Genomic DNA, 144,179 nt, shown 5'->3' with positions numbered 1-144,179 from the left:
TACAATAAGAAACTCACTCCTGGTGGTCTGGGGAGGGGTGTCATAGGGCACTGGAGAATTGTGTTGGCAGGATTTGGGACAGTTTGACTGAAAGCAGAGAACACAATCTCAAAATCCTTTTAATCTTCCCCCCGCCCCCCCCCCCAGTTCTTTGGGGATTTGTTTGTCATTAAGTAACAGTCAAAAGATTAAGGAAGTATAAAACGACATTGAAGCTCACAAGTACTTCTATAAAATTATCAGTGCTAGTGTAGTCTTCAGCAGGGATGGCTTCTGCCAAGACTTTCTAGAGCCAGGCAAAACTAAAAGAAAAGAAGCAAGCGGGCACAAAAGCAAAGCCCGCGAACGTGGGCTGGAATACCGCTCTTCTGCTAGCGCTTCGAATGCACGGTCTTCCAAAGCGCGGCGGCTGTTGCTATGTGTCTGGGCTCAACGAGCTTAAACTTTGCATGGCCCATGCTAAACTAATTTGAGTCAATTTGTCTACATCATTTCAACAATCGTTCTGTGCATTTTGAATCGTACATACAACACTGCATGATAAAGGCCCACCGAGCAGATGCCGACTGCTCATTCTGCCGTGGTCTAGCTGTTGCTAGTTCTTCACCATGGTTTCTCCATATCCTAGTGACAATGTTAGTTTTTCGATGGTGAGGTTAAGTCTGTGCCTGGCTAGTTAAGACTTTTCTTTACAGAGGACAGCTCCTGTAACAACTGCCAGCTCTAAGCATGACCTTTAAAAATGAAATGAGGGAGTGTTAACTGGAGTATTTTTTTTTTTTTTAATCTCCCAAGGGAGTTCAAAGGAATACAAGGAGATTTTGCAAGTTTTAAGCCTGCGCAAGAAAGAGACACCTATATCAAAAGCTCTTATCACAAGAAAGCTGATCTAACCTGCTTACAGTCAAATAGTTTCAATGTAATGGGTTTTGACTCATTTGTAAACATGCACTTTGTGAGACAGTTTTATTTTGGAAACTGATATCAAACAAGAATAAAGAAGTAAAGCAGCTCCACTCTGCGCCTAGGTAATATAACGGGGCTGATCTGCAGCTGGTGCAAACCAGTAGAGCTGCAGAGGGAATTAGCTGCATTATCCCATTTTCTACCAGCTAAGGATTTAGTCTTTGAGGGTGGAGCATCATGTTCAGAAAACTACAGTAATTCATGAGTAAAAGGGCAAGACGGAGCAGTAAAAAATACACCACATTCTCACGTACGCTAAATCCCTGCAACAAGCATTAAAATCCATGTGTTCTGTTTCTTCTGAGAGAAAGCCTATAATTAATGTTTTTATTATTCTCGGATTGGTTTGATAGCTTCTCTGCAAGCCTCTGCTGAAAAAGGATTACCTGGTGAGTCTTGCCAATTTGGAGCCCTGGATAACTCCAGGGACAGGCTGGCAGTTTTCACATCTCTCTGACAAACTATTGAGAATTTTTTTGCTAGACTCACTAAATGTGGCAGTTGTTTTCCTATAGCAAACTTTGAGATAACTTTCAGTTTAAACTGTGTTTCCAAAACAACAAAACTCTGACCGAATTGCCAAAAACTGACATGGGGTTAAACCTTAGTGTTTTAGTTATTTTTTTCCCCGTATTTCCTTTTTTGGTTTCTTTTTCTTTTTTTAACCTAAGTCAGTTGGGGTAGCCCCTCTACGTAACCAAAATTTTATTTCGATGAATACCAAACAAAGCGATATTGCCTAAGGAGTCCTTTTTTTTCCTCTCACAGAAAAACGTCAGTGAAAATCTTTCAGTGGAGTCCAGGTTTTGGGAGATGTTTCAATGCAGGGTTTGAGGGTTTTTTCCAATGTTTGCTCTCCAGATGATAAAACCAGAGAGATGGGAAACATGGGCAGCTCTGCTTACTCTTGCTTAGTGGCTCTTTTTTAAATTCACATCCACGAGGCATGTGCTCATCGCACTCTGATTTGAATTTTAGGGCTCAAAATAAAGTCCAGTACTTTATTCAAATTCAAATGAACTGTGCTACACCCTGGCAGCCTCTAAGGATTTGGCAGGCCTGCAACCCCTCAGAAAGTGGAGGGTGCAGCAGGAGCTCGCAGACTAAATCCTGGCCCCACAGTGCAAAGATATTCTAAAGTCTCAAGTTGAGCAGAGCGAAGGCGCGCACGAAGGCCTGAGCTGGTCCTTCCTGCGGTGCTACAGCTAATAAAGATGCACCCCGAGTTCATGTGGCAGAGGGCTGTGTGTTAGAAAAGGTGGGGCCGAGTTTGGGCTTCCTGCTGGTGGTGGTGCTGTGGGAGTGCTACAGCATTATGGTAGTTTCTGAATTTTGGGGGTGGACGGGGTGGACATACTGGATGCGGACGCTGGGCCAGAGAGCTGAGCTCTCCTATGAGGTTCAGGGGAATAAAGTATCTGCCACTGTTATTATAGTCAGTTACTCAAATAAGAGCAAGCTGATTGCAGCAAGGTTTATCGAGGCCTTGAAAAGCAATGTTAGGAATAAATCTGAATTTAAACAACATGGGTTTATAAGATAAATGTGGGAGATGGTGAGTGCCCAAAGCTAGACTAAGAGCTGGATGCTGCAACAACTGTCTGACACCTCAGCCCAAAGTGCCACCTGCAGCTCTAGCCTGAGCCTCGACTCCCTTTGTAAAGCCTCCAAGGATGTTAGTTGAAGAACAGGAGTCACAAAAAACGGGGATCTGCCTAACTGGAGAGAGAAAGCTGTGTTAAATCTCACCCTCTCCCGGGGACAGTTGCCATGGTAAGTACAACTGGTCTTATGGTACAATAGCATTACCTGGGGCTGCTTTTGGCCCCTGGTGTATGATGCAGTTCAGAACTGCCAGAACAAGTCTCCTTCCAGCCAGGTATTCTCCTAAAACAGGTGCTTTTCTTTCAAAATATTACTTAATAAACAGAACACTTTTCAGTAAACACTCCGTTTCAAACAACTGATACCCCTGACATCAGTAAAGATGTTCATGTCGATAATCAGAAAAGTCATCTGGGCAACCTTCCCCTCCAAGAACTACCTGAGCATAATTTTTACCTTATTTATAACTCTCTTTCTCCCAGCTCGATTTCCCAGACAGTAGATGCACAGAGAGGAGGGCAAAAATAGATTAACATAGCAGGAGTCAGTCATGAATTATCAACCCACAAATGATGCAACATCTGTAAAACTTCTCGATGGAAATGTATCTCGTCCTCAGCACTCTGCTGGGAGCCTGCAGGACCTGCCTCGTTCAGTCCCCGACTTACCCCTTTCTCATGTGGCAACAGTCACAAACGTCAGGATGGAAAAAGCAAAAGTTTGCCAGATTTTCCTCGGAAATGGAAGGGATCCCTGTAGGGAGCCATGGGCCGCCAAAGCCGGTCTCAAACGGTGCTTTGTTCAGGCGGCTTCGGAGAAAGCAGCCCTGCGAGAGCACCAGGGCAGTGCTGGCCTTGCTCTCTGCTCTGGGGATTGGCCCCTTCGACAGGCTGGGAATACAAAATATGACAGGGCAAATCTACCCCTAGTAAAGAAGACAGAAGTAAGCAGCTAAGACTTGACAAGGTTAAAGGGACAAGTCTTCAGCTCTTATATTCCAAACACAGATGCAGCTGGTGGAGGCACCTAGAAGAGACTTTTCAAGCATTTTATGCAGATGCGGCAAGGGCAGCCAGGGCTGGGTCGTGTATGAACACAGGGCTCCTCAGCTTGGTAAGTGATCTGAGGGGAGATGCAAGATCCCCAGGCCAAAATGCTTTGGATTGCCCACCATAGCCACTGGAGCAGGGACATCAGACCTCATCCAAGGTTCTGAGATGTTTGCTGTGAGCACAGATTTTGTCAGCAAGGCGTCCCTGTAGCCCAGCAAGGCTTAGCTTTATGCTGTAAGCAAGTTCTTGAAGTATTTTTCCTCCAGTGCTGGAGCCAGCTTGCTGCAGGCCAGGCTGCCATTCAGAGGGCACAGAGAGATTGGGAGCCAGGATGAGTAAGAGGGATGAGGGCAGCCCTAAGTCTCCAAACCACAGCCACCTTACCTCAGGGCTGATGTGTGAGCGGTTGTTGCTGAGGTCCCCGCTGAGGAAGCTCTCCTGGCCAGGAGAAGGTCATCCATCTGTTGGGCATCTTGGCTGCCTGCCACGTGGAGCAGGGGCAGGGCCCTCCTAGGAGCTCCTGGCACAGTTCCTCATGGAAGGGGTGGTCCAGCACCAAAAGAAAATGGGACATCCACCCTCGGACTGCTGTTCTTTGGAGGCATTGTGGTCACAGGAGCAAGCAAAGATGATTCTCCTTTCTGCCAAAAAATGAAAATGTGACGAGCACCTATGAAAAGGGAATTTGTTTTCACACAATATTGCTCTTCTAAATGAAATTGCCCACTCTGAAACTCTCACAGAAAATTGTGGTTTCATCAATTAAATTTGTTCCCCTTACCCAACCTAGTACCCTCACTGGGACCCCCACAATGGGTAGCAACTTGTTAGATGAGCAGTACCTCTGTCTCCACAGGCATAACCCTGAAGAACAAACAGATGGTGCTGTTCGTAAACCAGGTTCCCAGAATCTGGTTTTATAGAACTTTGGAAGAACAATGTAACTGGTTGGTGCCTTGCCCTTTTTGTCATGCATTGAGCATAAAACGATGCAGTTCTTGCGTTAACAAGGCTGCAGTGCTAAGATCTTTAATAGCTTTAAGACACTTGGGCCTGAGCTAAATGTAACACTGCACCTGGTCTGGGGAGCAAAGCAGTCCTAACTCTTCCCAAGACTTGCAGAGCAAGTATCTTGCACTGAAAGTCCTGGACTAACCGAAGAATTGCAGGTGTAGGTTTAGTGACAACCAAAGCCAAGAAACCAGACAAGGTGGGAGGCTCCAGCAAACGCTCCATGTTAACTGCTGAGGGGATAAGGGAAGCTGGGGGAAGGATGCTGGTGCTTCGAGGCTGCTGGAAGGGAAAGGAACACTATTTCACCCTAAACAATCAAAGACTGAGGCTTTTACTGGCCACTGCCACTGCCTTGTCCTGGTCAACAGTCTAAGGCAGTTTTTAGAAAAAACGTATTTGTGGAATTGGAAATTCCCCTTGGCATCCCTTGCTGTCAATGCTAAGTTTTGGCAGGGTGCAATGCTGTGTTCCCAAGTGTGGCCAGAGCATGTCCAGCATGCTACAGCAAACGTGTTTGCTGTGCAACATGCTGAGCACCAACGCTGGTCTTATTAACATACACAACCCCTCATGTCTGAACTGTGTAAACTGCTTCTAACAGCTCCTTTCCCCTCTTTGTTCAAACAAACAATGGCCTTTGGAAATTTATTTTAATGCTCCCGAGACTAAATTGTTGTTTAATTTAACAAATGAATAATTCTCCCTTCCAAATCCCCTTTAGCTCTGCATGTATATTACTTAATAGCTTATCTATACGCCTATCAAATTCTTGCTCCTCTGAAAGAATACAATGAGCAACCCTTTGCTTGTACAGTAGATTAGGAGAGGGAAAGAGGGATATGGCTCCTCTCTTCGTTTCCATCTCACCACATAAGAAAAGAACATACTTTGGTTTTCTATGGACATGTTTGCCAGATTTTTTGGCTGTGAGATACCAAATTTAGAGCTGCCTCTGGGAAGACATTTGTGATGAGGAATGCGACTCGGGAAACATATTTGCATCAATAAACCCCGCTGATAGAATAAATTATGAAGATTTTTTTTTTTTTTCATTTGACTTAGAAGTTACTCCATTCCTTTCTTTGCTTGTTTTATGCGTTCAAGATTCATGTTGATGGGGATCAGTTAACACTCTAAAGGCCCCCACGCTGCAGCCTTTGTATACCTGAGGAGCTATGTAGGTGAGCTGGAGAAGACAGCTTGCTCAGGACCACCTATTTTAGGAGCTGGGAGCTGACCTTACCTCCTTCCACTGCATTGCACCCAGCTTCTCTCAGCCAGAGCTTCAGGTTTGCCTGGGGACCTCCCTCTCTCCTGCGGGTAAAGAGCAGCCTTGGCAGCACAAGCTGAATGTGAAAGCTGAGTGCTGAGCTCCAACAGAGAAAAGAAAAGCCACATGTGCCATCCCTGCAGCCCTCCCGGGTGCTGTGAGGGACCCCTCCTCAGGGAGCCACCACCAAGGGCGTGCATAGGCAGGCACCAAAGGAGCAGAGGAGTGCAGGGGCGCAGAGCACCCTCACGGGCATTAGAGCCCCTTGGCATAGACACGTACACATCGTCTCAGTCTCTTTGCAAACTTGGGTATCACAGCATGTGCTACCGTGTGTCACATTTCCAGGGCTCTGTCAAAGCCACCGATGGCACCTTTCCCTCACGTCACTACACTTTTTGGAGGGCCTTTACTTTCATGATTTCTGCAAGAAATTTCTCGACAGCTTTCTTCAGGAGCAAGCAGGGATAGCTTGTGTGTGTGTATATATATGTGTGTATATTGTATATGTTATTATAGATACTAGGATTGTCAAAATTATCATTTTCACCACAAACCAGGAAGGTGCACGCTCTCCACAGCAATGAGCAGCGTGAGCTGGTGGACCTCACCCTGGTCTCTCTTTTGCCACGGCACTATGACTGCACATCACCAGTCAGCAGCACTTTTTTTCCGAGGGGACCGATGCATTTCTTCACCCTCTGCCACCATGGCTGAGGTGAGTGCCCAGGCTGCAGTGAGATTAACCTCCCCTCACCTAATGGGGCCTGATCAGATGCACACACTGGCTAGTGGGACTGCGTGGCCTTTGAGATGGGCCCCTGTGCATGAAAGTAGGCAGGATGGGATGTCAGTGCTGGCCCAGCTGAATAACCTCCCTGCCTGCTTGGAGGCGGGGGCAGGGAAAGGTTAATTTCCTAATAACAGGGTGAATGGAGAGGAGGGCAGCCCAGTTCAGCTTGGTGAGACCTGGTTGCCTTGAATATGGAGCCTGCATGGCTGCAGGGGCTTCTCTTAGAGACGGGTCAGGAATCCTGCATCTCCCCTGGCTTTACAAAAATTACCTGTGGGGCTGAGGGCAATCGAAAGCAGCAGCTGGGCTGCTCTGCAGGTATTTTGGGTACTATTACCCTTGAGAGAGTGAAAATGTGTCCACGTGGGACCACAGAGTGGGCAGCATCAGGAAAGCGTGCTGGGTAAGGACAGCACTTTAGCTGCTGTAGTGCAGAGTTATCCTTTCTTTTTTGCCTCTCCAGCTTCTCTCCAGTCTCAGGCTGACTTCTGGATTCATTCAGCCTCATTCCCCAAATCCTGAGGTCTACAGAAAACATTTCCCAAGGCTTCTGCTCTTTTAATTTGTAATTTTGAAAAGGCACTTTTGAATAAATAAAACCATGAAATAATACTAGAGGGTATACAGTAGGACCTACCATGTCAAATTATAAATAAGCTGAAAACATTTAACTTTGAGAACAAACACCCCCATCACCCCCCCTCCCTTCACCCTGCAAAAGGCAGCATTAGAAACATTCTTGTATTTAGGTTAAAATGTGAGGCCTAAGCAGTTAAAAGGCAATGTGCTCTAAAGCTTCCCTAATCTATTTTCCTCCAATTCTTTCCACCTCTAAGAAGCTTGTGGAGTTAGTTGCCGATTAACATTCAGGAAGATTGTACCCTGTCTCCAGTTCATTGCTCTCTTGTTGGCTTATTGTTATTCAGAGCCCATTTATTGTAGATGAGCCATTCATTTTCCTCTAATTGGATGGGATTGGATTTCACTTTCATTGTTGGATGCATTGAAAACCCGGGAGGGGCTGCGGGGATCAGCCCAGGGCTGGGGAGATTTAACTCAGCACAAAGTTTAGGTTGCAGCTGAAAGAAGCTGCAATTTTTTATTTTTTTTTTAACGTGCAAATGCCTCACGGCTAGATTTGCAAGGTCTCCCTTGTGATCCCAAACACCTTATTGTCTAACTTATACTTTCAGTATTTTTATATGGTTCCTCACCAGACCACTCATCAGATGGGGATCGCTAGGAAGATTTCTGGGCATCAGAAACCCAGCAAGGGCTTTGCACCAGCGTCCCTCCTGTCAGGATCTAACTGGCTTTCTGACACTCTCAAATGTTTGGATTAAATCCTTTCACAGTGCCTGGATTGTGCACTGTAACATCCTCCCCTGCAAAACTGCTCAGATTCACCTGGGGTAATACGAGGGTCTGCAAGCAGAAGGTAAGCTGGAGACTGCACTCCGCAGTTATTCGTACCACAAATTGCTCCTGCAGCGGCTGTGACCCCACCTAAGGGCAAGCAGAAGGCTGAAGAGCCTGCCCTGCGCTGAACCACAGCCCAGTTTTGTGGTAGACACACAAGCCTGGAACAAACTCATCTCTCCCAGCCATCTCATAACTCACTCTGAAGTGCTGGCAGCAGAGCTTAAAAATACACGTGGGCACCCACACGCGGGTATGCGTGTCGCTCAGCTGGTGAGTCACCATGCCACGTGGGAGCCCCCTTCCCAGTCAGAAATACGGAATGGTCGTGGTCACAGCACGGGCAAAGACGGCACAGCCACTCCGGGCTCCTGGGCTGTAGCATCTCGCACCTCACCGGGCAGCTCAGGGACAGCAGGGAGGGAAAACAGCCCTCCTTGTCCCCTTGGCCAAACATGTCTGCCGAGAGCAGGTCTTGGGATTTAACTGTCTGAATTAAAGTGGTATTAAAATTAAACTCGAGGATTTAACAGACAGAAAAACAGGTGTCTGATCTGCTGCAGGTTGCTCTGGAGTCAGTGGAGAGATGGGCACATCTGAGGAGCGAGTGATGTCTCCTGAAACGGGTTTCATGGGTGGGATGAGCTGCTCTCTGGAGTGGAGCAGCAAGGAGATGCCTACCTTAGATGCAGTCCTGAGCTCTAGCATATCCCCTAAATGTCCCCTAAACTCACCTCTAAACATCAGCTGGCAAGGTAAACCCAGGGGGGCTCTTCCTGGGAGAGAAGGTGGAAGGAGAGGAAAAGGAGCAGGAAGGCAGTATGGCAAAACTACCATGGTGTGTTGGAATGGTTAACAACATCTGGCCTCCTGCAGATGTGCACCTGATGGGGACCTGGGGGCTGACTGAGGTAGGGTATTTACATGGGAAGTGCTCCAGCAAACTGCAAGCATGTACTGCAGCCTTTCCCTCCGTGAGGGCCCATTCTGCACCTCTCTTTTCTTCTCGGGCACAGATTTTCATTAAGCATGTAGGAGTGTCATCTCTCTGACACCTTTACTGTGCTGACAGATATGTCTGACACAGGTCAGCAGGTTTAAGAGCTGCCAGAGGGGGCACCGGGAAAGAAGTGAAACACATGTGTACCTACACACTGACGGTGTGCTTGGAAAGCGGGTTACCAGAAGGATGAAACAATTATCAAAGCAATTGCCAAGAAAGACCCTCTGCTCACGCACACGCAAACCAGCAAAACCCATTTCCTGCAGATCTGTGCCCAGTTGCTGATAGCACCTACAAAGGTGCCAACTTGGCCCAAAGCTCCACCTGCAGTAAGGTATTTATTAATTTCTTTTTCGTGTGGATTGTTGGGTGTTTTAGAAAGGCTAAGCGCACACCTGAATCCTTCCCTCTCCCTGCCTCCTTTAGTTAAATTTTAGGTGACTTGATACCTCTGAGAAATCCACCCATTGCCCACACTCGGTGGGAGGAGACCAGCAGAGACCACAAGAGCCTGGCATTGAGGCAGAGACACCCGTGCTTCAGGCGGGTTGGAAATAACACAATTAACATCAGTTCCAAAGACAAGGCTCTGACCGAGACACAAGACATTTAAGACGTTAACCATTAAAATTTATAGACCAAGCAATGAGGACAATGTGCAAAAGGGCCTGAAATGTAAACAAATATTAAAAACAAGGTAAAATTTGACCTATTTCTTGCTAGGAATTTTTTGTCTGAAAGGACTATGGGACACACTATACCTAAAAGGCTTTGACGTGAAGACCTGCATTACAAGTAAAGAGTAACAAGCACGGATGTTTTGAGGGCCTGCAGCCCCACATCAGCGCATGAAACACCAGTGGCAGCAGCAAGCCTGGCTGTCCAGATTGAAAGGCGAGCTGACCCACTAAAGAGCTTCAGGTGACAGCAAGCCCACCAGACCTCACATTCTGTTGCTTCAATGTCCAACTATGCACAGAAAATATTATTTTGGGCTTTTTTTTCAGCTTCATTAGATAAATAAAAGTTTTACATACCTTCTTCCTACGGAGATATTTGATGGTTGTCAGCCTCTGGCTCATGGTGGTTCCTGGGGTCTCTGGGCCCTTATTAAACAGTCTGTGAGCGGTAATTAAACAAAGCAAGTCTATGAGCTCAACAGCCGCTATCCCACGTTTGCACCTCCCCTGGAAAATTGTGGTGGTCTAATTACAAAAAACATCTGCTCTGGCTCCCACACAGCCTCCAGTTAGCCTTCCCCTGAGTGCGCTAACTGGCAAGATCATAAATCATCTCACTGGGTTTTTCAGGTGTCTACAGATAGGTGGGTTATGGGCACTGAAGTTGGCCACGGTTGTGGTCTCAGTAGCACCGTACGGAGAAGTCAACTTCTACGGCTAACAGCGCTTTTCCTCATTCCCCATGCAGGGATTATGGCTCCTCTGCATAACTCATCAGCTTTAACCACTACACACACCATCTCTGTGCCAAATCCAACATTTTCAGGTTGTTTTCCAAATCATGGATGCAGACACTGATTCCCCCAGGGCCACAGGTCTTCCAGGAACCTGTTGGACATTTTCCTTTGGAGGATGTTCTCCAACAGCAGTTACAGCTCAGATACTGGTGAGCTACTCACAGTCATGCTCTATGCACTACATCAACTTTAGCATTACTTGTTCTCATAATGTTTTTCTTACTTAAGCAGGGACCACATATTTCTACCTTTAACGCAGCTTCAGGAGAGCCTTTGTAAGATCATCAACCCACATCAGTGAACATCTAGGTTGTATCATATACTCACAGTTTAGGTATTATTCTTCTGTTTTTCTCCATTTTTTTTTACAGCTATCAACTACAAAGAGGCAATGAGTCACCATCACAGTCAAGGAAGTTTGCTTCCTGAAGTCTAAACAGGATAGCATTGGAGAAATCAAAATGCGGGTGGGGGATCTCTTACCTCTTTTGTCCATGGGCACAGCTACCTTTCACTTTTTCCTCTGGGACATCAGCCACACCAAACTCTTCTCTAAAGAAAGGCAAAGCCAAACCACTCATCCCACAGCCACAGAAACTCTGGGAGGTATTCATCTCTACTGGTGCAAAGGCTTTACTAAGCAAAATCTAGCAGGTATAGTAAAAATTATGGCCTTTTTAAACTCTTCCAAACAATTACAGAAGGAAACGAGAACTTTCTGTGCCATTCTAATGTCCTACTGTTTTAGTAAAAATTTGACATGACTGTTTTATTTCATTTCAGGATTTCTTCTGATTTCCTGATTTCACCTTGACTTTGTTTACTTATTTTTCTTTCCTCCCGTTCTTAGAGAATTTGCAGAGGTTAAAAAGAACACAGGCACACAAAGATTTGGAAACTGAGAGAACGGATAACCCTTTTTTCCATCTGACTAATTTTTCCAGATGTTTTTGAATGGGAACAACCAACCAGGAAAAAAAGGCCTTGAATACTAAATTAAAAAAAAAAAGTTGGGGTTGGGGAATGACGGAAGTGGGAAGGTGAAAAGAAGAGCAGACAGTTCCTAAGAGCAGGACATCCCACCCCAGACTGCACCTCCTCACCCTCCAACTGCAGAAGCCAGGGTTATTTGCAGGCTGACTGGCTCTCCTAGGCCCACCTCCTGCCAAATCTGTATTCACCAGAAAGCCTTTTTCCAGGCCCAAAACAGGTAGCAGGAATGTCTGGAGCTTAGTTCTCACCAGGTGGATACAGGAGCTATGCTGGCATTGGTGCAACCCTACCCATACTCTTGGTATGCCTCCGAGAAACACAAGACATACTTACAAAGGCATTTTGCCTTAGGCTGGAAAAAACCATCCTCATTTTCTGTAGTGGTCCAAGAAATGACAATGAACAAATGGCTCCCTGTCACTCCTTATTTTATAATGGGTTTGACTCTGTGTGAACAAGCTGCATCATGACCTAGGGAATAAAAAGTGCCTAATTCTTGCAGGTTTGCGCCCAATATGGCCATTTCCTCACTGCAGTGATTCAAGCTCCTCATCCCTACGCTTCTTACAACCCCACCGCTCCTCTTGCCATGCCTTGGAAAGGGCCCCAAACATTCCCACGGTGCGCCCAGGTCCCCATGGCTGGCTTAGGCCCCCTCATGGGGTCAGCCTGGGGGGTTTCCACCTCCCAGCTGGTCATTTGAGGGGTCATTTCTATCTGAAGCACAGGTTGAGGTCCTAACGTACATTCCTATGAACAAAAAAAAAAAGACAGGCCGCCAGCTGACAAATAACAAACCCACCACAATCAAGACATCTGCTTACGTCCTTGGGGTGTATCATCTCTAGAGAAGATGAGCTTCACTGTCAAAGCAGCTGCAGCGCCGCCAGGGTGGCCAGGCCAGGCCAGGCCAGCCATTACCCACAAGGCTTCCCGATGGCAATGGCCCTTCTCCCTCTGCCATCCCCAGCCTGCTGGGGCATGGCTAACACCGGCTTTCCCCACCCCAGGGCTTGGGTAGAGCAGTCAGTCTCTGCTGGCCTCATTTCTTGCTCGTACAGGTGGGCATGAAGGACCATGTCTGCCATGTCGTGCTGGCCACCAGGGCCTGGCTCACCACAGCTAACATGGGAAGCCTTGCAGGGCTGCCAGGACACTACATGGTGTTTCCTCAGGCTGCTGTCCCCAGGAAGCAGAAAAGCGTCAATTTTTTTCCCACGGTGTGTCCCAAAGGCCAGAGAGGCTCATACCAGAGCAATCCCAGGGAGAAACCCCCTCAAAGTGTGGCACGCGGGGAGCGAGGCTGCAGGGCACCATCGTGCCGGGCAGGAGCCGCAGGGGCAGCCCGGCCCAGCTCCCTGAGGAGCCACCTTCACCAGTGCCCCGCCGGCCGTTTTGTCCCTGTCTTATTTATTTGTTATGAATAATTACAGCTCCCCTTTCCCCTCTCCTCCGGCCTGGGCACAAAGCAGCCTGCTCCCCAAAAGGCAGCGGCATGTAAAAGTTTGTTGTCGCATCTCCATTAAACTGTACGCTCTCCGCCCGCCGGCGATAATGCACTTCAGATAATTCGTTGATGCAATATATTTTCCAGGATAGGCTTTTGTTTTCTTTCTTGGCCGCTCACCCTCTTTCTGTGGTCAGTTTTGCTCATTTCTCTTGTAAGCTGTCTAGAGGCAGAGAAAAGGCTTTCAGTTTTAAGCAGTTTCCTTTTCAGTTCCCCTTTATTGAATTCCAACCTCCATTTTTTTTTTTTTTTTTTTTAAGCATAGGGACATCATTTATCTTGGACTTTAAGTTGCAGGGGCCTTCAAGGGGCTTCTTTTTTTCTTTCCCAGCTGCATTTGTTGACACACAGTCAATCTGTTTTTTGCCTTCGTTCCCCCTCTTCCCCCCAGCAGGCCATAAAGTATCGACAGCTGTGCCCTTTATTAGCATAGCCATTTTAAGCACAACAAGGGGGAAGAGACTAAATATATTACAGCCATTACCTCTGTCAAAAAGTGACAATTTTAAAACATTTTAGCTTTTCACTGGGAAAGGCGGCAGCACAAAAGAAAGTGCTATAATTTTATTGTAAATGCTTTTTAAATATGGGTCACTTGGCCATAATCAATAGAAAGGATGGAAAAGTTCAAAGCCTGAGAACAGTTCAGGCAGATAGCAGAATTTATTTTTTTTTTTAAAGGCTTGTCTTTAAAATATGCTAATTGGGGCAAAAATACAACAGTGAGAAGCATGCAAAATAAGATCTTGTTCCTGGCGGTTTTGTTTTCCGTGCAGCTCTGTTCATGCTTTTCCCATCTACTTACAAGTGTGTTTTACAACTTGGATGGGAATTATTCTTCCCCAACAGGGTGTTATGAACATTTGGAGACTGAGAAAACAGGAGGGAATCCAGGCAGTCAGTACTCTGTTCTGAAAAAGGGAAAAAAAAAACCCAACCCAAACCCACAAACTACTGTTTTTTCAAATACCTTTGGAAGTGTGGTGTGCCACAGCACTGTGATTTACCAGGCAAGATCACTTCTTGAGCATAAAATAATCCTGAAGCCTTAGAATCCTGGTAGTTTAGGTTCAGGTTTTGATTCTTACACTTGGGGGCTTTTATCTGTCAAAAACTTTTATTTTAAGCTTCCAGAATGAAGATTTGGCCTTTTAGATTAGACAGGGACTAAAGCCCACAGTCAGCATCTGTTATGAGCTCTAAAAGGTAAAAGAGGGCTTACAGATGCCCTGAAGCCTGTGGACCTTGGCTGCTTTTGTTTTAATTTGTGATGGGTTTATCAGTCAAAGAGGAAGGGGCAATCTCAGCAGGGTTTATTTTGAGTGGCTTCACCTTCCTCTCCATTGGTAACATCTGGAGAGAATTTGTAAGTCTCTTCTCTCTTATCTGTACCTCCCTAATTACAATTTTTCCCTGAGGTTTCACTTTGCTTTTTAAATTTCAGAATATATGTAAAACCTGGCTTATACCAAGGCAAGTTGTTAAACAGGCTCCCAAAAGCAAAGCTGCTTTAAAGGATCTATTTAAGAAAAAGTCCATGAAATCCCATATTATACAGAGGCTATCAACTGCTGCAATGCAGTGTTCACCGTGTGGTGGTTCCTGGGGGCCTGTATCCTGCTGCATTGAGCACTCTCTGAATTTGCAGGAGAGAGCAAGCAAGCATCCTGCTCTGGGAAGAGTGTGGTCCACGGCAAAGGGGAAATGGGAAGGAATTCTCACCACCCATCTTTTGGCAACCAATTTAGCAGTTAAATGTAACCAGCTGGTCTCCCCAGGCTCCCTCTGTAGTCGAGGGAGGGAAAGCAAAGCTCCTGCAGAGGGTCATTCAGTGCACCCAAATTAGCCTTACTCTGAATTGTCCTCTCTCTCATCCGTGACTGGAGAAGGAGTTTGAAGAGACTATCCGGGTAATTTAGCCAGCTAAGATGGGTGGTCTGAATAATTCCTTCCCCACCAACCTCTAAAAGCTTGCCTAGGTACCCCACAGAGATTGGCATGCTGTCAGAGGGATCGATTCCCGAGCATGTCAGCAGTTCAGTAATCTGTGCTCGTGCCTGCTCTAGAGAAAGCCGGGATGCTCAAGGAGCTTATTTGATCCTGTTGGACCCCATAGCTCCCAGCCAGGACAGGGAGCTGACCTGAGCCACGTGCTGTCAGATGATGATGCCATTGGACCAGTTGTGGTGTGGGTCAGGTTTTGGGGATTTATTTTTTTCCCACCTGTCAGATTGCATCTGCTGCTCTTAAGCCTGGCCAGAGGCCACTAAGATGGGCGTAGCTGTGGGACAGCCTGGCCCTCAGAGGTGTCTCATTGTGGAATTGAAAGTGCCTCCCGTGCTGCACAGACAGGAGACACGGCTCCTCCTACCTCCTTCCCAACAAACGAGTTTGATCCTTTCTTGTGGGACTCCCTCTTCCTCATCCTCGCTTGTACAGAGCGAGCAACAGGGGCTCGCTTTCAAGAAGCGAAGCAAATCACAGAGGGATGGTGCACCTTCCAAAATGAGGGACAGAAACGCAACAGCCAAAGCATTACTGATCCTCACAACCAAAGGCAATTCCCTGACAAAGGCACAGCCTTCCATGGGGCCAAGTAACAGATTAAAAGCAGAGGATTAGCCAGACTCACCTGCAGACACTGTTGCTGGTGGTGAGAGGAGGAGCCCTGGAAAACACTCAGCTTTACTGCAAGTAGGCAATTACCACCATTTTCCATGCCACATAGCCACCCACATCTCTCCCATCTGCCTGGCCGCCCTGCAGCCTTGTGCCTGCCCTGGTTACCCGCAGGCAGCAGGAGGCAGGCAGGGTGGCCTCCCAGGCCCCACCTCGGCTGCCCTCAGGTCGGCCCAGGCAGCTGCCTGGCAGCAGAGCTCAGGAGGAGTTCCAGCATCCCTTTCCAGGCTCTTCTGCCAGCACTGAGAGCACCGCTTCTGCATTCCCAGGCACACCCAGCTGGATGATACATGGCAAAGCTAACAGGACATCACTTCCCCCCAAAATTCCTGGCCTAAATATTGCATCACCGGAGTGAGAACATGTATTTTGAGAGTTGGTTCTCTCCAACTTCAGGATAAGCAAAACCTTTTGCATGAAGAAACCAGGAAATGTTCCTTATCGCTTTTCAGAGCCAGAGCCATCCAAGTAACTAAGGTTTTAACATAACAAATATTTTCATTTGCAGGATTAAATTGTGCTCTTTTTTTTTTTTTTGTCTGAAAAAAGTGAGCTGCATCTTTGCACTACCACTAAATCATCGTTTTTCCATGCTTGACCAGAAAAGAATCTGACCTGGGCAGCTGTTTAACTTGCTGCTCATCAAAGACCAGCAAAGTCTGGCTCTCAACTGTTTGGACAGTGGAACAGTCTTTTTACGGGCAGCCTTATTAAAGCACAGGATTTTATTAGCTGTTTTGTGGTAATAAGGTGCAGGACAATGTTGTGGAATGCTCCTTCAGGAGATTTGAGATCTTGTATACTTTGGGGTTTACTTTCCTCTTTCAGACTAGGATGCTTGGCAACCAACTAATACAACAGCTTCATTGTAATCTTCTCTTCCTTAAAGCAGCTTTAACAACCAATTTTTTACCCAGGTAGAGGAAAATTATTGCTTGAAGAACTATAAGAGAAATACACTATTGCCCAGTTATCTTTTTTTGTTGTAATTTTTTCTTTTAAAGCCATTGCAGACTTTCAGGTACTTGGAAAAACTCCAAATACAGGGTGAAAAATATGCTTTGTCCCCACGCATATATAGCAACGTCATATTCAAAATATCAAAGCTAATACGATTTTCCTCTCTGGCAAATTTCTTTAAAGTTCTGGTAATTTTCTCACACCAACATTTTTAACAGATTGTAAATGTCCCTTTTTCCTGAAAACCGCTTTTAGGGCACATAAAGTTTCAATCAGCATTTAAGAATACCTGCCAGGAAGTTTTCATGAACATTTAAACAAATACATCTGCATTGTTTTGCAAAAGAACAAAGTATTCTGACAAATTTCAGCAATTTCCCATCATCTTTTGTTTCATAACTCTAATGGGAAACAAAGAAAAGCAAAGCTTCCAAATCATTGATGAACTTTAATGAGAACTGTGTTACTTCGGGCTGCTGATGCCAAAATAAAAATTGAAACACAAGTTTTTGTATTTGGGATGGACTGCGAAAGGCTTTTTGGGAATGAAAGGTACACGTCTCGGAAGCCCGCTGGCTAACTGTAAATGTACAGTCACCACCAGAAAAATCTATTGACACTGCACTCAGAAGAGTTCTTTTTTCTGATTACTGTATTTTCTCAGTCAACTATACTCAAGTGTTTTGGAGGAAAAATGAAAGCATGTTATTTCTATAATCAAATATCATTAGTTCACATAATACAGAATAGCTCATACCATGTGGAATGAAATGCATTAGTCAAATAAGTACATGATGACTCTATCAGAACTACTGCTAGCAGAGCAGGTCTCCAGGCTTCAGACTACCAGGCATTAAAATGTTGCAGGTTGCAGCAGATTCCCATGGCCACATCAGACAGGAGCTTCAGACACTCATTCAAATGCAGATGTGGCACCTCTGTGCTCTGCTGGGCAGGAAGGGGAGAGCATTCCCCAAACTGGTCAGGCTCACTGCCCAGTTTAAACAAGTTTCAGTTGCCCAAACCTCCAATTCTGGAGGTTCAGCTTTGAAAAACTCAGGAGCAAATCCTAATTTCACAGTAAACGAAGAATTCCAGGGAGCTTTTTGGGTTTTTTTTGGTTGTTTTGTTTTGTTTTAAACCACCAAATACTCACTTTACTTTTCTCCAGACTCCCACCCAAGAGAAATCTTAACAGGCACATGGTTACTCTGAAAACATCACACAGCACACAAGCAAGCAGATGCACTGTTGTGTCTAAGGAACTCTGTCCCAAGATTTTCCCATATCTCCAGCCAGTGCAGCTAAGGATGAATCTACGTTACATTTCAAAGGTAAACCAAAAGTCTTCCAGCACCCTTTCCACAAACCATCACCTTGGAACAAGAGATGCTTTGGGATACTGCGCTAGTGGAAGTTATTAATTTAACTAGATCAACCTGCACTACAGGCAATCCAATAATGAAAATCACCCTTGCGCTAGAGGATTCAGGCAGAACCTTCTATGCTTGGTCTTAATTTTTTTCTTTTTAATTGAAGCAGCATCTCATGTCTGTAAAACCTACTATGAGCATGTATTTTCCAAGATAAACTAAACAGAAGAACTGTTCATTGCGACTATTGTTGCCCTGTTGCAATTGACAGGAGCCAGACCACAAAAGCCTCGTGCTATACCATTTGTAACACGGTCCCTGGAGCCATTATTGTTTTATTAATCTCTTTAGCCAGCTAATTGTAGCAGCATATTCTACAACTTGTAAAGCAATGAATTGAGATTTTGCTCTTCTTCATGCTCTGTACTCATCCCTCTACAGCACACCCCCCCCCCCCCCCCCAAGCCTATTACTGAAATAACAGTTTCTCCAGCCCCAAGAAACAGCCCCAGCCGATACCAAGACAGGGCGCCATTCCTCCTTAGCAGAGCTAGTTAAGTTTTGCGCCTCAGGGAGGCTTCGTGGATTCTTTGCACCTGCAGTGCACTTAATACTCCCCTGTGCTGGGCTCAGAGTAGTCAGTGGGTGATGTCAGACACAGAATTACATTTTTGAGACCCAGCCTAGATGCAGCTAAGTATATTTCTTGCTCTTGGACAAATCCCCCCCCCCCCCCCCCCCCTTTTGGAGTCATACATAATAGGTACGATTACAGTGTTATCAATACATTGATGGGGTTTGCTTTACCTATGGCTGTGTGGGAACAGTAGCTGGCTTCCTTTTCCCCCTATGCAAATTGTGTTGCTCCACGTGGATCCAGCAGACAATATAGCCCAAGTCCCCAAGTCATAACCCAAAACATCAACAATTTTAACATTCAGAAAGGTCCCAGCATACAGAATTAAAAAAAAAAAAACAAAACAAAACCACAACAAAAAAAAAAAAACAAAACAAAAAAAAACCCCACCAAAAAGGGCATTGCTACAGCTGGGCAGTGTCCTTTGGGAAAACAAACAAAACCACTGAGAAGACAGACAGACTAAGGAGATCTGTGGAAGCTCCTCACATGGGAAACCACAGCATGATTTCATACCAAGTCCTCCCTTCACAAGGTCTTTGAACACCAACTTCTTTAGTTTACAGAACCAGTGTCAAGTTGTAGGAAACAAAGACAAACTGGACAACCTGCACCAGCCTCTGAAAAGTTCACAAGGTTGGCATGTGTACGCTTTGAGCAAAAACCCCAGGAATTACAAACTAAGACATGGATTATTCTTCATGTAATTCATACTGCGAGAAACACACAGAGAAAGAAACTAAGCAGGCAAAGAGGCAACAACAGCAGTGCAGCACGCCTAAAACTTTAATCTTTGTTTTTCAGGAGTACAGAGTTGAAAGTGACACTTTCTTCTCCTTTCCATTCTCTATCCCATCGCTTCCCAAATTCTCCCTAAAAGGAAATCTTTCTTTATGGATTAGTCTGACTTCCCCTCAAGCGAGGTACACCCGTTAATCTCCAAAAGTAGGCCCCAGTTCAGTAAAACACTTGCACATGCACTTCACTTCAGTCCACTCCCGTTCACGGCAACATTTAAGTGTACATATTTGAATAGGGATGCTATTTTGAATAGGGATGTTTTCACTTAATTAAAGATGGGTATATTTATGTAGCCTTAATGGGGGAGGGGAGGGAGGGAGGACATACAACATACATCATCTTGTTCCCAATTTAAAGGTAATTTTAGCAGCAGTCAGTGACATTGGTAAAAATTTAAGCACAGAATTGCGTAGCAGCAGGAAATCCAATGACATTTTAAAAAGGGTAGCTCTGAAATCACTGCTGAATGCCGGTTAAAGCAGCTTCACAAGGTCAGTCAATCTTCTGAGTTTAAACACCTTCTGCTCCTAACGCCACTAAGCAAATACGCTTCTTTAATTAGAATTATATAAAGGGAGAGACCAGCAGGACAATACAAAAAAAAAAAAAAAAAGATATCAAGAATGGGAAAACCTACAGAGCTCAGAAAACAGGATTCTGGAAAATTAAAGCGTCTGTACTTTATTTTACAGTGTAGGCTTTCACTTTTTATCCCTTTGAAATACTTTTAGTTTTAAATTAATAAAGATCATAAACTAATAAATTCATATGTTCTTTAAATAGACATAATAAAAATTCAGACATTACGCCACAGGACCCATCATTCAAATATCCCAATAATAGAACAGTTGAAGTGACGCTGGCTAATGTGAGGATAAAATGGCTATATAAAAGACGTTGCGGCTCTAAGGAAAAGTGTGGATTAGAGGAGAATTGAGAGTGAAGCAGGTGATGCTTTAGTCTGAGTCTGAACTGTCTTGCTTGTTGGTATGGTACTGGCTGACTGCTTCTTCCAAAGGAGCCATTGTACCATCCGGCCGCACTCCCATTGGTTTTATAAGCTCATCTCTGTAAGAGATTTAAAAAAAGAATATATATTAGCATATGCACACATATCAATTCACATGTGTATAATACAGTCACGTACAGTATATGCTTTAATACATAATGAGCCTTTAAAAGGAAGTTATTTCTGCTAAAGCCCTCTGTTTTGACGAAAGAGGAACAAAAAACCTTCCAAAATAGGTGGGAGGGGAAGAGCAGGACAGATAAAGACTTCATTCATGTAGGCCAAACCTACTTAGCCAATTAAAGTCACCATGAAAAGTCAGTGCCTAATAGGCTCAAGACAAGGAGCAGGTTTACTCTTTTAGATACACAAACTAGCTTTTCTTCTGTGAGTTCTCTGACAGCCATTTCTTCCTAAAATTTCACCTGCCATTCTGGCCAATATACGCCCACACAATTAAAACAGTGATTTGATACATACTAATCTTGTTGAAGGAAACAACTCGGTTGCGAGAACAGACTCTGCCTACACCACTACTAGGGGTGTGTAAGTACTTGTTGATTCATTTAAAAAAAGCTGACTGATTCTAATACTATTGCTTTTGTTTGTGGCAGTTTAATTACAGGATTGACAGCCATTTTAATCTCTTCAAAGCTCCAAAGGCCTCTCAGCAGCTAATCCAATTATATCTACTCCACAAGCTACAGCCTCATCTAAGAGATGATTAATTATTGATTAAGCCAATCAAAAAGTATTAGCAAAGATTTATTTAATCCTTACTTTTTATCACCTCATTTATATGTGGATTATGGCAAAAGCTGTAAGGGCAAAGATAACATTTTGATTTTCTGCTGAAAAAAAAATAAGGGAGAATACCTCTAAATATTCAGGAGTCACCTTAAATAAAGCAGCGGAGACTTGATGTCAATTTACCCCTTGCTTGAAAGGCAGCCCAGTAAAACTGCCGATTTAACACACATATACCACCCTCCCGAGCCACAGACAATAAAACTCCACCACTCAATGGGGAAGTAGAGGCACGTCACCAGCTCTGCCTGGTCTGCACTGCTACCTTGGCTGAAAAAAGGGACAGAAATTGCCTGTACGCAGCCGGTGATCTAACCTTAACACAACTGTAGGAACGACGAGAAAGGCAACATCTGAATTACACGGCACGCACAGGCTAGGTATCGTAGAGTCGAGCAGCAGATAAATTCAGTCTCCAAGAGTCTTTTTTTGCTCAGGAACAGCAGAGACCAGCGAGAGAAACACGGCTATTTGTGCAGACGTGGCAATCGGCTACTAAGGTGATAAGCTCCCAGATCCTACTGCCTGCAGCACTTCAAAACGTGAGAAACTGGACCTGGAGAAACTGCTGTGGTTCGGCTGACCAGGTCTGGGTGGGGAGCTGGGGGCCAGGGCAGGAGGTTTGTAATGACCATAGTCGAAGAGCACAGGCCGGACTCAGCCTGCGTGTGTGTGTCTAAATAGACTGGAGGTAGCTCGCCACACTTGAGGACTGACAGCAAGTCCTCTTCCTTCAGGCAATGTGACCTATAGTATGCAGACTCCGCCCAAATGAGAGCACTCTGAAGTTTTCAAGTATCTGCTGGAGACGTGTGCGAGAAGAGCTCAAAAGAATATTTGAAATCAGATTTGAAAAGGCTTAAAATATGAAGACTGCAGATCTAGTGTCCAAACAGGACCAGAACCCTGCCTGCCTGCTGTAGGGGTCCCTCAAAGGCAAAGCTGGGGTGCTCTGGAGTTGCATCTAACAAACAGTACAGATGTTTTTCCACAGGAAAAAAACCCTATACATCTCAGGCCTTTTTGGCTTTTAAACTTTAAACACCGTAATACAAAACAAGTGTCCTTTGAAACCTGTAATCAATCTTGCAACAATTCTTCAGTGCCACTTACCCAAGTTCAAGCCTTAGCAGTGATCTATTACACTTATTTTCGGAGAAGAATAACCAGAAGAGTAAGTCCTTGCTCATATTTTTTAAATCCTAAAAGTAGAAACACAGCCACAAAGAACGAAACGCCCTTGCTTGCCCGCTAAGCTAGGAGGATCCTAAATTTTTGTTTTGAAAACTGTAACGCAGACTCCTAGGTTGCAACATTTAACACTGCAGCCAGAAGTCACAGAGTCACATAATTTACTAGTCCCTTACAATTTATTATTGGTAATAAACAAATTATAATGGCTAGTAAAGGATAAAGAACCAGTTCAAGAAAAAGGAAAGAGAAACACGGGGAAACAAGGTCCCAAGGTCTCCTTATGTGGGGACCTCCCTCTCCACACATAAGGATACTTCCAAGATACCTGTACATATTGTCAACAAGTCCTATCTCACCGTTTGTCAGCTATAAAGACATAGCTCTTTCTCTGCAACTCTCCTTCCATGCTTCACTTTTACATCCTGCCTTGCACACTCCAGAACTTGATATGAAGTCTTCCTCTCCCGGTGACTCATCTGCAGAGACGCTGAACACCAGATGCAATAGACAAGACACATCCATACGGACAAGTCTGGTTTTCCTGGGGCTGTTCTAGGGATAAATGCACCAAGTTTTGCATGACAATGAAATGCAGAAGTCTGAGGCACTGACATGCATTTGTATCTTCCTTTCGTGATGCTCAAAATCCAGCTCCTCAGCTCGCTGTCCTCGTTTCAAAGCGCACCATTATGAACTGTGCCGTACTGCATTTGAAGTTCATTCCCTCCTCTCTAGGCTTTAGCTATGAGCGAGGCTGAGCTCACAGTTCATAGAATTAAAAGGATGTTTACCAATTACCTTTCCGTTACTCCATGAGCCTCCTGCTTCGCAAGGCCTTAAAAGCAGGATGAACGATGGTTGGCTCAAGTCTGCTGTTCTCTCTGTATTAGGAGGCTGAACTCCACCTACCCCTTCCTCAGACAAACGCTACCCGGTAAAACTAAACTGTAGGAGGACAGAAATATTCTAGGCCACCAGAAGAAGAAACAGGAGAAAAAGCAGGGATCAGCCTATTTTTTTCCTAGCCATAATCTAGTCCTAAAATGGCGTAAAACACGGCATCCTTTCACCGGTGAAGACTCGACTGCAAGGTCTGAACACCACACAAGCTTACTCCTGTTTTTCAAAGAGGAAAAATACAGAGGGAGACAAACAGATTAAAGCTCTGGGCTGCCTAACAAAGCTAGCGTCAGAAGTTTGGAACAACTATCTGCTAAACAACAGAATTTTGGGTAGGACTGCAAGAGGCATCACTCAGCTGACTTCTGTACCACACAGGAGCCCACAGAGCTGATCCTTACCGGGTAGGAACGGTCTCAGCTCTGCCAGCCTCAGCAGTTTGCCCACTTAGCACTGGCTGCTTAGACACCTCAGCTGAGCTTTGACAACTTGGGCTAGCTGAGGATGTGCTTACTGTTTAAGGTGAGATACAAGGTGGCAAGCGAGGCACCAGGAACTGGCACGTATAGCCTCGGAAGGCAGTTCACTATCCATAAACCAGGTGTTTATGGTACATCTATGGGGCAGAAGACAGATCGCTTCAGCACAGCAGTTGGCAGCAGGAATACTTCTGTATCCATGAATATATATACAAGTACACAACGTGCGTATTTATACATATTTGAACACCCTTATGTGACCTCCCATATACTCAAATACACCTTCTTGCAACACCCATTTTCCTAATGCAAACAAAGCATTCTATTCAAGTGTACTTAGAAACACGCCATAATTAAACAGTTGGTAAAATGCATTCTCTTCTTCCACTTCCAGATCTCCCAAGAGTCCCTTCAAATATACCTATACAAGTTCTAGCTTCCTGCTTGCCATTTAGCTTGATAACGACTCAAAAATCATTCCCTTGTTTTGAAGGGTAACTCTTTCTTGTCTGCTCTACGTGCTATAGGGCAGTATTGACACATGGAATTAATGACAGTGTCTGTAATGAAACAGCCATCATGTAAACACCAGTCTGCTCCTTTGATAAAACAGCATGTTAGGGACCTATTCACCTCCTTATAATTGAGTACCACATAATAGTTCTGATCCTTTCATGTAACATTATTTTGTTCTATGATTAGAAAGGGGAGGAAAAAAAAAATCTATGTAACATTGCCTTCTTCATTCATCCTATGATTAATTTTGTGTTTTTAATGAGTATGGTTGCTTATTTAGACAGGTTCTCTTACATACTCATTTTGGTGACTTCTGTTCAATGTACAACAAAACCCAAGCTGTGATAATTGGAGACCATTTCATCAGCAAAAGGATTCTTGCTATTAATACAAGGTTGGCTTGGAAAAAGCATCCTGACATTTTAAATTAGTCAATTAATATACAATTCTACCTACCATTTATAATAGAAAAAATGTCAGCATTTTTTCCAGAAATTTTAATTAACACAGACTATTTCAAATCATCTCTGATATAAACAGACAGAATATCATACTACACTGATTCAAGGTGTCTAACTTGGTATTTGGCAAAAATGAAAGGTTGAGTTAAATCTTTTTGCAGATCTGGGGAGTTTTCCAAAGCTCAACGATGTGCATCACATACAGAGGACACTGATTCACAGTCACCAAACAACTCTCAATGAATCAACAAGGTAGTATTGTCCCTTACTGCAGACAAAGCCCATAGGGTTACTTCAGGGCCAAGTTCGGGCATCCAGCAAACTACCTAAGTAACACCTAAGCTGCAGTAGTAATAAAGATTTATCATCTTCATTTATATTTTATATATATAATTTGTAATTTATAAATATTTAATTACTTCAAAAAGTGATCTCATCCAGCCAAATCTGAGCAAAATATTAATTTCTATAAAAGCTTTTGTAGAACCCAAGTCTATGTTGAAATATTGAGGCAGGGGAAATGGGCCACAAACAATATTCAGCCTTCCTCCATACATTCTGATAAAACAAAATCGGGTGATTAATTTTAATTTAGTCTTGTCGACGGTCAATTACCCCACGAATAGGCCTCAACAACGTAACAGAATAGAAAAACTTTGGAAGCAAGACCTGAAATGACCAAAAGCACGGATCAGTTTTACATCACCTCAAAGCAGTTTCAATGCTTCAGTGCCAATGCTGAAAATAAAGAGAAACCTGGAGAGCAAAAGTCCACTGGCATCTTATGGAGCAAGGGAGAAAATGCCACTTTATTAATTACGGTTTCAATAAACTGTACAAAGGGTACAGCGTAAACACGCAGCAGCCGTTACTGAGGGCTCTAACTTTTCAATGAAGGAGTACTGCTCTGCAAATTTGTTTTCCAAGTTCAATCTGTCATCAGGTAACTTTTCAAAAATGATACAGAGCCAGTCAAAGCCAAATCTAGAACGCCCCAGTGAGAGACTGGCCTGGTGACCCTCATCAGTCAGGAAGGGAAGCAAGTTTGTCAGTCCTTCAACTTTTTTTTTTTCATACCTTTCTCCAGTAAAAGCATGCTAGCTCTTTAAAACTCAGCTTCCTCTGCTGCAACAACACAAGGTCCTAAGCAAACCAGTTCTGCTGTACATCATGCAAGTTCACTCTAAGCTCTTGCTCGAGTTACAGAGATAGTTACACAAACTCAGTCAAGATAAGAAAGGGCTGTTGGTTCCCTGTCCAACTTCCTCCCCGACCGACCAGCAGAAGTAGGAAACCTGCCACCAGCAGCCTGCCTCAAAGCAAGATTTGAGACCCAGAACCAACAGAAGACTCCTACCAAAGCAACCCCCAGTTTAAATTTGTAGATTGTGAACAAAGGGAAAAAAGTGCATTCCATTGGTAGATTTAAGTCTCTGAAAACTCCCAGCACTGAAGGGCTCAAGCTGGAGAAGCGTTCAATTCCAAAAACACAGAGGGACTCCCACTACAATCGTGTGTTACTAACTTCTTGTATACAAGACTGGCAGCTTCCCATTTTATTTAACATCTGCAAAGCCCACAATTGCACTCAATTACATTCATTAAAAACATCCCGCAGGCTCCCAAACCCAAGTCCTACTTTCTTTTTCCTTCCTGCCAGCATTTCCCACCCCCCACCCCCCCACCCCCCCCCAGTTTTCTGTAAAACAAAACGGGTGGGAAGAACAGTCAAGTGATTTTATTCATGTTATGACAGCACCTAAAGGGGTCACATCAACAACACTGTCCCACAGTGATCGCTATACTAAAAAAACCACAAACAAACAAAAACCTTACAACAAAAAGACTCCCAGCCCTGAAGGGTTTGCAGGCTAAGTACTATAGAAGGAACTGCAGGTGGATGTAACTGAGACAGAACGCCCAGGGTAAAAGTACTGCTACCGGCCAAGAGGGTAAGTGCTGACCCAGGGCCCCAGCTGCTTAGTTATTGTCAGTCTGGGGCCGGCGGCGCAGCAGGTGTCTCCAAGCCTCCAAACTGAAAGGGCTCTTATGCTACAGTAACGCCCTTTGGACTTTTTGTGCTATTGCTGTAGTGATAGCAACTGACTTGTCTTCAGCCTTAGTTTATCTCCGGTCTCGATCTTCCTTTTCAAAGTTTTAGACCATTTAGTCATTTTACTGGGGTACCCCCAATGCTCAGCATCTTCATTCTCTTGCTTATGTAGCAATCATTCCATTTTACATAGCAGTTCAATTAAGATTACACGTGCATTGCATTTTCTTCTCTTTATTAAAAGTATTGTAACATACTACACCTGCTTTCCATGCAAATAATCTCTGATCAGTTATTCCGAGATCTTTCCCTGCTCTTGCTCCTGCTTATAATTCAGTCTTTGTCAGCTAATATAAAATCCAGATGCTCCCCTATCTTTTGCTGTATTCCTAATCTTTAATAGAGATGTAAAAAGACATGGTTTGTTGAATTTCTCTCAGTAGATCTTGTTACTTGAATAGCTACAGACTCTCACAAAACACAAACACATTTCTAGCTGCTGAGTTTTCCCGTGTTTGAAGAAATGATCCACTTACATATTTACCTAAATTCCTACAGCTCAGTTCAATGGTAAATTAGTATGACATTAAGTGTTCCTCAAGAACATCAAACTTTGCTTACGCAGAAAACAAACCACAAGCAATCACTACAATACGGCTACGAGCATGGCGGAAGAAAAAATAGCAAATTCTAGGTACAGTGAGTCAAAGAGAAAAAAAGCTGTACTAAGAGCACAGGTCTGTTCCCCTTTTGTATGTAAAAAGTTATACAATAAAAAAATCAACTTTCTGTGTCAGTAACGCACACCTTTAAGTCCCATTAAGTATCATTTAACGGCATTCTCTGTCATTTAAAACAAATTATAAAGGCTCATTTGTAATCCAGTCCACACTTATTCTAATAAATCCACAATAATTCGTAACTGTAAATTCCCTTTTAATTACTCCATTATATAATTTACTGTTTCTGGTGACAACTGTTTTCATACTGTATTTGTTCTCCAGCAGACATAAGTAGTTACCATGAGATGCTGCTCATTGACTTGGGGAAATTGAGTACACTTGCCTTGGGCTTGGATTGTCCCCCACAGTTTAAAAGGAAACTCTTCATTATTATCAGCCTATCCATTTAGGAGGCAGGTCCCCTCACCACCAGATCTTTCCGATTCCGTCCAATCCTCTTCAAAAGAGGTTTCCTCTGAAGTCCTGTTACATATCACTCTTTTCTTTGAAGTGCTAAACATTTTTCTCTGCAGTTAAAGTGGTCCTAATCCTGCGAAGAAGTTGATTGTAGCACTATTTTGAAGCACTAGACCTTAGTAAAGAGCCAGGCTAGGAGCTGCCTCCCTCAAAAGCAGCTATAAGATAATACCTGGAAAGTTTATCAAACATGTTGACAAGCTTCATAGCTTCATATTCTTTTTGTTCTTCTGTCATTTCATCCATCGGATTGGGCATTGGTTCTTCTAAGTGACCAGTGATAAGGTTAATGCTGGAGGTGGAAAAACAATAGTTTATATATGTCTATATAAATAGGTAAATTTTCTATCTTCTTGATAGGAGGAAAGAGGAACACACTAACAGAAACCACCAAGACTAGAACTGCCTATGGAAGTTTTTAGCTATAAATAGCCAGCCTTCCTATTTATACCTTTTCTGCAGCCTTTTCTCACGAAACGTGATATTATTTTGTTGTTGATCCACTGCATTAATTTCTTGTTAGCTACTCAGAAACACACAGTCCACTAGTGCCTGTTATGTTATAACCCATACACAAGCAGTCTGGAAGCAGGGGAATAATGATGGTAATCATTAGTAATAATGACATAGATGGGGAACAGAATGACAGACACATGTTTGAAACTAATTCTGCACAGGCTTAATTTAAAAAATGTAGAGAGGTTCCAGTTACATTTTCTTGTTCATGGAGAACCTTTGAATTACTTTACTGTTCCCCTCCCATGATGACTTTCGCTCAAACCAAATTAAGGTTACTTTACTTTGAGAATTTACAATGCCAGTTTTATGTTCACTGTTAAAAGGAGTGAACAGTGATACAGAAATGGTAACAAAAGCAGAGAAGTAGTTTTAAAGAATGCTTTCAGGGCAAGTTATCTTTTTCGAGCAGTTTAATCACAAACATTTAACAGCAATACAGAAAAATCAGATGCATAAATCAACTGACAGTTGTCTTGAATGTTTCATTTAAGTCTCAGCTTTCAACTAAGTAGATGTTACAGTTTTACTTATATGCATAACTGGATGGCAGGCTTTTGAAAGAAGAGCAGATACAAAAGAGCAAGAAAAAAAATCCTGAAGTGCAGAAATTAAAAGAACCTTCAGAGTTCGCTGCTTAGCACAGAAGCGATGTAATTCCTGTAACTTCTCATACATTTAATCCTGTCTTTCGTTCACGTTTCTTAATAGAAATTTTTCAATAAGCCACAATCCCCCGTCATACACCTAAGTAAATCTGTGTAACCCAAGGAAAACAGAGTAAAGCGGAAAAACAACATGCTTCAGATGCCCACTGTCAACGATTTCAAAACCTACGTAAAATGGCATGGAATCACAGATGGAACATGACAAACTGGAACCTCTAACACCACGTCAATTACAATTAATAAAACTGACAGAGCTTCCATATGATCACTGAATCCTTCAAACAAATACAGTTGATTCCCGAGGCATGACTTCTACAGAAGTTATTTTGTTCCTTCCATATTTACCTTTGTGCCCTACTCTGTTCTTTAGGAAGAACTTAGTACCAGGCAATCTGATTGACTGAAACTAGACCTACTGGTTTGTTCCTTTTTTACAAAGTCCTGCTTAAAACCTTAAGCCAATTCAACACCATTATTTTCTCTGTTACAGAGATACGTCCCACAAATAGTAGTTAGTAGTTTGGCAACTTCACACGAGTTCCTAGAAAATCTGGCGCAAAAGCCGTCCTTGCTAAGTTTGTTACTATAATTTTTTTTCTAAAATGTGCTTTAAAATCTTTTTTTCACCTTGATTTTCAAACAGTTATTCAGTGACATCATTCTCATAGTGATTTTTTTTTTTCCTGGAGCCATCTGACTACATGATGGTCACTGTAAGAGGCTGGTTTCTCAATAATTAGACCACAAAGTCAACAGACAGTAGTTAAGGTAAGAACATTAATTCCAAAACTGTCCTCTCTGGAACAGATTAACAAAAAAAACCCCAAAAATCTGTGTCACATCATCTAAATTGCAACAGGATATGCAGAATGGAAAACAATACTATACTTTGGCTTTGCAGATTTGTATTCTTCTGTATCTGTATCCTCATCATCCGAGTACCAATGATCTCCTCTTCCTCCTGCTAACAGGCCCCTTGCTGCCAGCAATCCTGCCGCGTTACCATAGCCCGTATATTTTAACAAGCTGTCAACTGCAAAGAATGACACAGAAAATTATTCGGCTATAATCAGCTACAAAACAAAAAACAGCACAGTGTTTCAAGAATCGAGTTACAGCAAGAGGCAAACATACTAATTACAACAAGACCTTACATAAAAGGGAGAAGAAAAAGTAATTTTTACCTCTCTCTTTACAAAGAACAAAAAGAAATTCTGCTGCAATTTGCTTTACTCCAAGGTCAACGTGTGTCATAAGGCGCACAAGCTTGTTTCTCACTGTTGTGCCAACTTCTGGACGATTTGATACATCTCTTAATGGAGGCAGTACCTAGCGGCACAAAAAGAGGAAAACCAGCATAGACTGCATGGCAACACCTATCCAATCCTTGCAGAAACACACACAGTCAACAGAACAAGAAAATAGTGTAAATACTGCTCCTTCAAAAAAAAGGAATAAAATCAACCCAACTGCTTACATGCACTAGTAATCACTCTTGCTTCTTAATATACTCAGGCCTTCTGGTCTGCCATCCTGGGCAGAAGAGTACTCAGTCCCAAACGCAGACTTCAAAAAAAAAAGACAACTATTAGGAGTTTAAAAGCACAAATGAGTGTTCCAAAATAGATGGCCAACAGGCAGCAGTAACCTGCTTTTTGTTTCTTCTGTTCTGCTCAGCTATCTGGTAAAAGCATTAAAAATACCAGCTTAAGGAACCTTACAATATTAACACGTGCAATTTATACAGAACAATGAATATGCTTATAATGAAAAAGCAGGAAAATAAGTCACATTGCAAGTTCTACCACCATAAATTTCAAAAATTGGCTCTACACATATAGAGGAAATGCATACTTCTCCCAGAAAACACTCTTTTAAAAGCTGAAGCTAAGTTTCAAAAAGATTCTGGAGAAAACACTTTAACATTTCCTCAAACACACCATTTTCTCATTAAATGTCATTAATATTGTTAACTTCAACCCTCAAGAAAGGCAGGAGGTGTGTGAAATATGGCTGGTTTTGCAACCTAACTCCCGCCTCCTTGTGCATATGCCTTCAGACTCAAAACCTACATTAATTTTTTTTCCACATTCACAGGCTACTATATGATCTGTAAATAAATCTGGGCCATAATATGAAATATTTTACAGTCTGAAGACTCCTGTAGGAATTGTGGATCTTCAGTGTTTTACTAGGGAATGAAACCAAAGCTGTCACTAATTGTCATAAGAAATTGCAGGCCCTTTTGTCTTCTAGGAGCCTAATGTAAAAATGTCATGTTCTGTGCAAAATTACTGCACAATTACTACTGAAATCGGACTCACTGGGAACCGATACTTAAACAAATGAATGCTACAGTATTGACTACTTTGAAAAAAACAGACCTCGTCTTTTTCAAACTAAGTATTCAAACAATTAGCAAAAACATTTTACTTTGTCCCTGCTTACATTCCCCAATGGGGATAGTACCATGACTGCCATTTCACAGAGTGTTGTAAGAATGAATTAATGTTTTTAGAGTACTCTAATACTAATACAGTGATGAGTGCCATAGGACAGTCCATGAGGAAATTAATCATTCTGTCTTCAGATCAGAATTTGAATAGTGCACAATAAATAAAGCCTAAGGCCAACACTTAACAATGAGGGTAATTCAAAATATCAAACATCCGGTCATGCAGTTAGCAGCCTCCATCCATTCTGCGCACTATATGAGGCAGTGGTCCTGTGGTAAGAGACAGCGTGCAATTATATCCTGACATCTAGACACCGAGATGTCGTAAAAACATGCAGACAACTTCATTTTCTAACTTCTGAACATTTGGCTCTGCAACTGTTGCGGTTTTTTTACTCAAAAGGTCAGAAGAGAAGCCTAGGAAAGAACTGCAGTGAACCAAAATAACAAACACCAAGAATGAGTTTCTTAAATTCCTCAAGAACACTTTTCTGGTATAGAGGAAAGAGGCAGAAAATATATGCAAAATATGTTCTTTTCCATTATAAACTCCATTTATGAATTCAGGCGCAGCTTTGATCTGGAAGCAGCATCTAAGATGCAACCCAAAAAACACTGCAGCTTAGGAAAAAGGACATTTCTCAGCTGGTTTCAGCTGTCTATGCCTTGCTCATCTTTTAACTTCTCTCCACTCGACCTCAGGAAAAGCAGCAAACCAAACGGAAAACACCACACCCAACCACCATGCCACAGAGATCCTTTAGATCTTTAACCACGGCATGGAAATCTTGCTTCCTGTAAAAAGCCTACCCACCGTCTGCACTGCATTGAACAGCTCTTTTAAGAGACCAAGTGACGAAGTGTGCCTCTGTTCAGGGACAGTTTTACTCTGACACAACAGCTGACACACATCGGTACATCAGTTTCAATTCCAATGACTCCGGCCTGCTGGGGTGAAACTAAAGCTCAGGCAGAACCCACCAAAACACCTGTAGCCTCACAGGCTACCACACAGCAGTAGCTACTACTCGGCTTCGCGAAGTTTTATTAACTGCACTGAACATTTTTTGGATATGCCGGATGTAAGGGGACAGACCTCACTGAGTTCTTTGCCCCTGTGTCACGTGATCCATGGTGGCCCCCACTAACACAGCTTTACAATACCCCTAATGTTATTATTTAACAGCTCTACAAAATGTATCATGGAACTTGGGCCATAATATCTATTGATTTACATGACTGAAAAATCATTTCTATAGCTGACAGTTGTCAGAGACCTAACAGAAAACAAATACTGCAGAGAACTTTGTGGGTAATTTAATATGAAACCATTCGTAACTTTAAAGTGTCAGTGTCTTGCACTGACGTACAAACCTCAGAAGTTTATCATTAGCTTCGCACTGAAATTTTGATGAATATTTTACTTACCTGAGCTTTGATAAACTTCCTGATATTCCTATGAGTTCGGCAGCATCCAGTTAATAAACTGAGAACAGGAGTCAGACCTTCTCTATAGCTGCTTCCCTAAAATAAAACCAAATACAAATAAAACATTTTTAGAGCAAGTTTTCCTTTTCAAATCCTATGCACCCTTCAATAGTCCTATATGACAGGCAAAACACGATCTTTACATAGATATAAAACATGATCTTTACACAGATATAAACGAAGAGCCAAATGTTCATCCTCACACACAAGCAAATATGCTTCAGATATTCACAGGAATTTGTTCTCAATTGAAGCGTTTCACAATCTAGAAGCAAGGCCATCCATATTTGTGCTAAGTACTGTCTGAAAGGTTTGTAAGAAGCTTAGATATGCCTAATTTTGCTTTAATGAATGAGGCCCCTTTTGTGAAGAACCTTTGCAGCCCATACCTTGTCTATTCTTTTCTCCATGAAATCCAGTAAAATTTGAATTGCTCCCATATTCATACCATTGTATTTTATATCTGTTTCCTCTTGGGACGACGGACTAATAAGGACATCCAAGCAAGAAACAGGAACATTGCTTAAGAGGTTGATTGCATTGCTGAAACAGATTTTAAAAATTCATTATTCATTTGGAAAAAAGAATTAAAACCAGAGTACAACTCACCATAAACTGTACAACTGCAACCAAAAAGAGGCCCTGCAACTCAAACAATGCTTTATTTTCTACTCTCTGCGTTTTAAAGGCGGCGGCATGCATTATCGCCTGAGTGCTGGCTCTTGGAACAAACAAGGAAAAAAAGACAAAAGCTCCAAAAGCTATACTGCAGCAGTGCATTATCTCTTCCAGCCCCCATAGTTTCCTATCCCATAGACAAGGCACAGCTTCCAGCAGTGTGTTACAGCAGCTGATCTTGCAGGACAGCAGGGGGAACTCTCACATTGATTTGCAGTGGTCAGAGGGTTTTTTCCCTCCTTGAAATTTAAAACATTTTACAACACATCCATATTACCTTCATTAACGTGACAAAGTACACCATAGAAAACATTTCCTCCTCCTGTAACAGCAGGGCGTGGTGGCAATTTCTCAGGTCCCCTGAAATATTTCCGCTTTTACATAGCTGGTAGTGTAGAGGAAGGCTTTTAACACGTTAAAAAAGATTTGGGTTTATTTACCAAGCACTACCTTTCATAACTAGCAGTCTTTGCATTCTACAAAGCACGAAGAGAGGCACTTCCCAAATAACCATTAAGTGATTTAAATTAGACCACAGGGTCCCTCCCTCCTCTTTAATGGAGTAAGATGGAACTTACTTTGCAAGGGTCTCTTGTATGGTACACATTGCTATCTACCCTGTTCTCATTATACAGACTCGCATTTCTACTCTTCCTGAATACGGAGCTAAATTACACAGATGCTGCAAAAACTAAAACTCTGTCACTATTTACTTGCTGATGCCCAATTAAACTTACAAATAGATGTATTTCGAAAAACTACAGAACTATTTAGGCTTACATATGCAGACCTCAAAGCTGTCAACAAAACTGCAAGCACCGACGTTTCAAGGACTGGCGAAGCATGCCAAGAATACAGAAAACTTTTCAAACAATTTAACTTAGCACTTTTAATAATATCTACTTAGAAGCTGCCCTCAGTTTTTATGTTATTAATACAATTCTACCCAAGAATTAGTAAAAGAGAAAGCAAACCATGGCAATCAAACATAACAGGATTTCTAACAAACGTGCTGGTTTTGGTCTGATCAGACTGGGTGGTTGTTTCACATCGTGCCATCTCCCTTTTGCTCTTTTAGCAATTGAAATTCAGACAACTTCTACTTTTTTGGAAAGCTTGTTCTCTTTGTTTTGTTTCTAATTCCTGTTCAAGATACGACTTTTATATCATGGAAGTTATTCCTCTCCAGTAATTCAGGAATAGTCAGAAACAAACCAGACTGAAATTCAACAAATATTTGGTGGCTTCAGGCCTTTCATCAAAAGTTCTCTTTTTACCAGTTTCTTATTAAACAACCAAGTTCCCAAACACCTACAAAATTAATTTTCTGGATCACTGTGTCTGAGCTATTCTTTTCAATAAATGAAGCCCGGCTTTCTGATCTTTGTCACTCCACTGACAGTTTTATTTGTGGTAGAGGAGTGTATGAAATTCTCCAGCTACCAGGAAGTCAGTGACTATGCACAGATCCGCACAATAGTGTTTGCATTCCTACTCCAGGGGGTAGAAATACTGCGTATATTACTCTCCCCTTTTCGGCTTCCTAGAGATCATTAATCACTGGGACATGACATCCACCCACTCATGCTCCCAGCCCCCTCCTGATATGCAAATTCAGAAGCAAAGGCCTATTTAGAGCTGCTGAATGCCTTGATTAAAACCTTGTTAGTGGGCAAAAATGGCACTCACTCTAATATGTGGTGCTTTAAGCTGTTCATATTCAAACGTTAAGTAATGACATGACAGAGCCACAATAACGACAACAATACTAGGTACTAAATTAGTTAAGATATTTTTATAGGTAACTTCTGCTTATTTATTAGAAACAGAGTCACACTGACAACCAGTACATCACAGCTGAGGGCATGTATCCAACACCTGATGCTCAGATAAATCCTCAACTTACACATTCAGAGCACAAGCACTCATACAATGTGCTCTGACAGGCTGCCCGAACCCTTCCTTTAAGCATCTTACATTCTGCAGATTTACAAACGTAGAGAAGTGCAAGCGATCAGCAATTCTAAGGCATACACTTATGCCTCCCCGATGCTTCATAAAGTTTACTCTGCATTCAACGCTGCTCGCATTTTATTCCATTTTTAACGTTATTTTCGTAATCGCCTTACTGATAGGCTCCAGATGGAAAGCAGAGCGAGATGTCGCACTCTGCTCTCCAACTCACACCTCATCTCTAGCAATAAAGATTGCGTGGTCAGAGTCCGGCACGCTGAGCAGCCCAAACGACGACACGGCCCTGTTTTTTAGCTATGCTATGTTAACTGTAGACTGCTAACACAAGTTTACTCATTCATTATTGAAGCTCCTATCAGGAATGAAAGTTTTACTTGACCAAATAGATCAGTAGACTGAAGTGGGGCCCTCTGATACAGGCCCCTGATCCCTCTGAGGATTTACAGGGGCATTACTTCTGACTATACCTTTTCTATTCCAGAGCTGCCTTTTCTTGGTGGAAAAGCATATTAAATTATTCAGCTTTTAATGCATCCTGTAGCATTCAAAGACAAAACTCAGGTTCTGCAAGTAGGCTGAAATATTTGAATCACAAAAGTCACAACCTGTGCAGTGCTCTTCTAGCATGTTAAAAAAACCTCCAAGTATGACATAAATCAAGATCGAATACTACATGAAGCAATACTATACCTGCATTCTTTTTTCTGTCAACTTGAGCTAAACAAGAGTTAGCTAACAGAGGGAGAAAGTTGTTTTCCCAGCATAACAGAAAGACTGACGCAGTGCTATACTGAGTCTGATGGAGAAGGGGAAACAACTGAAGTGACACAAGGCAGTGATAATTATCCTCATCTCTTTTCTACCACCTCTTTTCTGCCACCCCCTCTCAATTATGGCGAATCCTTGCCTTGACTTGGTGTCTCCATAAGGTCCATGCGGGCAGCTTCTCTACACAAAATATCCCTTCTGACTGAAAAATAACAAGGACAGAAATCACACCAATACTCCATATTCCCCACGGCTGCCTACTTCTATATGTAAAGCCCGTTTTGGACCTCATCTGCAAGTGTTTGCAAAAGCTAAAACCAAAAGGACCTGCCTAACATGCATCCTTTTGCAACAGCACAAGTTAATTAGATTTTATGGGGTGATATATTTTACAGCATGATTAGACTAGTCAAGATTCCTGGACAAGGAAACAGAACATGTTTTCATGGGAAGAGGATCAGCTGTATAATAACTCACCAGAGTATCAGACAGTCTTGCTGACTATGTACAAGCTTAAATGCTAAAGGCTGATCCCCTGTCTTCTTGTAGCTGTTGTATTTATCCAAATCTGTTCAATTTTCCCAGCAGTGGGGAACTTACCCCCACCACTCCCTCCCTCAGAGGAGGATGACAGTGCAAAACCCACCATAAGCAGCAGCAAAAAGAAAACACTGACTGCCTTTTAGGACACACTCAGCACTAACTTTAGTCACGGCAACTACTGCAGTGGTATCCAAAACTATTCCAAACTAGTCTGCACCAACCGAGAAGGGCTCTGATGTAGGATTTTAGTGTTCACCTACTAAGACGGCTGATCTCTAAGAGCTTTCCAACATTTAATCAAGTTCATTTAACACTTTCAAGATTGCTGGGTGTGAAAAGCTATATCCTTCTTCCTGGAGATGCTGGTTCAGAAGAAGATATACGGACATCTCTGAAGAAGAAAACGGCAACACTAACTCTCATTGCTGAGAGATAACACGGGGTAGTGTTTGAAGCTACTGCACTGTCAGGCCCTGTGGACATCTGATCTACTTGGATAAAAATAAGGGAGTCAGAAAAAAAAAAACCAAACCAGTAACACTGAACAGAGAATGGCCACCTCGCTAAAAATATTCTGAATTTTGATTGAATTATTGGCTCATTGGCTGCAGATACATAACAAACAGTTGGGTGCAACGCTGAGGGGAAAAAAAAAAAAGCCACCACACCTAAAACTGCAAGATGATTCACTCATCTTTGGAAAAAAAAAAAAAAAAAAAAGATTGTTACCAGTGAACTGATATTTGTATTTTTAATAAAGCAGCCTAGAACTATTTGAGCTAAAACGTCAACTTGTACTTCCATCCCAGTCCATCAGAATTGCAAGTTACATACAAAAATCTCAAAATGCAAGTTTTTCCATCAGCTTCTGTGCAAAACAACAGAAGTGGCATTCCACTTCAATTTGCACTGCTCCTAGAACTTCCATATGTATTTTCATTCTCAGTCACACACACACAAAAAGACTTCAAAAGGGTCAGCTTCATTATTATTGATCAAAAATAACAATCGTGCCAGCCACTTTCTCGCTGGAAGAGTCGACATGTTTAACAATATTTCAGGCAAACAGCTTTCATGAAACAGAGTAATATTTTACTCAAAATTAATAGTTTTCATTGTTTCTCAGATTTCCACTTTAGATTTTAAGCAAAGGGTTTTTTTTTTCTATTTTTTAAAAAACAAGTAACCATTTAAAGTAGATTGGTTCCGCAATTCTACCAACCTGTGCAACTCTTCAGTTTTGTCTTCAGTAGGGCCCGTGGTTAATAAGCAGTGTCGAAGGATGGCAGCCATGTAACGAAATTGATGAGATTCATTCTATATAAATATAAATTATGAAGATATTTTTTCATTTTGAAGATTGCAAGTGGGGGTTTCAGGTCACTAGAATAATAAAAATTAAAGATGGAAAATACCTATTAGATCATAACATCCATCCCTATCAATAAAAGGACTGTACCTTAGAGTTCACTGAATGCTTAATGCAACATAACTGTGACATGCTGGTCTTTTAACTAGGCCTTGTAAAAGTCCCTGGGGACTTTCTTCCAGTTAAACGAGCCTTCACTACCAGAAAACCCCATTACAAGCATTTGCTCAATTCCATACCACTATTCCTAATACACCACTACTATCTTCCTTCCTGTACTGACACCCAGCCGCCTCTTCATCCATGTAGATTACGTATATTCATTTAATTTGCCACCTCCTCATTTAGACCTTTTGCTGCCAACAGTTTCATTCCCCCACCCAGTCTGTTTCTTTTTCTAATTCACTTCCTTCTGTTCCCTTGATACTTTCTCTCCATTTTGTTAATAACTTCTCTACTCTCAGCAACCTTATTTGCCCTCCTTTTGCTCGCTCCAAGCGATTCCCCCCTCCAACCTCCCACCAGACAGCAGCCACACAAAAGTACACCAGTAGCTGCAATCATTTAACTGTGTGTATCATTGTCCTCATCCTTTTTCATTAGCTCTTCTTGGCATCCATCATATGTTCTGGTGTGTTTGACCTCGCACAAAGAGCCCCAATGCAGCTTTTGTAACATCAGCACCCAAATCTGCCAGCTGAACCACCTGCGGCTCTGGTCTGGTTTGCTACTTTGAAACCATCTCTGGTCACTAAATACTGGTGTTTCAAATACTGGTGTTTCAAATGGTTCTCTCGCCGCTTAGGATGGACCTCATTTAGTTTTCTACCCACATGCCTAACCTCTCTGCTCTCCTTTTATTTTCCATCCCGTCTACTGTTTGTAATCTCTTCAAATTCTGCATCTTCAGCCCGCTTAATTAACATGCTGTTTACTCTTCTTACAGATCATTAGTATTTCCACAGGGATACTTGCTAAGCAGAATGTCACCCAACGTATCTGGCTAATGGTTTACAACTACTAAAGAGCTCTAAATGTTCCCTGCCTTTAGGAACTTTTAGTAAAGAGTTATTGTATGAGCTTTATCTCAAAACACAAAATAAGCTTCTCCCGCCTCAGAATGTCTTAAACTCATTCAAATTAAAAAAAAAAAAAAAAAAAAAGGGGGGGGGGTTACTAACACCAGAATGTCTTCCAATCTGAAGGAAAATTTCCTGACAGCTGCATGCTTGGGCTCTTTAGGGAGGAGAAGTTTTGTGGGACACAACCTCCCTCATTCCACAGACAGTGGCCACACAAAACCTCATCAGGTAACGCCACAATTGTGTGCTGTTGAGTGCCACCTCCCGCCTGCCTTTTTGTGATAAACTGGGCTTTTCATCTCTCACGATTCTCACTATTCTAAGAGTATCAGCCTCAAGATCCAGATTTCAAGACCTTACTTCTCAAGAGGCGAACACATAATATAGCTCAATTTTCCACCTTAATACCTGCCATTATTTCCTCCACACAGAAGAACCTGATCACAATGATGGTAACTCTCAAACTCCAAACTAGCAAAAATTCATATGGCTGGGTTATGCGATTGACTTTGGGTCATTTTTCTCCACTCAAGTTTTTACCTCTAAAACAATCACTTTCCAATACAAAGTGTCAGATCTGACAAAGGTAAAGGTATTTTAAAACAGGTCTAAGTCAGGAATATGAACAAGAGAAAAGTCCCTCATTTACTTTATATTTACTTGAAATTTGAAGTATTAGCTTCTCTGATCCTCCCCCCCCAGTCTTAAATTTCAGGATTTCTTATACAGCATACCTTGAGACATTAAAGCAAAGAATAAGCTTCAGACTTTTCTCAAGTTTTACATTCTTTAATGATTAATGTCTTATTTGCTGTTTAGTCCAATGTCCTAAAGAGAATGACTATTTGTCAATTTTAAGTACTGTAAACTTCTGCTTAGCTTTATATGCTGCATATTTACATTGCCCAGTGAAAAGTTAACAACACTGTTTTAGAGACAATATGACGTCGACTAAAAAGAAAGATTCCCTATATTATTCTATTACTGTAGCCCAGACTTAGGTTATTCAACAAAAAGTTATCCGTATTGTTTCTGTTCATAAATTCAAGGATGCAACACATACGAAGCATACTCCAAAAAGAAAAAAAATAGATCTGATGTTACAATGAAAAACCAAGATAAATATTCACAAGACATAACAGTGGAAGTGCATTTGGTTCCCATATTTGACCCCATCTTAAAAGATCACACTGAAGCCCAAGCCTGGTGTTGGGAGGTTGGGAGATAAAGATATTAAAAACAATATAACTCTTTCTTCAGAGTTGTTTGTTAAAAATTAAAGTTGATGTGCTTATCATCACACTCAGAAAAACTGAAGAAAACTGGGGAGACTTCTCAGCTCTAATTATTACCCTATTGCTATAGTCCACAATCTGCAGAGATGTAGCCTTCTGATACATTAAAAAGCTTTTCCTAGCCAGCTAATTATTAAACAGCATTTATTTTCTTTTGGAAATCTGAGACTCTTATGAAATAGTTGTCTTTGCATTTTTTATTTGAAAACATCCTGTTCTAACTTGCATTATGTAATCCAAACTATTCTCCCATTATACAGAAAATGTAGATTTTTTTTGCCTAAGTAATAACAAGAATAAAAAAGTTACTTTGGTATTCAAAGCAATGAGCGTTAAAGACTCGGCACCTCTTGAAAGCCCCAGAGCATCGATATATGACACAATTAGAATTCAGACAAATTTTCTCAGACCGATTTTGCGTATAGAGAAATTAGGATGCAAAATTTCAAGAATACCTTAGCTGCTGTTTTGAAAAATGCAATCATATTCCATCAAAATGACAGTAGCAGAAGTTAAGGATTAAAATCCTTGCTCTGGGGCTTGGACAACTGCCTCTTGTGTATCTACCTGCCGGTTCTGGCTCTTGCAGGCTAAACAAAACCAACTTAAAACACGCTTCAGCTAAGCCTTACCTCGCTGTGGACATTCCAACTGTCAAGTGTTACGTTAAAAAGAGCCTTAAGTGCCTCAATGGCACAATCCGTCTCTTGCAAAGACAGAGGAGGCCTGTCACGATCTTCTGCCGCTTTATATTCTTCTGTCCATCTTACACTCAGGGAACTTTCCAAAGCCTGAGTCAAAACTTGCACCCCTTGTAGTTCCTGACGCAACTGCGATCTAATATCTGTGTGCAGAAGTGACAAGAGGAAGAGCAGACGCAAATCAAAGCATTTAATGTCATCAACGAACTGTTGGTCCTTGCATTTTTCCAGAAGATTGCAGAGCATAGCTGCAAGATTCAGTTCCAAACTGAGCTTCTGTGCAACAGCACTGTTAAAAATTATGTTACAGAGGCATTTTAAAGCTTCTACTATAACAGGAAATTCAGACGCTCTCTCCAAAGGATCTTCCACAGTGTCCAGCTTTGCCAGCCTCATAAGGATCTGCATGTTCCTCTTTGTGGTTACAGGCACTAAAACCCTCTTGTCCCTGGAGAGAATCCGGAGGGCCTCCAGGCAGGCAACTTGACATGAAGTTTTTGTGTCTTTTTCAAGCATGTTTAGAATTCCCTCACACAGTTTCTATGCAAACACAAGCAAACAAGACAGGAACAGTTTTAGCATCAAAATATTGGTGGCAATAGGAAACTACTTTTGCTAAGCTTCCACATAACTTCTGGGTTTTCAGCTGACTTGACTTGAGAAACTAGGTATTCTGTATTAGCTCTTCAAAAAATAAACTATTGCAAAAGACCTCCAAAGATCACCTAAAGCAGTTTTCCTCATGGATACAATCCGAATACATCAACATGGGCAAAAGCACTAAGCCAAAAGGGCAGATGCTATCCATCACTGCCAAGTCTGCTCAGTATCAGGACTAAAAACTTGAGTAGCCAGAGTAACGCAGCTGAGAGAAGTGAAAGGTTTTAAAAATACATCAAAGTAGAACAGTCACACCTACAGTACCTGCAAAATTATAGCTTGAGGTTGTTTCAGTCAGGAGGCTGGGAGAAAAGAAACCAAACCAAAGTAACTCCTGCTCAACATACAAGTATTAGTACCCCACGTCTGGGAACAGCTGTAATTTGTGTTGCCACTTCAGCCTCATCTACAGACTTCTGCCATCTTAAGATTCTCAGAAACGTTATCTCTGACATAGAAGCATAATGCAGTTTTATTGGAAGACTTAGGCTGTAGTAGTTTTACCAAACCAGCAAAACTGATGCTTTGTCAACACAGATTGTTCTTGAAGTCGAAACACTTCACTGATACGTTATATCAACATGACTGCAAGGGTAAATACTAATCATATAAATGCAGCATGAGAAAATACAACACTCCAAGAATCTGCAGGTCAGAACAGTAACACCTGAATTACAGAAGAATGACCTTTTATAAGACAGAAACGGACAATCAGATGATCAATCAAAAGGGAGAAAAGACAGGACAGAACAGATTGCCTGATGGAGGATGACTCCATAAGGGTTTTATGCCTTAAGCTCAGGACCACACTACTACTCATGGGTACCACTGCCAGAAGTACAGTTACAAAGAAGTTTCCAGGTGAGCAGCAACACAAACTGCATTGTACCTCACAGGACAGAGCTCCTCTCCTTTTCTCACCCCCCAAGCTTTGTGTCTTGACTATTGACACGACCAAAGACACCAGAGTAGCAACTGAGTTGAACAGCCCTAGTGCAGGTATCTGCTTAGGACCTGAAATTCACATCATGGTCTCAGGCAGTACATGTCAATAAGAAATTGATTAAAAAAAAAAAGCAAGCATAGGAATACTAGTAAAGTAAAAAATAGTTCTTGGGGAACGGTCTTCGGAATCGCACTTTTCACCACCACCCCAACAAAAAGGCAAGGAGCACAGCAGCCAGTCACCCTGACTCAAAGTTCAAAACAAAAGTTCCACTTCGGACATCCAAGCAAGTTTTGTTACTGTGATCACTTACAATTAAAGCCAAAAAAAAAAAAAAAAAGATTAAGTCTAAAACAAATCTAGAACAGACACTCCAGAAGAATAAGGGAGAAAACAACACAAGTCTTCAACAACGTTAAATGACAATCTGTAAACAAAGTCAGACAGGAGGAACTCAACAATATTTCTAGTATGCTTGTCCTGGGGTGAAGCCCACCCAAAAGCACCACCCAGATGACCAAGACCTTGACTATATCTCCATAGCCCTGACTAGATTAATCCAGTAAGAGTGTGAAGACAAGGAGTGACCTCCACCTCTCACTATCACACAGGTAACATGAGAAATCTTCATCAGACTATGCAACAGGATAAACCCCACATCTGACCACCTGTACAAGCACATAGGTACTTTGCATGGGAACTATATAGAGAAGTACCTGGAAAAAGATACTCAAGTACAGAGGTTTCACAGTTCTTCAACATTAACCTAATGCTGCTCCCATAGATCTGTACAACCCCATGACTTAAGCATAGTTTGCTAGACCTGCACTAAATGTTTCTGAAGGTGGCAACTTTGAAACATCGGGTTTTTTCTTTGGTTTTGTTGGGTTGGGTTTTTTTTAAATGCTTAGAAAATAAAAAACTACCAGTATAGATCCAAAGTCAAATTACCTGGTCACAGCTCAACTTCTCACAAGAATTTTGTTTCTATTGTTAAGAGTTTTCCATACAATTAACTTTGCTTTGCAAGCTGCAACAACAGTCGTGAAGCATGTTTGGTTTTGAGGCGTAACACAAAACTGAATGAACAGTTCAGAGAACTCCAGGAGAAGGCCAGTTTATTCTGTTCCCTATTTAAGGGAACATTTCTATTAGACTTAGCAGTTATGTTTTTCCTTGTTGACATCAGCTGCTACAAGGTGGTCTGTAATAATTTACCCAAATTCAAAAGCTGCTTCACCAACTGGACTCTCCCTCTCCTCAGGAATCGTGTAGCAGTATCATATTAACACCACAAGAAGCCAAGTTACCAGCCTTCCCCAAACCAAGATGCTGAATGAACACTTCAAAGACATACTGGGCCAGTCAGACTGCTTTATCCGTAAACAAATACAGCACAAAACCAGATCTGATGTTTCATTAACACCGCTGAAGGTTTCTTCTAGGCCTTTAAACACCAAGGATCACTTCCTAAATGATCTTATTCGATCAATATCCACTGAAACTAAGGAGTGTTCCTACTCATTTTTTTTTAGCAGCAGAGCCTATACACATCTCGTATCTGGTGCTCTGGTCTTTAATCTCAGTCAGATAAAACCTGAACGCTCATTTGACTACAGAAAGACCAATGCTCCCAAATTCAGACTGGGTTTTTTTCCCCATAAGTTCCACCCACCTGCTGTTATGCAAGTATCACTGCAACATGTCAAAAGCACTGCAGGGGAGATCCCAAAGGGCACCAAACTCCCACTTACTTGTCAGAGGAGGTAGAGGCCTAACCTTCCCTCCATACATTTGAAGACTATCCTTGCAATTTCATTAAAGATTATAAAAAACATTACCTCATGGCTTCAAATCTTAGTGAAACGCAGCAACAGAAGATTCTTAACTCTGAATAGGTGCACTGAAGATAGATACTAAATAGAACACAAGCATTTTTTTTTGAGATTTAGCAACCGACTTATAACTCAAAAAAAAACCAAACCATTGGCGTGCTTGTAAGGTGCTTCATCTCCTACATGTTCCTGAAGCCTTGGCTGTATAAGGGATTTCAAAGTATAAGCAGGCTAGAGTTGATTTTTAAAAGCATTAATTATACAGTCTTATGCATACTACATTAACTAAGCCATCACACACTTAAGAACAGGTTACTAGGCTTCCTAGCCATTACAGTAAAATACAATTTTTCAAGATGTAAGACTCACACAAGTGAAAAACACGTAGGAACTTCTGACAAAGTTCTCTGGAGTTAGATGCTGGTGAGCCATCAAGAGTGATTTTACATGAACCAGCATTTAGTCATGATACCACGACTTGCTATACTGCCAAAATCCATGACAGTAAACCATTGCTGGCTGATCTCAAGTGCCAATATGAGCTTATGAAAAAAAAAACAGAGCATCTGATTATAGTTGAGGAGTTATCCGTAGAAAGTTTTGAAGCAAGGAAACAAAATTCATCCTATTAGGAAATTCCCTTGGAGACACCTAAACCCAAATGCCATACAGCACATTTTCTGCTTCCTCATTGACAGTGCGAGGGAAGTGATGCGCAGAGAGAAGAGAAACAGGAACGGATGTGACCACAAAAGCATTATTATCCTTTTCATGTTCTTTAGGTGGAGCTTTTTCTACTGCCCTGTAGGCCATTAGCATGACATAAACTAAGGGGCACAGATGCTATTTACTTGGTTGGAAATGAAAGCAAGTGAAAGAATTCAGACAGCCAGGTACCTCCCTTTCACAAAATATATGATGACTGTCCTAGTTTCAGGGTTTTATTGCTATCCCCTAAATTACTGTAGGAATTTAACATTTCTTTATTTGAGTTCTATCCTTTCAACATTCAGAAGGGAGTTTGACTTTCATCAGCCATGCTACAGCAAGAAGTGTTTTTCAAATACTTTTCCTCAGAATCAAGGCAATTTCTAGTCTTTTTAAACTTTATTTTAAAACTGTAATATACACTCACTTCTCTAAAATTCAAGAATCCTCAGCTTTTATGTTAATAGTAAGGTTAAGACAGAGCAATACACACAGTTCCTTTTGTCTATGCTGTAGCGTAAGAGTAAAACATTTTAAAATTTTATTGTGTTAAAACAGGAAGCCCAGAAACACCCATTTGTCATCTTGTCTTGACAAATAAAATATTAATCCATTTCAGACCTTTATCCTGATAGCATAAACACTTAATGCTAAGCAGCAACACGGTCCTATAGAAAAAGCAATATCCTGAGATACAAAAGACCTGCATTTTCCTTTTTGCTCAGCCCCAGACCTATTGTGTGTCTTTGGGCAAAAAGGTATCATCTCCTTACTTCCAATTTTCTTTTCCATCTGTTTACAGGCTAATTAGATGGGGGGGCAGGGGAAGGAGAGAACTGTAAGTGCTTATTAGCAGGTGCTTGTATTTCCCAGGCTCAATCTCAGCTGGGGATACTAGATGCTGTGAAAAATAGGGTACTTCATGATCTTGCTCTTTGCTCCTGGGGTGCCTGCACATGAGGTCCTTTTCCATCTCCTCTCTTTATGCATGATGATGTTTAGAAAGCACACTTGACCTATATTCACTTTTTTCAATTCACAGACCACTAAACTTTGGCTATGTTATGTCAGCTGAATTTACTGTAGCTTCACAACATCAGAGCAATAAATGTCTCTGTGAGAAAAGGAGACAATTTCCTTTTATTTGCTTCTTCCTCTTTGGCAAATCATTCTCTTTACTTATACAGGCCTTTGGATTAGAGCAGGAACATGAGAATATAGTCTCCATTCTGCAAGTATTCAAATCCAAGCAAACACCACTGCTTCACTGAATATGGCATTTAATTGAGACACACATCATGCAGTGCTAGAGAAGCTGCAATTCAAAGGTGAACAACTAAAGTTCTGCATAATATCACAGAAACAGAGCGCATATTTTATCTCTTGGTTTCTGCACCTTTATTTCTGAATTATGCCATAAAGGCTGCAAGTGCCAGGAGAGGTATGCTTCTTAGCAATCGAGTTTAATTTAAAGCAAGGGAAAAAACCCAACCTGTTGTGAATTTGACTTGGAAATACATTGTTCCCATTTTCCACCTCCCTCAGTGACAGAGCATATGAGTAACAAAACTGCAAGTCCATCAAGAACAGGAATTCTACAACAGAACACAGGTGTGCTTGGTTTTGTATCACCTTCACGCATTTCTCAAGACCAGTGTTCTCAAGACTTCTTGTATATTTCAGGGCATAAATACATCCATCTTGACAGAACAGTAAATGATACCAGCACACAGGGAGCAAAACAAGCATGTCAGACACGAAATTCTCACTACACTGTCAGGCTTTATTTAAGCAAAAATCAAGCTTTTTAAAGAACTGTCCACAAAAACCAAATAACCCCACTCTTCTTTAATAGCTGAGAAAGAAAAGGCACAGACCTAACAGTGCGTGCTTACTCACTCTTTCAGCATGGGGGAACCAGAAGCCACGATGTCTTTGGCCTCATCAAGTACTATGTGCCACAGCACATCATTTAGGAGAATGGGAACATCATAAACCGTACCAGGTCATGCTTTCCTTCTGCACTGGCTCAAGTCCCGCCAGCTCACTTTGTCTTCTGGCTCATGTTTTTCATCATTTTCAAATTTCAATTTTAATTAAATTGTCTCTAGGGGTTCAAGAGAAGTACGCTCTTAATTTCATTCAACCTAGTTCTGCAGCTGTTCAGTGGTGAGAACGGTTAATGAAATCAACTGTAGTGCCAAAGTTCACAAGGAATTGTATTCCCCCAGCAGGTCGTACAGGCCTGTTATTGTTTACCTCATCTGTATTGCTACCTATTCCTCAAATTTACCTTCTACTTTACTACAAGCATGAAGGTTCATAGCAGATTCTACCCAATTTTCACGTGGATTAAAGGAAGGTTAATAGTAACCACAACAAACTGCATGTAAATTTTTACAACTCTGAAGTTTCTGGGGCTCTCAAAGTTATTCAGAAGCTTCTCTTAAAACACAAGCCCCTCTCCATCTCTTATAAGGCAAAATTAAGCATTTTACATGTTTCTTATATTTTCAATAGGCTATGCAAATCAGTGTTGCAGAAAGCCAAAGAGAAACTATGTTTTTGTCAAGTCAGATATAAGAGATTCCAGGAGCAGAGAGGCATAACTTGGAATTGCTGAACAAGAACATTGGCTGGTAGTTTCTGCTAACAGGAGCAGCATTAAAAGAATAAAACGATTGGTTTTTCTGCTATTAGGTTTCGGACAAGCATCCAAGACAGTAAGAAAGTAAGCCCAAGAGTATTTGGAATGTTAGTTCAAGCTCTCATTTTCTCTGGAAGCCAAGACAACATGTCTATAACATTTGTAATCAACTGTGCTGAATAACAGGACAATTGGATAACATCCTCTGAAAAGGCCACGCCAAAGTTTTGCCTAGTTTTTCCAGACATCCTTGAGGATTCAGTCTGCTTCACTTCAAACTTCACTGTTCAGCCCATATTGACAGTGGGAGGTTGGCCTGATTGGCAGGAGCCCGCCAGCTCTGACACGGCAGAGGCCCAGGTCGCAGGTTTGAAGACGTGGGAGCTTAGGCGAGACAGCACTCAGCAGGTAAGGTGAGGAGCAGGCACAGTAATCCCTGTTGTCAGAACGGGTGGAATAAACACCTGGTTCAGAGTCACAGAAAGGTGAAATTCTGCGTAGCTGCACTCTCAGCTCCTTGCCCTCCCCACTCAACAGGGAGAGGGAGAACGTTTACAGCCTCTGTAACCCAGTGGTGAAAGAAGGGTTCTAAAAGGAGAGATGGGTGTCCCTAGCTTGACATAAACCTTGAGATGTGAAAACTGAAAAATGCTGGATGGGAGTGTGCAGCACCAGAGGGAATTAGAACAAATGTTTAGTATTAATGAAGGATACTTAGTAACTTTTCTTCTCTTACAGACTGGTACTCCCTTAAGGGGTTTCAGTAAAGTCAGAACAATAACAACAACAATTAATACTAAGATACCACACAATGTGCCCACAGGAGTGCTTGAGTGTAATATTTTTACAGGCCACTCACTAACAGACTTTAAAAGCTTGCAACGAAGTTACTGGCAGAAGAAAAGTTTTGTGCCTTTGTGGCTGCAGGAACCTTTAGACCTCCCAGAAGTGTCACAGTGTCAACAGCACTATCTAACAACAAGGTTCTTCTGAGATTTAGAGTGTGACAGCATCTTGCTCCATCAACATACTTTACTGCTTCCATCCTTCCAAAGTTCAAATATGGTACAGTCCACAGCCTTAAGGAATCTCCCCACATCATGAATTTAATTAGGAGAGAAAGGCCCACAATATGTTTGATACTATTTACCATCATCTATTTCAACACCTTTAAAATATTCAGTGATGTGGGGGAAAAGGCCGTTTTGGTGATTTTCTTCCCACTAAAGGAGGCCTTGAATTTTAGATCCATTACATTCAAATTGAACGCAAACAATAAATCAAGAAAGCTGATCTCAAACTTTAAGGATTTATATTACAGGGCTGACCCAATGCAGTAAGCCGGAGCCAGCAGGGCTGAAACCAGATGTTATAAGTACTACAAGAGGTGAAGGAGACAAAACACAAGGAGTTGAAGAGGAAATACGTCAATCATGAAGACCCTACCATTTCAGGTAAGAATATGGCTTATGAGTAATATTCTTACATTTGGCTGCCGCTTCCTTTTTTTGCTTTCCTCCAAAATAAGCATCTTCATCCAATTCAAAAAGTCAAATCTTGCTTGCCATCTTGGACAGATTTACCTCTTCTGTTATATCACCCAGGCAAATGATGCTGTAGCTCCATCCAACTGCAGAACGCCACAGCTGACTAGGGAATGAGTACTGACAGACATTTCCAGGACAAAAACAGTGCTGTGAATCCAGCATCAACCTAAAGAGCCAACTGTTTGTGTCAACCATGCCATGCTGCTGTGAAGTGCCAGTTCTGAAGACTCAACCTTTTCCAGCAAAATGCTGTCAGGAACTCCTTCCTGGTTGAGACAAATAAATATTTTAGATTTCTAAGAGACAGTTAAGCTCCTCTGAAGCAACTGCACTGCCTTCATTTCAGCTGCTATTCCAGGACACACCTCTGGCTGGCAACTTCTATACTGTTTACACACACAAACTGGAAACAGGCTTTCAGAAATTGGTAATTTTTTATTAATAAGCTAAGAAGGTTGGCACCAACTTGACCTGCCTGGTACACAGGTTGCCAACTGATTTATACCCACCCATAGCACCCATCACATAGGCCAATGCCTACACATACATCATTAAACAAAACAACCAGGACAAATAACAGCTCATATTGCAACCTTGTGTTTTTTACCACCCTGTGATGTATTCAAGCCCTGTGGCTCTGGCCAGATCGACAAGCTTACTAACATCACCTCTCTTCCTGCTTTCTGGAAGACACAACCTACTTTCCTCCTAGAGTTCAGTATTACAAACTCACTGCTGATTTAGTCAGTTTACAGCCTAAAGCATCATGATTTAATAGTCATATTACAGCAGAACTTTTGCTGTCCAATTTATCCAGCTTCTATCGTCAAGCCATAGTTTTGACCTTTCCATCTTTTATGTTCTACAGCGTGTCACCATGGCATACGGCTTGTCCTCTCCCTAGCAGTATCCAACCTCGAAAGGCATAAAGCACAGTTACACCTAGGTGACAATAGTTACACCATAGACACAACCTTGCTGTAGTTCTAAGGTCACGGCCGAAGCCGTGTGGCGAGGCAGAGAAAAAACTTGCATTGGGATTCTTGATCTTTTACTTGCGCTCTTGCATAGACATGAATGACTTACAATATACTCTGTGAGGCTTCTGGAGTACATAACTAAAAGCGAACTTACTCCTAGGCATGAACGAACCCAATACGCAGCAAGAGACTGGCAAGAAGCATGTATTGCATTCATCAGGTTATTTGGCAAGTTTCCAATAGCACCAGAAACCAAAGACAACATCCTGAAGTCCCTCTGTATTTGCCACCATACCTGAACTTCAAGTCTACTCCATGACCTCATCATGGACTGTGACCCTTTGTCTAAACTCTCTTTCACTGCAATCATTCTAAGCTAACAGTATTTGCAGTTCTGCAGCTATCAACTCGAGTGTATTTTGGTATCACTAAACAAACAAATGGGATCTGTTTCTGAATTAGCCTGAGGCTACATCATGCAAACTTTGAGCAACCCTCATTAATTTTGGTGACAACTTCAGTAGTTTGCTCTTAGCAGGAGCATGCAGTATTTTACCTTTCAATTTAAAGCATTTTTATTTTTTACCTTAACTGAAGGATTAGCAGAGAGGGCTCAATGTTTTACGGATACTAAGGAGACTGAGCACGTGCAGTTGAGTAGCTTTTAAAAAAAAACCCAACGAAAACCAACCACACACAGAGAATATCCTGCACACACACACACCCCTGCCCCCCCACAACATTCATTGTTTTTATTTAGCTTTCGCCAGTTTGCCTTCTGACCTATTCCCCTTTCTTATGTTCTCTACTTAGCATTCAGTTTTCCATTCTAGATGCTTTCTCATTCTCAACGTAAAGAGAGGTGGAAGGGATGGGGAGGAAAGAGAGGGATGAACACAAACACAATAAGAAAACCAAATCAAGATCACATCCAAGTTCTTCTGTACATCAAAGCCGACACACACAGTCCATCACTGCAATACTAAACGTCAGCTTTGAGTAAAGCCATAGATAAAGCCAAGCTAAGAGGTCTTCAAGTCACCTGTGTAATAAAGAATTGTAACTTAAGATTGCAGTACGCATAACTGATGATTTTGTAAATGCAAAGGACACAGAGACTTATCACCACACCCATTTCTACCAGAAAAATACTAAATACCTGAAAATATTTAGATTGTGCGCAAAACCATGGAATGAATCTATGTGTACCAAATTTGAGACAGGCTATCCTTGCAGGAACTTTGCAATTCTGATTTCAAGCTTTGAATTTATTTCAGAAATAGCAGAAACATGCAGCCTCACTCACTAATGAACATTTTCTGAATAAATATGCAAATCAGCCAAAAACTAATTAGAGAAAAGAAAGGAAGGGCTTTGTCAATACATATTATGCCACAAAAATAACAACAGGAAAAAAAATAAATAAATCAATGTCGAAGCTCTAAATGCGAGGCTGTGGATGGATCTCAAGGGACCTGTTAAGCCCTGACACACCAGTACAGCTCCATGCTGTAACACAGGAACATTTCCCATCTTTGGAACCTGACACGCACAGCACACCTTCTGCTGATTACAACTGCCTTTGGATTAACAGGCCTCTGTAGCTCTGCCTCCCTTACAGCTCCACAGCTTTCTTCTGTACTTATCCCTTTATCTTAATCTCTGGTATTCTTTAAGTATCTAACATAGACAAGAAATACACCTGTGATATTACTACCAGCTGAGAAGAGAGAAAATGGAAAAATGCTCTGCAAAATTTTTACCTCAGTAGCGTATCTTCATTCTTGCACCCCACTGCAAATCCTTACCCAGCAAAATAATTTATGGGGTTTTCTGTTACCACTTTTATTCAAGACAGGGTTTTTTGCTAGGGGAATCGGCATTGCTAGGGGTATTTGCATTTCTCTTTCAGAAAAAAAGGTTATGGGTAGTTGTCACGGCTCTTGCACTGAAGAAAAAAAAATTAAAACAGAACTTTATAATCACTACTTGTACCATTTCACAACAGCAGCTAAGTTAAGAGACTGCTTTTACTCTTTTATATTTCAGGTATAAAGGTATGCAGCTCGATAGCCTACTTTACTTACCTTTCTTTTGTCTTCATCTGCTGGATCAAATCGGAAAATGGCCCGATTCTGAAAAAAAAAAAGTTTGCATTTGTTACATGAACATCAGCTGCTAAGTATGTAATACCTGCAGCACTATTACAAAACTTTAGAAGTCTGGTTAAAACCAGCCTCAGACAACGAGGCCATAACCTTGTCAATTCATGTCCTTTTCCCATTCTACCCAACAGCAAGAGTTTCAGCAAGTGGCTCCAACTAACAACGCCACAATTACTACCAGGGCAGAGCAAGCCTTCACCTGTGTGCTGTTAACAGCCTCACATGCAGCACTTTACAGGGTGAAAAACATGAGCTATAGAGCCTTGTGTTTTACAAATGCCCTAACACTCAGACTCTTCCCCAAGCAGTTCTTGTTTACAAGCTTTTGACTGCACTTTAAAGTGTCCCAAACCAGAACAACCATAGTGTAATCTTGCCCAGAAAACAAGTAGTACAAATCAAATAAGCCTTACTACAACAACTACCAGTTTCCGTATTGTGGCAATTTCCAAAACACATTACCGAGGTATGTGTTTCTCTGGTACAGTTAAACACAAGATAGACATGGCCTAACAACAACTACTTATTTCCTGCTAGACACTTCAAACAGTAATTGAGTCTAGTTCTACGTTAGCATCCTGAAGTATGCCATTTACAAAACATTACTCATGACACAAAGTGTATTCTGCCAAAGAAAACAGCAGTAATGCCAGTGATTTTAACGACATTTTAAAACTTTCAAGCTAAATGATTAAGCTTGATCAACAGCTTCTAAAAAAAAAAATATCTCAATTTCTATTATTTCTAATACACAACTTGCTACATCATGCAAGTGACTGAAAAAAGAAGTGACAAAAAAGTGACCCTCCACAGCACATTAGTGCGCCTCTTACCCTTCCTGACTCAAGCTCACACCTACGCAGAAAGGCCTTGGACATCTACCCTACCAACAGAGGTTATCAATACCAGTGAGATCTTTGAGGATGGCAGGAAAATAATCCCTTTCCTTTCTCTTACAGGGCTCCCAATAACACTATTGAACCACACAAGCCCAGCAAAATTCCAGCCAAAAGCAGGTGAACATTAAATGATGAGCAATTAACCAAGAGAAGGCAATTTGCATTTCCACATGAACATTTTTGGAAATTTACAGAAGAAACACAGTGGCAGTAGGTAGCCTAAGCGCTGGAGGAACAGATTTGGATTAATCATTGCAAATGGGACAGCACAGAGGAGCAAGAACATGCCTAGTAATTTCTCGCATTATAGTTGCTCTATAGCCACCTGCACCTTACAACTACACTTAATCTGTTCCCTCTTCAACTAAAGCATATTTAACTTGTTACTCGAAAAAAACCTAAGGACATCTAAAGCCCAGAGGAGGCATAAGTAGAGATCTGGAACCTGGAGTACCCTGCCAGTCTTCGCTGGCCCACTGGCAACGTATCCGAGCTAGCAACACGTTGCACAGAAAGAGAGATACAGGAAACATGAAGGAAAACTTAACAAGAAACACAGTAAGAGAAACGTCGTATTGAGACAGTGTTAAAAGATTCCCATCGCACTTCAAAAGAAGTATTTAGCTACACGTGTAACTGCAAAACTTCATTCAAAGACTTGACACACTGGAAAAGAAACCACACCAGTTCCAGCTCTGTCCTTGAGAATTCAACTTAAGCCTAAATAATTCATCTGGGGAGGCTGCTGAGAAGGCATAAAATCCAATACAGCAAATTAAGAAATGATGTGCGCTTTTTGACTGAACACACTTAACAGAGTCATTTTCAAGAGTAAAGGCAAGAGATAAAAGGTTCCCTCCATCAGAATCCTTCCTCTGTACCTTAGAGGTCAGCAAGTTAAAACCATTAGATGTGTCTAATGAACTCTAGATCTACCAGTCCTTCAGAGAAGGTGCCCTGCAGCTTCATCAGTCGCTACACTTGAATTTCACATGCACAAAGGCAGCCTATGTCAGGGCTGTTGCTCCAGCTTCTTCTAGAAGCTTGAGTTTGAGTGAAGACATCGGTTACTGCCATTGTTAGACTTAAAACATATTGCATGTAAGACAGCAAACTTCAAGCCATCTCTTGGAGGCTGCAGAATAACTATACACCAATCCACATTAATTTGGCTTTCTCCCTAATCACAGTGCAAGGAATATTCAATTAAAAACCTCAATGTTTGTTTCTGTGATAAATTCCTAAATTTTATTTGATAGTTCAACACAACTGCATCTGAATTACATCCAAAGCCAAACTCTGAGTCAGCACCAGCTTTAGAGACCTGTGTACCAGTCACAGAAGTGTCTACGCACAGGACAGACACCTTATGGGTTGAGACATGATCTTTAGAAATGGACTATACTGCTCTACTAAAATCTAGGTGTCAAAACGTCCCTATCAGGGCAGGGGAAAAAAAGAAAACAAACAAACACCTAACATCTAGCTTCATTCCAGTTTCTCTCTCCCAACGTTACACGGAAATCCCTTCACCCCTTGACGCAGCACACGCCTATCACGCTGTAATGGCAGCAGGCACTAGGCACTCTTTAACACCTGTCGGCATTGAAAGCTCAACCTGTTGTAACCCCGCTTTTAGCTCTCTCCCCTTTTCGCTTTGCTTGGCCAGAACGGCAGAACAACCAGGCGTGCCCGGGGTCGCTGCCGAGGGCTGCGAAGGCCCCTCTGCCACCCGCCAGCCCGGCAAGGGCGACAAAGGGCCGCCAGGGCAGCACCTCGGGCAGGTCCGCAACGGCGTCACCCAAGGCACTTCGGTGCTATTCTGTCCGGCTTCTTCCAAGAGGCACAGGCGGGTTAGGAGACTTTTGAGGCAAACTTCCCTGCGGAACGGCTGTTTTCACAGCTTGATCGCCGGTCACCCGCTGCGCTGCGCGTCAGGCACGCCAAGCGGAGGCAAGGCAGAAGGGGCGGCGGGGGGCGGGGGGGCCCAGGCTGGCAACGGGCTCGATCTACCCGCCATACCGCCGGCTTTGTGCTCCCGGGAGCGCCCGCCTTCCCCTCGACACTGCCCCGCTCGCCACCCGGGACTGCCGCCGCGCCCCGTGGAGGAGGGCAGGGGACGCCGGCGGGCTGCAGCCGGCGGGAACAGCGGCAGGAGCGGGGACCGCCGGGGACCCGCCGCAGAGCCGGGCCCCGGGGCGGGGCGGGGGACAGCGGCAGGAACCCCGACCAGCCGAGGGAGCGGGACCCTCGCGGCCCGGTGCCGGCGGCGCTGCCGAAGGCGGGGCGGGGCGGCGACACCGCCGGGGGAGCCGGCTCGCGCCGCGGGGGGAGGGGAGGACGCCCGCCTGCCCGCCCTCCCCAACGGCCCGTTACCTCCTCGTTGTACCGCGCCAGGACCCGCTCCGCCGCCTCGGCGCCACCGCGCCCCTCCACGGCCTCCAGCACCGCGCCCAGCTCCATGCCCAGCTCCATGCCCGCCGGCCGCCGCCTGCCCTGCCCGGCCCGGCCCGGCCCGGCCCGGCCCGCCCCCGCTCCGCTCCGCTCCGCTCCGCCGGCAGCAGCCGCCGCCCCGCCGCGCCCTGACCTCCTGCCCCGCGCCCCCCTGACGTGACGTGACGCAACGCTCTCCTTGGAAACCGCCCGGATTGGCAGGCAGCGGCCGCGCGCTATTGGCTGGAAGGGGCGGCCTCGAGCCCTCCTATTGGCTGCCGTGCCGCCCAGTCCCGCCGGCATGAGGTTGCGGCGAAGGGACTACGTCTCCCAGCATGCCAAGCGCGGCGGCGCTGCGGTGCGCAGCGCGGTCTGCGGGGCTTTGTGCCGCGGGGCACGACGGGTGCTGTGGTCCTCGCCGGGCAGCCCTGGCGGCGCCGGGCGGGAAGGGCGGTGGAAAGGGCTGAGGAGCGCAGGTTCGAGTCCCGAGCGGCCACGGCTGGCTGGGAGAGCGCCCTCGGGTTGCTCAGTGGCACAAAGCACACCCCGACAGATGCCCTCCTCATTAGGCTTTGCCGTAAGGTCTGGCAGCAAAACAAACCCCTTTTTCTCAGCTCCAACCCACCAGAGTGGTGGCGGTGCATGAAAATCCTCCCTTTCCATTTGAAGTCCCCCTGCACTCAGCACTGGTGAGGCCGCACCCCGAATCCTGTGTGCGGTTTTGGGCCCCTCACCACAAGAAGGACATTGAGGTGCTGGAGCATGTCCAGAGAAGGGCAACGAAGCTGGTGAAGGGTCTGGAGAACAGGTCTGGTGAGGAGCGGCTGAGGGAATGGGGGTTGTTTAGTCTGGAGAAGAGGAGGCTGAGGGGAGACCTTATTGCTCTCTACAACTGCCTGAAAGGAGGTTGTAGCGGGGTGGGGGTCAGTCTCTTCTCTCAAGTAACAAGCGATAGGGCAAGAGGAAACGGCCTCAAGTTGCGCCGGGGGGGAGGTTTAGATTGGACATTAGGAAAAATTTCTTCACCGAAAGGGTTGTCAAGCATTGGAACAGGCTGCCCAGGGAAGTGGCGGAGTCACCATCCCTGGAGGCATTTAAAAGACATGTAGATGTGGTGCTTAGGGACATGGTTTAGTGGTGGACTCGGCAGTGCTGGGTTAATGGTTGGACTTGATGATCTCAAAGGCCTTTTCCAACATAAGCCACTCTATGATTCCATGAAGACAAAACCCTGCTCTCTGAGGGACAGCATGGCCTCCTTCCCAAAACTGCCTGCATATCCATTCACAGAGGAGTTGATATACTTTTTTGGAGGGTGTTGATGTGGGTGTGAGCAACCAGGGCGGTGCAGAGAAGAGATGCCAGTGCCACGCCGCTACCGTGTTTTGTTTGGGAGGTGGCAGGAGGGGAGTGTGGGCTGCGCCAGCGTGGCCAGACATGGCAGAGCAAAGGTGAGCTATGTCTCTGAAGTGCTCTGCAAGACCGTAGATTTAAACTACATTGGCAAGATATGTAGTATTTCCATAGTCAGGATGCCCTACAATCAAAATTCGTTGTCCAGATAGCAGAAAACTATCTATCAAAGTTAACAAAAAGCCTCCAGCAATAAACCTTCAGAGGGAGCTGCCATCGGTCTGTCCTTGAAGTATTTATTCCTTCAGCAGCAATTCAGGAGCTACTCCATGGTCATGAAGAGAAACTGTTCATCTCACAAACGATTGGCTCCGTCGTGGAAAACACCACAGGGGCAGGGAGGTTTCATCTGCAGACAGACAGAGGCTCCAAAGAGCACTAAGATGTGTCAGCATATGCCTGTGTGTGTTTGAGATACAGGCCCAAACTAGGATCTGAATTTTCTGGTTGGGGGTTTCTTGCCACAGTAGGTTGAACTGAGATACAAAACCAGAACAACATGGTCATTGGATGTCAAGGAGTAACAAAGTCCAGCCTGAGCGGCATAGCTGTGCCTTCTGAGTTACGTCCATGTGTCTACTAATGCCACTTTTGAGATAAACCCAGTAAAAATAATCCTTTGCTTGTTTAATTTACAACTCTATAATAAAGCATAAGCCTGCTTAGATTTGCTTCACAGCACAGCAAAACAGTCATTTTACTTGTACATAGCCAATAAAAAATTTTTAATTAAAAAAACCCCTAAAAAATAAAGACTAGGAAACTGTTACTGCCCTTTAAAGGCACATTGTTATTCATCATCAGTGCGTTTTAGTTTCCACTTTAGGTAGCATATGAAGGATTAGGATTTCAATGAAAGAGGGGGACAGAATAAATTGCATCCTCTACCAAAGAACTGCCAGACCTTTTCAGATGGGTGCATACCATGAGCCCTTCCCATGTTAGTCAGCTTTATCTAAACCTTCCAAAGCAATGTCTGCCCCTGAATTTCATGGGTTTCAGGGTCAGTCACAACAGAATTGTGGGGCTGGGGAGGTCAGAGGCCATTTTTGTCAAAGGGTAGTGACCTTAGCAGCAAGAGGTAGCCTGACAAAAACAGGATTCGTGCTAGTGAATGGAGTTCTCACTGCTCTTCCCCCGCTGAGTCTTTTTTCTACCTGGTAATGAAAAATCTTGAAGAATTATAATGGATTTTTATATGCATACATACATACATGTTTGCGTGTGTGTATACGTCTATTTAAAAATATCATATATGTTATGTTAGTTATGCCATAATAGGTAACATTACAATATATTGTATTATATATATTACAATATATTATATTATATATATTACATCTATTATTTCTTATAAGTTTTAGCCCATGTAAAAGATCACACTTTTAATAAAATGTGTATTTGTTGTGAGAAGACAGAAAGTGAGCAAGAAAAAAAGAAAAAGATAAAAAGAAAAAAAGAAAAAAGAAAAAGAGAAAGAAAAAGAGAAAGAAAAAGAGAAAGAAAAAGAAAAAGAAAAAGAAAAAGAAAAAAGAAAAAAAGAAAAAAGAAAAAGAGAAAGAAAAAGAAAAAGAAAAAGAAAAAGAAAAAGAAAAAGAAAAAGAAAAAGAAAAAGAAAAAGAAAAAGAAAAAGAAAAAGAGAAAGAGAAAGAGAAAGAAAAAGAGAAAGAAAAAGAAAAAGAAAAAGAAAAAGAAAAAGAGAAAGAGAAAGAAAAAGAGAAAGAAAAAGAAAAAGAAAAAGAAAAAGAAAAAGAAAAAGAAAAAGAGAAAGAGAAAGAAAAAGAGAAAGAAAAAGAAAAAGAAAAAGAAAAAGAAAAAGAAAAAGAAAAAGAAAAAGAAAAAGAGAAAGAGAAAGAAAAAGAAAAAGAGAAAGAGAAAGAAAAAGAAAAAGAAAAAGAAAAAGAAAAAGAAAAAGAAAAAGAAAAAGAAAAAGAAAAAGAAAAAGAAAAAGAAAAAGAAAAAGAAAAAGAAAAAGAAAAAGAAAAAGAGAAAGAGAAAGAAAAAGAGAAAGAAAAAGAAAAAGAAAAAGAAAAAGAAAAAGAGAAAGAGAAAGAAAAAGAGAAAGAAAAAGAAAAAGAAAAAGAAAAAGAAAAAGAAAAAGAAAAAGAAAAAGAGAAAGAGAAAGAAAAAGAGAAAGAAAAAGAAAAAGAAAAAGAAAAAGAAAAAGAAAAAGAAAAAGAAAAAGAGAAAGAGAAAGAAAAAGAGAAAGAAAAAGAAAAAGAAAAAGAAAAAGAAAAAGAAAAAGAAAAAGAGAAAGAGAAAGAAAAAGAGAAAGAAAAAGAGAAAGAAAAAGAAAAAGAAAAAAAGAAAAAAGAAAAAAGAAAAAGAGAAAGAAAAAGAGAAAGAAAAAGAAAAAGAAAAAGAGAAAGAAAAAGAAAAAGAAAAAAGAAAAAAAGAAAAAAGAAAAAGAGAAAGAAAAAGAAAAAGAAAAAGAAAAAGAAAAAGAGAAAGAGAAAGAAAAAGAGAAAGAAAAAGAAAAAGAAAAAGAGAAAGAGAAAGAAAAAGAGAAAGAAAAAGAAAAAGAAAAAGAAAAAGAAAAAGAGAAAGAGAAAGAAAAAGAAAAAGAGAAAGAGAAAGAAAAAGAGAAAGAGAAAGAAAAAGAAAAAGAAAAAGAAAAAGAAAAAGAAAAAGAAAAAGAAAAAGAAAAAGAAAAAGAAAAAGAAAAAGAAAAAGAAAAAGAAAAAGAAAAAGAAAAAGAAAAAGAAAAAGAAAAAGAAAAAGAAAAAGAAAAAGAAAAAGAAAAAGAAAAAGAAAAAGAGAAAGAAAAAGAAAAAGAGAAAGAAAAAGAAGAGAAAGTGAAACCGAGACTGTATATTTTGGCATGTGGTATAAAAGCTTCTTCAGAAAGATTTGTGGAGTCACATCTTTACCTTATATACACATAAATACGTGGCTAGGCAAGAAACAGCAGTTTCAGTTGCCACGGTCAAGGGAAAGGCTTAATTAACAGGCTGCAGGCTCTGATGGGAGGGGTTGGCAATTTGTACTAGGATGATTTAAGAGATTTGTGCCCCTAACCAGCCGCTCTACCCAGAGGTTATCATCCTCTCATGAGCGGCTGCACCTTCCCAGCCTGGTATATACCCCTGTGACCTGAAAGCTGTGGCAGTTTATATTAATATGGTGGGTTCTTACCTGCGGTGGTCGAGGAGGGGACCCTGCTTTCCTTTGCAGTGCTTCTGTTGCGGATGGTGATGGTGACTTCTGTAGATCTGTGTTCAGTAATCTGTATATTGCTCCCCATGAATGTCCAGTTTAAATTTCAAAGCCTTCATCAGGAAGCAGCTCAAAGGTAGCTGGAAGTGCACGGTCAGACTCCTGGGGCATCGACACAAGTTTCTAAGTTAATGAAAAAAAAAAAAAGAAGGACTGTGGGAGTTCTTTTGCAAAAGACTTCCAAAGCCCTACCTGACTGGCGCTGTTCTGTGGCTTATTGTTACGAGCAGCTTTGTGGTGCTGCTGATGGTCAAAATTCCCTCTCCCAGGACTTCACGCACAGTGTTGCAGTTCTCAGAAAGTCTTTGTTATTTCTGGGGCTGACACTGTGTCCAGTCTCCATCCTCCTTCCCGAACAGTCTCCCTAGGCTCTTCAAGTCAGGTTAACTGAGTTGCCCCCAAACGTGTTGAAGGACGAGGCACGTTTGTACACTAAAATAGTCTCAACTCTCTTGCAGTCAACGGGGATTAGATTTTCTTTGGTCTAACAAGTTACTGTGAAAAATGTAGGAAGTGCTTCTGGCTTCCCTTGGGTGGTGCTGGGGTTCACCTCCACCCTGATCCTTTCAAAGACCCATCTTTGAGTTACTGGTCAGTTCTGCCCACAAATGTCTCACCAAATGTCCGTCTGGTCCTCAGAGGGACCATGGCAGGTCATGGTCAGCAGTCCATCAGGTAACTGGAGGTTGATCAATGTTCCAGCAATAATGAAAGAGTGAACGGGATCACAGTGGGCTCTTGTCAGATGTGAAGAGATGCAGAGATTTGGAATTCGTTGGTGAAGAGAAAGTGGATTTTTCTATTCTAGGGACACTGCCTTTCTCATACTAATTTCTCACAGTCTTGATGAGGCAGATATTTCTATGCTTGTTAATAATTTGATTTAAACATCTTCAATAACAAAATGCAAAGTAGGACTTTGGTCTCAGACACATCAAAACCCCAGCTGCTAAAGACTGGCCTCTAAAAAAACTTCCTCACATGACTGGCTTTCTTCACATGTAGACCATTTTGCCTGAAGGTAACTTGAATAAGAATAAAATAGATGAGTTAGCCTGAGCCTGATCTCCCCTGTCCTTAATAAAAGCAAAGAGTAAAAATATATTAGGCAGTAACACCAGCTGAGAAGGGTAGCATTTCAGGAGGTCTGTGACACTAACCCAGGGAACGAGATTTTGTTCAGTGACCTAAAGCTGGAGACAGGCTCCTGATGTGTTTCTGAAAATCCCACCAGGACCTTGGCTGAATATTTAAGAGCCTGGACACTTGCCACACCTGGCCTGGAACATCCTTCCTCCCCTGGTCCTAGCAGATTTCCAGTGCATTCCTCTAGTTATTTTAGACCCCAAACTCTCACCCGTTTACCCACTAGTTAAATACAAAAGATCTGAGAATTTTGCCACTTTATTAATCTACCTACAGGAAAACAAGTTTTGCACTTCCAGTGTTCCACTGGCAACATGTTTGTTACAAGGTACTGTAAAGAAGACAGCGCATCTGACCTACACTGGCTTGGGTGAGCACCAGCAGCAGGGCTTAAACCAAACAATATAGAGTCATCTATCAGAGAAACACAGAATCATAGATCCATAGAACGGTTTGGGTTGGAAGGGACCTTAAAGACCATCTAGTTCCACCCCACCTGCCACGGGCATGGACACCTCCCACCAGACCAGGTTGCTCAAAGCCCCATCCAGCCTGGCCTTGGACACTGCCGGGGAGGGGGCAGCCACAGCTGCCCTGGGCAGCCTGTGCCAGTGCCTCACCACCCTCACAGTGAAGAATTTATTCCTTACATCTAATCTAAATCTCCCCTCTCTCAGTTTGAAACCGTTACCCCTCATCCCATCGCTACCCTCCCTGATCAAGAGTCCCTCCCCACCTTCCCTGCAGGCCCCCTTTAAGCACTGGAAGGCCGCTGTAAGGTCTCCCCGGAGCCTTCTCTTCGCCAGGCTGAACAACCCCAGCTCTCTCAGCCTGTACCTGGTCACAGCCTTAAGCAGTTCGTAGCTGCAAGCACAAGTGTAGGACTACTCATTTGCTGTGAGTCGTACATGTTCTGAAGTCCTTTGCTAGATAAAAACATACATGATCACATTTAGGATTTTTTGAAGGTTTGCAGCCTGTGGAAGTTTCTGTATTTAAGTAAATGTAAATGGCATCTATTTAATTTCAAGAACTTTATTTGAGTGTGAAAATCCCTCATATGTCTTGCACAACTGTACAAATAACACTTTTGTCCATTTTAGGCATAAACATGGTTATCATCACACTGGGTGCTATCAAAGATTTTATTTACAAAACAATTACTAAAATGCCTGATGTCATATTTCCATTTATTTATTTCTTACCCATAGGGTAATAGGTCCACCATAATTGTTTGGTGCATTTTATAATACAGAAGAAAAAGCTATGTTAATAAAATCTAACAAAAACTCACAAATAGCTACAAATCTGACAGAAGATGTCTAAGAAAAATTCTTCCCAAAATACAATACATTTTTCCACACATACACAGTACAGAATAAATTCAAAGGCACAGCTTTGAATTTTGCTTTTGTAGAAGTATATAGAATTATCACCACGCGAAGGAATTGAGAGAAGACTTTCATACCTGTCAATAGGTAATTAAACGAATAAACATGTTTTCATTGTCATTTTCTTTACATAATTGCTTCATATCATCATATTTAACATATGTGGCTCTGAATCCAAAATCTTCCCAGCCCCCAAGTCCCTTCTTAACCTTGTCATTACTGACCAGAGAAACTAGATTTTTCCAGATTGTGCAAACTTAACACAAATACATATATAACAAGAACAATAGTCAACTTAAGGCAGTGTATAATTCAATGCTACATGTCTTTTCTTCTCTTTTGTAAAGATCAAACTTACTGGATCAACAGAAAGGTGCATCAATATACAAAGTTAGGTGTAAACTGAAACCTACAACAACACGTCTTTGAGGAGCCAGATAAAGGAATCGATATGAACAAGTGATGACTTGGCAGAATGGTTTTTAAGGAATGAATTAAGAGCTTAAAAGAAGAACAGATGACAGAGTTTTTCTGAGGGTGAATTTCCTGTCTTTAACTCAAATTATAGATAGATCCCATTCCAGTACTTTTTTTCATAAGACTCATTAACATTTGTCAATAAGAGAGAGGGGCAAGAATGGCTCACTCAGTCTGACATCACACAGGGTTGGCCCACATGCCAGAATTAAAAAAGGCACAGATTGGCCCCAAAAGTGGTCTAGAATAGCACAACAAATCTTTTTTTTTTTTTTTTTTTTTCGGCTACAGGAACATTCAGTCACACTGGTCTGCAATCTGCCCACATTATGAACTACGTTTATCTGCCCAGGATCTTTTCCATCTTCACCTCCCTTGAAGAACGCCCATGAAAAGTCCCACATAACATGAAGTTTTCATAACTCTCTTAAGTATATGGGCTTAGCTGATACCAGTCATTTTCACTTAGCCCAACCTGTGGTGGCTTCCCCATTGATGTAGGCAAAGCCGGGAAAGTGTTGCATGTGCTCGTATTCAGAATTTCTGCGCGTAGTCAAGGGCGTGTACATGTCACTAGAATTTCCATATCTTGTGGAGTGCATGGATGGGCTCGTGTAGCAGGAGTTTGCGGCCGGGACCTCCGGCCAGCGAGGAGTCACTGGTGTGGGGTGCAGCCTTGGAGTACTGCTCATCAAACAGGGCTCCATTCTTGATGTTGGGCTGTTGAAAGGGTACTACGATAAAACCAAAGAAAAACAAATTAAAGAATTATCTACTACATACTTAATTTTAAAATAAGGGCTGCTGGTATCACAATTTCCTGCTTAACAAAACCAGAATCATATGAATTAGCAGCCCTCCAACAACCAGGTAACATACTGAAGGTGGAATATCAGGTAACTAGTGCCTGCACTCAAAGCAGTGTCAGGGAAAGTCTTGCAAAGCGTTGCTGCCTTCAAATGTCAAATTAATTTATTGAAGAGCTAGGTACTGGCAGGTATATCTGTGAGCAGAAAAATAAATTGGTTTAGTCCAATCTTTTTCTCACAGCTTTTGCTTGGAAACTTGTATTCAGTAAAAAACAGAGTATAACATGTCCCGACTCCTGCTCACTCAACTGAGTTTTAAGGGAGGAGAGCTAGAGGATCTTTATTACTGGAAAGGTGCCTTCCCTTTTTAATGTTCACAAGCCATCCTGACAGTTTCTGCAGAAAAATAGTACGGTCTGGCCTCAGAGCAAGCAGCTAATTGGAGAACTTATAAAAAGGCAGGCAGAAGAGGAATCTCTCTATTCCCCAGCTGTCGACAGTGACAGCTGGAAACTAGAAATCAAAGAAGTTCAACAAATACCTCCCACTAAGGAGAAGATGTGCTGAAGATAGGACAGGCAGGAAAACAGAGAACAGCTTTTGCCCTCTATAGCCACAGGCTGCCCAGCAACAGAAAGTAAACTGTGCTTGTGAGTGCTTGATTAACATGTATTTATCTTATTGCCTGTCATACAGGAGCAGATCATCTGTGTGCTGTGCCTAAGAAATGGCTCTCCCAGTTTTGCCCTCCTACTATCCATCTGCGCCGCAGAGATGGTCAGGATCCCTGTTCCCCTTGACCAGCCACGTATCTTCAGAGCTTCTGCACTTGATGCCTTCATACCTTTTCTACAAAAAGTGTCACAATTTAAAATTTCCTTGTCTCGGGTTGTTTGACACCGTGATATCTCCTTAACCAGACAGCTGTCACCAAAACAGGACTATCACCTCTTCTGATGTTACAAACCTTGCAAGCTGCATGCCAAAACTTTATATGGCCGAGGACTGTAAAACCCCTTCCCCATATTTTGGAGAGTCATGGAAAGAAAAGTTGCCGTAGTTGTTCCTAGGAGGGAGATGGCAGTGATTCCCAAAGGGTCTCATTACATCACTCCATTGCTGGATGGGGCTGGGGTTAATCAGTTACATAAGCAACTCTTGCGTAAGCCCAAGGCAAGTACAGCAGTGTCTCCATGAGGAGTTTCTGCTGATTCCCTTCAGACTGCAGCCAGGAAGGCAGCCCTGCCTTGGCAAACGTTATTTGAACAGTTCACAAGCCTCAGGCAGCTCAAAAAGCCACACGCTGGCCACTCCTAATTAGAGAGGAGAAAGAGGAGACTACTTTTGACCAATGTGCTGTAGTTAGGGATTTAGCATATTCCACTGTGTCCTGGGGAGACAGGCCAGTTAGCAGATGAAAGGGAAGACATGGAAGCTGTAGGACGCGCTATTTAATGTATTTCAGATATTTAACATATACTTCTCATCGCCACAGAGACTGCATTTACCTGCGCAACCAGCTGCTGAAACAGGCTGGTAAATGGCAGCCCCAGACTGGAATGTCAACACTTCAACTGGTGCTGCTAATAGAGCTATCAGAATAAGCTGTATTGGCAACAACGGCAATAAGCCTATACGAGACCCTCTAAATTTCATCCCAGAGAAAGGCTTTTCAGTAGGAAAATTCAGCAGAGCTTAGGCACTGACCACAGAAAGCCTCATATTCCTGTGCAGAAGAATCAGGTTTTCAGACTTGTTGGCTTTCCTGAAGCTTTCACTGAAGATAAGAGCTGCCAGTGCCCAGCAACAATGAAACACAAGCTTCGAAGTTTTAAATGAGGTGATTTGAATTTAGGGTCATGGTTCTCTCCTTTAACTCATTAATTAAGGACAGGGCACTCTGTCAAAAGACAACCAACCTGCAAGTATTCTAAGTAAACGTAAGAGGTTGCAGAAAAAGTTGAACAATTTTCATATTTTTGATGTTTAGAAGACTGGCTAACAGATTTAGGATGCTGCTTTCCTGGTCTGCACTGGCAATATACAAAAGTCATTTTCATGCTAGTGCTGGCTGACTGCCTTCGCCTGAACACCTTCATGAACAAAGCTCTTGCCATAATGAATATAGAGGAAACAAGTTGTCTTGTGATTCGCTATAACTTCAGAGTTGACTTCGTCTCACCTAACTTTAGTCACCAAAAAGTCAGGCATCTAATAAAAGTGAGTCATCTGTGCTCTGTCTACAGCCACCAGAAGAATTTATCAAACCTTGAGATAAACATTTAAGACAGAAGATGATCAGCCCTCAGAAGATGGCTCTTTTCTTCCTCCTGCTACATGATGGAATCCATTAGTTTGGTTGGCTCAAGTTAAATAAAAGTCCCTTCTCCATAGTTGTCAAATCTGTAAGTTGTTTCTCCTGGCTGATCTCCAATGTCCCACTAATGCCTGTGTACAAGATGCTTTGAGATGGCAGGAGTCAGGACCAGCATGGATTATTGGGAAAAAACCACACCACACAAATAACACATTTTTAACTTTCTGTTTTCTGTATGTCACCTGTGGAGCCGCAAGATGTGGGCCAAGCTGGAAACATTCTTCTTTGTCTTCAGTAGTGTTTTACTTGATACCAGTTATCGTGGTCTTTGCCTTTATTACGCATTGATCTATACCTGAAGTCACTGTAGATTCTTGTATTAAGAAATATACTCACAACAAGATTAATCTAGACTTTTCCCATAATACACCAATGATTATCCCTTGTCTTCCCAATGCGATAATTTATCTAATCTGTTGTTAACTATAACAGAATCCTTTGCCATCCTGGCTCAATGCAACTTTCCTTTAAGGTGGTGAAACTGAGGTTGTGACTTCTAACAGGGGAATTACTGGCTTTCATACCCCTTACAAATGCCAAGAGAAAGGCCCGGCTTCAGCTGGGATAATTTGCTACTTGATAATCTGTAGACTGCAAAGCTTTCATCTGGGAGCAAGAGAGACAGTATGAACTCCGGAAATATTGCGGTGGGTCTCCTGGTTGTACATGGCATTATGTGCGGAGGCCACGTAATGTCTTGTAGGTAGTTTCGAACCACAAAACCTGTGCCATTGGGGGAATGAACCCTTGGCTCCCAGAATGAACTTCAGGATGCACGGAAAAGGAAAGATAATCCTCCTCCTATCTGCAGTCAAGAGGCCACACTAAGGCTTACTAAGAAGGCAGGGCTGATGGCTGTGCGTGAGGGGACAGGATACAGTGCGCTGCTTTTCCTTTTCATCAAGTGCACCCCATGCAGCTGTGTTTACGAATGTGTCATGAATGTAAAAAGAATAATTGCTTGAAAATAACATGGACTCTAAATATCTAGTATTTTACAATAAATTCTGTTATGACTGAATGCAAGATGGAAAGTTTTGTAATGGTAGGTCAGCTAATCGCAAATGAGTCAGTGACTTCTTTTTCCCTACAGTGAAGAGACTATTGAAAGACAATATTTTTAAAGTACTCGTTGGCCCCTGCCTGACTATTAACTCACCCAATGAAGCATCTATTCAGCCTTGTTGGAGTGTCCAAAGCATAGCCATCTGGGCGGATGCCTGCCCATGCTGCCTGAATCACCTTTCACACTCTACATCCGGTTTAATGAAGAGTGCTTAAGCATGCTGAACTCAAAACACTGGGGCCTAGTGATCTTTGCCAGATATAAAGCGACATTTGTTGGAGGGCTCTTGACAGGAAATTACCATTTTCTGGGTTAACTCACACTTGTTGCTACTGCTGCCATTAGACCTAGACAAGAAGCCCTTTAAGTCTGGGAGACTTTGAGCAGATTATTGTTAAGGCCTTGCCCAAAAATGTAAAATTAATTCAGTTTCTTTTAGTATTATTTTAGAAAATACAACGTTAAATGTGTCCTCCCATGAAGTGAAGACTGAGTTCCTGCAGGGTGAGGGTGGAGAATAATCTCTTCGTTCTTATCCTCAGCTCACTGACTGAGTATGCATGGAGGTGAAAGGTGTCTCTGTCCAAACAGCAAAATATTTTCCTTATGAATGTGGCTCTGACTTTACATCGCATTAGCTCACGCTTTTGCAGAGTGCTGTAAGTTACTGTTGTACGTTAGGCCACTTCTTTAGGGGTTGCAAATAAGTCGTACCAGAAATTGTAACAATTGTGAAGAACTGCTATAAATTAACCTCATAAAAATATGCTTAAAATCTCAAAAAATGACATAATCAAAACTATTGATTGATTGCATCTTTTAAACCCTTAATTTGACCCTTTTCTCCCCAAATTGAAGCTGACTGAATATTAGTCTGTCAAATAGGTTGGGTGAAACTTTCACATCAGTCTAAGTGCTTTTGGTACTTTCGGGAGTGGCATTTGGAGTCTCATGAAAATGCAATTTGTAATCATTTAAAAAGAAGCTGACATCTGTTTCCTGTTGCATTCAATACATAATTACTCCAATTACATTCTAACAATCTCAAGTCCCTTATGAAGCCATACAGTTAGGAACAATGATTCCTGTTGCATGGGTGGCATTTGGACAGTACTTTTTTCTTTCTGTCATTACTAGCTGCTTGATGACAGAGTGGCGTTTGGGAAGGGTGTATTATTCTTACTGCATTGGTATAGTCATAAGCTTATACTGTGTACTGGCTGGGGGGACAAGAACTTTTCACCTTCTTTTTTTCTGTGACCTAGATGGGTCAAAATAACATGAATGGACACTAAAGCACGAGTTCTGCCTGGAAAAGGATTTCTTTAGCTCCCGCACGGTAAAAACCAGCTACTTCCAGTACTGCCCCAGTGTCAATCCTGCTGTAGAGGCCTATGAAGGGAAGTGAAGATGTGGTTGGGTAGAATTGTGGCATGCAACATTGCACAGAGAAACTAAGTGGTGCTGCAACCCATAGGGAATTGCTGGGAAGTTATGGGAGACTACCACAGTCCTCAGAGCAGTTTAGGAGAGTCAGAGCACAAACACAGCTTAAAGCTCCTCTAACTATGGCCCCAATGCTGTGCTCCACGCCTCTGAGAGGTGCAGACCCAACCTACCACTTAACAGCAGATTGTACTCCTCCAGTGTTTTCCAGGCTGGTTTGTTCTGTCCGGACCATGGAAGTCAACTGTGCTCTTCATAAACTGAATCTGATGTCAACAAAACAGCAGCGCAAGCACTTGCTGATACAAATGTGCTCCTCCCAGTCCCGGAAGAGGACAAAGCCCCAGTTCAGGAACAGCCAACCCTGACTGTGCTCTTGAGCACAATGGGAGATAGCTTAAAAACAGCAAAAAAAAATTGCTTGTCTTTAAGGTGGGAACTGCATCTCAAGGAATAAAAAGAGAAATACGGCTATGCCACTTCTGTGGCTCTCTGTTAAGTACCTTGACCTGAGATACACCATTTGGAGGTGGTTATTCCATCTTGGAAGTGCAAAGGAAGAAAAGGTAAACTAAGGCTGTATGGAGCATGGGATCTAGGAGGGCTTCCCAGATCTAAGTGGCTGATCCGGCAGCTTCTTGACTGAAACCCTCCTACCTACTCCGAGATCAGGTTTGCACAGAAAGGCTAGAAGGAGCTGCAGCTCCAGCAGGTTCCCTGCTCAGCGCAGTTGAGAGAACAGGACAGCCATGCGCCCACCAGACCACACCTGCCCTGCCGTGCACCTGCAGTCTTTAGATAACTCCTGTGTGTAGAGCATCCATCACAGGAGAAACTAAACAGATGATATCTCTTAAGTCTGTAAAAGAGATGACAGGAAGGAGGTGGGAGGAATGATGGGGATCTATGTCTCAAATGGCAAGAGTACATAAACAGGGAATGAATATTCCCTATTCCTCATCACCCAAAAAACATAGGGCACCCAATGCAATTACGCGATAGTAGGCTTAAAATTAACAAGAGGATATATGCTTCATACAACCCATCCTTAAGAAGTCTATAAGTACAAAAAAGCTCGAAGAACAAAAATGTTCAAAGAGAGAGTAATGGAGAGCAGTTTGCTACAAAATACAAAAGTCCAGCTGCTGCTTCCTATTGAGGATGTCCCTAGGTCAGCTCTTGCCAAACACAGCATAGCTACGCTGGTGAAAGGACCACTCTCTACCTACCCTATTTCTAAGACTTTTCTTCCATACATTCTTTTCTGGACATTGCTGGAGATTAGATCTGGATAAATGGACCTGCAATATGATTCACTACAGCCATACGTTAGTGTACTTACACATATATTGTATGTTTGCCATTTTTCATACTGCATATACAGTGATGCACCTTCATGTGATGTACATCTTTATAAGTTACCAGATATATTAAAATATAAATATATATACTGCTGCAGATTTCTCCAATTACTCTTCCTACAAAAAGCGTTATCCTTGTGATTTACACAGAAAAATTACTGCAGCATGAATTACTTTGAGTTTAAGGAATAGATGGAATGATGTGAATTGAAATGTTTATGGATAGCCTGAAAGAGGATCAAGACCTGTCCAAGCAGAGTGAAACTTGCAGACAAAAGCTGTGATCAAAAGCCAGTCAAGCGTACATTGTGGAGCTGGATTAGGTGGTGACATTGTGAAGGGGTTACCTTCGAAGGGGGTACCTCTCTGCTAAACTTGACATAGGTTGATGGGAATGCTCAGAGGCTTTTAGACAGAGTTGTTGTCTATTTTCTACCTTGGCACCTGGTACCTAAAACTGCAGAGGCAGAGAACTGATGGAACATAAAGTCAGTATAGATGTGTTTGTGTACACACATTACACAGTCCCCTTCTGAATGATGACAGAGTAGCATCATAGGATTGTATGCACTTTTGCACTACGGCTTAGAGAATTAGGTAGTAACAAGTCAATCTGTAGATCATTTTTCTTTACTTGTGTGCCAGGCTCCTGGCCAGCAAGCCAAGTCAAGAAATGAGCAATCAGGCCTGGAGTTACAAGGAAGCAACTGTTCTGAGAACTATTCACAGATTCTGGTGAAAGAAAAAAAAATCGGATTAAGACCAAGGTTTGAACAGACTGTGCCTGTCAACAAAAAGACTCTTAGCCATCAGTGGGAATTAGTCAGCCTATACTGCCAGAAGGAGCCAGTTTTAGGCTTATGCTGGGTTAGTAACTGCAGACATTACTTCAGCAGAACATTTACTCCCCTAGAAAGTTTTTTACAAGCCATCTCCTCCATTTTTTTTTCCTTCTTGACCATCTGAGAATCAGTGATCTTTCTGAAACGATGAGTTACTTATCAAAATTTCTATTTAGCCCAAAGTCACAAGACACCACGTTCCTCTGTGGGCCAAGGTAAGCTCCATTGCTGTCTCAGAGATGGGAGCTAACAATAACCTCAAGGGCTCTCACCAGTCTGGTATGGGATGGGGTATGAGTGAGCATGCAGCTGTGACACATGGTGCTTCAGCATATCAGCCTTAGCAACTACTGCTGTCTCATTTCCTTTAACACTGGGGGATTCAAGCTATCTAGGAGCCTCTCACTAACATGCATTTGCCACTGGTCAGGTGAGATAGGCTCAGCTTGGGCCCCCCACCTGCACTTTTCAAGAGCTGTACATAGTACAAGATCTACAGCTGTGTGACTTCTTCCCCAGCACAGCCCCACTGTAAGGATTCCAGTGTCAAAACCAGAGCAGCCATCCTAAAATTCATGCAATGCAACCACCGTTATATTGTCAGGTTGGGATCAACACGTTATATGTTGGCAAATACAATTTAAAGAGTGACTCATTCCCTTCCCCTTTTCCAGCTGTTGAGTTCCCCACTTCCACCAAATAAATTTTTCCCTCTATCCCCTTCGCTCCAGTTCCCTTTTTTTTTTTGTTGATGGTCTATAAATCACATCTGTGAAACAATCCATCTTAAAGTTCTATTAAACAAACAAACTGCTTTTCTTTAGGTACCTTGATCTGGGATGGAAAATAGCCTCAAAATAACAGACCTGACAAAATCTGGAGTGTGTTGCTCTATTCCATATGAAGAGATTGGACATGGTATTCTTTGAGACCAAAAAAGTAATTTATAGCTGCAGCCTAAAACCCACCTCTATTACATGTCACCTGTTTTGACTCTCTCTGATCCCATGTCTGTAGAGGAGAATTTACCCCCACCCAGATTTTTTTCTCAGGAGTTAATCCCTAGACACAATCCCAAAGAGCATGATAGAATATTAGCCAAAGCTGAGCCAGAGTTCTATATTTGGACTGAATGTAGATTATGACAAAGAGTTCTTTTGAAGAGTTATGGTCAATGCGTCCTCTTCTGGACTGACTATAATACCAGAGCCATACGCTTTGCATCTCCTCCAGTTTCAGTATAGTGGCAGATGTTTATATATTCATTGCAAATTTGGCTTCCTGTATTTTGATTTTGCAATGTCATTGAGTCCTACTGCAATTCCTTGCACCCCGTTCCCCTTAGCAGAAAACCAGTAGATCTCTAACATCTTATTAGGCTTTGCACGCAACAGTACATGATGAACTTAGGTTGGTTAAAAGTAACTAAGATAAGGCTTGTCATCAGGGCAGCCATTTTACAGAAGCTCACTTAGCTTTAAATGGAATGTCAGAAAATTCCATACTAAAATCATTCAAGACTTTCAGATCATTTTTGAAAGTAGTGTTTCAATTTGTAGCTCCTTTCAATACAGAATGAGCACATCGATAGGGTTTTCCTAGCTGCGTCCCGCTGTGAGATTCCATCTCAGTTTACAAGCAGCATGAGAAAGAATAAAGTTGAATAAATAAAGTTTATTTATTTATTTCTTGTATTTAGTTTATTCAACTAAATACCAGTTGAAATAATTTTGCTCTGAAGAGTGATTGTTACAGCGTAGCTTTCCTTCATGTGTGTCCGGAGCAGCTCAAGGGCTAGCAAGAGGGGAAGAAATGATCTGACATCTGCACTTGTAGAGACAGCCTACTACAATATGAAAAACATTTGCATAACTTTAATGTATATTACTATTTCCACATAACATGTTAACTAGGACATGAGTAAACTACAAATGCATTGATCTTGCTTTGCTTTATTTATTTCTTGCTTAACTTACGCTGTCTATGTCAGTGTGACAAAGACAGTAGTCAGAGGGTAGAAAGAAACTCCTTGTGCAGGTGATAGCATTTCTGAACAGTAAAAGCATAATTCTCTATTTTACATACAGATTCATGACCTTCCAGACCATTTCAGAATCAATACTCATGTGCGTTTTCTGCAGTAAAGGATAAGAGAGAGTACAGAATATCGGTGAGCCAATTTTAAGTCAGAAAGTGATGCATTCTGGAAAAAATCTTGAGACAACAGGGTAAGGCCTGTACTGAAAAACCAATGTATACAAACCTATCACGGGACACTCTACTTAAATGTTCACTCACTGTTCCTATTGAAGACACAGCAGCTGCAACAACCCTCAAACAAATCCTCACACCTTGTGTGGTCTGTCTGATGGACCAGGTGCTACACAAATGGGTGAGAATTGTAGACTTGTTCTTTCCATAAGCCAGGGAGCCATTGTTGAGCTGGTCTAAACAAGCCTATTGGGGTTGTATAGGACAATCTTCCCAGTAGATTTCAAAAAGCTTTCAGGAGATCAATACCATTACTCTTATCTTACAGCTAGGGAAAATTAGGCATAAAAAAGTGAAATTACTACTCTGAGATCACCTGGCAGACTAACGCCAAAGATCAGAATGAGATGCAGGTTTCATGTGTTCTAGTCCAAAGCACTATCATATTCATGTCTTTCAGCTGGTATGAAACTGTTCCAGTCCAGTGACGACAGCGAAGCATGGTGGTCCCCAATATACTTGTATAAGTTTCCAGTAGATAAAGCATAGAAGGTGCCATGTGCATGGAATATCTCAGTGCCATCCCATCCCGCCTGTATCCGCCTTTTGCAATTCCTCCAGCAGAAAGCCCAGAGAGCAGCTTCCTACACTGGGGAAGCACCAGCTGCAAGATATACGAAAGCCCTCCTACAGTAGCACTACTTTCGAACTGTTCCCAAATATCATCTTCCCACTTAATCTGTGCTGGTTTCTACCGGCTGAGTTTTGTGAACTGAAATAGTCCTGAAATAGTTACTGACATAATTTCTCAGCATTATGGTAGGAGACCGTGGCACACAGATTAAACAGAACCTCTTTGCAATGCTGTCCCGAAGCTATTCAAACTCCATTCAGAACTCGTGTTTTTGGTAAATTTCTGAACATATGTATTCTCAAAAGCAGAGGCCCCAGAAGAATTCACTATGGTCTCTACATCTTCTTTCAACTGTATGAAAACATTTTTATTTCTTGTTAGGTATCTCTTCCTGTTCCCAACACATAAGAAACGTACAACTAATCAAATTAATTTTTGTTTCAGCTACTCCTTAACACAGAAACACTTTCTATGATCCAGACTGATGGATTTTAGAGTTTAGTACAATCTAAAGCTACTCCTGATAAAAGAATCTCCACCAGAATAAAAAATATCTAGGTAACATTAGAAAAGAAAAAAATTAGGGACCATCAACGACTGCACTGATGACAGCCTATTGATTTGGACAGCTAATATGGTGATAAGAAGCTTACATGCACAACTTCACTTAAACTCTCAGAGCAAGCATTGTCAAGTAATAAATCCCACTTACCTGCGAAGAGCTTCTGTGGTAAGCTGAGTAGTGAAGTGGTCCAGAAATAGCAGTGTCATGTGGTAAGGATGGATACTGACTCTGCATTGGATGGGGATGCTGGTTGCTATAGCTACCATAGTTGTAACTTCCTGTGTATCTAAAATCCATTTAAAAACAGTATTTAGTATGCATTACAATTGCATTGCACTGATAATTCTATAACTTTTGAGACAACTTTTTTGCATAAGAGAATGGTATTTTAAATTAACCTTTTAAAAAACGGTATTTCCCAGCTCAGCTGGGAAGCATATGCCACTTAATGAAATGATGTGTGCAGCACAATAACAAATACAGAGGCTCAGCGTGGTTCTCTGACTAGTTTCAAATTGCAGACTCATTTGTGCACTTTCTAAGGAGAAAGTGTCTTTCCCTTTTATTACTATTTTACTGCCATGTTCCTAGTAAATTGCTGTCCAGGCTGAGGAAGTACGGTTAAGATTTGACTTAAAGAACTACACTGTAGAGTTCAGCTGCCTCCTTGCGCTGAGGTCAGATGTTCCTTTTCTAGAAGGAAGAGAGACATGTTAATTTGCACCTGAAGCATACAATGGACAGCTTTAGCCCAGCTGACTTAAGAACAGAGTGGGATCTGAGGTTGGAGAACCTGCCTACTTTCTTTTTTTACCCCAACCTCTTGTCTAGGGACAGCCAGTGGTAAAGAAGGGAGCAGTTTCCTTCGCTATAAGAAACCGCAGGGTCAGTGTTTGTTGGCCACCATTATTTGGGCCATTCATTAGCAGAAGATGCAGGGACACTTTCTGCAACCTCCCCATCTTTGTGTAGCCATGCAAAGAGTTGATGCCAATTCAGAACAGAAGTTTAAAGGCTCTTAATTTATATGCTACTGAAACGCAACACAAACCATGATAAATAAACAAACAGGGTAAACAATTCATTGTGAAAAAGGGAAGACAGTTATTTGTAAAGAATTTTTCTAGGAAGTTCAATGCCATTTTTACACTGGGTAGAGTTTAAACTTCTACTACGCTTTTGATTTTATGGTGGTATTCTAGAGACGCCATGTCATGCCTTACACCAGCCAAACCTGCAGCTTCAACATGAGAGCAGAGAACCCTCTCCAAAAACATTTCCAGGACATAAGGCCTTATGTCCATCCTCATGGTCCAACATTGAGCTCTCATTCCTATATTCATTTGTGCTTAGCTGTAAATATGAGTGGTTTTCATAATCTACCTCAGACAAGCTGCTGTTCACACGATACAACTTTGATAGTCTCTCTGTGGAGAGTAGGGGAGAAAGGAATGGCTATGTCACGGAGCTCTTTCAAACTGTGGTAGGCAGACATTTTGTGATCTTGTGTTTTAATTCCTTCAACACAATAGACTGGTAAGCAAGCTCTGCAAGATCTGTGTAAGCCTGGCATTTCACGGTGCAGCCTTCTCTGCTTGAAGAAGATGCTTGCCTATCTAGTCCCTCCTGTAGCCCAGAGTGCCCCTGGACTCCCACACAAAGCCAAGTCCTGTTTGCACTTTATGTTTTGTCTGGTCATTAAGGATGCTATGTCCTAGTCTGGAAGCTATTGATGTTGTCTCCTTCATTCAAACACTCACCACTTTTGGCTAAAATATAGCACTTTAATTCACTTGAGCATGGAGTTTCTTGTCCTAATCTCTATTGTGTACTTTTGGTCCAGGAAGCTTTCTGTGTCTCTCTTCAACTTCAGGAGAGAGAGCACTGAGAACATGAGAAGGAGATGACCATACTCCTTCAAGGCTAGTATTTTCCTGCCTGTCTACTTGGCTGAGGAACCTTACATCCCTCTAAGAAGAAAGTGTACCTGAAAAATCCAACAAAAATGTTTTCTGCCAAGTACCACGTCTTACAGTGACTGCTGAACCACATCTACAGTCATTGAGTAGTGGGGACAATACACAGATGGCATGCCTTTGCAAAAGTCCACCTGGGAACTGGCAGTTACTCTGGAGCCTAGCAGCTATGATTCAGAAAGAATGGTCAGTTGACAGTATTGAGAAAAAGGCAAAGTCCTGCATCTGCAATGTCATAATTCCTGCAGTGGTACTGGTTGGGGCCATTTGGAGAGAAAGCAGCTTTGCTGAAAATTGCCTGCAAGTTCTGGTGAACAAAAAGTTGAACTTGAGTCGCCAGCATGCCCTTGCAATGAAGAAGACCAGCTACAGACTGGGCTGTATTAGCAGATTGAGGACAGCAGGCCTAAAGAACTGATTATTCTTCTCTGTTTGGCACTTGAGAGACCCCATCTGGAGTATTTTGTCCTGGTTGTGGCTCTCCACTGTACAGAGGACATTGACATACTGGAGCGAGTCTAGTGGAGGGCCATTAAGACAGATAGGGGACTGAAGCATGTGACTTACAGGAAGAGAACTGGGTTTGTCCAGCCTTAAGAAGAGAGGCAAAGGGATAATCTGTCTAACAGGAGGATACATACCAGCTAGAGCCAAACTCTTCTCAGAGGTGTACAGTGACAGGGTGAGAGGCAACAGACAGAAGTTGGAACAAGGGAAATTCCAATTATATATAAGGATATTTTCTTCTATTAATACCACAGATCTTCCATTTAGAGTCCTGAGACCCCACAGATGTGGAGAGTACCACTGTGGATTTAGAAGATTTACTGGAGTAGGCTAGAGTAGATTATGGACCTTGTGCTCTTCATAGTTGGACTTGATGATCTTAGAGGTCCATTCCAGACTAATGATTCTGTGATTCTATGATTCTCCAGTTTCAGAAATCTACTCTAGAATTGTTTGCTATAAGGCTTGTTTTAATAATGGGGAACAGAACATGTAGCCCTCTCTTCATTTCTGGTAACACACATTTGGCCTTAAGCAATTTTTATTGTACAAGGAGCAGTTTTTATCATTGAACTTACATTTCATTTTCTATAACTGGCCAGAAGCACAAATAAAGCATTTGTACAAATCAATCTAACACTCTGTATTTCAGTCTATAACAGCCTATATCCAGTCCTCTCTTGGTAACTACGAGGGCTTTACATTGTTCCAAGGCTTCAGTTCTTAAATGTCTTTACATTGTGGAATACTGTGGTATAAAGTGCTCTAATCTTTTAGGCATTCTTTTTCTACCTCAAGATGGTTTGGAGCCTTTATATTTCACAGAGAATCATCTTTAGTGTGCAAGACTGGTAGGAACCCCAGCAGAACTGCCGTTAGGAAACTTTCAGGTATGCATCTGGTGGGAAATGCAGCAGAGGAATGGCTCGTGGCCTCCATACTGCTTTTGCTCTCTGCTGGCCCCTCTGCATGGGAGTGAGGCTCAGTCTTCCCAGCTACAGCAGCTGCTCACTCCATTTCTTGCTTCTTGAGAAGCCCGGAAATCTTAGTGCAGACTTTGATCTTCACTCTTTCTTTCATTCCAGGGCAACCATCTGTTTGAATCTTGCATACGAGGTCTCTTATTTTTTCTTTTCCTCTCTGAAGATATGGTTCTTTTATCCTTTTAAACAAACTCTGTCTTGAATCTGTGACTGTAACTTCCACAAGAAATATATAATGAGTCTTGTGCTTCAAAACATCATGGATGAGGTCACTGGATTTCCCTGCAGACATTTCTTTAGGAACATGTCTCTATAGCCTGTCACATTAGACTCAAATCATATAAAACCTGAAATACCAATATGTTGATTTTGCTGTAGATCCAAAATAAATACAAATTGTAATGAGTCAAAAAAATTTAATAGTACTATATAGAGGGGAAATGAGATCAGGAAATCTTTGTGATAGAAGCCACGTAAATGCAGATTAACAGAGGCCCTATGCCTATGAGCTTACAAAGTCAATTCCAGACAGGAAGGCAGATGTCACTGAAATGTTTAGAAGCATCACCAAAATGTTTCTATCCATGTGTCACACATAAAAGCAAATGGCAAAAGAAGTCAGTTATATAATTCTTTGTCGCTTTTCAGAAAAGTTGATTCACCTAGATTAAGAAGTTTCATCAAATCACTCACCAGAGCCAAGAGATTCCTTTAGGAACAATGAATTCTCACATATATATATATATATACACACACATATATACTACATATACAGTGGCTTACTGTCGTCTGTTCCAATTCTTGCATCCCTTTAGCTCTTGAACATCCCTGCCGCCCTATTTCTGCCTCCACCAAGCAATCATACTGCAGCACAGGAGAGATGTTCCCTATCTCTGTAACCAAGTGTTTCCAGTAAGGGCTTAGCAGTGACATTCAGACAGAAATCCAAACCTAACCACATCCAAGAGGGAAGGAGATGGAGGGTTCAAAGTAATCTGCTGTTACCCTTCCAAACCACTTCCACACTGGGAAAGCATTTCTGCAAGGTTAATGAGTATGCAGCGAGACTGAGGAATTCAGTAAAGTCTTTCGAACCTGTTGCATCATGTCAGCATCTGAGTATTCGCTAATCTTGCTGTGCCTGGCCCTTCTCCATCAATTATTTTGTGATTGTTTCTTTCTAGTTATGGATAGCTATGAATTATACGCGCACTCAAGTGACGATAGCACAGAAGTGTTGCTTGATGAAAAGAGCAGCGAGAGACTTAGTTTGAGGTTCTGAAGTTTTCAAAGATCAAATAATGTTACATAAATTTCTACTGTAATTATTTTAATTGAGAGACTTGAGCAAATTTTAGTGATGGAGATGGAATTAGAACATTATGGTGAAAATGTGGCTATTTCTCCAAACTTTGAATTTTTTTATTTGCAAGTCTAACAGTAATCATAGAATCATCGAATCATTGAAGTTGGAAAGGACCTGTGGAGGTTGTCTAGTCTAACCCTCCTGCTCAAAGCAAGGCCCACTAGAGCTGGCTGCCCAGGATTGTGTCCAGATGGGGTTTGTATATCAGCAAGGATGGAGACTTCATAGACCTTCTGGGCAACCTGTTCCAGTGTTTGATCACACTTACAGTAAAACAAGTCTTCTGTTTATGTTTAAACAGAATTTCTTGTATTTGTATTTGTGCCCATTGCCTCTTGTCCTGTCACTAAATACCACCGAGAAGAATCTTTCTCCATCTTCTTTACACCCTCCACCAGGTATTTACACACATTGAGCCCTGAACCTTCTCTGCCTGATGCTAAACAATCCCAGCACTCTCAGCCTCTCTTTGTATGACAAACGTTACAGTCCTGTAATCATCTAAGTAGCCCTTTTCTGGACTTACTCCAGTATCTCTGTGTCTGTCTTGTACTGGGGAGCACAGAATTGGGTCCAGTGCTCCAGATGTGGTCTCAGCAGTGCTGAGCAGAGGAGAAGGATCACCTCTCCTGAGACATAGTATAGTAGGGTCGTTCTTTGGGCACATCTACCCTTTGGGATAGAACATGGCACAAGAAAACAGGAATCAGAGAAGAAATCTACTGAAGCCTTCACTTTTATAAAATATTTTCCAAGCCTACTGTGTTTTTGAATAGAATTAAATGAGATTATAAACCCGAGACATAATACAATCGTACAACAACAACAACCAAATAATAATGATACCAGCATCTTTGCAATACAAACTTACTATGTCAAGAAACAGATTTCACTGCATTTCCAAAAAAAAACCCCAAACTCTAAGTATAAGTTAATACAAAATTATAAAAAAGCCCCAAGACACTGGGAAGTGACTTACCCGTGTTCTTCTCTGTGGGGATAAACAGGTATCCGATGTGTGACAGATGATGATGGTACATGTGGACTTCTCATGCAGGGCAGCTGTTGGGAATTCTCAGCAGGTGACCCAGCAGCTGTTGTCACAGTGTAGGTGAGTGACCACGTATAGGATTGCATAGCTCCTGCAAACAAACAAGCGTGAAAAGATTAGAGCTAACATGGGCTGTCGTTCGTACAGGTGTTTTGCTTTGAGATGGTAACAGGGAAGCAACCGAACAGGCACTGTAATGGAAACAGCATCAATCAAAGTGAACAGAACAGTCATGTCCGAGACATAAATAAATGTACAAATATATCAGTCGGAGTGTGCCAAGATCCAGAGGTAAAAGACATATGTGGCATAGCTCAGACTGTAAACTTTCAGTGTGGTATTGTAATTTGAGGCTATCATTTTTCAGGAAAATCTGGGATAGGACTTAGAAATGGAGGAACGCCAGCGGTAATATTTCTCAGGCACGATGCACCAAACCCTGAGGTCTCTCTCACACGGAGCGGGCTGCTGGCTTGTTTAGCTCTGAGGCTGATCAGGCCTAGTCTGAGGCAGGAAGTATGATCAGAACAATGAAGGATTAGAAAAAGATGGGTGTTATGCAAATAAATTTCTTGAATCCTTTTGCAGTTTGTATCTGTTCCACCCAACTAGATACGAGCCTTTGTAGCGGCAACACAGTGGTAGATCTCCAGACTGTAACAAATACATGGACAGAAATAGCCTAGCCATTTTCTTCCTGCAAATAATGTTTCTTTCTTCTTTCGAGGCGGCAGGGACTGGACTTAATTTTTTTTTTCATGTAGAGCATTTGTGGGAAGAGCAAAGCAAAGAAGTGGGTTTTCCATTTCGCTTGGAAGGTGCTGAGTTTTTTAATCATCCTGATCCCTTCCAGGCAGGAACTCCAGATTCATGAGCCAGCTGCTGAGAAACCTTTGTCCATTGCACACACCCCTTTCACTCAGGAGGCTGACAGATCCATTGTTCCAGTATAACATAGCTCTTGCTGGAGGTCATGACCATACTGGCTGAGATTACCCTGCAAATGAGGACCAGAACACTGAATTTAACCCAATGCGAACACTAGTTTGGGGGTCTCTGGGCACTCTTGACTCTTTTTCAGCAGCTAAAAGGAATTGCAGGAGGTGATTCGTTTTTTTCAGTGTGGATTCTAGGACTTCCTGTAGTATGAAAGGGCCTAATTCAGAGGGGGAAGTGATTGTATTACCAGGTCTGTGTCCACTCCACAGCTTTGGGGAATGAAAAGCCTATCTCAGATGTGCATAATTTTCTTCAGGTGTGTGTGACTTTATTTGGCAAAATCCGACAAATCAGTTTTTGAAATAGGAAATGCTTAATTCTGGGTGTGAATGAAGGCATCCTGAGCTTCACAAGGTAATCCAGCTTGAAATACTCCAGCAGGGTGTGATTTGGTGCTCTTACAGCAGAGACATCCTCAGATGTGTTACAATCAAGGATATTTGTGCTAGGCCTATTTTCACATGCCTGCATTTTCTGTCACTGACCCTTGAATTGTCAGTCTTTCGTGTCCTCCCATTGAAAAACAACGTTGAGATCCCTGTCCCTGGGTCCAAGGAGGAGGCATACACATTTGAGCCAGCGCATCAGTGCTGCTGTGGCTATGAGCAGTCATGGTTCCTCGAGTTGAGGAAAAGTGTTTAAGGAAGCCTGCCTTCACTAGAAAATACAGTTTATATGGACAGAGCCAACACTACTTATGTGGTCATCAAATAGCTTCATTTGAAAACAAGAGAAAAACTGTCTTGAAAATATGGACAACTTGTCTGCAGAATATTTTGGTGAAACATTTCAATTTCAAAAGGTTAACATATTCTTCTAGTGTTACTTTCCAAAAGAAAATCTGAACTTTTTTTTAAAAACAGGCCTAAATGCAAAAGGCAAAAACAAAGAGAAAAGAAAGAAGGACAACAAAGATGACGAAAAAACTCCAATGCTTATTTTTAGGTAACATTGCTGGGTTTTTTTCACTTGCTCGCTTTTTAAATTAACCATAAACCAAAAGTTTTACTTTAACCTGATTTTATTTTTTCCAAGAAAAAATTTGGCCATTGAGCCAAAAATTTCATGACTTTCCTAGCTCTAACAAGAAGCGGCAATAACAGGGCCAAAAGATCTTTTGCATATGATCAAATATGGTTAATTTGAGTAGCCCCAGCCATTACGACAGCCTCTTCTTCTTTTCTGAAAACTAGTAGGGATCTTATCTCAGTCTGAGGAAAATTAACCAGTCCAGGACAGCGAGTTGTTTCACGTGCTCCCTGTGGGAAGTCATACTCCTTGGATGAGAGGACTTGGCTACTCCTGGCATTCAAGTCTAACTGGCAGCTACCTCCATTCAATTTTAAAATAAATATTTCAAATAAATAAGGGTGTAACATGCTTTGTGCCTGTCTAGATATCACAGAAACAAATACAGAGAATAGGTCTTGCCCTGGAAGAATTGTGAATATCTTTGTTTAATTTTCCTAACCAAGAATCATCCCCAGTACTACAGGATAGTACTTCACACAGCTGCTCTAGGAAATACTCAGTTTGTTTTGGAGGTTGTGGTTTAGAAACAAAGGTATATTGGGTTTTACTCTGGATTTACAGAGTGACAGAAAGCCGTTCAAATATTTGTTTTCATAATGTTCTTGGGAATCTACAGTTGCCTCACTTCTCTTTGCCTTTGGGGAAGGGATGCCATTATTTTCAGTGACCTAGTCACAAAGACAGGGAGGAAGGATAGAGGAAGACACAGATTTGCAGATGTATGTATGCATATACAGGGTCAGCCAAGATACAGCCAACATAGTGGTGGGTGGAGGAGGAGAAATGAGGTAAACCTGAAAGTTTTTCATAGTTAGCTTTTTAATACCCTCTTATGCCCCAGCCCTATATGATTAATTTCCTCAGCTGGCTGCAGAATTGAACTCCGTGAGATGAAGTCTCACTTAGCTATGACTGAACCCAACCGAACTGCTTTCCGAAACGAGCAAAAACAATAGTGATTGAGCAACGTTTTGCTCTGCTTTGTGTTCTGAACATGCAGGGTTTGATTAAAATAGGGAAGTTCATTTATTATCACTCCTTTTTCTTTTCTCTTTTATCAAAAAATTTGATTTTGAGGATACTAACCACGAGGCCATCTGACCTGTAGGAGAGCCAAATATAAATGGAATTGCTATCAGTCCAACAATGACCCTGTTGTCATTGATGCCATCATGTACACCAGTGCAGAAAGAAACAAAAGTTGCTTCACGGTACAGCACTTATATTTCCTTTATGCTGGAGTAAATGACCACCCAGGTACAAGCAAGACACTCCCAGCACTGTGTATTATGTCTGATAGCAAGCAGTACTGTCAACCTCAAGCAGTAAGAAATCTGTGGTCAGACCCCCATTCTGCCCCCACACAACGAAGATATTATTTTAACTATCAGCTTTAGAAAAAACTTTTAGAAAAAAATTGTTTTCTAAATCTCCTCGTTTGGAAGGGGAGAATCTCCTTGTGAAACTGGAATCTTTGACTTTTACACTCTGCAGCTATGAGAATTAACCTCTGATTGTTGAACAAGAGCTGGTGTTCTCATATATTCATATGGGTCCAGCAGTTGAAGCTTTAGGAAAAAAACAGAAATTTGTTGTATGCACACACACACAAATGATGGTAGCTCTGTACAAGTACCTCCTGTGCCAGATACCCAGAACTTTAACACCTAGCCATGATGTGGAAGAACAGTGTCCTTAAATGACCATTGCCAACCTTGAAGAATTATTTCACACATACATTTCTTGAAACTGAACAGTAAACTGCATAGATTAGTTTACTAACATATTAGGAACTGCTTACAATTCAGAGTTCATTTTGGGTTGTCTAAAAACCATTGCATTGGCAAATGAGTAATCACAGCTTTAAGAAGGGCTTTAAGAGAGAATAGCATAGTCAGCCATATAGCTATCACTTTTATTACAATATTGTTGCAGTTTGAACAATCATTAATCTGGCCTTTGTGATCTAGAGGATGGAGACTAATTATCCTTTTAAATGTCTAGTAACTTAACAAGAAGTTTTAAAGAAAACGTTAGCTGAGCCATGCCAGATGTTCTACCACAGAATGCTATATATAGGATTTACCTTTCTTTTGCTCGGTATCATGTAATTCCAACAGTTTAATTTGCTGGTTTTGTGCTGACCACTGACTGAAGGCAAAAAGGTTAAAATGCAAGTTTAATAGTTAACTTTTACTGCTAATGCCACAAGCAAGAAAGAGTTAATGATGCCTTAAACTGGGGAACTGTGAGCTAGCAGTAACCAATGGAACTAGTTCTCAAGATTTGCAAAACATTTGCAGAGTTCCACGTTTACCTCATAAAAGACACGTAAGAACATCAAGAGAGTGTACTTTACATATCACTCCAGAACAGAGGTTCCTGTTCCAAAATATTCTGTATATTAATGCCACGTATCTGTGTATGGAATAGTCTGATTATATGTAATACATCTTCAGCACTCCTATTTTAAAGTATAGCAATTTCCTATAGCTGAAACACGGTTGTTATTTTATATTACTTTATGTGAATGAACCCTGCATTCCATGGTGTAATGGTTAGCAAACTAAAAAGGTGATCAGTTCATCTACATGATGAATATGGGAAATGGAGGTATTACTAGTCACCCAAATGAAGACCAGGAAATAGCCACAATACTTATATTTAATCTTAACCAGACCACTACTTGCACTGATGAATTTGGCTTGTACTAGGCAAAAATGATTTTCACACTTGCAAAAGTGAGACTGCACCAGATCATAAGAATAAAATCCAATTCAACCAAACAAGTTTTTAAAACAACCCAAAAATGAAAAGCTGGAACAAACAGAGAGCTAAAATAATCATAAATAGCTTTTGCCTGAGAAGTTCTGCTGCGGGAACAACTGTGTCAAGTTCTACTGCATGTACTGTGGGAGTAGGTTCTTCAACCACTGTTCCCAAATGATCCTACTTCTGGCCTGAGACTTCAAACTAGCTGACCATGGCCCTTACCAGGACTTAAAAAATTAGAGAGAGTGAGAAACTAAACCAGACTGTAATAAAATAAAACAACAATGAAAACACAAAGGAATTGCATTTGTAATGTTTGTATGAGTCCATTCCCTTGCATTACTGGTGTGATTCAGGAGGGATATGTAAGGTCTGTGCAGTTCCCAGGCCTGTCCAGATCTGCACCTAAGTCAAGTACCTAGGTACCTAAGTCAAGTCAGCTGAAGGTGGAAGCCCAGATAGCTGGCAAATAGGCTGTTAAATAGATATGGAATAAGCTTTGGGTTAATAGTTATGATAGTCAGATAAGAGTTACAGTCTTTGTAGCCTAAACACAAATCCCTCAATCAATGCCGCTGGAGAGCGCACAGTTCCCCACTTTTCAGTCTTTTACTTCTGGGTACAGTTCTGCACCAGACTAAGTTCTGGTTATAACATCACAACGATCCCATTGGGCCATGATTTCTATAGAGCAAGCTATCCACAAAAATCAGTGTTTCCAGGCTCAAACATATACACCACCTCCGGCGTTGCCTGATCCAAATCAGTCTGCTCACCTGCCATGTCTAGGAATCATGTGTCTCTTGTCTAACTGTTCTGGGGGCAGTACCATCGTATTTCCCTCTTAAATATTCCCTTTTCAACAGTGAGAAAGCCTTATGTTTCGATGGAGGGACAAATGTTCTTAAATCTCCTCCCACCACAACTATGCACTGTGCTTCCCTGTGGCGCCTTTGAAAACATGAAAAACATTTGTCAGAAAGATTTATTAGTCCTTTAGCCGCTGCCAAATTCTCCAGTGTGGTAAATCATCACTTTCTGACATTCCTTCAAGAAAGTTTTATAACTTTTCTAGTATGTCACAAAAGTGATAGTTTCCACATTCTGATTATACACCCATTTCACTGAGGAGCAGAGAAGCTGGAATTTCACTGCCTTCTGAAAGTCATTCACATTTCTGCTTTTATTTTTTTCCCATGACTTAAGAAAACACTGTCTTTTGATCATACAGACTGTCCTGCCCACATCCAAAAGGTAATGAGTGAGTTTTACATTAGAGTACAGAGGATGGTTGCCCATTTATACAGAACAAAGAAGCAGCCAGTTTTGTGCATATTGTTTTCTGACAATCCTGCCCACCAGTTGAATACCTTTAAGCACAGATTTTTTAATCTGTGGTCCCACCAAAATGTAACTACCTCATCAGTTGCCACAATAGAGTATGTAACTGAAAACAGGCTTCAGACATGTAATTCCTAGTCTCTAACATTGAAAGTTATCAATGATGTGTAAAACATTCCCAAGAGAAACTTGTGCAGCTGTTTAAATATATTTGGGTCACAAATATGCTGAAAGATATCCAATTCCCATTTTACCCACTAGGAATTCCTGAACCACTAGTGGTTCAGGATTTTGAAAACCTCACTAAACCTTAAAATATCTGGCACATTTCCTTGAAGTATGTAAAATTTTTCGGAGACACCGATTGCCCTTAAAGTCATTGAAGATGCTCAAAAGTGCTATATTCAGAAATAATTCTTTTGGGGCATTGCTAGAAATATGAAAAACGGGACTGATTTTTAAAACCGTTTAGAAATAAAGTGAAAGGTCTGCTCTTCTGAAGGCCTAAGCTACTGAAGAGATTCTGATATGCTGAGGTCTGGGATCTCCTGTCAGGCCTTTGGACTCCAAACACCAGATCTTTTTCCTGTGAGATTGCACATCATGTTTGGGTACAGTGAGAAGGCAGAACTGATACTTTAAACAGATTTTTGTTTGGAAAGGTTTCTCATCTCTTGAAAGCCGGCACATCATGTTCTCAGGCTCAATTTCAGATGACCAAGTACAAAAGGCATCTTCAAGTAGATCCAACTGCCATAAGCCTACATACCTGTTGTAGCTGCCATGACACCATACTCTGGGGACTGATTGCTGACAGGCGAGGGGGCAGAGGGCACTTCCACTGAGGTGGCAGATTTAGCTGGGGAGAACGGTACTGGGGAGGGAGTTGGAGGAGCTGCTTCACTCAGAATAATTTCTTCTCGTAGTTCTGCTGCAGGATGAGAGAAAAATCATCAAATATGGTTAAAGGTAGAGTCAAGGAACACTGAGAAACAAAAAAAATCAATGCAAGCAGTTAAGTTCTGTAGGCTCTATTTCAAGAAATGCATGGCAGGAATCACAAATCTTTGAATGAGTACTTCCATAACATTCAGCATTACAACTTTCAGTGTACCTTCATAAGACCTCTTCAAGGGAAGTGGTGTTTTTTCTGTTGTATAGATACTTATGTACAGTGTAAGAGTTTCCTGTTCTATAGAAATTCATGCATAGACAGCTTAAGATTTATATTCCTGTAACATAGTGTTAGATACCTAAAATTAGGAGTCCAGTCTGCATCAGGCGCTCCTACTCCTTCTAGACACATTGGAAAGAAACAGGAATCTCCAGGGGATTCCAGTGGCTTTTGGCCATGACCTTCTCTCTTCATTGACTAAAGAGGGTGACTTTGGATAGTTTTAGCTGTTAAAGCTATGTGGAAAGTGCACAGCGATAAGCAACTTGTTTGTTAAAAAACCAAGACGCTACGGCAGGACAATGAATTAAATCCAGGTCTTTCAACACATAGAACATATTACCCTAATCACTGAAATGTTCTTCTTCCCATAAATCTACAGGGTGACAAATTAAGCCACAGCTAAAATGAAGAGTGGAACTTTCCAAAGGTGACAGAGGGGTTTAACTTGCCAAAATTAATGGGAGATGCAAGGAAGGTAAATCACTGAGGATCCCTCACTAGAAGGGGCTGCCTGGAGCAGAGAGACTAAAGGCAATCTCTGTTCTCTTCTGTTCTGGCCAGTCAGAGCAAAGTGAGGGGAGCAGGACTCTGAATCTGCTTCTGTACAGGCACTTAGAACATAAGCAGACTAGAAACAATAGATTTGGGTTTTGTCTTTGCTCACTTCTCTTATCTCTCCCTTTTATTTAGACTGGTAAAATCCATTAAGATCAGTGAACTTACTTAGTGTTAAACCAGCGTGAGAGAATCAAGACTGGGTTCACTGAAATACAACAGTGGCTTAGACAGACTAACTGAGGTGAAAGGCTCAGTACAGAAATCTCTTACTGAAACATCAAGTGTGTGCTTAGGAGTGGGGTTCAGACACCCAGGGTTACATCATGAACCAGGCAGGCCTTTTTCAGAATGCATTAACCAGGGACGTGCCCCTCACATGACTTATATGAAATCATGGTGGAACTGAAAAGCACTTAGCTCCTAGGGAAGCCTCACTGGGTTAGAGGAGGATAAAGAAATGTCCTAACATGGAAAACAGTGAATCCAGTGGGAAACAACCAACAAAAGATGAATAAAAGAACAGACTCACCTGTGCTTCCTTCTCCTTTCATTGCCCTCATTAGCTCATTAGCTCTCTCCTGACAATGGAGTGATTCTAGTAAGTACAATACGTAGTCGTCGAACATCAAGTGAATAAGGTGAAAAGACCCTGGTAATAAAGTGAACAAACAAAAAAGCCATTGACTGTCTCAATACACTCATTAAACCAATGATTACGGTATTCAACATAAAAGAGCACTGAGTAGGACTGTCTCCATATACTACTGTCGCTGAAGTACCTCTCTTACTCAGGGTAAGAGAGGTCAAAGTAAAACTGGGCACTAGCAAACTCTGTTCACTCCTGGATTTATACAGACTTATACAACCAATTATTGTGGTTTAGGGTGCAAGGAGGCTGCCTAGCTGAGAGCTGGGACTTGATGGAGGTTTCTTCTCCTACATTAGCATTGAACCATTTAGACAATTACACAACAGTGGAATTGATTCCTTTTATCTAAAGGACCAGGTATAAGTTTCTGTCAGAAATAGAATCCTGAATCGGCCGCCTTAGTGACATGTCCTGCTGCGAATTTTCTGAATTACCTGTATCATTGGGCAAAGAAATGAAAGGCTAATCGATAAGAAGGTAGAAACAATCTTCCAAATCTTCTGAAGGTATATCTCCAGTGCATTGCCTGGACATCCATTAACTGCCAAACACAGAGGCATTAGCAGCAATGGTGGATGTCTTAAATAGCAAGACGTGTGCCAAAGCTTTGCTCCGTCATACTTCTCCTACATTATCTTTTCCTAATGATCAGTGAGAATCATATCAGCAGCATAACATTTGGCCTGTTTCTGTGCTTACCTCTGAACATGCCATGGATATTCTCTCTTAACTACCATGACAGGAATGTGAAAAAAGGCTAAAGGGAAGAGTATGGACAAAAGAAAATGAGGCAGGTGGAGTCAAAAAACACTTTGAAAATTAATAGTAAAAGGAGATTATATGGATAGCTATCTGCCACAAATCCTCAAGTAAGATTTGAGTGCAGATGCAGAATTTGCTAATGTTAGGAGGAAGGGCTGGGTGATGCTATGGACTAGAGTAAGGGAAATGAAATTTAATAGCATGCTGTAAGAAGTTCTGCCCTTAGCGACTTATATCATCCTCTGTAGCAACAGAAGTATTAATACTATTGCACAAGGCACTGATGAAACCTCACTTAGAATATTGCATATAACTCTAGCCACCCATGTTCAAGAAAAATTAGTACAAGTTGGAACTGGTATGGAGAAGGTTACCAGGAGAATGAAGGGAATGAATAATAGATTTTAAATGACTAAAAATGAACGGCTGGCTTCATTTTGCAGAAAGGAAGTGAGTTGCTTCCCATAATTTATAAAGAAGGATACATGTCAGGGATGGTGAAGAATGTTTGCCCTAGAGCACACATAGCCACAAAAATAGATGTGTAAGAATAGACCATAGATGCATTTCAGGGGAAAATTAGAAGAGTAAAGCATCAGAGCCAAGACACTGTATAGTGTCCTCCTGAAAGGAGTAACATTCATTGGCAGGGCAACACTGATAAGTATCAAGATGGAGTTTCGTCAGTTTACTCCAACAGATTCCATGTCACAGAGTACCTGTAATAGCTCCAGACATGATTTCATTGTACAATGGTTGTTTTTTTTAAAGCTCCTACATTGACTTAGACTTGAATGGAATATTTAAAACATTCATGTAAGTCATTAAATAACTCTGGCAACAGCAAATGCAATCAGGTTAAAATAATAGCTAGTCCAGCAACCGTCTTAAACCAGAGAAAGATCACCAGCAGAGAGGGAAACAGAGATCAACTACTGCCAGACCAAAAAAAAAAACCAACAACCCTATCTAGATGTGTTCCTTTCGAAATTCCATTACTCCATTTTGAGGAAAAACACTTCCTTGGGAAAAAGATGCAACAAGTTTCAAATTCAATCAAATTTCATAATGATTGGTTTCTTCACAGGGAAGTTAGGTTTATCTTGGGACACTAGCTTTTACCACAACAAGGCATAACTACCCCTACTCCAACTCCTCTACTCAAACATACTGTTGAAGGGCAGAAGAAGTGGTTTGAAAGACCCAATATCCTTATACAATTCTAGCTGGCAATTCAGCTTTCAAAGCGACTCTGAGCACATTCTTTTTCTTTGTGACCTGGATGGTCTTTGTGTTTCATTCTCTCACTCCACGCCTGCATGGCTTCTGTCGTCATTGATATGAGCTGAGCACACACACTGGGAGGTGAACATGTGCCTTTGTGTTCTTGGGCATGGCAGTGCAGAGAAAGGACACATGTGATTGCAACACCTTTGCTACGGGGAGGAAATCTTTGGCTGTCGGTGAACCTGAAGCATTCAGTTTTTCTTTTGTTTCACATGTCTATGAAAATCAAAATGGTAACAAGTTTGCCCAGCATTGCAAGGGTAAATAGTGGAGATCTTCACTTAACTACTGCAGGTAATTTGTTTTTAGAAAACTTTTGGGCTCAAAGTCTTGTTAAATAAAATCCTATTCAATTTAGCAGTACAATAAAGACAGCAGACCTGGCTGATCACTTTGTAACTGACCTAGGCTTTCCCCAGTGGGAAACGAGATTATCAAGAATCTCCACGAAATGCTCGCTCTTGTTCTAACTACAGTTTTTCAGCGGAAAGTGTCCATTGACTTTAGTGCAGTTACTACTGATAAGTATTTCCAAGGTAAGAAAAACAGGCCTAAATGCTGGCAAACTTCATGTGGTGGTATAAAGCTCAGGGTATTTACTGCTTCACATCAACCTCCCTGCTCAGCTTTAATTTAAAAATAAATAAATTTAAGGAAAGTTGCTTGTAGCTTCATAAAATGTTTAGAAGTGCAATCCATAAACACTAACATGCTAGCAAGCAAATGACAAAACCCCAAGATTCGCTATTTTTTTTAAATGACTGTGGGGTTTGGGGGGTCTAATGTTTTATTTTGAAGACTTGGGGTTGGCAGTACTGAATGCAGCATTTAAAAACACTCCAGTGCCCTTGTCACTCTTTTGAATTTCTCTCTTCCTCTCCTATTATTTCTCCCACTGTGTATTTTTAAACTCTATACAGAGTTTTTGAGCCCAGAATTTGCGTGAAAGACACTAGACAAACAAGTTGTTGGTACAGAATGAATGCAATATTTTTAAATTTTTAAAAGAGTCAAATGAAATGTAAGCTATAGAGTGAAACCATTACTGGGGCATGCATTTCAGCTACACAGTGAATAGCTATTCAGCATGATGTACCATAATTTATTGTGTTTGCAAGCTACTGTTTTTCTGTATTTGGTTCTCTCAAGTATATCTTTAAGTACTGAAATGGATCCAGTGTGGCTGGCAAACCATACGCTTCTTTAGGAAGAGGTAAGAAGTCATTCAAGAGACTGTAGTTACAATAATAAGTAGTATTTGGCTCTAATTTCCAGGAGTTAACAGAAATCATGGCAATGATTACCCAGCTAATGCACAGTAACTATCAGCAGCTATTAACAGATACAGCAATTATATGCAAGTAGCAAAACAACAGTGAGATTTCCAGAACTGGAGAAAATCTTGAGGCTTCTATTACTAATTAGTTACTTTATACACTAGATGCATTACCCAAACACTGCCACCAACTGTGCCTTTGATATGCATAAGACAGGAAGGAGGGAGGGAGGGAGGCAGAGAGAAAAAGGGAGAGGGAAGCGCTGGGGGAGAGAGAGAGAGAATGAGAGAGAGGAGCTTTTTTTCTGCCAGGGATTGTTTCAACCTGCCCATGCTACCATGCTTAAAAGCTTTGCAGAATCAAGTCTCTGCGCTAGTCAGTCCAGTGCCAGGTATTCCAACTTCCTCCAGTTCTCCCCTTTGAAAACCTGAAGGCTCAGATCTTCTCCTGCGTCCACTGGAGTTGCACCTGAGCCAGGAAAACTCCACCCTGTATAAATAAGGGTTAGAATAGGGACTGACCCAACTCTTGCCACATCACCTCTCAGAAGAGAACTCACCTAGCAGGCTGCAGACCTCTGCGGCTCAACAAATCATTGTGTGGTTTGTACGAAGTGAAAGAGTTTCAACAGAAAAGGTGAGAAAACCCTCCCACAGGACAAATCCTCTAGCCCTTTGGTTACAGATCTTGTTCCGACCGTGATTAACACTGCTTCCAAGACTGCTGAGGCAAGCAACTGTGGTCTAAGCACCAAAATGTGGCAGATGCAAAAGAATTCGCTTGATTTTACTTTTTAAAAAATAAAGATATCTGAATTTCATCAAAATCCCAACCTATCTCAGCTTCACGCTGAACACAATGATTTTATATTTTTAAAACTCTTGCTTTGGACAACAAATTGAAAAGGAGTTATTGATCCAGTTCGAACTATAACACCGCATACCCACATCAGCTATGACCAGTACATTCTTCTCCTGACTGTGGTTACATATAAACATATTAAATGCATGTTCAAAGGTTTGCATCCATGTAAGAAGGAGAATCATGCATTCATACACGCAGATATACTCAGTGAAGTAAAAAGGCAGAAAAAACCCCAAACCCTACAAACACATCTGAACAGTTAAACTTCTCAAAAATGAGACGTTCAGGTAAATTATTCTGATAGATCTGATATATTATATTGTAGTGATTCATTCAAACCAATGAATAATCCTCAGTCTTCTCGTTTACTCACTACATGGCAAGTTCGTAAATGTTTCTGTTAATAAGTAAGAAATCACAGCTGAGGATCACTGTACAGACTGCCCAGACAACTGGTGGTCTAGTAGCTATTTGGGGAATCCCCGTTTCATTAAAGATGTTTTGGTGATCGATGCTCTGAAACAGAGAATGCTTAATTAGGTCACAAGCATACGCTGAACAGGAATAAAAATAATGTTGTAGCGTGCAATTCAGTAGCAATAACGTATCCTTAGAGGCAGTTTAATCTCAGCATTTCATGACTTGTATCAGTGTAACCTCAACATTGCACTAATGCAGGAAGTTTTTTTATTTGTTGAGTACCGGTGTGTTTCACAGGTTGGGATTATGTCTGCAGAGAGAAGTGTAGCAAACCAAAGTGCTAGAAAACAAAATTCAGCATTTATTCAACACTCAAGCAGAGATTTTTGAATGCTGTGGGAATGTATACTGTTAAGCAGTATCAGCTACTTTTATTCCCACAACGAAAGAAAAGCTGCAGTCACTCAAGGAGAAAATGAGTCCTAGAGGAGGTGGAAAATAGATGTGCCCAGGATGCTGGTGCTGAAAACACAAGCTAGCAGACTGAAATTGTGATCAACCTGGAGATGCTCACTATTCTGATGTCTAATGGTGAATCACTAATACCTGTTTGAAAAACTCTTTACAAGGGAAGACCAGCAAAAGTAGTTTCAGATTCAAATATAAATATAGATCATATTGTGCCTATCTCTGATGGTATTTGAATTCATGCTATTAGACAGTTCTAATAGCATAAACGACATCAAAGCTCAGCTGGCAGAAAACCTTGCAGTTGTTCAATGCAGTGCCTTCATAAATTCATTCATTATTAATCTTCTTCTAAAATGTTCAGACAAATGTGCATTTATAAAAACCATCCCTCATGCAAAACCTGGTCCTGAGTGACTGTGAATGTTCACACTCATGACACAGCAGTCCTCTTTCAATCATTCCTGCTTTTAACTGATTTTAATCTGAACTGTTTGTATTCCAGGATTCAAGACAAAACCCCTTCTGAAACTGCGTAGAAAAGATATATGTTTTTTATTTAAAAAGTAAAAGTCTATTTTTCCACCCTGACTGAATTCTAAGAGAACAGAAGAGTATCTGTCCAGGGTATAGAAACACGCTAATTTTACACAGACTAGTTTAAAATGCTATGTCCTTTAAAAGCAGAGCTGGCAAAGTGGTTCACTGGGGAGCTTTTCATCCACTTCAGTGCAAAGTCATCTCTTTTAGCATCACGCATGGTCAGAGTGGTTTGGGTAAGTGGGGTCACTTTGCACTGAAGTGCATTAGGGAATGCTCCTGTAACCGACGACTCCAGCTGACCTGTGACTGGTAACTCCAGCTACTGGCTAACAACAAACAGAAGGAAGGGGTAATGCTTTCACCTCCCCTGGCTAGATCTTGAAGACAGACATCTGGCTGAGCACTATTTCCAAATGTCACTAGCCCCAAGTCTTTTCTTAACAGAGCCCTAGACATGCAAAAACTGGTTATGTTTTCATTCAAACTGTACGTTACAAGCCAGGATACAGATTTTTTTTTTACTGTGGCATGCAGTAATTGCAACAAAACGGAAGTACCAAAGCTGGGTGCACTGTGCAAAGTCATGTCCCGAATCACTCGAGTGCCGAAACAGGACCACATCAGGAGGAACTGCTGAGCTACTTTCTTCAAAGAGCCTTGTCTCTTGGCAGCTACCTGCAAGAAAATAGATATATCTGACATGGAGAAACTTTTATTTCTACTGCCTGATACAGCTGAATGATGCACATATCCGACTTCTTTTTTTAATAGTGAAAAGCTACTTGCCCTTATCTTAACATTAAAATATACATTAAAAATTAAAAACCAAACAAATAAAAAACCCAACAAAACAATCTTACACAGAAAACCATCTTGTAACCATATACAGCCTTCAGAAAGAGGAAATCATGAAGTGTTATTCAACACCAAGACTGAATCTCCTTTATAAATGGTGAAAGGACTTCCAAAAAATTGCTCTGATTTTCATCTTAACCTAATTACTTACATGTTAATTCTTGCTTCTTAGTCAAGGAAGCAATTTATAATCAAGAATGCTTAATCTACACTGAAAATTTATATTAATATTTTAATTAAAGTTTATTATTGAATATATTTTTTTTTGTTCCTTCATGTGTTTATTTTTGTGAATTCACATTGTCATTTTACTAGGAAAAACACTTTCCAGAAAGCAGACTTTAGGCATCAACTCTTCAAAAAATTATATACTATAGCCATATGTGAGTTAAAGAATTAGGTTCATCCAATCAGCTAGTAAAATTCATGCCAAGTTCTTCACAAAAATAACAGTTACGGTCTGAATTTCAAATTGCATTCCACTGACTAAAAGTTCCCCAAAATAGTCACAGTATTTCAAGTAATCTGCGGAAGGAAGTCAGACTAGATGATCTCCAGAGGTCCCTTCCAACTCCTACCATTCTGTGATTCTGTGATTCTGTGCGATGTTTTCTGCATGGATCTTTTGCAGCAGAGAAAGAGAGAAAGAGGAACCTTTTTTTTTTTTTTTTTTACTTCTTAGCTCTAACAACTGGAATGAAGAGTTCTAATAGAACATTCTAATACAAGGTATAGTTAGTGACAGAAGTTAAAACAGTCAGTCATACAGTCTCATACTCTGTGTAAAATTATGCTGATTCTTGATCACTTTTGAAAATATTTTTTAAAGATTTGTTAGCACGTTTCTGCATACATTTAAATTAAAATACAAGTCCAAATCGCTCAAAAAGCAACACAAATGTGTCCTTAACTGAATGGTAATCTACACGTTTATCCTTACATTTGAGTGTACATTAATGAATTAACTAGCCTAAGTATCCTGTTCATTAAAATCTTAAAAGGCCAGACTACATTATGCTTTTATTTGCACGTCGTTAGGACGACTCTGAACTCATCTCTCCATACCCCTGAAATGTTGATTTGAGTGGAAATCTCAACCCTGTTCCACTCCTGAATATCATCTTTTGGGATAGAATAGACAAGAGCAGAATAAAGCAGAATCCTGAATGTGAGCAGACCTCCATAAAAACTGGTGAAATTTTGCCCACCACTGTTCTACTCCTGCTTATTACAAATACCTGGCTCTTCTTTTTTTTCCCCTTCTTTTTTTTTCTTTTTTTTTTTTTTTTCCTATTTTTGCTAAAAATCTATGACCTAAATAGAGCTTATAATATACATATCAGTGACTCAGGTCCTTACTCCTGCTTACCAACCTTTACAACACATCTGTCCACCATGGAATCCAGCCACTCGATGTACGACTCAATGGGGGACTGCTCCTCCAGAAGGTGGTCAAACTCCTGATACACTGGCAGACAAAGAAAAAAATAGCCCACCTCAGTGCTTGGGTTCCAATTTGAACAAAAGAGAAACAAATCGCACAAAGCTGCCAATAGCATCACAAGTTTGCTGTGTTTTTGTAATAGATTGCATATATATGTAACACAAATGCATCTTTCTTGGTGCTGACCCAATAAGTTTGCTTGGTCTCTTATCCTGTTTCTACTGAAAGTGATGGAGTCATTGAAAGTGGTATTTAACATGAGCAAATCAGGACCTAGTGTTTAAAATTAATCTTTTGATTTAAGTTTCAGCTATCTGATGTGCCCAGAAGTGAAACATTTATGGTGTTCTCTACGAAGAGTGCAAAGCTAGGCCTTGACCCTGGTGATGAAAAAAGGTCATGCATGAAATTGATATAGAAATGCATAAAGAATCTTCTAAGTACCAAGTAGATGAGTATTGTTGATAGGGCTCTCATCTATATAATGCTTTAGTTGCAAAAACATGATTCAACTACTGCAAATCATCTATTTGCAATGCTAGACACACACACAATATTTCCATAAACTTCTACTTCTTCAAAACAAATTGCTACCAATGCACAAATGCTGTACTTAATCTATCAAGAAGAGTTTTTAAAAAGCAACTTGTGTACTTTTTAACCTCTCCCAAGCAAACATATTCATATTTTAATACAGAAAGTAAAAACAATCAAGTCATTCAGCTGCACCTCCTAAAATGGCAAGTCTCTCTTTAGGAGAATCAACGGCTGGAAGACAAAGAATCATGTGCTTTGACACCTTAAGAAACTATTCTTCAACTCAGCTAAAAGAAAAGGCCCAGTAAGTCAAGAAGAAAGATACTTTCTACCTGCTGTGTTACAGGATGATCTCAATGTGCTATGCATCTCCATTTACACTTAATTATAAATAACAAGAGGAAGGAATTTCCCACCATAGGAAAGATAGTGAGGGAGGTGGAGGAGGCAAAGCTTAGAGATGATAGCTAGAGGAGTGAGCCAGAGAGGCTATCCGACAGCAATGCAAAGAACAAGCTCCCTGGTCTCTACGTTGGATCAGCAACACGAGCAGGAATGCATTTGCTTCACACCCGACTATAACTTTCTTTAATTTAGACTTGCAAAGGCTGGATGGTCAGAAAAACTAGTTGGAGAAGAAGGGTGCTTTGAGCCACCCTTATCTCGTTTCATTATTTTATTGAATGGGCAACCTCACTTTATTCAGAACAGGATCACAGAGAAATCTAAATGTTGTATCCTTACCTGAGTATTTGGCTGGACAAAAACTGCCTGATAGACAGATGAAGTAATTCATTTGCTGTGCAAAGAGGGGAGCAAGAGTGGAAAAACAAATCAGTTGCCTGCTTTGCTGCTGGAGCAATGCAACTGTGTACAATGATCTATTTGAGAAAAGTAACTGTTTAGCCTTTAGTGACTGTTAAAAATACCTCGACAAGACCTGAGAAAGATGGAATAAAGAAGAAACCATGTCAGAGACAGCTACCATAGCAGAGCAGGAAAGAGGTTCTCTTATACCCAGTGATTTTTCTCCGATTCTCTCTAAGCTTGCTTATAGGCTTATAAACACATTTTTCCAGTTACAGTATCTAGAAATTGTACTTTATTGATTATTAATACCAAGAATGTGAAAGCAGGCCTTTACTCCATTTCATATGAGTCATACAGAGCATGACCTTAGAAAAGATCTTTGGCCAAGCAGAATAAACATCAAAGAAGGGGGAAAAATATCTAAGTTCTAAACTAATCTCTATACTTGTTTGTGAATCTCAATGGAATCCCATCTCACGATGAACATTCATATTAGGTTATCATTTCTGAGTAATTGCTTATTGGACTACATGGGCCTAAAATATGGAAAAAAGTGTTCAAATCCATCAGCATTCAGGAAAATCCCATTTGGTTTCATTACACTTCAGTTTGTATTTAATAGTTAGCATATAAACAAAAAGCTTGCCTAAACAGTAAGAATTTTCTGAATCAGAGCCAAAACTGTTGCTGCTACTAGTGTTTATGACTTTGAGAACTCTCTTTTTCGGCCAGTGGGAAGATATGGGTAGATATTGTTGGGATGTTGGGAAGAAATTCTTCACTGTGAGGGTGGTGAGACACTGGCACAAGTTGCCCAGAGCAGCTGTGGCTGCCCCCTCCCTGGCAGTGACCAAGGCCAGGCTGGATGGGGCTTTGAGCAACCTGGTCTAGTGGGAGATGTCCCTGCCCAGGGCAGGGGGGTTGGAACAAGATGGTCTTTGAGGTCCCTTCCAACTCAAACCATTCTGTGATTCTATGATATTGAAAACATAACAGATGACAGAAAGATGCAGCCAGCTTCTGGACAGAAGTCTCACTATACGCCACCTCCCCTGCTGCCACACCAAGTTTCTATCTTTTCAAAAGAGCAGAGGGCCATGTCAGGAAATGAATCAAGAGTTAAGAATGAGAGGAAAGAGTACCAAGCAGCACCTCTTGCTGGAAGACAGAGCTAACAGAGAATGCAAGGCCAGTCCGTAAACAGGGAAGGAGACTTCTAGTATTACCATGGTGGGACAAGTGCCAAAGCCAGCCTTGTAGGCTCCAGCGTACATGTGAAGGTATCGCCCCTCCTCTTCCCAGCCACTCACTAAAAGAGTTACCCCACTAGCAAACCTACCCTTGCAGGGCTCCCACAAGTGGTTGCCCGGGTTGCTTTCCATTAAGGCTGGTTCTGGATAAAAGATGACTGGTCCTCCTCAGGAGAGAGATGGCAATACAACAGGTGGGTTCACAGGGAAGTGAGGTTATGAATGACACTAAAGACAAAGCTGGTCACCTCTGGTGCCTTAGAGGGACAAACTCAGTGTGCTTAGGGTTACAGCGAAGCTTTCAACCATGCACACTTGCTGGACAATGCAAGTTAAATTTTATATTTGTGAAAGATCTTTGACCCTAAAACAAATTTACCAATGTCTCTGAAGTCACTTTTCAGTTCATGTCCTTCACCATACTAGCAGAATCTAAATTAGTCAGTGAGCTTGCTCGATATGGGACTTCTACTTACTCATAAAAGTTCAGGGTGAAAGCTTAACCCATCAAATGATCTTGTTCATAAAAGCACTGTGTAAAATGGAGTTTTTCATAAATAAAAGTTTACAAGGGACTCAAATAAGCAGTCACTTTAGTGTCAAAGCCATTCAAAAGACAACTCTCCTGCAATTCTGCAACAGGAGAGATTGGACTTTAGCAGATTCAGTGGTTAACTCATAGATTTAATTTGCTCAAGCTCATGCAAAACAATCCTCCTGAATTTGGGTGCAAGTTTTGTGCCATTGGCTGTTCTGGATACTAGAAAGAAACTCCTTAATGGAAGAGCGCCCAGACCTATGCCTCAAAACATAAGACTTTGACACAGCTTTGCCTTACATTTTTATAAATGACTCTATATTTATCTTAAGCCTCCAAGTAAACCAATGGCTGCAAAACCAGTGTTGCTTTCATCAAGCTTTGTTTCCAGCAGGAAATCAAGTTCACCTGGCTTTATTTGAGGGTTCTGCTCTTACACTGTATGATGAGTTTTCTGTGTTCCTCCCGTGAGTCCTCCATAGTATAGAGGGTTTGTTTGGTAATGCTATTCAGATCCACATTCCTCCAGTCCTCCAGCATTTGAAATGTGATGTCTGCACTGTGGATCACTGTTCTTGATGCCTGTAATCCAAGCCAATCTATTCATTAGTTCATGGTTTATTAGGTTAAAAAATAGGCTTTATCCCCTTTTACGCTTCCTTAGCCAGGCTCACTAAGTTGATTCTCCTCATGATCCCCCACCCACCACCTTGATGTCTTATAAAGATTACAGGGCCCTCTAATCACAGAGAACTCCCAAGTAATTTTGCCTGCTTCAATCAACTATAAGTATTTTGACTGCATCCACCACAAACCCTGATGAGCAACCCTAATCTGGTGTGATGTTGCTAGTCTCCTCAATTTCTAATAGCTCTGTTGGTTTTCTTGACCAGCTTCAGTTCAAAATCAAAAAGCAACAAGAAAAATCAGGCCAAAACCCAACAGGTTTGCACCTTCTCCTCTCCCAAACTATGAAGACCCATTCTTCCCTCAGCCACATGAAAAGGTTAAAGCTCATCTGCCTCTGCATCAGATCTGCTTCTTGGCTGGTTGAAACAGGGGTCTGCTGTTGATAATGGGGAGAATGGGCTGAGAGGAAAGGAAGTGACACGAGGTCATGGTCATATAACATACACCAGATCTCTGTAAGTTAAGCAGAGATGATAACCCACAATAAAGTTATCAAGTTCCCCAAGGAAATGATGCATTTGGAGAGTCCTTCATGTAAGTAAACTGTTTGATCCTAAGTCTGATGCAGAAAATTGTGGTCTCTGTATCTTGATTTCCTCTGAATCCCTATGGATCCCTGAAGTTCAGTGATGATCCACCATGTTTGGGAAAAGGTAGCACTGGTACCTCTGCCTCCACCGCCAAAATAATGGAGGGAGAAATCTACAAAGGCAACCTTGCAGGAGTGGATTTTTTTCTTCAGAGCTTCTTCCTGTGGGCTTCACCATCTACAGGGTTAACCTGGGGTGTTGCACACACCTCCCAAAAGTGGAGCTTTCAGTGTGACAGGGAAAACAGTCTGCTCCAACACATGGGCGAAATGTTAATGAATTCAGTGCATTCTCCCCCTTTTTATACTTCACAGAATTCAGCCTCTTGACTTTTTGATAGCTAATTGTGATCTAAACTAACTGGTGAAAACCAAACACTTCAGAGTAGTTTTTATATTCACTTGCTATGGTTGCAAGAATATTTCTGGTTAAAACCTCAGTGGTTCAACTGTTTAATTTTTCACTAATTTGCATTTCATTTATAATATACAATCAGACTTGGAATTTATTGTCAGGTGTATAGAAATGTTTCTTGCTTTGCAATAGGCTGAACACAAACTGCTCTGAAATCAATGGAATGCCTCTCATTTATTTCCTGGAAATGAACCATCTCTTCAAATCAAATAATAACTTTGTTTCATAAAAGTACCCTGATGAGTTTAATGATCAGGCATTGCCAGTTGTCTAGAAAAGCATTTTCTGCCATTTACTTTTTTATTTTGTAACGATGGTCACAATAAATATTGGAGACAACTGCTAATATGATCTTTTCCTCTTTGAGTAAAGTCCAGCCTGCCAATTCATAAAATTATTTGAAAAGTCAGTAAAAATGGCATTCGACAAATTTGGGTAACTGAAATATTTACTTGGCAGAGATGATTTAGCGATGTTTGTCGTCGGAGTATTTGTGAGAATCTTCTGGACACTGCAGGAAAGAAGAGATACATATTTGCATACTGTGATAAACAAAGAAAATAATTACTTCTGAAAATACTAAATTAAAAAAAGAACAAAAAAAATAATATCCAGATTCCTATACACAATTGTGGCTACATAAAGTTCATTCAAATAGCTCAGTTTTAACTTAGATTAAACCTTGACCTAAAACCTTAAATCTGGATGCTCAATCAGTTTTACAGAAGCATATTACAAGCAATGATTTATAGATGCTGTGAATAATGAGGTGACAAGAGAAATGTAGAGGACAATGGAAGAGCTTTGCTTGTTCAGCACAGCAAATTTTCTTTTGATACACAAAGGAACTGAAGACCTGAAAGAACTATTTAATAGGAAGAAAAATGTTGGTGCAGGAGCAAGTGGGCATAAAATAATAATAGCTGCATTTTGTGTGGAAATTAGAAAAGGTTGCTAAGTCTTAATGCAAACAAGTTTTGAATGAGTCTTTTGATTGGACTAGTAGGAGCTTTATAAAATCTGATACAGTTTCAGGTAGAATTTGATGAAGTTTCTGAAAGAGATTAAATGATGTACTAATATGCTATGGGGTAAGATGGCCCAGGAGGTACTTGCCAGTCCTCTGCTCCTATTCTAGCCCTTTCCAAGTGATATGGACCTTGTATTAAGATATATCCTATACTTGGAAAAACGAACTTTAAAAATGTTGTATTGGGCATCTTTTTTCTGCAGTCAGGAACTGCAAACACGGCCAAGGCTTGCAGTTACTCCTATCAGTACCTCCGTTGTCTGTGTACACTATCACAAATTCTAATAAGGAGGAAACAATTGCAGAAGTGACAAAGGCTCATGTAAAAGGTAGGATGCACTCAAGTTTTTCCTTGTACTAAAATCATCAAAGACTTGCAGATCTATCCAAACAGGACTTAGACATGGCCACAAAATAGCTTTTCCCTCTGTAGTATACATAGAGGCAGTTAAAGAGTATCGATTGAGAATGACTAGAAAGTGCATTGTCCGTCTGTCTCTCTCCCTGTAAGATGGGAAAAGATTTGCCGTTGAAGATTCTTGGTATTTTTGAACTAACAAAGATGTGATAAAATATATTGTCATTATGACTTCGTGTATCTTTAAAAATAAATTAGTAAACAATACAAAACCTCCTAAAATTAGTTGTTCTAACTCACATCCTGACTGTTCTCAGTAAAATATACACCTAATTTTCCATGCTGATCAAAATAGTTAATCCTTCTCCTAAATTAGGTTTTTTTTTTTCCTTTAACTTTGTGGTGTGGAATTTAGTGCTCATGAAAGGGAAAGAATTGAGAGCCGTGAAATAAAGCAGGCTTTATCAATAGGTGATGTGCACTGCAGGCATCTACAAAGCACATCTGAAAAGGACTAGTGCCCTTTCCTGTGGTGACAGGGTAATTTGATCTCCTTCATTTTTAACTCTGGCACTTTTTTGAGTAAGGGCCTCAAGCTGTATTCAAATTGTGCTAGCCTAAAGGTTTGTTTAATAATTTCCTTTGCTTAATATCATCCCTAATGTTTGCTTACTATCAACAAAACTAATTTCTTATCAGAATCCACAAGAAAGGAAAAGCAATTCTTCTCATTTTAAGCAGTGCTTCATTCACTAGATGAAATTGGCTCTCATGAACAAGTGGAGATTGTAAGTGAATGCAAGATTTATAATGCTGACGAGTTTTAATTCCTAGTCTCACTTCCAATTAATTTGTAATCAATAAACGCTACATACATCCCAGGTTGATAGGAGAGAGATTGGGCAAAACATACATTCAAATTTGATGTTTCGTAGATTTTCTGGTAAATCATGGAGAGCTACTTTCAGCCACTCATCCAGTTGCTTTGCAAACTTTCGGATCACCTGCGTCAAACTGAAAAGAGAAATCATTACATCAGAACACGTTTACTCTGTGTTTGATGCTATAAAATCTGTGAAGACGTGAAAACTATGAGTCAGTTACGTACAACTGACTACTACGCAGATTTGCTGACATATTTTGGTTTGTAGGCATGAAGAAAAACTTCTGAAAAAGTTTGCAGGAAAAGGAAAACATATTGCCATGTTCAAAACCTCATAAAGAATGAAAGTCTCTGTACTGCACTGCTTTGATACTTACAAACAGTAATCTTAGCTTGAAATAAAATCATTCTCACTCTGTACAAACATAAAAACATAAAATCACAACTGCTTAAAGAAGACAACAGATCAAGCTTTGGATTTCATCTCAGCCGTGCCCACATTTAAACAGATGTACACAGGGATGTGCAAGTGAAGCAACAACCAACCATGCTGCAGGCTGGAGCCAGTGAGTGGGTGATGATGGTGGGGAGGAACTTCCAGGCCAAGCCCACACAGGTGGGGCAAGTGGGGGTGGAGCAGGACCTGCCTGCTTAGCTCTGCACAGGACAGGAACTTTCCCAGACAAGTGAGATTTCTCTCTTCTCCCTTGCTACGCTTTCCTGACGGCTCCATCATTTCCTGCTAAACTTGGTAGGCAGCTCGTTCTGCTCTGCTTCTTGGAATTGCTCAGTATAAAATGATCGCTTCCAGGAAAAGTTGCAGGGGTTGTGCAGAGGACCCTAACAGTTGGTTCTGTCAGACTGAGCGGCACTGCCTGCAGCAATACTCGACATACACAAATGAGAGACAGAGGAAAGGTGCAAGGAACTTTCCCTCTTTCAGCCCAGCAGCTCTTTCTGTTTGCACTCCTAACATACTGCGCTGAGAACAGAGCTGGTAAAATAAACATGGCCATAGGCCTGCTCTGCTCCACAAAGACACCTTAACAGGACAGGGGATGGATGACAACTGCTGCACCCACTAAAAAGTGGCTCTTCTAGACAGCCAATATTTGTTCCCAGGAAGTCTCTCAGAAGATTCTGGCTGAGTCAGCAAGATTTCCTTCAGGAGCTTCCATTGCAGTGAGACCCTTCTTCACCCCCTCCAGTGCAGGCTATGGCTTAATAGCCACAATCTGGCCCTTTATATGCATTACAAAAGTCTATATTCACACTCAAGTCTCTCCTTATTTGCTATGAAAGAACTAAGCAGCTTGAGAAAAGGACTGCTGTTCTGTTTAATCCTTCCAATGAAATAGATTGGGGGGGGGGTCAGGGGCAAAGCCTGTAAAAATGTACATGTCTTATCAAGGAAAACCCATGCTAATAACAGGTTTCTTGTGGAAAAAACACTTTGACTGTACCTTAGCAGTCATGCAGCGTGCATAGCAGAGCAGAACAACCTGAAAACATTTGCCATGATTAGAGACACTTTAAAATCTTGAGGGCCAAATATAAAGCACCAATAAGTAACTCCTAGAGCAATATTCTTAACAAATTACCCAACCTCAGGAACGTATTGGTCAAATAATACTAAAGGTGTACACATTTATTTAGAAAAAGAGAGTTTCCTGATGCTCATATTAGGAAAAGCAAAGGGGGAAAGAAGGTTGACTGCACTCAGTGATTACATTTTTTGCTGTGAAGTGTTGATCTCTGTCCTGCTTTACCTTTATAAACATGGCTTCTTGGACTCACATGAGCTCCAGGTAGGAAGAGAACAGCTGAGATCTACCACATGGATTGGAAAAGTGAATTTAGCTTTGAAACAAAAAAGCAAATACCTCTTAATATTAATAAAGTGATCCTAAAATAAACACCCATCTGTTCTTCACAAGATAGTATTTAAATTAAACTGGCTCGTCCAAGACTTCACAAGTACAATCTTCACGTTTTATACTCCTGGCAAGCAGAATAACAATTGGGTTCCAAGACTGTATACAGAGACAAATGCTTAGGTTGCAGCGCCTGAATATGCATGTGAGTATTTACAAACCGGCCAGGTCAGCTTCCCTTGTCACTATAATTCAGAATACTGATATGTTGTTATCCCCCACTAGCAGAAAAGTGTCTGAAATCTTCAGCAGCAGCGTGGCACCCTGCAGCCTGCAGACTTCCCTGACATTCCCTGAAAGTTGGGACATGACTATCAGCTTGATGTTAATAAACCAAGAAGAAGGTAGTATCCTTTATCACACAAAAAATAACTAGTTTTTCCACAATGCAAGTCTTGTTAAAATCTGGACATTTCTTCAGGAACATGTCAGCACTTCAGCTCCTTTGAATTGACACTGCAATTTAAACTCAGGAATCGGGTGGCAGCAAGCAGCTTTCTGAGAACTGGTGCCACTCTTGAAGAAAAGACATCTAACAAAGACAGCTGAGCTAAAAATGGTCCGTGCTGCTAGCTATACTGACCTGTCAGGTAATGCTTGTAGTACCGTTGGCATCAAAACTCCAGAAATTGCTTTGTACAGAATTGAATCACAAACTCCCACTATATTCACTACAGTCGAAGAACCCAATACAGGCAGCATATGAGGAGGCATCCCTTGCCAAAAGTGCAGAAGAAAACTTTGAACCTGCAATCACGAGAAGAAGCGGGGATGTTTAAATTAAAATAATCAAAGGCCACAAACAACCATTTTCTTTAAAGGATCCTGCTTACATAGCATTTGTTTCAGCCCCAGAGCTGGGCTGACAGTGTACAACGCAGGCAAGGCATATTCTATGCTTATACTGTAATGCAGCGCACCATGGATAATCAACCAAAGGGCAAGGAGACACGGAGCTGGTGACAGGGTGTCTTTGTGTTAAGATGGCAGAGAGACCCACGAGAACCACCATATTTTTACCTTCCATCAGTGGATGCTGAGTGTAACTCTTTGGCCTCCACATGTCAAGCCTTTTCCTCTCTCTTTGCTCTCTGTCCCTGTACACAAAGGAATGCAACCTAGGGCTTGGTGTAGGGAGGAAGAGGAGGATAGCACACGGCTTACAGGGGTCAATGTGCCATTTTCTGCCTTCATTTGGGAAAGAAACACTACACTTTTGAATTTCTCCTTACCCCCATGATGAAGGAAAGGAGAAAGAATGGAGAAAGACAAAAAAAGAAAATGGGGAGGAGATTTCAGACACAGCAAAACGTATTAGGAAATAAAAGTGTTATGCAGTGAACAGTATGATCGGTTCTACACATGTCAGAATGCCAGCATTCGTAAGTGATAACCTTTCGCAGACAATCTGTACTGAAATAAGTAACACCACCAGGTGCAGTAAAGAATAGTTGCCATTTATATATTGCTGCTGCTCAGCCCCTTCCCCACCATTGATCCTGACAAACAGATTCCCTAACAAAATATAACAACCTGCTCTTAAGAAAGCGTTCTGACACTCATCCAGCAAAACTTCCTGCATATGTGTCACACATTTCTCTCCCATGGAAATACCTAGACTGGGTACAATGACTTAAAAGAGCCTCGGCGTTAAACCAGAAGAGTGTGTGAATTAAACAGTGAGAGGAAGAAAAGCATGGAATTTCTTGCTATTGTTTAGAAGGCAGAGTCAAAAGATCTGTTTCCTTTGATTTTTTTCCAGGACCTGGACATCGTATTTGAATCAGGCCCTCAGCATCTCTATAGTCAGATTTGTTTTCCTGGGCTAGAAGCCTCCTCCCCATGTAACACAAAACTGCTTGCATTCCAGTAACATTTTATTTTTCAGCTCTAATTGTAGACCCATCTGCACGCACTGCCAGAAAACCCTCAGATTCAGTCAGATATGCAGCAGGTACAAACCTTAACCATCTCTAATGGATCATAGCAACTGCTGATCAGTCTGTGTGTGTTCCTAGCTGCACGGCAGTACAACTGAGCAACTGGAGACTTCAGCTACAGCTTTGTGGGATATCTGAGAGGCTGTAGGCCCCACCACCACACCGTGTCATTGTTAATAGACCATTTTGGCTGTGGCATCTGCCCTGGGTTTGTGCTGAACACTCAGAACAATTCCTTCAAACAGCTCAGTCCCAACTCAAAGCTTAGAAAAGTGGTGGCGGACACACTTCTTGAGTTGTAAGAACTGGATTGTCCCACATCTTGTAAGGGGATATTGCCACCTTAATCCTGCTGGAGAATGGACAGACAAAAACATTCCCATTGCTTTCATTCCTCTAACTCGCACACTGTTATATGTGAGATTTAACGTTATCGGTCGCCTATTATATACTCAAGTATAGCTATTGTTCATTACTCATTAAAAGGTTAGGCCATCACAAAACCATAGTTTGTAACATCACATTCAAAATAAGCTCTCAGATCCATTAATACTTTATGTATCATTAAACTACAACCGTAGTTTCTAACCATACCTCATCAAAGTTTGCTCTTATTACAGTGTCTAGTATCCTCTGACAGTGAGTTCTATACATCATAATGAAGGTAGAAACCTGAAAAAGAATGAGGGAGACACACAAAAGATCACTCTACTTTAAGAAATCCTCTTTTAACACTGTCAGAACACAGAGCACAAAAAGTAAGTTTTTTCTTATCTTACCTATGCACAATTGCAAAAATAATGAAATTGGTTAGAGTCTAGTTAGGTTAGTTAGATTAGCTTTAAGATGAGTTTTCTTCTTAAAACTAAATTATCCCTTTGAATTCATGGATTTTTCTGTGTCAATGGGGATTCTTCAAATGTACGAGGAGCAAAAAGCCTCCATGAGATCAAAGAAGAGAATGTGGCCCTAATTAGGACATAAAGAACTATAAAATCCTATTCCTTTGTCCACTTTACATTGATACTACACATGTGAATAGCATCAGAAAACCAGCAAACTCAGCCAAGAGCAGCCACAGCACTTTTGTCATATGTGCAGATAGGATTCTCGTAATTTCTAGTCTAGAAGGATAAGAAATGCACTAAGTCCCTCTCTGCTCAAGAAAGCATCAGAACTGCTTTTCAGTTCGTCAACAAATGTCCTCGCAGATTAAAGAGCTACAACATATTTTAAAACAGTTACTCTCAAACCTCACCTGCTGTATGTAACGTAACTTTTTTAAAAAGTGTGCATAGGCATTAGAAATAGCTGTACAGCTGACAGTCAGCTGCCTATTTTAAGGGAAGATATTTCTTCCTGTTATATGTAGTAATTAAGTCCCCCATAAATAAAGTCGAAGCATTATTAAACTTGCTGTAATTTAAAGTTCTTATATTTTAGATAAAGCTTTCACCCAGAGCAGGGAAAAAAAAAAAAAAAAAAACAAGCTGAGAAAAGATTTCCAAAGTGTTACCTTCTCCTCTGGCAGGCTGGCTGGCAGATTTAGATCTTTGACATTTGGAAACTCTGGCAGTAATGTTCCCAGTTTGGATCGTGGTGAATACGCCACTGTCTGTTTGGTTACTTCTTTTTTTCCTGTTTCGTTGACCCAGGCTGCTCCTTTTTTAGAATACATCACATCATAATACTGGGAGTTTTCTTTCACTGCAATTCCATAATAATGGTACCTGATACATAGAGATGTATGTTTTATAAAGCAGATTGTTTGAAAATTAAAATAAAAAAAGAGAAGGTATGGGGGTAAGAGAAACTGATAACGCTAATGATTTCTACAGCAAAACAGACTGTGTAATAGTTTATATATTATTAACAAGCATTGATTCAGTAGCAGAACATTGTGGTAATATATTGGGCTTTCAATTTTCATTCCTTTTGGTAAAAGCAGCTCTCTTCAGAGTTAATAAAGCTGACTGTTGCAGGGCAGGAAAATAATTATTAAAAAAAAAAAAAAAAAAGACCATCCTAAAGCTACTTGTTGGCAGAGCTCTGCTGTGCAGCTGCTCCTTTAGTTTAGCAATAAGCAGAGGTACAGACCTTCTGGACTGGCCCTTCTGTTGTTATTTCAGCTCCCTGATTCTCAGATTGTTGAGGGCTGGTTTGATCCCTGAAAAGCGTGAGCCTTTATTGCAAATGAGTTGATCAGAAATGTTTCAAAAATTGAAAACACTTCAATGAAAAGAGAGGGGGAAAAAAGGCTTGTGCTGGGAAGCAACGAACAGTAGGAAATGTACAGTTCAAAATCATTTGCTTCACAACTTAGGGTCTGCACTGGGCTTAGATCAGTAAGGGATACTACACAACATTGGAACTCTGCCTGTACCGACCACAGTGTGGCTGTGCTATAAAAATGGATCGGTGGCCTTACGGCAAAGTTTGTGCTGTAACTTAGCTTCATTACAGGTGTTAATGGAAGCACTGATTATCCAGTCTAACTCTTACATCAAAGCAGCAAAGGTAATCTTATTCCTTCCATAATTTGCTAACTTGTTTTTCAGTTTCTCAGCAGCAGGCACCACCAAACCATCAGTTAAATTTTGAATTATTACAAAGGGCATCACAAGATGGTATCGCTCGCATACTTTTGATTCACCCTACTTTCCTACAGGGAATTTTCAACGATCTTCCCGCACCCTATCAAAAGTCTATCAGACCATGATGAGACACTGTCTTCTGGATCCCACTACGGTGGCAGGAGAAGTTACAATCTCCAGATGTTTACTGTGCTCCCCAGACAGTTAGTGATTTCAGAGGGCTGCCAGCAGATCTGTCCATTTGAACGGACCCGAGTTTGCTTTAGGCAAAACCAGCTGGTTTTACAAAGGTCGTCAGTTAAACGAGTGAAAAAGCAACATCTAAGTGATGGCAGTTTAAATTAACTCAAGTGACTTTTTTTCCTTTTCTCACTCACAGTCATTCATCCACAGATCAGTGCATGTCATAATCTCCAGCAGAAAGTGGTGGCAAAGAGCTGGAGGCCCTAATCTTGTCTATCAGCACAGATGGGCTGAGAGAAGGCCTGGGGAGTTGTAGCAAACTTCTACTATAGGGCTCCTTTGCCATGCCCACTGAGGATGTTGCACACTGTCCATTAAAAATAAAAGCTGTCTTGAACTCGATATTGAATAATCTGAGTGAGATTTATTCAGTCATTAAGCTGACATGGTATGAATGGGATTTCCTAGCTTCAGCACCTTAGAAAGCCATACTACCAGCTCCAAAATCTGCCCATCAGGGCTCAGGCCAAAACATGCCTTCCACACCAGAAACCAGGCTCCAGATTGGTCCTAACCTGTTACAGATAGCTAATGGCAAGTTTGTGCTAACACGGGGGTTATAACACCAGCTGTAGAAGTCTGGCTTTTTAGCTCGAATGGTAACAACTCCAGCTTGCAGTTCAAGTCCCCAGCTTGGTCTCTAGCAGCTGTCATGCATTCACTGCATGTAAGAGCCATAAAGCTCACATACATCCTGTACGGTATGTCTGGGCTGGGGAAACCAAAAGGAAACACGACAAGGAGCTAGCACCACCGACTGCTGAGGGAAGCGGGGGGAAAGGGAAAAGGTCACAGCAAGCAGGACTGCAAAAGTTCTAGATGGACTGAGAGGTTCATATAATTTAAACAGGGGTCAGTCTCTTATCAAGTTTCCTCTTAAATCAGTTTAAGAAAAAAATGAATGGAAGTCTGGAAAATATAGCAGAATTTCACTGTGCATTATTTAATTTCTAGTATATTGCACTTGGCAGTAAACTACACAGAAGAGTTTTCCAGATAGTTTGAAAATCATTCAGACAGCAATAGCCAAATTCACTCCAAAATTTTTCCAGGTAACTTCCTCCTTCAGTAATTTTACCATCCCAAATGGCAAAAATTCACTGGTGCAGAATAGAAAGATTATTTTTCCAAGCACTTTTCTGTATTTCTATCAGAAAAAAAAAACCCACAGCTTAATTCAACAAACAGGGACTGAGAGTTTGATCTGTAAGAAGAATCACATGCAGACAAGACAATAATTTTTGTGGTAAATAGTGGAATGCTTTTTACTTTCATGGATCCAGTATCTGCAGCACTCCTTTAAAGGAACAAGCAAAATTCCCTTCACACCATGTAGTTTCCATCAGTTTAACTAACCTCTTATGTACATAATTGAAGAGTTACAAACTACAGTACAGAATGAAATTGGCTTTTATGCTTAGCTGCCTTCTCGTGGCTCACCTGTGGCAAAAATGTTTTTAAGATCAGTGCGACAGAGAACAGCTGCATGCTTACAGCCATAAACCCAGCTGCAAAAAAGAAAGCCTTATAACTGATGACTGAGAGTATAGCACCATTGTAGCTCTGAACTTTGCAATGACACAAGGCAGCCATGCTATAAAAAGACTGAAGGCAGAACAGTGTGAAGTCAGATAATCCTAACCATTTCTGTGGCCGAATTTCCTTTGCCAGTAGCAGGGAAGTGGAATGAAAAATCATATTGGCAGCAATCGGTCAGTACAGTTGGTGATAAAGGGACTGAAGTGTTAATGCCTAAAGTAATTTCTTTACATAACATTTAATTGGAATGCAGTCAGATGCTTCTGAAAACAAAACCAGAGCTCAGTTACAGCTGTGCTGGTCTAGCAAGGAGTGTATTTATCGTAAAGAAGTGCAGCATGCATGTAGAGTGTGCATGTGTGTGTGTTTTTGTGTTTATACCTCTCCACTGGATCAAATGAGAACAACTCCTCTGTATGCTATAATCCTTGGGGTGTTAACCACTGATGAAGATGTAGGCATCCTCTTTTGGGGCAGAAGAATTCAGTTTCACAGCTACTCAGGCTGTGAAATTTGAGTGACTATGAGCTCCCTCACAGCGGTGACCAGGGACTCGCAGGGGCCAAGAATTTTGCAGAGCACAGACAACATACTTTACAGAAACCCCTTCTTATTTGCTAGATATGGAGCAGAACCATTGCATAGGTGGCACGACAGGAGTAAATGACTTGAAAGCCCTTACGACAGGCATCCAGATTAGGGGGAAAATATGCAAGAAATACTACATCTCGTTGATTTTTAGCCTCATTGACAGTAAAGAGACATAGCTTTTGGAGACACAAGACACCTTCAGTCAGCAGATCAAGAGCATCTTGCCCCTTAGAGAGACTCCTGGAGCGGTGGGAGGAGCTCCAGTTTGGAAAACATAGAATCATAGAATGTATTGGGTTGGAAGGAACCTCTAAAGCTCATTTAGTCCAACCCCCCTGCAACAAGCAAGGACATCTCTAACTAGGTCAGATTGCTCAGAGCCCCATCAAGCCTGAACCTCGAATGTCTCCAGGGACGGGGCTTCCACTATGTCTCCGGGCAACCTGTTCCAGTGATCCACCTCCTTCATATTAAAGAACTTTTTCCTAATGTCCAACCTAAATCTACCCTTTTCTAGCTTAAAACTACTACCCCTCATCCAATCGCTACAAACCCTTGTGAACAGTTCTTCCCCTGCCTTCTTATAGGCCCCTTTAAGCACTGGAAGGCCGCTATAAGGTCTTCCCAGAGCCTTCTCCAGGCTGAACAACCCCAAGTCTCTCAGCCTGTCCTCACAGGGGAGGGGCTCCAGCCCCCTGAGCATCTTTGCAGCCCTCCTCTGGACTCACTCAAGCAGGTCCATGTTTTTCTTGTGCTGGGGGCCCCAGAGCTGGACGCAGCACTGCAGGTGGGGTCTCACCAGGGCAGAGTACAGGGGGAGAATCCCCTCCCTCGACCTGCTGGCCGCACTTCTCTTGATGCAGCCCAGGATGCGACTGGCTTTCTGGGCTACAGTTGTGCATTGTTGTAGCCAATGGCAGAGTGATTTGATGGCTGACAGCAGGTACTCTCATACGAACGCTTCCATAAAGCGACTTGTGTGCACTTTCACTCTGTCTGTATGAACCACCACAGAACTTCTGTTCAGTGCTAAATCCTAATTCTGAGTCCAGACCCGTCATGCCATCCTAATATGCTCTTGGACTAGCCCAGAATTTGCACCTGAGAGATTTCTGGTAGCTTATGAGTGATGTTATGGTAGCTCTGAATTTGCATTTGGGAAGAGATTTCAAATCTTCAATTAGCTGCTTAAATATGGGTGCTCTAGAAAAAGAAGGGTTAGTTGTAAAAAATCAGAGAATATCAAGATGGGGGAAAGGTCCCATCAAAGAGGTATTGCTTGGCTTGGACCGCTTGTTAGAAGCCTACAGTAAAGTTAATCTTAATGGCATTTCTTTTAGCATCTTAATTTCTTTCTTCCTTTAAAGACTTGGTCATTCTAGCTTTACTGTGAAGTTCAGTCCTTCTAGCATATTTGTTTCTCAGCATTTAGCAATATTGTGTTTCTAGGGTTTGTTTTGAAAAAGCAGCTTTACCAGCAAAATTTTGCAAACACACCGTCCCAGGTTTTCATTTCCTCCTCCACAGTTTTCCACTTGTGATCTACAGAGACCACCCTTAGACTACCATGCAAGATTCTGTGAAAGCTAATCAAGAAAATGAGATTTTTTTATTTGGGGGAGGAGTTTATCTTTGCCATAAGAAGATCCAAAGCTCCACTGAAAAAATTTAATGGAGTCCACAAGCAGAAAAAATGTGTAAAACCAGCACTGTATCCTCTTCATAAATTGGTAGAACATCTTGCCAACAATTGGGAAAAGTCAAATACCCCAGGAAGTGCATTCTTTCTGAATCAATTTCTTATTCTGGAATCAGGATGAACTGTTTTAAGTACCATCTTTTGGGTAAGGCAATAAACTAATTCCTTGATCACTTAAAGATTTGTTGGATTTTCTCTCACAAGAAAGATGGTGGTTAAATCCAGGTTTGTGGACAATTTCAGTTTAGGCCAATGCATGTTCCTACCCAAATTCCAGATAGCATTCTGTCACTTGTCCTCTAAACTGAAGCACAACATTAACCAGCCTCCAGCAGTAGCTCCATTACTCCTGGGTGTGAATGTCCTTTACATTGTGTAAAGTGAGTTGGGGTGAAAAACATTACAGGAACAACGTGGAAAATATTGCTGATGAAATCAGTAAAAGGCCTCCATTAGACTACCTTTGCAGGATCACCGCTGAATCAATAAGACAATGTAAAGATTACATGGAACCTCCATCAAAATTGAGTTTTAAGTTGCCAACTGGACAAATTATTCCCTGATCTTAAACTGTTTTATTCAGTAAAGCCAGAGCCAGATGGAGCCCCGTGTCAGATGACAATAATACCATACACTGCTTACTTTGATTGGCCTCTGGTTCCAAGTCTTCTTGTCGTTAGCTGTGGAAACTGTTGCCTTATTATCTGCAAATAAATAGAACCGATATTAGAAAAAAACTGAAAAGCACATTCACTAATACTTAATTTAATACAGACTGTTAAGACAGAAAAGCAGATAAATTGTACTGCAATGTCAAGAAAACACATGGCAGGAGAAGTCAGAAATAAAGCTTTTGATTGTTTCTATTACTGATAGAGGGGAAAGACATTTTAAAATTCAGTATAATTCCATTAACTACCATTAATCTAAGGAAATACTTTCAGAAGTTACTGGAGTAGAACACATTTCCTTAAAAATCTAAGATCAGTTCTGCCTCTAAACCAAGGAGGACTGTACTTAGAACTGACTTACTATTTATCTATGCCAGTTTGCAGGATCAACAAACTTGGTTTTACTGCAAATAGAGGACACTTGCCTTTTGAAAGTTTTGGAGGCCACAGCTCTTTAAAGACCTTCACAATCTTGCAATTAAACACTCTGTTTTCTAAAAGATGATTCACTGAAAAGATTCTGGTGTTTGACATGGGCACCACTTCTACCAGGGAAGGCTCACAGCTGCATTTGTAAAGATAGCTCATAATCAATTTATCCTCTATGGAAAACAAGTGCATCTTAGAAACAGCAGGGTATCATCAAGAACCTGGACCCTAGTCTGTCAGCAGAGATTAAAAGAACATTGCTACTGTAAAACAAAACTTCTTTAATGCCAGATGCATTTAGGGAAATGGATTAACCAATGTAGATTGTGCCTTCAGTAATCAGAGCATCTGTCAACCAGACTAGTCCCAATCAAAAAGCTCTGCTGTAGTTGTTAGAAAGGCAGTCCTCAGCACCTCACAGGATTGAGCCTGATTCTCAGTGCAGTCTGCAGTAGGAGGAAAATTGTTGTGGCAGAAGTGTCATGCAAGAAAGACTGCAGTAAGCCTTGAAGATTCACTTGCAAAAGGAATTTCTTCTTTTTTTAAATTTATAATCTATTTTCATTGTGTTTCCATTATATGAACTGCTAAATGATTCCTCTTTGGGCAGAACACCAACTAATATTAAAGGAAAATGGGCATACAAGACGGAATATAACTGCTCAACTAGAAGAAAATGTCAATTAAAATTGATTAAATAATATAGATTTTTTTTTCTCCATTAGCCATTTTGGCACCGTGATAAATATTTAATCCTGATTGATGACTGAAAGCTTTGGAACACATATTTGGATCAAAAGGTGCTATATAAATAAAGACATTACAATGTCACATATTTGACTATTTCTTCAGTAATTTTTTAATTACTATTATTTAGCAAAAGTACAATCATCTTCCCTTTGTGTCATGTAAAAATTGACCTGTGTTGGTTTCCAAGAGCTTTGCACAATGTGGCTGATGTCAAAAACACAGCATAGACTCAGAGTCGCTAGGTTGTTCAGCTTTAATTTCTGGAGCAAAACTTCAGCAAACAGTAAAACACTTTTGTGGAGCTGTGAAAGTTCAGCCTAGCTGTTTGATAAATGAGCAGACAGGCAAGCAGCCCTTCTTTCTTTTTTTGTATGGATTCAATGAAGCCTGCCTAAAGAACACCACATGCTGTTCCAGCTACTGATCTAACATTCCGCAACATCTCAGCCTTCCAAATTCCCTTTAATTACACATTAATCCCACCCCTCTCTCTTTCATTTTCTGCAGACAGGGTTGGGGGCTCCACAAGGCTGTGGGAAAAAAGGCAGTGTTGAAGAACCACTTTTTGAGGATGGCTTTTTTGGGCTAGGGGATTTTTAATTTTTTTTTTTTTTTTTGGTGATAGTTGTCATTCAGAAAATACCGTTCCTCTCCAAAAGCTGATTTTACAGCAGTAGACTCAAAAGTAAATTTTGATATTAGAGACACTTATACACTATTTTTTCTTTTGGAACAATATGAACCCACATTACTTTCAAGTCTTTCTAGTAGTGATGAAGTGTTACAATGCCCACTGTAAATGCTACTTTATGAACCATATGCCGTGGGAGTTCCTGGGATTTAAATAAATCAGCCAATTTCTACATACCAGGGCAGAGGTGATCAGGAAAAGAGAAGAATAATGGAGCAGTTGATCAGATGATCCCTTTTTCTTCTCTTTGTTTGTTTCTTTTTTAAACAATGAGATAAACCTTCAAGAATACAGCTGAAAAGTATGCATCACTTAAAATATTCTTTACCAATAATTTACAAAAAAAAAAGAAAAAAAGAATAATCTAGCAAACCTTTGGAAAAAAAAGAAGTCAGGACTTGTTGATCTAATGCCGCATATGTAAAATATGTATAACATGGCATACTCATGCTTGGGCTATTTATGTTTGTGTTTGGAATAAAACAAATCATGTATCGAATTAACTAGCTGTTCATATAAATGTTCAGCAACATTTATGCGAATCCCTGTGCAATGATATTGCCAAAGGCAGTGAGATTTCCCTGAAAGGAGAGAGGAAGCCAGATCCGGCAGGACAAAGTGGAGTTAGCTGTGTGCTGCAATCAAGGGAAAAAGCAGAGGGTCCAAAATATTGATTTTAAAATCATACTTTCAGCCTGAAAAGTCAGCCTATAAAATACATCATCATTGTGTTTCATGTTCATTAACTTTTAAAGATGTACAGAGAAAATGAGTTAATTTTACAGCTGGATGGGGAGGGAATGGGATTCCTAATTGTCGGACATGAAAATTCAAGTTCGGATCTGAAAACCAAGTTGGATCATTTTGCTTTCATCACTGCAGTGGGGTTGTGAAAGCAAACGAATCAAGCCCAGACCACGCAGTCTGAGCTGCTTTCTGAATGGAGCCCAGTCCCCGCTCTCACAGCGGTGCTGGCTTCTCAACAGAAGCAGTAAAAACATCTCATGGGTGGTATCCAAGAGAATTCTGGAGTGAACGGGCCTTTTACCATTGTCCTTCAATGGAACTGAAATTTCATCTCATACTTCTCCAAAGTGACCACAAATCCAGCTGACCTATGAGATCTGCTGAGTAAAAGGGTACAGTTTTTACATTTTCTAATGTAAAATTCCACCTAAATTACGTGACAGTTTTGACTGTTAGGCATTATTTTATGCTACGTAGCTTTTTGGTTGAGATAGATGTAGACCAGGAGTTTCACATGCAAATAACTTCTATCCCTACTACATTAGTCTCAGAAACCAATGCTCCTTCAATTTCTCTCGCAGTTACTCAACTTTAGCTGTGTTCTCCCTCTCTTTTCTCTGTGCCCTGCTCAAGATCTGATCTTTCCTTCTGCCTATAGAAGATCTTGTATGCCTTTCCTGATTAAAAAAAAAACCCAAAACATTAAGAACTGCCTCAATTTTTTGCAACTCCATAGTTCTTTTGGTGATTGCAGATAGAACATAAGGGGACCTTTTTCCTTCTGACAGGCAGTAATCTTTCCACTCTGAATGTATGGGGCAGCCAAAGTGAATGCAGGAAAGAAAAGTCTCCTCATACCATTCTCTCACACTGAGATTACAACACTGTTAATAGAGCATTCAACATACACTGCACAGATCTTGGAGCTAACAGGATTTTTATCCCATTTTAGCTTTTTAAACCTAATAGAGGTGTCTGAATAAACTTGAGTTAAATATCTAGTTACTTGTATTTTTGGTCGTTCTTAATGCAATAAAAATTAAGTAAGTTACTTGAGCATCCATCCAAAACACAGAAGACTTTATGAGCCACAACTAGAAAAATGCACTTCCTCTGTAAAGGTCTGTTTTGTAGTCTGCACAACCTATTAACCTCAGACACGGCTAACTGCAGGAGCTGTTCTGTTATCCACAAATGGCTGCAAAGGTACATTCCTTCGCCCTGATTACTGCCAGCTATAATTTCTGCAACTGCATCTCTCCTCACATCTCCACACACACAATGTGTGACATTCCAACACAAGCAGAGCCAGCCCAGCTTTAAAATGAGGAATGTATTGTCTATTCTGCCTTCAGCCCTACACCGTGACCCATCACTCCTCACTGCATTCGCTACCAAACTGCGAACTTTATGTTTCCCAATTATTCCATCTAAATTCTTCTATGAAATGCCAAAACAAATCAGGAAAAAAACCTCAACCATCTTATAAAGCATCTTACATGTCTGTCTTCATACAAACAAGTAAGGATGGAAGAAACCAGAGATGTCTGGAAACTTCTGAAGTAATTTTTTCCCCCCTCCCTGTGTCAACATATTAAATTTTGCTCTAGGGGCAATAGGCAGAGGATGACTTTTAGAAGCCTTTTCCCTGGAATAATTTAAATTGCTACTTTTCAAAAGGCATGTTTATTTTGTTAGCGCATCTGATCTAGAGGGATGTTATTCTTCATGACTGTTGTTCCTTTCTATTTGAAATAATTATAGCTGTCCTTCTAGAACTTCCCAGAGTAATGAAATAAAATCAAATTAAGTTGCAACCCAGCATTTGCCCTCTGCCAGAACGAGAAATGTATTTCAGACTCCAGGCTCTGTAGCTCTGGGAGGTTCTAGAGAATTTCTAAATACAGTGGAATAAATTGTCTTTCCTCTGATAAAGATTACTTGTAACAGGGCCTGGCTCTATTATCTCAACTCAAGTTTCAAGTCCCATATCTAGAGGGAGTGCTTTTCTTTTACGAAGCCAGGTACAGAAGATCTGTGTTTATTTACCAAATTCTGTTCATAGAACCACAGAATGGTTTGGGTTGGAAGGGACCTTAAAGACCTTCTAGACCCAACCCTCCTGCCATGGGCTGGGACACCTCCCAGTAGACCAGGTTGCTCAAAGCCCCATCCAACCTGGCCTTGGACACTGCCAGGCAAGGGGTATCCACAGCTTCTCCGGGCAAGAGTATTGTAGTGTTTTAGTCTTAAACTTCTTTGTCATGGCAGCAGGAAAGAAACCAGTGATGCCAAATACAACTATACTCCCACACAGCTATGCTTTCCTTATTCTCACTGCTGTGGAACACAAACAACTCTGATATCCTTAATCTTATATGGTAAGTGTAGGATTTTTAGGCTCATTCATCTTTGGCCTGGTATTGCTCCAGCTGAATCACTCTGGGGTTTCCCCATCTACTTCAGTGCTTTTGGAAATCCTGCCCTGAGACAGTTTGTTATTATTAATACTTGTCTTAACAGGTACCTTTTGGCTCAAAGGTGGCTTGGAGCTGGCTTAACATCACATTACCTTGAGGAAAAGGTCAAGAAAGCTTTGCCCCAAGAAACATCCACTGATAGTCCATTACAAAATAACGTTCTTGTCCCTTAAATCCACCAAACCATGCAAAGAAAAGAAGAGGTGTGACTGTGTCTATACCCTCTCTACCCCTTGCTCGCTTACTTGCATGGCCCAGGAGAGAAGACTGTAGTGTACAGGTCCAGTATTCTTGACCTCAGATCCGTTGTCTGGTTAGATTTGATAACCTTCACATTTTTCTCCACTCACTTTCACCATTTTGTGGAACAGGCCATGGTCTAGTTGTAGGATAAGATCTTATTTCTGGCACTGATACACCTCAACTGATACTGCAAAGCAAGTCAGAAAAGCCAGCTGGCACTTTTTCTAACGCTTGTGCCCAATTCTGCCTGCTACGGAGATTAGACTCCATGAGGAACTCCAACTGAACTGGACCCTTTAGTGAAGCTTGTGAGACCTCTCCTCAAATTCATCCATGTACAACAATATCCTCCTTCAGCAGCTCCTCTGGCCAAAGGGAATTCAGCCTAAGGCATGATCAAACAGGTTACTGCATGCCAACAAAGCTGCAAATATCAAATGCTCTGACTCAGTTGCTTAGCTGAGCTGTAGCCACTTTCAGTGCTGACTTGCTGAAGCCAAGCAGCAGATCTAAAACCCTGCACAACTCGCCCTGCTCTGTACTGGTGCCAGCACGCTTACTGCCATCACCCAGCATATCTGTGGGAAAAGGCTGAGCGCCAGGATCTCTGCACTCTGGCAGACCCTGTGCTCTAAGAATGGCCTCTGAGACGTGTTGACAAGGCATGAGGTAAAGCAGCCCAGAGGCTGCTCTACTTCATGCTGAAGACCTAACTAGTAGCCAGATGCTTGAAGTGGCAAAGCCAGCAAAAATCCCTTTGCTAGAGGGCAGATCTTTGGGAAAGCAAAAGTCACTCCAAAGAAACTGACGTGTCCTTGCTGGTTGTCTTACTTCTCAAGCTCAAGGAGAAAAAGTCAGTAGTCAGCAACCTGCAGTAATACAGGGGATCAGTGAAGCAGAGCCAAGGGGGCAAAGACCTTCCCAACTACACTGTAGGACCCCCGCTCCCCACACCAGCATGACTGCTTGCTTCCGCGGTGCTTGTGTTATTACGGCCTCCTCAGAGGATCTTGGCCTAGAAGATTCTGAATCGGGAAGAAAAGTCATGCTGGTGGTAACTGTCCTTCAGTCAGGAACCTTAGCTGTTAAAAAGGGATGAAGGAAAAGCAGGGACTGCTCAGATAGTGCTGACGGACTGATACGGTCCTTTGATGCAGTAACAGAAACCACATCCTCAGCTTTATATTGTTTTTTCCCCAGTTCTATTTTTCTTTTATATATTGAGTAGAAAAAAAGTAGTTTAAAAAACCCCCATTCCATATGTAGTAATTGTTCATAATAAAGCAGGCGCTGTTTTAGTCTATCGGAAGAGAGGACTAAGACTAAGTTTGGCTTTGCTATGCTAGTGACTATTGAGGCTACTTAGGAGCAAATCCAGAATAAAGGAAAAATAATACACCTTCAGGAGAAGTATCTCCTTATGCACAGCAGGCAATTTCCAGATGTATGCATTTCAGTACAAAGACAAATCAGAATGCAATCACATCACAGTGTCATTATCAAAAAGATTTCAATAAGGACACTTGTCTGTCATTTTTAAATATTAAATATATATAGTTTCATAGTGTGAACCTGTGAACCCTATTTATGCTCATCATGCTTGGAGGAGCAGTCCTGCTGGAAAAACTTCTGGGCATAGAGACAGTGCATAGTGATAAAAGAGGACTCTGGCTGGTACAGCTTGTACCTCCCTGGAGCAAAGCAAGCTATTGGAAAAAAAAAAAAAAAAAAAGCACTTTTCTGCTGGTATAACTGTGCCTCAGCCCATTTTTTGGAAATGCAGTGGAAATACTGGTCAAAAATATAAAAGGTGTCTTTCCACCAATATTACAAATCTGTTGTGGATTTCACCCTTCTTTATTTAGCGATATAAATTTATTGGAATCCAATTTTCACTTACAGCAAAGCCAGCCAGGGAGCAACAAAGGAGCTCTAAAGTTTGTATGAGCGTGCATCCATTGTTAAACCTCTTTGTGCTGCCAGAGTGATGTAAAGGGACCTCAGGCTGGGGGAGAATCACCCTGCAAAGCGTCAGCATCCTTCGTTTTCCTTTTCAAATATGAATTTATTATTGCTTGCCAAAAGACATGGCAGGAAAGCACCAAAAGAATAAGAGAAAAACAAGAGGAAAGTATTTAACCTCCAGGGGGCATATGGGAGTTGTGGGAAGAACACTTCATGAGGATGCAAAAGAGGTTGCTCTACGAAAAATTAAGTGTTCTGTATGAGAGGTAGGTCAGGGTCCAGGTGACTTAGCACTGCACAGTAAATTTAAAGCAGTGAACTGAGGACATGGAGGATAGGGGAAACCAGTGCAGAAGAGGAAGATTACATCTTTAAGGCACTTGATTAAGAACATAAGGTACATACAGGGTCACAAAAGAAATACGAACAAAAATCACTGTTGGAAATAAAAGTGAAAGAGAAGCTCAAAGACCTGCCAAACCAGCTGCTACAGCTAGGAGAGAACCAACAAGCCTTCCAGCACCCATCCATACGGAATAGCTACTGAGGGGTTTGGAAACGCTCAAAGCATTTCTGCTTTTTACTTGATTCAGGGAAGGCCGCAATTCAGAATGGTTTAGCTTTTGCAGCTAAACTCAGTGAAAATAATGAGTCAGAGCCTTCACCTACCATAATTCCTAGCTCAGTGTATTAATTATCACTGGCATTTTATGTACATATGTTGCTCAAAAAACCCCGCATACACCTGCTCAGCCCTCACTGCTGCAGGCAGCAGCAGAACTTCCAGTTGGAAACTGCTCTTTGAGTCCACAGGGTCCCGGAGCTGAGCTCAAGGCATTTGCAGCACAGGGCTGAGGTTGCCGTCTTTTCGAAGTGACCTCAGCAACAGGGCTTTCACTCCTTCTGCCTGCAGACTAATTCACAGTCTGAACATGTTCACTGTGAGAAAGCTTTTTCTCATACGCAGTGTTTTATTAATAATAAACTCAGGGACATACTTGCCCTTCCTCACTGTGCCTCCCTGTCTTCTCACTGGTTGCATGAAACATTTTTGCTTATTCTGCTTCACTTCTGGGTGAAATCGTGACTCCATTGAACACAATACGCTTTGCTGCCTACAGTAAGTGCAGAAGTTTGATACCGGAGCCTCCACTTGCTGATGCTGAGCTGTAACCAGCAAATACAGGGCCCTCCCTAATAACTGTTCAGTTAAAGCGTATGGGTAAAAGAGTGCTTGGTCCTGTCTTTCGCATGCAAGAAAAAGTTCTGTAATAGACAGCATAGCTAGTAGTAGATCAGCAAATGCTAATATAGACAAAACTGCCTGTAATTTTCAAATATTAATCAGGCGACACAAGCACTAAAATCTTGGCCAACATACTAAAGCTACAGCTCCCTTTGCCATATAAGAATATATCACATTAATAACCATATTAGAGTCTTCCTTATTTTATATGTACTTTAAGTGGCTTAGGAGTATAGGTTGCTTTTTTAAAGGTGCTTGTTTATACGGTAATTCTGCTCTTTCCTCTTCTTGTTACTTTTGTTGCTATTAGGCTGGTTTCCTCAGGAAACAGTCTATGAGATATTACTGTCTCTCTGTTAATCCCTCCACCCCACAAACCAATTTTTGTTTCACTAGTCCGACATTACCAAATGCCTGAAGTCCAGTCCATGTCCTAGAGGTTTAACAGAAAACACAGGCTGGGTAGTGGGGAGAGCACACTGATGTGAATGCTGAGGACAAGACAGGGAAGAAAGCTCAGGCTTTAGCTGAGCCATTCGGCTCTGCCTGACCGGACAACTATGAGTATGAGCCAACCAGTCAACACTTGAATTGCGCTGAACCAGCCACCCCATGTGCTGCTGCTTGCCTGGCTGTTGGCATGGGCGGAGGAGAGGAAAAGAGACAGGCAAATAGACAGACAGGCATGAGGGAATCTAAAAAAAAAATGTAGAAAGAAGCTGCAGCAGATGTGTGAGAAAACTAAAAGAACTAAGACCTTGATGTAGTAACTGGGACCTGGAAATAATTGAACATACTTCAGGGAAACATGGAGATATTACACGAGATTTAGGTAAGGCAATGGATTTAGGGAACATAGGAGATGGTCAGAAACGTTCAACTGTTCATGAACAACTTGTCTGTTCTCCCTGCCGTGCTCTGTTGTGGATATATTTGACTTATATCAGGCTTAAGAAGTACACGTGGGCTGAAGTGTTGTCTACAAAACCTTAATCTGGAGACATCCCTTCCAGGCAAGTTTTGTATGTCTCCAGTGCTATCTTTAAAAGTGAAATCAACACTGTTCTGTTAATTGAGATGCAACTGAGTATGTAACAGTACATTAGGATGTTACTTATTACAGATTGTTTTAATGCGCTGAACTCCATGTCTCTTTCTAAAAACTACCAGTCTGTTAAGGAAAAAGTCTAAATGTTTAATATTGCCCACAGAGCTAAAGTTCAAAGATGAATCATAAATTCAGTGTGGTCTACTGAAAGGCGAACTGTCTACTGTTTCACAGAACAACTAACTCCTTTCTCTGGAGGGGATGACAGCTGCAGAGCTCGTGATGATTCCCAATGAGGACAAACATGCCTGGGGTCTGTGTTTCAGCAGCTAAGTGCAGAACCCCTCAAATAACACCTGTTTCACTGCACTGCCTCCAAGACATCTATGCAACACACATTGCCAATATAGTATTTGTCACAGGATAGCAACTTTGGTGGCTAAAAATTCATCCGCATAACTGGTCCTAAGGAGAAGCTCACTACTGATGGAATGAAGTGGGTGTCTGCCTTGGAGACAGAATTTCATGACTGTGCGGTACATTTTCTTAGCAAAACTAGGTTGGAAAGAATCATTGGGATCTGCTCTGGGTTCTGCAGTTGCAGAAGCCTGTTTCACTTCAATATTCATGCCAGTGTTGTCCAAGGTTCCTAGACACATCTGTGCAGAAGCCTCGGTTCCCAGATCCAAAAGTAATGGCTACACGAAGCACGGGTTTGAGACAGTACTAGGATGCTTCTGTACGGCTTCCTCTCCACAAAAAAAAAGGAAAATTCATTTCTTGCATCACTGCTTCAGAACTTTATTGTAACCAAGTGGAAAACACTTGGACCACAGCTCATGAAAAACACATTGGAATGCCATGATTTTTCGACGGAAGACACTGTAGCTGTGTTGCTAGGTCAAGGTGCACCTACCAATGAACAGGCGCGTGGAGAAGGAGGATGGAGTAATATACAGTGTTACAAGATTGCTGCATACAGAAAATTGGTGAAGTCCCTGATAAATTTATGTTCTGATGAAATAATTTCAGAATATTTACACCTTACAATTTACTGAAGTTTTTAGCAGCCGCAAATGTAATCTCGTGTAAATTTTACCCACAATCCAAATGTGCTAGCCTGCATGAAATCTCTTTCTTGTTCTCACTATTCCTAAATTACATGTTGCCACTATACTCACCAGTTGGTAGCAATAATATGTACAATGAACAATTTCATTCACACTTACTCAGTGTATTTAAACACAAACCTAATGCAGAATCAGCTGAGCTATTCAGGTCTTTAAGACACAAACAAACATAGTAATGTTACAACATGGTAGATTTTACTTGCCTTGCTAACCTGCCTACATAAAGATGAGCTATAGCAAATGACATCTCATTAAATAAATTCTTCTCCTTCACCTACTCTTTACACTGGCACTAACCCTTGGAACATTTTTCCTTCTTTGAATACCCAGCACTTCTACAGAACAAATGTCGCAAACACTAGAAGAGAACAGCCTGCAGGACAATCAGCTTCAGTCTCACGCTTGCAAGTATTTCAAAAACAGTGGCAAACTCCACACTTCGGTTTTTTTCACAGCCTACAAGATTTAAAGGCCTGTGACAAATTCTATAGTAAAAATTCATTTTTAAATTAAAAAAACAGAATATAAAAATACCATCTTATTTTTCACTGGGAGAAAAACACCACTTGACCAGCAAACCCAAAATACAAACTTTATGTGACATCCTAGCTGGCCATTGATGTCTGCTAGTGGTCTATAGCACAGGAAAGAGCTTCACTGCTCACACCAATGCACAGCTGGGTCTGTGCTAAGGTGCATCTCCACTGTGAGTCTGGAGGTAACTGCAGTGGCTCTTCCTAGAGCTGGACTAGGAAGTGGAAGCACAAGGAATCACAGTACAAAGACAACTTGTCACCCTGTACCTGCAGACCCACGCAAACGCCGTTACACGCTTTCTGGGCTTTGACATCTGGAGGCGTACTCGGCTGTGTGAATTTGCCAGTGTGGGCCGATATCGTTAATTCAGGGATCTCCATATCATGCTTACAAGAACGGCATAGACAGGCTCTAAAATTCAATGACTGATATTTTGGCCTTCTATTTTTAAAACGTATGTATCTATTAAAGCAGTGCAAGTCACAATGCAGACATGTTTACACTGGCCTGTATTTGACTTCCAAGCTGCCAATATTGTATACCATGTCACTGTCAGCTAGGCTGGGGACTGAAGTTATCAAAAAATTCAGTGTGTTCTGGAGCTTAGTCATTGTTAGAAATTATTCCAACCACCATAATACTTAAAATCTTAGCCTTTGTCCGATAACTCTAATACATAAGATATTCCATTCATATATCTCTCTCCCTAATGGTAAATGATGATTTAATTCTGTTCAATAATCCAAATTCACCTGAAACAGGTGAGAGCTCAAGGCATCATACTGCTGTTTAGACTCACCTTCCCAAAGCTGGCAGCATTAACAGGTTGCGTGTCATTTTTCTCACAGAAGTCCAAGTAATGCATGTAGAGAGCACTTCGAGGAATGCAAACACCTTCTGCAATCTCATAGTTCTCCTCCAGCCTTAAAAAGCAAATATCAAACAGAGAGAACTGCAAGTATGTTGGATGTCCTGTATGGTAAACAGTATGCAAAGTTGCATCTTTAAGACCAAAAATTCTGGCTTCTGCTTGTCTAGTAATTTTTCTCTGCTTTGTTCCTAAGTGCTCCTTCCAATTCACTTCCATAACACTTGCTTCATTTGATTCATACTTGCTACCAAAAACATCGGCTGTGAGTTCTCAGGCAAGTAGAGATTAGCACAAAGGGATATTGGGTTTTGACCAGGCTCCAGAGTGCTATTTTTAGGAAAAAATATATTAGTAATCTGTCATACCCTAAAAGCATCCTGAAGTAAACCAATATATGTACAACTACAAAACAACATTCACTGAGGGGAAGCATCCTCTCATTCTTTACAGGACAGGTCACCTTTGGTTCATGACACTTTTCAATCCTGTCCAGCTGCAAAATTCCTTACCTTGTGGAAGCAGATGTGGCTAAAGCAAGTTATCTGCAAATAGTCAAGAGCGTGCACAAAATCATATCTGTATAATGCTTTCTTGCTATCCCTTATGGACAAAGCGAAAAAAGAGCCCATGACCTGAATACAATGCTGAATAACATTGTGAAACAACATCCTCCTCTGCCTTGTAGAAACTGTTAGTATTCCTTTACACATGCAAAAACACAACTATAAGATTTTAAATTATGTATCAAATATATGAACAGGCAAATGCTTCACCTTTAAAAGCTGAACCTGGGCTTATTATAAATCTATAGATTAGAGGAAACATTCCTTTGAAATGACATTTGTTATGATGGCTAATTCAACAAAGTTCAAGAGGTATTTACATACGCACTTAACTCTAAACCATAATTAATTTTGTCATCCATGGGTTCACTCATATGCATATGTAGTTATATGTGTACCTGTCTATACCTTGCTGGCTAGGAGAAGGCGGCAACTTCCTCTTAAATGTATTAGAAAATGAATACATATTCTCAAAATCCTCCAATTTTACAGTAAATAATCTCCTGTCATTTGATAGCTGTAGAATACCTTCCAAATATCTAGTTTCTCTCCTTCATCGCCTTTTTCAGGACGTATCTGCCTTCCATTTCAGTTATCGTGATCATTTGTGACTGCAAACTATTTTAATAAGATATCCGGCTAGATGAATGGAATCAGTTTGTATGGGCAACATCTATTCTTCCTTGGTTTCTACAGAAATATCATCGTGGCATCTTTCCTCAAATTCATAGCGCTTTAACAAAACCTCCTTTCAAAACCTGGAGAGTTCGTTTGTATACTATAGCTGCTAATTGGAATGTCAGCTTCCGTGACCAAGACAGGACAGAAAGAAAAGCAGTTAATTATTTCTGTTCATATCTGATGAATTTTTCTCTTTTTCTCCTCTCTTTCACAGAGAGTCATTAGTCTGACGCTGAACAATGCTCCATTATACCTGAACTTTTTTTTTAATGATCAAAAACCCATCTTGCTCCACTTCTTTTATTTTCCTGTCCTTTATTTAACAACTTTATCATATTTTGAATTCAGCTTCATTCTACAGTATTGTAGAAAGATAATGAACTCAATCTTCTATCTAACAAATCATTACAAGAAATAATATATATATATATATATAAAAACATTTTAAATGCCTAATAAAGCCATGTGAAATCCAGTAGTTCACAATAAGACCTTTTGTACCAGTATTAGCAATAAACCCCCTAATCCTTCCACAGGAATGACAATTTTATCTGTCCTATTACTGTTTCCCTCTTTATACACTTATATACTTCTGGATTAAATGACATTATTCTATAGCAGAGTCAGGTCTGTAGTGGTCTTACAGACTTGTTTTTAGAGATGAAGGCAATAGAACAACTGTGATGTTAACCATTGTTAATCACATAAAGGACTGTAGAGCAGATGAATTTTGATGCATTGTAACAATTCCTGGGAAACTACTAATCTGGGGAGAATCCATTACCTAGAAATGCTTTACCTTCCTCTTTTTTACTTCTTTTTACAAATATTGCAGAAAATAGAGTAGTTTTGTTGACTTTAGCTTCACAATACTGTTATTATTCGGAGCACCTACACTGTAAGCCAGAAAACTGCGTGGAATTAGGCTGTCCGTGCTTTGAATAATTCTGTGTTTGGAGAAGTAGACACACACACACCCCCCAAACTGAGGTAAAATAAAGTTTCACACTTAACAATTTGTTCAACCAGTTCACCGATGAAATAATCATGACCATTTCAGTGCCAAGAGCTATACCTTTACAGGCAATAATGAACACAGGAACACAGGCTAAATGCAGGATACTAGGTATTGCTATATTCATGCCTTAACAGTTGAATTCAAGCTCACATAGTTTCCCCAATTATGATGGATTTGGCAGTAATGCTACATATACCAGGCCTTTCACTTCATTTTGTGTCATCAACAAAACAAAACGAAAACATCATTCCTGTTTCCAGGAAAAGGATATCTAGTCAGGCTGACAGTCATGCAGACATGCTTCTTGGCATCTTCAGCTACTTCTTCCTTCTCCTCATTTGTAGCATTCAAGGTACTTTGCCTTTGGAGAGGCACAAGCATTAAGGATATATCCCTGTGGGACCGATGTTGTTCGCTCTTTTCAACAAGATGCCAGACAAGAAATAACTAATAAAGGTGGTGGCAATATGAACCATGTGATAAAATTTATGTAGTCCCCTTAAGTCTCGCTTCACTTTCCCTACTACTTTCCTCCTCTTCTTTTTCCTTGTTATTGACGTTTCCTCTGTCTCTGTTCTCCAACACTCCCTTACCTTCAGTAGCTGTTAATGATGGTAACATCTAACAGTAAAAATGTGACCAGCTTTAACTCGGCAGACACCAAATGCTGCAGACAATCGTGGTGCTTCCGCTTGCCAGAAGTTCGGTACTTTACCCTGAAATCTGGTCAATAATTTACCCCACCACTTCCATGACTTGAATCTGGACAAGAGATTCCCATAAGAGGGTAGTACACATGCTTACCCAAGGCATATTCAGGTAAATTTAGTCTTCTGCCTCTGCAAAAACTTGGTCTGAGGCCTGAGCAGGCAAAACTATCAAACATGTAAAGCTAAACCTAGAGGAAGTGCTCAGTGCCGCATTTGTACAGTGCTGACCATAATAGTTTACAGACCCGTGGGTTGCTAGGTGCTACCACAGCACAAATAACCTGATGCTAATGGATCTGGCTTTCCAGAGCAGTGGAAATTCAACATCTTCACATAAAGCAAGCTTACTACTTTAGCACTTTGACCACAAATTTTGAGCTCGTAATTTTAGTTAGTGTATCAAATCCAGCAGCACAGTTTCTCCACAAAATACCAATTCAAAGCTGCAGTACGTAGGCTGCATACAGAAAAGCATACAGAAAACACCAGAACACTTTAATATGGTATGGCTACTAAGCTGGGAAAGTTTTACCTGCAACATACTTACAGGTCTATTAATAAATGAGCCAACCATATAATTTAGTTTGTCGCCAGCTACAGAAATTAAATTTGAAAACTTGATTGCTTTCTGTTCCCTCATGCATTTTGGGGAGGAAAACTGAATGGAGGAAATTGCAGATGCTCCAAAAGACTCATAAGGGAGAATGTCTGACCTACCTAAATGTGTAAGAAAAATAACACAACAGACAGGTAGTAAGCCAGTACACTAGGAAGGGGAAGGGAAGATGATGTAAGCAGCCTTTTCACAATCAAAATTCTAGGACTCTATTGCAAACACTGCTGAATGAGCATTAGTGTGCACACTGCATTCCAGCAGGGCTCAATATCCCAGGAGTTTAGGGATTTACTAACCTTTATGACCGAGGAAACTTGAAAGTATTTGGCAAAAGATTGTTTACAGTATTTGCATGTTTTCTGTTGGGAACAGTATTGCTGGCATGTTCTAATTAACCCTGACTTCTTGGCTACTACGTTATTTGCTCCTGTGGAAAAGACTCTTAACTGACTCTACTGCAAAATAAACACTTCTGAATTTGGGACTGGTAAGCTCTGCCTGCTCTTTCATTGTAGCTAGATAGTTCTTTGTTATCCTGTTTGAAGTGTATTGAAGTTGCATGGGTGAATAATGGTAAATAACAAAATGCCTCTATATCATTTCACTATTATTTTAATAATTTTCTCTCTGTCTGTAGTCACTCCTTTTCTTTATTTACTTTTCTTGAACTTCTGAAAAACAACACTTTTGTGATATAAATAGGCACAAAGCAGCAATAGTTCACAGCTAAATGCTTTTATGTTTGTACACCTCATCATTTGCAAGTTTCTGCAAGGCAGAACACTGAATATTTGCAGCAACCCATTCTAAATCAACCCTCAGGTCTTGGGTTTTTTTAAATCTAAAATTCAACTGTTCAACTTTAGAAAGCAAATATAGATTAAATAATCCAAATCTCTTTATTCCTATTTCACAGAATCACAGAATTTCACAGGCAGAGAAAAAGAGTAAAATTCACTGAACGATTTATTCTTTGCTGTTTGTTCAATTAGATCTCCCACGAGATGGACAGAAGAAGAAAAATAATTTTGTTAACATTTTACTAAAACCCCCATATTTTTGGCCTGTAATCTTATATTTTCATCCAGAAAACTGAGATAAATACTTACAGGTGAAGTAAAGGTCTTTCTTTAAAAGACTTAAAACAAGCTAAGGAGTATGAGTTTTCAAATAAGCATGCTCTGAGGCTTCTCTATAACAGAGCTCTGTTCTGCCAGACAGAAGGAACCTCCTGAAAGATGCTTGATAACTTACAATATTAAGAAAGCTAAACCAGAATTAGAAACCTAAATTAAGAGAAAAGTCAGCAATGGTCTAAGAGATAACCTATAGAAAGGGATGTCAGAAGTATAATTACATTACAGAACATGCAGCCTAGAATACTGCTGTAAATCACAGTGAACTGCACTTACTCATTTTTCATAGCACAGCAGACTAAGTCACAAACTTTCCTCTCCCCATCCTCTCTTTCTCTCTTCCTAATTATCCTTCCTTTTTTCCCCTCACTAAATTTACAAGGGGATTTTGACAAATGAATCAAACCTCAAACTCATTCTCTTCTTTTGTTATCTTCTGTGTTAAATTACAGAGATCTCATTTCAGTAAAACAGTCAGTAAAGCTGGGCTTCATCACACACTGAAACAAATGTGTGTCTTGAAAAAAATTCTCAGTACTAGTTTTCTTTTCGTAATAAATACAACAATGATGACAAACCACAAATCACCAGCTGGCAAGGTGGCAAACAAATATGCCAAGTAGATCTTCTAAACTATATCAAAGGTTTCCTATGTTCAAACAAATCCCGTAAGAGTAAGACATTCATTGAGAAATGCTGTACAGGATACTAATGAGCAGATTAAACACATACAGTGAAAGTATCTTTAGAACTGTGTAAATGTCCAAGACCTCTATTCACTTCAGCTGGAAAAAGTATAAGAAAAACACTGACAGATTTTCTTGATTTTTTTAGAAAGGCATCTTACCATTGCAGTGTAGCTGGAGTTGAGTGTGGTTTCGATGCTCTATTATTTTCTTTTTCCTCATCTGTTAAGAAACACAAAAATGCTATGTAAATTCAGTGGGAATTGCTCAGGCACTTATGAACTGGGAAGGAATTACCTGATTAAAAAAAAAAAAAAAAAGTTCTCAAGTGCCAAAGCTTTCTCAAAATATTGGCTAAACTGTGGAAAAGTAAATAGTGATGTTCCCTAAGCTAGCATCTGTAGATACTGCTTAAGGCAATAAACCTTGAAAACATCACTGACAGCAGGAGCAGAGCGGTGCATAGGAATAACGGCATCGGAAAGGATAACTTTATATGAAAAAAAAAGCGCCACTTTTAGACCTTTAGCAGCATGTCAGAACATGAAAACACTTTTACCTGCTTTAAGAGAACAGTTGCTTTACCCAAGTTTTATATTAGATGAGGCATTTAACCTAATGGCATTCATCCACTGTTGGATGTTGTTGACCCTAACACATAATATATACTAGATGTTTATAAATTTACAAAGATTCATTCTGAACAACAAAAATTGAAGTTAAAAAAGTTCCATAATATACTTTATTCCTTTTCAGATAATTTTTTGGACAGTATTCCTCATTAACTTTTTCCAAGGTAACTCTGATTTGCTGACTTTCCAAAAATTTGAATGAAAGATTAATAAAGAAAAAGATAATGAAAATAAACCTCTTAAAATATTGGATTCTTCCTAGTTCACATCAGTTCTTTTGAAACACTTTAAAAGCATGTATAGAATAATTCCTATTAAATTGTGATTTGCGAAGCATATAAAACATTCCTAGCTGGAGCGAAGCACCATCAGCATTCCCAGAAAGGTATTCTTTGGGAAATGCTGTTGTATCAAACACAGTTTGGTATTTTAACAACTTCGTCCCTGATGAAAGCATTAAGTGCTCTGATACCTAAACAACAAGGTAAACCACTGCGCCTGTACACTGTGCTGCAAGTTTCATTTCTTCATGCAATTAACTTTCAGAAGTTATTTAAGTTAGGATGCTGAATCTTAAGGGAGTCGGGCTGTCTCCTCCGAACATCAGACCCCGTTGGGAGGCCTTTTGTGCAGTCACAGGAACCGACGCACACAAACAAAACCCCACCATGGAAAACGCTGTCCTCGGCCCTCGCGCCGCCATAGTTTTTCCATTGCGTACGGGGCAAGTTGCGCTAACGGAACACCCTTTAGCCTGCGAGGCTGGTCCCCTGGACGTCAGGGCAATCCAGATTTACAGTCACACCCGCAGACACTGCCTCAGCCCCTCTTCTGCATCTGCATGACAATAGGCCTCTCATTATTGGGCTGCACACTCCTTCCCTGCCTTTCAGGGGCCCGCTTTTATTCAGCGCATAGGACCAACATACACATTTCAAATCACTTCTAAATTGTGTTTTTCATTTGTTTTTCCTAAACAAACGGTCGGCACCCAACAAACCTTCGGCACACGGGGCCTGAATGCCGAGCGGTGGTGGCTGCCGCAGGCCGACGACGCTCCGCGGCAGCCCCTGGCCCCGCCGGCAGCAGGACAAACGCCTTCGCCATGGCGGGGGCAGAGCCGTGCAGCACGGGCTTAAACCACTGGGTGGATCAAACAGTCAGGGCTGTCATCGACCATTTTTCCCTTCTTACCCTCAACTGGTAGCACAGACACCCTACAGAGAGCTCGCCTGGCCCCAGCCTTCCCTGAGGAGAGGCTTGGGGAGGATGGCAGGCATGTCTGCTGTGCTCCACGGTGGGAGAGCCTTTTGGGTTGAGTTTCACAGTTTTCCAGGTGACAGGGGACGAGGGAGCCTGGCTTGGATGTGCAAGAGCACCTGCTGGGAGGGCAAGTGAGCCCTGGCGTGGAAGGCCCCACGGAGGGGCGAGAGGCGGGTGGCCTGACCAGAGCCGTGTCCTGGGCACTGCGGTGCCTTTCTACCTACCACGGGGATTCGGGCCTTTGCTGTTGTGGGGATGGAGACTTTCGATTATCTTTCTTGATTTAACTGCGCTAGTATTCCAAGGTCTGTCATTAGATGGTTTTCACCTGTGCTAACTAGAACTAATTTTCCCCTGGATATGTGGAACTCTAGCAGATATCAAGGCAATATCTAAGTTATACACCATTAGAGTCTCTACATCCCTTACATCACTCCCCCAGATATTTTTCACTTGCATTAAGAGTGAGCACCTGTAAGCAGGTGCTTTACCCAACCTGCCCTCAGACACACTACAAGCCAGCCATACTCAGCGCTTCCCATGTAAGGATTTGTTTTAACAACACAAACTAACAATAAGATCATAAACTGCAGTTAAAATCTCCCTCCTCAGGTACACCTGCTTCTTGGGGATCCTTCTTCAAAACTCTTCAGCACCCTCCACTAACTGCCCCTTAAAACCAAGAAGGAGATTGTTGAGAGAAAGACTTTGAACTTATTAAAAAAAATTCTTTAAGCACCATTTTCCATCAAAATATTACCCATTGAACAACTGGACTTTCAACAAAAATAAATTTTTCACAGAATTAGTGCTTGTCTCCCCCAAAATCAAGTCTCTGTACAAGAAAACAGAACTTTTTGGGGGGGTTTCTGCCAATGGACCAGCTGTCATTTTCACCAGGTGTTGGCTAAAATATTTATTTTCAGAAAATTTTCACTTTTTTATTAAATAGATGGAAAGAAATGCACATGGCATAGGAATGGAAGGGACCTAGAAATGCTAACTTTCAGTATTACATATACAAGCACTTTATTCTACGTTGTATAGTTTAACAATATAATCTCATCAGAAAATTGACTAGCAGAAAATAGTAAGTGCCCCTATTCCTTGTATTTTAGTTGGTAGCAGGGCACTTAATGGCTTCCCTATTGTGCAGGGAATGCTTTGTGTAACTGTTGACTCAGGTCTGATCCCAGATCTGTTTGTACAGCATGGAAGAGGTAAAGCATGCTGTTTTCCCTTATTTTTTGGCCTGTCATTTTATTAGTCTCCCCCAGAACAACATTGTAGATTAAAACGATCCTTAAAAATTACTTTTAAAATCCAAACTATTTTGTAAAGAAAGGAAATAAAGCCACTGAAAAGAAATCCAGCTTTGAGGCACCGTGAAAGAAGAGAGCTCACAATTCTTCTGCGACAAATCCAAAAGGACTTGAAGTCATGAGGAAAAATCCTGCTCCTGATGCACAGCTGCAGGTGTTCACACGTATGGCAGCTGCACAGCACCTCAGGGAGAAACCCATTTGCGAGGAGCAGATCTAATGTGTTCACTCCACTGCCAGTAGGAGGACTACCAGCACTCCAAGGAAAGGTATGTTCAAGGTACCTGGTCAGGTAGGAAAGCTGGTACTCATCCCAAGCTGAAGGCAGGTAATAGCTGACAGGTGCAAGTAAAACTCATGGAATGTAAGAGGCCTTCAAAAATATTAAAAATTTGCATTATAAGTGTACTAGAAAAACAGTATTTCTTGGCTCCCAGAGATATCAAAGAATCTTTTTCTTCCCAAACTCCATGGAAGTTTCTTTGCTTACAACAGCTCAGCCTTTCTCCTTTCAAAATTCTGTTCCAAAGCCATGGGAGTAGAGTTATGTTAGTACCTTGTGCATATGTTTGTGCCTTTCCCTGAACCTCAGTAATTTCCTCTAACTTCTGCTGTCTGATTTTAGGTACAGCTCAAGGGATTTCCTTCTTCTTAGAGCAAGACATCGAGACAATAGGATCTATAATCAACAGCTCTTTAAGCATGCTGCCTTAAACACAGTAAGTGGAACATCCACAAACTGAAGACCCTACATTAGTACACCTTTCTCTACAATGTTGATGTTAGTCTGTTTGTCATAACTAAAGTGGAGTTAAAGCTCTGCTTTCCACTGCAGAGATAATAGAAGAGTCCTGTATTTTCCAGTGTTGCCTCTGTGTGTCTCAGAGAACCTCTGAAGTGCTAATATGTTATTAGTAGCTTCATATGGATAAAATCCTTCCCTCAGTTCAGGTAGCTCCACACCTTTCAGAGGAACAGTCTCTTCCTCTGTAGCCCCTGCAGTCCAGGTTCTGACTGTTCTTAAAAGTGATGTGCCCTTAGCTAAAATTAAGTGATAGTAGGAAGCTACCTTGTCTCTTTCTTACACGTAGCCATAAATAAGATTCAGGCTCATTAATATGTATTCCACGCTTTTAAAATAGTGGGACTTTTTCAAATCCTCTGAGAAACATGGGAGCATTGTTGTAATTGAGTAGGTATGATTGAAAAAGAAAGAATTTTCCCCAAGGAAAGTTAAACAAAATCAAGTAGCTCTTTTTAAAACATCTTTTTTTCCAATGGAAGAATAAGAGGTCGAGTTCAAAACAAAAAACAAAAAAAACAAACAAAAAGAAACTATCAGATAAATTTTCCATTTCAGCCAGTTTGAACACGGATTTTGAACACTGCTTTTGAAGTGAAAAAAGTAGTCTGATTTTTTTCTTTTATTTTATATGAAATCTCTACACATTCACATTTCTAAATATGCAAGAAAATTTGTACAAGAAACCTTCCACTTCATCATGTAACATCATGACTCCTTCCCCGTGAAACTGAAGTTGAAACTTTGATATTCCTTGTATTGTATTCTTCCAGACCTCTATTTCTAATTTGGAGAATCTGTCTCAATGCACTGTACATGGAAAATGTTGTAGGTTGGGGTTTATTAATTATTAGATACGAGGTTATACCATTCCCTTTTCCTGTGAATCTTTTGACTAACATGTAGAATACGGAAGTGATGGAAGGAAAAATGTTTTTTAAAAAATGGAAAATTAAATAAAATTTACCTAGAATTTTATATTAGAGTGTAAAAGCTGTGTTTCAGGAGAGGCCATAAAAGGTTCCAAGAGGGTAAGAAGCACCTGAAGAAGCATCGAGACCATGGGAATCCACAGCTATGAGTCATTGCTTCCCTTCACAATGTAATGCAGGTTCAAGAGACCTGGAGGTGTCTGGGTGAGAACAGAAGATCGCAAAGGACCCCTTGGCCTGAAGTATGGTTCTGTAGCACACTTCAACTGTAGAAAAGGAGACCGGCAAAACTGTTGCTCTTGTCCTAAAACCCTATGAACCCTAAAAACATCCATGAAAAAAATCATCACAAGAGCAAGCATGACACCGAGTAAGAACGTTATCAGTCCACTGTACCAATTCTCATGGCCTTCACTGGATGCAAGGCCAAAAAAAACCCCAGCCAACACCAAAACCACATTTTCTCTGGTAGAGTCCAGCCAACAGCTACCTAATGCATTTAGAGACAAAAAACTAGTCAAGAGAAAGATGGATGATGCCTTCTTTTGGCTGCAGATGAAAACTGGAGCTCCACTGACAACAGCAATTTGACCACTGTTCTGAAGAATTCAAATAGGGTTACACAGGTTTTCTCAAAACATTTTGCCTCCTGCTGTTTCTAAATGTATGACAGAGGCTGGACAAAGAGTGACACAATGGTTTGGAAATTTCTTGGTTGGTGTGTGGGCGCAGTTAGAGAAATGTTAGAAAGAACTCAAGGACTGTAAAAGAGCACATAGTACCACGATTTCTAAGGTGAAACTTCTTGTTTGTTTTGGATTTCACAGATTATCGGTCTTCTTGGTGCTGGGCAAGTGGCTTATTTTTCTTTCCTACTCCTTCCTCTTCACCATCTCCCTGCCCCACCCCCCAAAACAAGGATAACTTCTTCAGTACCTGCACTGCAGAAATTCTGGTATGAGTGAAAAGGAAGCATCTGGAAGGACTGGCTATTAGGAAGGAAGCTAGATGAAATCATCTCTCACTCTCATTTGGGTTTGCATTGTATACTGTGACAATGTCTTCTGCACACAAATTGTGGGATAAATTCATTTATATATTTGTTTTATCAGTTCTAAATTTGACGCCTGTCATTATCACCAGTTGCCCCTTAATTCCAGTACCAGAAAACAGAATGAACAAGCATCCAATCTTCTCAATGCCATTGTCTGAAATACGTGCTCTTGGTAACCCACGCAGGTCCACTTCTTACTGTCCCTAGGTACGTAGAAGTTCTCTCATGCTTGCTTTTAAACTGAAAGCACATATAACAAACTACCACTAGTTTTGCTGCAACCTGTCTTGGGTAACAGATGTAGAACAGAACATAGAAGGACAGTCATGATTATGACATTATAATTTTTTTTTTATGTAGTTAGTGGCACTAAATAATTACCTTGACAATACTGTCTTGAACTGTGAGTCTAAGGAACAGCTCACTGAAGTCAACAGGGCTGAATCCTGAATTCTGACCCTATTAAGAGTCTGAAGCCATGTCTCATTCATTACAGATTCCTTCCATCATTTTCTCAGTAGCATCAGAGTGAAATTAATTTCTTAAGTCTCACAAGTTCTCATAAAATGCAAATTAACAAGCAGATGTTTTTTGGTTTTCACTATAATTTTATTTTTAAAGAGAAACTAATTTCTAATTCCTTCATTTTTAAAAACAAAAAAACCCTCAAACCTGTCCAAGTTTTTTTGTCTGTCTTTAAGAATTCTTGCCCACTGTTCTTAGCTTGAGAGTCACGAATAAATAACATGTTTCTAGCACCTCCTTTCTCCTTCAGGACAGATACTGCCTCAAAAAAAGATCCCTGGACAAATAAGAGTAGAGCCCCAATATAGCAAACTCCGTGATGCACTAAAATACTGTGCTGCAAGGCATGAAGTTTACTGTGACACCAAAATAAAGCAGCTCTCTTAAAATGCAAAAAATGCAAAACGGACATTCAGCAATTAAGAAGTTATTAAAGATAAGTTTTCTAAACTTATGTGCTTGAATATTATAAAAATGTGAGTCTTTCTGAACTAAAGAATTCCGTCTGCAATAATATCTTGTAACATGAACTAACATACGAAGTCCAGAGAGGAAAACTAACATGAAGAGTATTATGGTTTAGGCAAATTAAGTAGAATAGAAATTGCATAAACAGGGAAAACTAAATGGTAAACTACAAATTGTCTTATACTTTTAACAAGAAACCATTAGGTTATTTTAAGGCATTTGGGGGTCTTTTTAATTACCTGCTGTTGTTAAAAATCAAGATCTAAAATCACTATAACTAGAAGAGATAAGAAAAAATAGCTATTTTAAAATCAGCTAGATTTATAATTTTTTCTTCTCTAAGACTAAAAAGGAAGCAATATCATGATTTATCGTGTTTTTTTAATCTTATGATTGTTTAATTCTTGAAAGAAAGTCTTTATATGTACGATTTGATATAGTAGTATTGAAAAACAGCATAAATTTTCCTGTATTTCAACCGCATGGTGTTCAGCAGTGAAAAGCAAAACAGAGAGTTTCACTTATGAGCTAATACTAACAGCACATTTTAGACGTCATCCAAACTTTACTCTGTGACGCATAAATTCTTCCCGTTGCTTTAACTAATAGATAGTATTACTTTCTTTCAAATAATGCAAAATAGCAAACATTCCAGAAAAAAAAGAAATTAATAAAACTATTGGATGTGTCAACTGAGTTGACTCTTCAAACTAGAGAGTATTAAAAATATCACCAAGATGCAGCAACTTACATAGCAGGAATTTAGCACTTGGACGCGTTCACACTCATTTGAAATGAATGACAAGTTACTTACTTTCATCATTAGAAACATTCCCCAGAGAGGTGTGACTGGAATAACGTTTGTTTTCACTTTCGTTGAGACATCGTTCAATCCAACTCTCTGCAAAAGAACAAAGATGCTCTTTTTTTGTGTTTGTCTCTGCATAAAAAATAAGCTTCCAACATATAAAACTAAATAAAGCACCTGTTTTCAACAGATGGTGTTCTGTAGCATTTCTGTTAAAACATGCTCAGTCTGAGGTTATCAACCAAGAAAATCCTTTCTTGCTTTCAGACTTAGCTGCTGCTTTTTAGTTTCATTTTTTTGTTTGTTTTTAAACAACAGAGGCTGAAACACTTGCATGCACATAACAAAGCTCCTCAGGATATATTCTACCCTCCCCATCACACACGATATATTAAAAAAAAAAAAATCATCTCATGTGAGCAACAGAAACTTATAAATTGCCTTGATTTCTACATCTTAGTCTGGCAAAGATTTATGTTCTCAAGTATTTCCACTGGTTTTGAAATAATTCTTAATGTGTGTAAAATCAATCATTCATGTGAATTTTTGTTACAGCAGGGCTCAAAACCTGCTCTCTGAAGTCCAGTCCTACGACCCCATTCACACTGGAGGAGTCTTAGGCTCCACCGAGATCTTTTCCATGCTGGTATGAGTCCAACATAGCAAGTCAGCAGCCACTGAGGTACTCAAACCTTTATCACTCTGTGGTGGGTACTCAACCATGCCTGTCCTCCTCCTCTCTCACTTCCAACTTATTCCTGCCAGTCAGATGAGGCACAGCATTAAGCTGATTTGATGCTGTTCTTCTTTCTGGAAGCTATAGCATACAACCTCTGATAACTTTAGAGGATGCACCAGGCTCAGTAGAATTTACTGTTACAGGTCCTCAGGGCAAAAGTTGCACCTTCCTCCGTGTTTCCTTGGACAAAGTATGAAATATGAGTCCTTGAGTTTGCCTGGAGTCCCTGGATGTTGCTACAATAAACTGACCTCCCTCATAAGATTATTTTTCAAGGGCATGCACGTGGGCAGAAATGAGTTTATGCTCGCAGAGCTCCCTGTGGTCAAAGCAAGAAAAAGAAGGGATAGGTAGGAAGGCTGCAAGGTAACCCCACAAGTTATGGCAGTAAACAACCCTACTGAGCAAAGAGATGCACGAGAAATAAGGGGAAACAGGCCTCGCTGTCAGCAAACTGCCAGAGCCAGAAACACCTTCAAAGACACGGAAATGGCTGCAGATTCCTTTCCACAAGCCACCCCCCGGACACATCAGGCTACCTGCACAGCGCAGGCAGCAGTCTGCCAGCCAGAGAAGGCCCATCACAGCAGCGGGCTTGAAGGGAAAGCAGAAGCCCAGTGTCTTGGGAACGCTGCCCATCTGGTTTACAGAAGGTAAAAGTTGGTATGACTTCATTTCAGCACTAGATGCCAATAAATAAATATATGAGTAGTCGTGGCCAATCACATCCTGCAAAAAAAATGCTTTTTAAACCCAGGCAGATGCGCGAGTGTACATTCCTCTGTACACACATTCTCCATTGCCACACAAACAAAGGGCAACAGCATCTGTGTAGGACTTCAGAAAGGGTCTGCTGAGAGCCCTTCAGAGTTGATTTCCAGGCCCGGCCACAAGAATCCAGGTACTGTGCCTTTGTGCACTTCTGGTTTTCAGGCAGTGTAAGAGAGGTTGTGGCAGCTTCAGGCACTGTAAGAGAGGTTGTGGCAGCTCCAGGCACTGTAAGAGAGGTTGTGGCAGCTCCAGGCAATTCCCTTCCCTCTGCCTGTTTGCCCACGTATTCACAGCAGGAGCACGCTATGGCGCTGCCTTCATCGGTGCAAGCATGTCCCTGCGTGCATCTCCCTCCTTCACCATCAAACTGCCCTTTCCCTAAGGAGCCTCACAACCACGCTGCCTCTTCCCTATACTTGCTCCTTTGAGGTACTTCTGTGAAAGTCAGCAAAATCAACTCTTGTTGTCAACAGATTTTTCAGGATATTTCTTCTCCCATCAAATTCAACACAGCCTTTTCTGAAAATCACTTTAACGTTGCTGACACCGCAATGTAAAACTTGCCTCTACTGTCTAATCAGCTCCTGCTCAGTCACTAACCCACAAGCCTGCGGTGAATCTAACTTCGAGGCTTTCCCTTCTCATGCCACTCAGCTGCGCCGGGTGGGGGTGTATCACCTCCTTGTCTAAAGGCCAACACAACCATGCGGCTGCTTCGTGCCAGATTTCTTTTACTGCCCTAAAACTGAGATAATAGCATCTCTTCTCTCCTGTTTCAGTACCATAAGCTGGAGACAGGAGTTTGGATCCTCACAGATCACTACAAGGTGAAGAGAAACTTGCTGCAGAGGACAACATCAGAAAGAGGTGCAAGAAGCCTTGAGAAAGATTACCCTACCTCCTCCTCCTCCTCCTCCTTTTCAGCGCACAGCCATGGCTGTATATAATTCCCTTGGCTCTGAGCCCAGCTGCAGGGAGTAAAAGCAAAGGCGGCTGCCATTAGCGCCAAGGAGAGACCGATGCCCAGCTCTGCCCTTTCTTTTCCTCCCGGCACCAAGAGCTGGGAAGCTGGGACGCATCCTCTTCCCTCAGCAGCAGGGAACTGGCAGCAGCCATCTTTAGTCCCTGCCTAAGTAGTAGGAAAAAAAAAACTTTTTAAATGTCACTTGATAACAATTTTCACCATCCTCGTTCAC

At 41.2% G+C, this 144,179-nt stretch overlaps 2 protein-coding genes across 3 annotated transcripts; both read right to left on the bottom strand.

Moving 5' to 3' along the window:
- Positions 1-20,214: 20,214 nt before the first annotated feature.
- On the bottom strand, positions 20,215-56,554 carry RIC8B (RIC8 guanine nucleotide exchange factor B). Of its 2 annotated transcripts, XM_086479581.1 has the most exons (10): positions 56,468-56,554; positions 53,115-53,162; positions 41,636-42,244; positions 38,480-38,574; positions 33,684-33,837; positions 33,235-33,330; positions 30,536-30,680; positions 30,240-30,384; positions 28,340-28,459; positions 20,215-20,617 (listed from the first exon to the last, which is right to left on the bottom strand). In XM_086479581.1, exons 1-10 carry the CDS (start codon positions 56,552-56,554, stop codon positions 20,506-20,508), a joined length of 1,611 nt encoding a protein of 536 aa, XP_086335707.1. In that variant the 3' UTR covers positions 20,215-20,505. The 2 variants fall into 2 exon arrangements, with proteins under 2 accessions (XP_086335707.1, XP_086335714.1); XM_086479588.1 differs by lacking the exons at positions 20,215-20,617; positions 53,115-53,162; positions 56,468-56,554 and adding an exon at positions 27,714-28,240 and having other exon boundaries at positions 41,636-42,227.
- An 8,074-nt stretch (positions 56,555-64,628) lies between these two features.
- On the bottom strand, positions 64,629-141,558 carry RFX4 (regulatory factor X4). Its single transcript, XM_086468415.1, has 17 exons — positions 141,480-141,558; positions 133,829-133,889; positions 128,186-128,309; positions 116,092-116,153; positions 110,300-110,513; positions 109,378-109,455; positions 107,427-107,590; positions 104,940-105,040; positions 103,091-103,149; positions 101,382-101,526; positions 97,739-97,833; positions 96,068-96,185; positions 89,770-89,889; positions 88,275-88,436; positions 81,290-81,452; positions 75,626-75,764; positions 64,629-64,901 (listed from the first exon to the last, which is right to left on the bottom strand). Exons 3-17 carry the CDS (start codon positions 128,249-128,251, stop codon positions 64,629-64,631), a joined length of 1,959 nt encoding a protein of 652 aa, XP_086324541.1. The 5' UTR covers positions 128,252-128,309; positions 133,829-133,889; positions 141,480-141,558.
- Positions 141,559-144,179: the final 2,621 nt, after the last annotated feature.

This window comes from Leptosomus discolor, chromosome 1 (assembly GCF_034619465.1).
Source record: "Leptosomus discolor isolate bLepDis1 chromosome 1, bLepDis1.hap2, whole genome shotgun sequence".
NCBI classification, from domain to species: Eukaryota; Metazoa; Chordata; class Aves; order Leptosomiformes; family Leptosomidae; genus Leptosomus; species Leptosomus discolor.
This window is presented reverse-complemented; position numbering and strand designations above follow the sequence as displayed.

What these genes read in the sequence shown, in the direction of transcription:
- RFX4 (XM_086468415.1), bottom strand. Translation starts at nt 128,251, where the DNA reads ATGCATTACTTGGACTTCTGTGAGAAAAATGACACGCAACCTGTTAAT. An exon ending in ATGCTGCCAGCTTTGGGAAG is followed by an intron (nt 116,154 to 128,185) that starts GTGAGTCTAAAC and finishes ATTTATTTGCAG; the next exon opens with ATAATAAGGCAACAGTTTCC. An exon ending in CAGAAAACTCATCATACAGT is followed by an intron (nt 97,834 to 101,381) that starts GTAAGAGCAGAA and finishes TTTGTCTGCCAG; the next exon opens with TGTATCAGGAGTTTGACCAC.
- RIC8B (XM_086479581.1), bottom strand. Translation starts at nt 56,554, where the DNA reads ATGGAGCTGGGCGCGGTGCTGGAGGCCGTGGAGGGGCGCGGTGGCGCC. An exon ending in GTTGGAATGTCCACAGCGAG is followed by an intron (nt 38,575 to 41,635) that starts GTAAGGCTTAGC and finishes ATATTTATATAG; the next exon opens with AATGAATCTCATCAATTTCG. An exon ending in AAAACTGAAGAGTTGCACAG is followed by an intron (nt 33,838 to 38,479) that starts GTTGGTAGAATT and finishes AATCTGTTTCAG; the next exon opens with CAATGCAATCAACCTCTTAA.